The sequence below is a fragment of the Phoenix dactylifera genome, chromosome 7 (genome assembly GCF_051530095.1).
Source record: "Phoenix dactylifera cultivar Ajwa chromosome 7, Ajwa_hap1_PhDact_Kaust_v1.1, whole genome shotgun sequence".
NCBI classification, from domain to species: Eukaryota; Viridiplantae; Streptophyta; class Magnoliopsida; order Arecales; family Arecaceae; genus Phoenix; species Phoenix dactylifera.
Window position 1 is genome coordinate 3,190,064 of NC_143196.1, and position 117,173 is coordinate 3,307,236.

General features: G+C 38.2%; 10 protein-coding genes, 1 non-coding gene and 1 pseudogene across 28 annotated transcripts in view; 6 read left to right on the top strand and 6 right to left on the bottom strand.

The window, feature by feature from the left end:
• Positions 1 to 210, top strand: part of LOC103711218 (glycerophosphodiester phosphodiesterase GDPD6) — a 3,155-nt gene extending 2,945 nt beyond the window's left edge. The window contains exon 8 of the mRNA XM_089924178.1: positions 1 to 210. This exon is cut by the window's left edge and continues 202 nt beyond it. The gene's annotated coding sequence lies outside the window, so the exon portion shown is untranslated.
• Positions 211 to 357: 147 nt separating this feature from the next.
• LOC103710366 (replication protein A 70 kDa DNA-binding subunit B-like) lies at positions 358 to 4,804 on the bottom strand. The gene is made up of 12 exons (XM_008796055.6): positions 4,389 to 4,804; positions 3,648 to 3,794; positions 3,403 to 3,558; positions 2,973 to 3,150; positions 2,614 to 2,881; positions 2,399 to 2,501; positions 2,008 to 2,132; positions 1,844 to 1,922; positions 1,612 to 1,750; positions 1,330 to 1,490; positions 1,119 to 1,239; positions 358 to 827 (listed from the first exon to the last, which is right to left on the bottom strand). Exons 1-12 carry the CDS (start codon positions 4,523 to 4,525, stop codon positions 633 to 635), a joined length of 1,809 nt encoding a protein of 602 aa, XP_008794277.4. The 5' UTR covers positions 4,526 to 4,804; the 3' UTR covers positions 358 to 632.
• Positions 4,805 to 7,795: 2,991 nt separating this feature from the next.
• On the top strand, positions 7,796 to 12,183 carry LOC103698803 (exocyst complex component EXO70E2). 8 transcript variants are annotated; one of them, XM_088700967.2, is made up of 5 exons: positions 7,796 to 7,871; positions 8,728 to 8,788; positions 9,005 to 9,203; positions 9,346 to 11,155; positions 11,797 to 12,183. In XM_088700967.2, exon 4 carries the CDS (start codon positions 9,433 to 9,435, stop codon positions 11,128 to 11,130), a length of 1,698 nt encoding a protein of 565 aa, XP_088557093.2. In that variant the 5' UTR covers positions 7,796 to 7,871; positions 8,728 to 8,788; positions 9,005 to 9,203; positions 9,346 to 9,432; the 3' UTR covers positions 11,131 to 11,155; positions 11,797 to 12,183. The 8 variants fall into 8 exon arrangements, with proteins under 8 accessions (XP_088557093.2, XP_008779073.4, XP_008779074.4 ...); XM_008780851.6 differs by having other exon boundaries at positions 9,353 to 11,155; XM_008780852.6 differs by lacking the exon at positions 11,797 to 12,183 and having other exon boundaries at positions 9,346 to 11,375.
• Positions 12,184 to 15,422: 3,239 nt separating this feature from the next.
• On the top strand, positions 15,423 to 21,141 carry GR-RBP3 (glycine-rich RNA-binding protein 3). Its single transcript, XM_039127542.3, has 5 exons — positions 15,423 to 15,555; positions 16,809 to 16,927; positions 17,016 to 17,084; positions 17,160 to 17,266; positions 20,307 to 21,141. The coding sequence occupies exons 2-5, from the start codon at positions 16,819 to 16,821 to the stop codon at positions 20,922 to 20,924; spliced, it is 903 nt and encodes a 300-aa protein (XP_038983470.1). The 5' UTR covers positions 15,423 to 15,555; positions 16,809 to 16,818; the 3' UTR covers positions 20,925 to 21,141.
• Positions 21,025 to 30,486, bottom strand: LOC103710346 (uncharacterized). 2 transcript variants are annotated; one of them, XM_088700969.2, is made up of 3 exons: positions 29,021 to 30,486; positions 24,939 to 25,375; positions 21,025 to 22,841 (listed from the first exon to the last, which is right to left on the bottom strand). In XM_088700969.2, exons 1-3 carry the CDS (start codon positions 29,859 to 29,861, stop codon positions 22,074 to 22,076), a joined length of 2,046 nt encoding a protein of 681 aa, XP_088557095.2. In that variant the 5' UTR covers positions 29,862 to 30,486; the 3' UTR covers positions 21,025 to 22,073. The 2 variants fall into 2 exon arrangements, with proteins under 2 accessions (XP_088557095.2, XP_008794246.4); XM_008796024.6 differs by having other exon boundaries at positions 29,024 to 30,482.
• Positions 30,487 to 31,936: 1,450 nt separating this feature from the next.
• On the bottom strand, positions 31,937 to 56,958 carry LOC103710337 (putative inactive purple acid phosphatase 1; annotated as a pseudogene). The gene is made up of 23 exons (XR_016395864.1): positions 56,572 to 56,958; positions 55,275 to 55,491; positions 54,871 to 54,969; positions 54,706 to 54,740; positions 54,554 to 54,626; positions 51,525 to 51,653; positions 51,354 to 51,440; positions 50,918 to 51,011; positions 50,722 to 50,839; positions 49,765 to 50,239; positions 48,810 to 48,818; positions 44,727 to 44,816; positions 41,885 to 41,976; positions 41,421 to 41,487; positions 41,171 to 41,293; positions 40,553 to 40,645; positions 37,947 to 38,076; positions 36,301 to 36,382; positions 36,013 to 36,145; positions 33,775 to 33,980; positions 33,568 to 33,693; positions 32,489 to 32,798; positions 31,937 to 32,340 (listed from the first exon to the last, which is right to left on the bottom strand). The product of XR_016395864.1 is annotated as a putative inactive purple acid phosphatase 1 (transcript).
• Positions 47,221 to 49,668, bottom strand: LOC103710327 (uncharacterized). Its single transcript, XM_089924179.1, has 2 exons — positions 47,943 to 49,668; positions 47,221 to 47,827 (listed from the first exon to the last, which is right to left on the bottom strand). Exons 1-2 carry the CDS (start codon positions 48,205 to 48,207, stop codon positions 47,709 to 47,711), a joined length of 384 nt encoding a protein of 127 aa, XP_089780305.1. The 5' UTR covers positions 48,208 to 49,668; the 3' UTR covers positions 47,221 to 47,708.
• Positions 56,959 to 64,580: 7,622 nt separating the features above from the next.
• LOC103710318 (putative small nuclear ribonucleoprotein G) lies at positions 64,581 to 68,134 on the top strand. The gene is made up of 4 exons (XM_008795992.5): positions 64,581 to 64,717; positions 64,831 to 64,853; positions 67,571 to 67,692; positions 67,910 to 68,134. Exons 1-4 carry the CDS (start codon positions 64,683 to 64,685, stop codon positions 67,970 to 67,972), a joined length of 243 nt encoding a protein of 80 aa, XP_008794214.1. The 5' UTR covers positions 64,581 to 64,682; the 3' UTR covers positions 67,973 to 68,134.
• A 1,204-nt stretch (positions 68,135 to 69,338) lies between these two features.
• On the top strand, positions 69,339 to 69,412 carry TRNAN-GUU (transfer RNA asparagine (anticodon GUU)). Its single transcript has one exon. It is a non-coding gene; the product is annotated as a tRNA-Asn (tRNA).
• A 2,543-nt stretch (positions 69,413 to 71,955) lies between these two features.
• LOC103710303 (Mitochondrial substrate carrier family protein) lies at positions 71,956 to 79,970 on the top strand. Of its 3 annotated transcripts, none has more exons than XM_008795972.5 (9): positions 71,956 to 72,209; positions 72,557 to 72,672; positions 72,849 to 72,906; positions 73,152 to 73,301; positions 75,456 to 75,666; positions 77,722 to 77,767; positions 78,149 to 78,269; positions 78,385 to 78,457; positions 79,442 to 79,970. In XM_008795972.5, exons 1-9 carry the CDS (start codon positions 72,128 to 72,130, stop codon positions 79,668 to 79,670), a joined length of 1,086 nt encoding a protein of 361 aa, XP_008794194.4. In that variant the 5' UTR covers positions 71,956 to 72,127; the 3' UTR covers positions 79,671 to 79,970. The 3 variants fall into 3 exon arrangements, with proteins under 3 accessions (XP_008794194.4, XP_008794201.4, XP_038983469.3); XM_008795979.6 differs by having other exon boundaries at positions 72,023 to 72,457; XM_039127541.3 differs by having other exon boundaries at positions 72,135 to 72,276.
• A 743-nt stretch (positions 79,971 to 80,713) lies between these two features.
• On the bottom strand, positions 80,714 to 82,097 carry LOC149753107 (histone deacetylase 18-like). Its single transcript, XM_089924105.1, has 5 exons — positions 81,888 to 82,097; positions 81,520 to 81,666; positions 81,371 to 81,411; positions 81,101 to 81,312; positions 80,714 to 80,826 (listed from the first exon to the last, which is right to left on the bottom strand). The coding sequence occupies exons 1-5, from the start codon at positions 82,095 to 82,097 to the stop codon at positions 80,714 to 80,716; spliced, it is 723 nt and encodes a 240-aa protein (XP_089780231.1).
• Positions 82,098 to 86,734: 4,637 nt separating this feature from the next.
• On the bottom strand, positions 86,735 to 114,894 carry LOC103710287 (histone deacetylase 5-like). Of its 7 annotated transcripts, none has more exons than XM_017843277.5 (14): positions 114,570 to 114,834; positions 113,309 to 113,510; positions 112,941 to 113,087; positions 112,704 to 112,816; positions 112,045 to 112,152; positions 109,880 to 110,091; positions 109,006 to 109,070; positions 108,508 to 108,678; positions 108,322 to 108,414; positions 103,620 to 103,985; positions 88,420 to 88,613; positions 88,148 to 88,295; positions 87,676 to 87,740; positions 86,735 to 87,169 (listed from the first exon to the last, which is right to left on the bottom strand). In XM_017843277.5, the coding sequence occupies exons 1-14, from the start codon at positions 114,725 to 114,727 to the stop codon at positions 87,004 to 87,006; spliced, it is 2,208 nt and encodes a 735-aa protein (XP_017698766.4). In that variant the 5' UTR covers positions 114,728 to 114,834; the 3' UTR covers positions 86,735 to 87,003. The 7 variants fall into 7 exon arrangements, with proteins under 7 accessions (XP_017698766.4, XP_026661930.4, XP_088557099.2 ...); XM_026806129.4 differs by having other exon boundaries at positions 112,030 to 112,152; XM_088700973.2 differs by having other exon boundaries at positions 103,644 to 103,985; positions 114,570 to 114,833.
• Between the last annotated feature and the right edge of the window lie 2,279 nt (positions 114,895 to 117,173).

Genomic DNA, 117,173 nt, shown 5'->3' on the forward strand with positions numbered 1-117,173 from the left:
TGCTCATAGAAACTTTATGAGATATACTCACAAGAGGAAGCTTCTATTTAGACTAAATCTTTTAGGCAGTGGACCGAGAGGCTGTACGATTATCGGTCTTGATTGCAAGAGGAACATAATTTTGATCTGTGGATCATAGGTTGAAAGCTGTCCTTTTTTTCTATCATATATAGCAAATAGTTATGCCAATGAACCTTGCTAACCTTCAGTTCTCAAATTTAACCCATGATCCTCTATAGCAGTGCTTGATATCTCTCTATGGGTAGCTTAGACAATTCAAGGCACCAGCTAAAGCACATTAATTATAATAATGACCTTGCTAATTTTGTTCTATGCACCAGTTAAACAAATAAGATCTGAAACTTTAGCCAAAGTAGGAAAAACAATATCAAATACATATATGGATCCAAGGCCTCACCACTTCAGACAAAGTGACTGAGAAAAAGACAGTGATACAGAAATATAGGGAAGGATTTAACTTCTGAAGAAACATATGATACATCACTTGCAAAAACTAATGAGTATTCCATGTTTGAGCTTCACAACCAAAAATACGATCAAGAAATCAGCAGCTTCCATACATTAAAGAGGATTGTTAATCAAAAAAGGCAGGTCTGTAAAGCTTAGTTGGATTAAGAGATTGACATCTTGGATATTTCTTCTAACAGATATCTTGACTCAGCAGAGAAATCTATTGTTGCTTGAGACCGGATGGTTATCCTCTGCCTCCTCTCATTCATGTACTCGGACTGTGTCACACTAACTCGGAAAAGATGTTGAACCCAAGTTGCTTCCTTCAGTTTGAGTTGATACTTCTCGTCACCCTCCTGATATATAATAGTCAAGAGTAAGTATAAGACTAAACCATGCAATGCTTATAAAGCATTAGATAACAATGTATAAGATTAAACCATGAGTGTTTATAAAACATAGATAACAATGGGCGGGAAAACGCACACAGACACAATCACTCATTTTAGCATTCCCATTAGCATGCTTTCTAATTAATTAATATAGAACTTATGATAGCTTCCATGGCTTAAAAGAAGAACTGAAATATAAAGCAGCTGTTACTTGTAGAAGCATGCAATTATGGAACAGTCTAATCATTAGCATACCTCTGTTTTAATCCTATCCAGCTCATCAGCAGTGAATCCAATAATTTTCTCTGCTTGCTCGTTGAAAACTGAGAGCCAAGCTTCCCCTGAATGATCAGAAACCTTCACCACCATTATGTACCTGCAAAGTAGCAAACCACACTTTAGTATAGTGTTCAATTTTTTCCAGGGACAAAATCACTTGTTGCTTCTCATTCGCTCCATCTTTTACCTTAAAGAGCACTGATCATCATTTTTCTGGCACCCTTCACACCAATAACCAGAACCAACAGCTTCAGTCACTTTCTTGTTGCAGGTCTTGCAAGCCCGATACCACATCGTCTGATCAGGCTTGATGTAAGTTACATACGCTTTTATGCTGAAAAACACAGGCTGGCCAATATAAACTAGTTTAGATAATTTGCAACATAAGAACAAAAGTAACAAGTTCAAGGAACTACAATGACTTTTGAAATGGAAAATATGAATTAATTTGGTCAAACTGACATCATACCTTATCCTGACCCAAGGTTGGGTCATTTGTAATATGAGAGAGTATAATTCTATCAGAGTACAGAGACCTAAATCCTGTCTTCGATGAAAAGTTTGAGCCAATGGATGCCATTGGAACACCTTTGCCTTCAGAATCATACCTGTTATGCAAAACGAAAAAGGGCAAAGGAAAATGAGAAAGGAGCAATCATGTGCTTCTTGGTAAAGGCAAGAATCAGAGTTTGGAATCTTACCAGCTTCTAAGCTTCTTTGATTCAGATAAGTCTGGATTTATTAGAACTGTGCTTCTGCTTACAGTTGAGAGAGAGACACCTATAAACTCCTCACGGTAAATCAATCACACTACTTTGAATTGAAAGAAAAAGAGACAATAACGACAGTTTATAATTGAGTGTACCTTGGAAATCTCCTACTTTGAGGCATTTGATAGCTACAACAGGAGTAGTGTCAGCCATGTCCAGCAACTCCTGGCCTGCATTTGTAGCAAGTTCATTCCAGAGGGAGACAGTAACAGTTTTGTTCCTGCAATTGGAATCAATGTAGAGCTTATCATATGCCAAATAACAACAGCAACAATGATGACAACGACAACTAGTACAACAACTAGTTATGATGTAATTCTTGATGATGGGCACGCTTTCCCTTCAATTTTTCTAATAAATTCTGGTGACTAATGTGGGCCTCACCCATTAGTCTCCTTCTCTCGACAAGGAAAAAAAAAAAGAAAGAAAGAAAGATGACAACGACAACTACTACAATGGCAACAATGACCATGACTAAAAACTTACGAATCATCTGCCACAGTAATATCACGCTTTGGAATAGGTTCATTGTTGCTCTTCCTTCGAACACTTAAAGTTGGTGAAACATTCTGAACAATACCAATTATATCTGCAAGTAAAAGAGAAAAAAGTTTGATAGAACAAGAGATGTAAGAAAAGGTTCTAAGAACTAAAAGGCCAAAAGTTGTCAGTCAAGGCAAAATACGGAATGCAAATCTTACCTACAAGCTCCCTGCCATTAACATATGACCCCAATTGATCAATCTTGACAAAGTTATATTTTGTCTCTGGTATGAAAGCTTCTCCATCTGCCTCTTCAACTATAGAGTTTTCATTTAACGTCATCTCATAGTCATTTTGCACAGTTCTGAACTGTCTATTTGCAACCCTAAGAGATCCTTTTGAAATGTAGTAAACCTTTCCCAATTCAAATTTAGGATAAAACTTGCTTGCAGCTTCATTGAACATGGTGGCCTGTATCTGAGTACCCTGCAGAAGAATCCAAAATGAATTAACTTCAACAGCTAGACCAATAAACCACTCATATAAATAAAGATTTTAAGGTGAATAAAGAACTTACATCCTCATCTGTCAATTCTATATTGAAAACAAGACCCTCTCCTCTAGCATTCTTATAAGACCTCAAATTCCCTTTGTTTGTGACTCGAACCTTTATGGTCCAGTTGCCTTGATAAGGATTCAAGGAAACAAGAGGGTGAACTCTTCTTGTCATAGCCATTCTGGCAGCAGGAGCAGAACTGATGGAGAGGATAACATCAAAGAGAACATTAGCTAAAACATCTTAAAAGCAGGTCTGGAACGTATAGAGCATTGCATACATGCAAACATCTTAAAGGCATGCTCTTTTTCATGCTTTTTTGATATATGTGTTCTTATGAAGAGGGCTTTTTCTTTCGTTTTTTTAGGGTTCCTAGCATTAAAGGTACACAAACAGACACTCAGGTCAATCAATCCAATTGGGCAGTTGTGCTAGGGATAAAATCGCATACTTCCTGCGTTGCTCGTCCACGATCTGAGCTGCTGACTTTGATACTGCTTCCTGCTTAGGCTTCAGCAAGATCCCAGATTCAACTTTCTTCACATCACTTTTGATCTCCATTTCAAGGGAAGGTGAAACCACCTCACATTTTGTCACAATTAAAGCCCTGATACAGTGTAAATTTTAAGATTATCATCATAAATGTAGTTCTAGGTAAAAAGACAAATATGTTCGCTGTCCTGTTTTGGTCCTTACTTCTCGGTTTGGTTGGGAATGGCATTGCATGTGTAATCAAGAATCTGGATGAGTCCAAGGTTCTGAAGATTTCCTGAATGGATTTCTGAAGAAAAATGACTCGGAAGCATCGCCTTGAGCTTGGCCTTCCCATCACTAGCCATAAATCTGTAACAAAGGATTATTATGAATAAACTATTGACCCCAGTTACATCTCAATAGAGGAAAAATGATTACACGTGAATAGCAAATATAGTATTAGAGAAAAACTCCAGTACTATGTCAAGAAGTCACATGTTATTGCACAAGATTACCAAAGCAAAACATCACAACATGTTATCCAGGAAGCCCGGTATCATGAACTCTCATTAATCACGATTTCTCTGGTCAAGTCAAGACAGTTTGTGTCGCATCGTGTATTTTATTGAGAAATTAGACAAAGGGATCATATGCTTCTTTCCTATCCTCTGTATCCTTCAAAATAATAGAACACAGAGCGAATTTTTTGACACAGATCTAAAGAATATTGGATTCTGACGCTGTAGCCAGAAGTGCAGCCGTGCCATAAAATTTTCATTTTTTTAATGATAACGGCAACAAATAAAAGCTATGTGATCTTTGTTTTCCAGGAAAGAAGAAGCCCGGTCTCTAAAAAGGTCTCTTTCTTAAAAAAAAGAAAATCCCACGAAAACCAGAAAATCAAGCTTAACAGGAACGAATCAGTGGAAAAAATAGAAGAAGCTGAGAGAGGAGAAAACTAACGTGAATCGGGTAGAACTGCTGCCGATGGGCTTGAGATCCACGACTTGCACGATGATCTCTGGAATCTCGGAAGAAGAATCGGGAGAAGGGTTGGAAAGGAGCACAGAGATAGCCTCCGGCGTCACAGATTTTCCCATTCTTCTCGATCTGAAGCCTTCTGCAGTCCCTGCTGTGGAGAAACGAAATCACAGCAACCGATCAGAAGAAGAACGGATGGGGGAGGAGAGGAACAAGGAATACGAGAGCTTTGGGAGAGCTCCTTTTAATCTCATCTTCTATTTGATTTCGGCGGGAAGATGGTTTCGACTTCTTTGCCGCGGGTTTTTTCCCCCGAAGAGTTCCGTGGTTTTCAAATACTTTTCGCCTTTCCTCGGACTTATTGCGCGGGAGATTTTAGGTTGCGGGTGTTTTTTAGTACCGCTTCGCGGGTTTGGGCGCCCGAGTTTATACGGGCTTAACACGGTGAGCGGGGTTTGGGCCGGCCGGTTTTATATAATAAGGTTTAAAATAGAGTTTATATATATATATATATATATATATATAATGAATATCCTCCTAAATATCAAATTTTGTATGAACATCCTTCCAAAATTAATATTTACATGTATACCCTTATAAAATACTTGTTTTGCTATTCTACCTTTTTTTTATCCATATTTCTGCAAATGTACCATGTCATCTAATGCTGTTGAAGTCAAAGAATATTTTACAAAAGTCGAAGACATTATCAATCATGGTACATCGTACCGGTCCGGCTTGGAATCGGTACCGGATCATCATGGAATTCGGTACCGATAGCTTATCGTTGGAGAACCGGTACAGGACCGATACGGAGCCGGTACAGGATCAGTATGGAACCGGTACGTACCAGTACTGGTACGGCGGATCTTGTTATCAATAGATACTTTTCATAATGAGTTTGCAGGAAAAATGTGAAATTTGAAATCCATGATGTAGATTATCCTAGTTACGGTAGATGGAGAGAGTTATCTCCATATGCAGAATTTAAAGAGGCCAAATAAAATATGGAATATTTTTGTGACTCTTCACTTAAGATGTAGCAAGGTGGGACATCAAAGTATTCTCAAACAAAAAATGTATCAAAAGTGGGTGTTGGTTTCAGACTTTTCTAATCCAAAAGAAGAGCATAATTTGTTTAAAGATGAAGATCTTAAGCAAAGAGAGTTTGTTCGATTAGAGGTTGGATCGAGTTTTAACAAAAAAAATTAGAGTATGGCAGCGTTGATTAGCTCAAAGATCAGCTAAGTCCAAAATAAAATTTAGAGTATAAAGAGCCTGATTAAATAAATACTTTATCGAGTTTAAAAGATACTGTAACTTAAGAATCAGTTAGTTTTAAAATTACTTGAGAAGACTCAAACAGTGCGATAGTTTATCTAGTCATAGAGATTTGTGTTGAGAAGTCATTATGTAGAAGAATCTTATGTTGAAATTGTCCAATATATGAATGTTTATTTAAATACACAGTTAGGCATGAGGATGAAAAACTAACTAATTTTAAAGTAATATTAGAGATCAATCAAAAGAACGATATGTTTGGCATGCATGATTTATGTTTTGCCTTGATATTTGACAAAATTTTGGTATGCTCGATGCTGCCGCTCAAAACCCTACTAGGTAAGATTTTGAGTATCAAATATTATGTTTGAAAAGTTCATCAAGACAAACAAACCATATTTTGAGATGTTTGACAATGAAAATATTAAATAATAACAACAAGCACTGGATTGTCAACTACATAATAGTGATTGACTAAAATTTCAAAAGTTACACCTGATCGAAACTCAAGTATAGATAACAAAACATATTATGATATATTATTATTTTTTATATTATTGTCCCTCTAAATTATATAAAAGAAATCATATATCAAGAATTTCGAATTGAAGAATATTTATTATACAGAGAGGGAGGGATGGGGGGTAGAGCTAATCTATGAGGTCGGTCTTGACTGGACGATTGATGTTCACCGTATTTAATTTGTCCCGTGCAAAACATAATTTGAAGATCCATACCCTATACATCTAATGGTCGAAAATTCATCTTTGAAAAGTAAACTATTGCAGCATCCACTCGTGGCAACTCCATAGATTTATTGGATCGGTTACTATTTTTGAATTTGAAAAAAGAGATAAAAAAAGTACTGGGGATATTGATATTATGTTATGATGTTATGTAATTTCTTGGTATCGTAAATTTTATTTACGATTAATGATTCAAGTTAGTGAGTTGAGAAATAGATGGTTGAATCAAAATAATTCCTAACAGCTCCTTAAGTCCTGATGAAGGGTTTTCAAGGCGATTTCTCTGATATAAACCTTGCTTCCAGTCTCGGTTGTCGATCAACAATCTGATGTGTACCACGAAATCATTTGTATCTGAATGTGGTCCAGGCCTTTCTTTATCCATTCAATCAAACTAGGGAAGTGGTTAGAGAAGCAGTAGCTGCTCACGAACTTCCACCACGACTTCAACATCTCACTAATACTCGAGCGTCTTCAAATCTCCTCAATTTAAAAGAGACCAAGGAACCTACCCAATCCATCCACTGGATTGCAAATGAGCCATTTAAGTTAGATTTAACACAATATCAGACCATCATATCCTAGAGTCATGCAACTAGAGTCTGGCAAGTATTTCACTTGTGGATTCTTAATTCCGATACAAATTTCCACTTGACTTTTTCTTTTGGGCAGCAGATTTCCAAGTGCCATTCATCTATGAGACTGGTTGTTGAAACCGTTCTCTTTAACAAGATATATAAAAAAAAAGCAGTCACAACTCTTAAATTCCATGAATAATAAAAATAATCTTTAATAAGCAAGCATCATTCAGCTTTTCCAACTCCAATCAAGACTGGTCTTTGAACCAAGGGATCCATGGGAACAATACGAGTCTCGTCGAATTTTTGAATGGAAAGGCAAAAAGGTCGTAACATCAGGCGATGGTCCTCCTCATCATGGCTTTAGATTATAAAATCCAGATTAGATTGGACTATAGATTAGATTTAGACCAGACCACAGATATTTTGGGCATTATAAAATTAAAACACGGTCAAGGTCAATACAACCCGCCAACCAAAATCTTTCCTTGTCTGTCCATCAAATGACCAAAATGCCCTCTAACTGCATCCACTCGTGCCGTAATCATGAATCATCCGGTCGGTGTGATGACCCAAATTCGGCGTACCCAACCCTCCAATTCATTAATTGCTGTCATGAATACTTTAAAGCTACATCAATCGGATGGTCCTGATTTGCTCGACCCTTGACAGAACGTACATCCGTTATAAATATCCCCAACTGCAAGTAGTTAGCACGTTGGCAATCTCGTAATTTTGAGTAAGTCGGGTACCGATTGGTTAATAGGAGCGTACAAAGTCGGAAGAGTGGCTGTTGTATGAAACGACTGAATGACTTGGAGGGAAATCGCCGTGGAAGCCCACGGAGAAGAAGTTTTAAGGTCACCTTTTCCTTCCCCAAACTCATCTAAGTGTTCCGTAACCATAGATTTTCTTTTCTTAATTACTTTATATTTTTATTTTTTTTTGGGTCGGCTTTGGATCGTGGCGCTCGCAATTCTCCAGAATTATTCCCAAAATTTTTTTGTTTAGCGGTGTCTGTAAAAGTTTTGAAACCCTAGAATCCGAGATGAAAGACTGCTGTTTCCTGGTTAGATTCTTTTTTCTTTTGCTTTCATTTTTCTTAGTGATTAGCTTTGCTTCACGCGTAATTAGTCCTTCTTGTGTGTTTTTTTTTTTTATGGGACTGCTGGAGTACTTTTTTGTGCTCAAGATCGAATTTTTTGAGTTTCTTTTAGTTATCCAATTTTAATTGTATCCAGGAATTTTGCTTTCCCTCCTCCAGCTGTTTTTTTTTTTTGATTACTTCGATCGGAATGAAGAAAGCGTAATTGGGTTTCGAAAAATTAACTGAAATGGGACTTTAAAAATTTCTTTTTTTGCCTTTTTTTCCGAGAACGATTGATCCCTTGAATTTGTAATTGTAACCTATTGACGCCGTTTGGCCTGGTTTGAAAATCTTGAAAATTTATTATTTATTCCTGTGCTGGCTCATAGAAGAGCTTTCTTGTTCATTTACCAGTAATAATCGTCAGTATTATAATCATCTCTTGAAGATAGCAGTATTTGTCATTATTATGTTTGGTATTCATGTTCTTACTCTTACTTTATGTAGTTGATTGGTCATAATCAAGTTTTTATATGGCAATCTTGTTTTCTCCACTTCTAGGGATAATATTCTTCGCTTAAAATTCAGATTGTGAGCTTTTTCATTGAATTGTGTTCGATTGTTTGCAGGAGTTTGAGGCTTTCTTCTTCCAACATCTCCATGGATCGATTTAACATGGGATGAGCAGAGGTCAGCACTTCTTTCACCCCTCATTATTTGCTTGCATCATTCATAAGAGAACTCCGATCATGCACTGTAGTACCATTTTATATACCCTTCCAATTTAGTCCTGTAACATAATCTCCCCTGTGCCCGTTTCACAGTTTCAAATTTGATGCTGCTGGCGCATTTTCTTTGCTTGTAATCATACACAGTCTGTCTTGAAAATTCCTCTTTTTTTATTAGGAGGGGACGTTGAAACAAAAAGGATAGGGTGCATCTGAGGCAGGCTGTTGCTCATTGGATCAGGAATCAGGATATAAGGACACATTACGGTCTCCTTTTGGGTCCTCTTATACTAGTCATCTAGGGTGATACTTGTGTTGGGCTATGGCAGAGTGTCCTAAGATAGCTGTTGCTCAAGACGAGCCAGTGATCACCCCAGGTAATAGTAAAGTTCTTATAAGGAATTCTATATCATACTGATAAAATGATTAAGTTTATTGCTTATCTTGATATGGGTTACTCATACTGATAAAGTGATTAAATTTATTGCTTATCTTGATATGGGTTGCTCAAACATGGAGTTTGCAGAAGAAAGAAGTAAAAGTGACATTGAACAGCGGCTTGGGTTCTGGGAGGACAAGATCCTGAGTTGGGATTCTGATCAGTCCATGATTTGGGATCGTGATCCAGAGGAAGCTTCTAAGTATTTAAAGGCGGTGCATGAAGTCCAACTGCTCACTGAAAACTTGGGAGGCTTGCATTTAGACATTGAAGACAGGGAGCATGATGTACTCTTGAGCCGTGCATATAGTATTCTACAGATGGCAATGGCAAGGCTGGAAGAGGAGTTTATTCACCTTCTCATTCAGTACCAGCAACCTGTGGAGCCTGATCGCATGTCTTTTCGCTCGAGTGAAGAGGATTCTGTAGATGATTATTCATTTAGCTCCTTTGATGAGGAGCAAGTTGAGGGTAGAATTCATGGTGATAGTAGCAGGGGCTCAGAAGAGTTTGTCATTGATTTGGTTCACTCTTGTGCAATCTTTGACCTTAAACGCATAGCTGAAATGATGTTCTTGGCCAACTATGACAAGGAATGTTGTCAGGCTTATATCAGTCTTAGAAAAGATGCACTAGATGAATGCTTATCTGTTCTCCGCATGGAAAAGTTGAGTATTGAAGATGTTCTGAAGATGGATTGGACTACATTAAATTGCAAGATCAAGAGGTGGAACCGCATGATAAAAGTTTTCATTCGGGTCTATCTTGTCAGTGAAAGACGGCTCTCCGACCTTATCTTCGGGGACTTGTCCCAGTCTGTAAGAGACTCTTGTTTTGTTGAGACCTCAAAGAGCTCAATCCTGCAACTCCTCAACTTTGGTGAAGCTGTAGCAATTGGATCTATGCAGCCAGAAAAGCTATTCCGGATACTTGATATGTATGAAAGTTTGGCAGATCTCATCATGGACATAGAAGCTTTGTTTCCCAAAGAGTATGGTGCCTGCATCTTATTAGATTGTCACGAGGTGTTGTTGAGATTGGGTGAATATTTGAAGGGTACCTTAAATGAGTTGAAGAATGCCATTCGAACTAACACATCAAACATTCCACTTGTTGGAGGTGGAATACATCCTCTTACAAAGTATGTCATGAACTACATAAGGGTCCTGGTTGATTATAATGAGATCCTCAATACGCTTCTTGAAGATCAAGATAGGAAGAACCAGTGCTCACCGTCAGAAGATGGTGGGAGGAGCTCCTGTCTCAATTCCTCTCCAATGAGTGACTACCTCAAGGATGCAACCTCAATTCTTGAATCAAACCTCGAGACTAAATCGATGCTGTACAAAGAGGATTCCTTGCAGTATTTTTTTAAGATGAATAATGTTTGCTACATGGTCTGCAAGGTCAGAGACTCTGAGCTTCGAATATTTCTTGGAGATGACTGGATCCGTGAGCACAAAAGGAAGTTCCGTCAGCATGCTATGAGCTATGAGAGGGCTTCATGGAATCATGTTCTCTCATTCTTGAAGGATGAGGGAATTTGGAACCCAGGTTCTAGCGCTCCTTCAAAGACAACTCTAAAGGAGAGATTCCAAAATTTCAACCTTGCATTTGAAGAGGTATACAGGGTCCAGACAGCATGGATAATCCCAGATGTCCAGCTTCGAGAAGATCTGAGAATCTCGATATCACTCAAGGTGCTACAAGCATATCGAACTTTCATGGGTCGGTATAGTAGTTACCTAGATGGTGTGAGACAGCGTGACAAGTACATCAAGTACTACCCAGATGATCTGGAAAGCTGCCTGCTGGATCTCTTTGAGGGGTCACCAAAGGTTCTGCATTACCCTCGTAGGAGGTGAAACCAAAGCTGACAATGTTTTTCAGGTTGCTATTTCCCTTTTTCTGTCACAAAAAAATTCATGAGCTATTCATGTTTGACAACTAGCATCAGCAAGTTCTCATACATAATTCGGTGTTTAATCTTAAAGTTGACATTTACGGATGATTTCTGGGTAAGTAGGCTCCTATAGGTTGCTTTTTCTGTCATTTCCAATGATACTATGATAGTTGGTATACATCACTATATGTAAACTATTTCTTTTAAGGTTCTGGATCTTGGCTCCAGCACACAACAACATATGCACTTTGAGAAGTTAGCCCCTCCTCCCTCCTCCAGCTATGTCATGCACCAATGTGAATTAGAACTGAATTAAAAGATCCCAGTTCGCTATAGATCTTTTTTTAATGCTGTGTTTTTGTAACTTTATAAAACTAAACTTAGTAGCAGGAATCATCTACTTGCTTTGCTGTTTCCACTTTGATTCCTTTTTTTTTTTTTTTTTTTTTTGTTGTTGTAAAGCAAACTGGTGATATGGAGATAAGCACGTGGATGTGTGAAAGTTTTCCAACAAGAGTCAAAACTTGATTTAGTGAATGCCGCTGCTCAGGAGCCCTGAGAGCTTGTCAACATTGTTTAATTAGTTCTAGTCTATGAAAAGTAAAGATTGTTTATCTTGTGCTTACAGGCCTTTTCATTGGGAGTATTTTGGTGGGGACTATATGAATACATGTGAGTAAGCTGATTTCTGATGTTTATGAACTAATCGAAGGCAAGAATATGGTAAAATATACCACAGCCTCATCTTCCTCTTATGTTTGGTTACGATCATTCTATGGTGCATTTGTACTTCAGCTAGTTTGTCACTGGTCTTTTTTTTTTTCCCAGTGGGGGTTGATCTGAATTGCTCTGCTGGTATAGTTTTGAATTGTCCTGAACTTTCGAAATAAGTGACTATTTCATTGGGACATTTGCATCTCTTGTAGGAAGACAAAAGAATCATATGTTTGTATCCTTGTTTTTAAGAATGCAGATAGAGGCGAGGATATGCTTTCCTCAGTGCTCATGTTTTTTCTATTCATTCTTTCCAAGGACTTTAGTTCCTGATAACTAGATAACTAATACTCTTTCCTGGAACTTTAATTCTAGATTTTTTGACAACTTTGCTCTTAGTTGTTGCCCTGTGGCTCTAGCGAGGCAACAACCTCATGCCATTAAGCTTATACAATCTTAACTGGAGGCTCTAGACAGTAAAAACACGCAACAAGCATAGATTAATAAATGCTCTCCTGGTTTTCTGATGTCAATGGAATGTTTGTAGCAGATTTGATCCTTGTATTCTTCAACTAACCTATCCATCTCTTCTTGGCTCATCATTGTGCGTGTCTTCATTCACTCTCACAAAGTTCTCTTTACTAGTATGCCTTAAAATATCTAGGAGATCAGTTTGGTCCATATAACATCAGTCATAATTATGAGAGCATTATTCGTTTATATACGTAACCAATTGCTAGCCTGAAAGAATTTATCCTCTTGCTCTCTTCTTTATGCGGTCATCCTCAACTTCCTCCATTGATACTTCGTATCTTCGAGTCAGCTGAAACAATTAGTGCTCGGATATATACCGTAGGAAATATTAAATTTACTGGCTACGTGCTTGTAGAATGCATGCCTCACTTTGTTCATAAGCTACCCATAGATACCAAGAAAAAATGATGGCATGCTCTTCATAAGCTTCCATGTTTTCAGCCCTCATCGGCATAAAAAAGTTTAGATGCTAATGTTCGGCAAAACATGAGGATATGCTATGACACAATGATAAGGTTGCTCTATTGTGATCTAATATTGTAGGTACATAATATGGAAATAGTTTATCTGCATCCAGGGGCAAAACTGCGTCCATTCCGCCAAGCTCTTACCTCTTACCTTCTCGTTGACTATTTTTGACCCTTTGCAGATCTTGCAATAGAGTTTTGTATCTGGCAAAACATAGAGGGCTCGTTTGGTTCGCGGAAAGCATTTTTCCTCTTAGGAATATGATTCTTGGAAAACAAATTTCTAGGAAGAGGTTGCCTAGGAAAGTACTTTTGGCATGTTTGGTTGACCATGAAAAAGTGACAAATTTTCAAAGTGCTTATGTTTGGTTGGCCGTCCACTTTTCTGGGAAAGTTATCTATAATTCCTATGCCCTTAATAAAAATTAGGTCTTTAATGCCTCTTTAATGCTTCTTTAATGCTGAAAGGATTTTTTGAAAAAAAATAAAAATGGAGTAACTTTCTCATATTTCTCATGGAAAAGATTTTCCCATGAAATGTGGGAATCATATTCCATGGGAATACAACTTTTCCGTCTCTCTCTTTTGAAAACTCCAACCAAACAAGAGGCATCTCATTACTTTCCCGTTGACCACACTTTCTCCTCTTTTTTCCCGCGAACCAAACGAGCCCAGAGTGAGGTGCAAAATGCTATGTTCTGCAATGAGTCAAAAGGAAAGAAATAACAAAATTATAAATAAAGAAAATTCAGGATGAAACCCTATAGAACTTTTGTCAATTTTGACCAATCTGTGTGAATGTGAATCAGTTCCATAGACTTGTATGGCATCAAAAGGCTCGTGCAAGGACAATGAGAGAATAAGCTGTTCATGTCTACCAGCTCAGCGGTGGACTAGTCCAACCACAGCACAAAGATGAATAAAAAGAAATATGAGGGGAAAGCACGCAGTACACGCGAGTTTGTGCATGTTAGTTTGTGGTTGGATTGGTACACCAGCTCATCAGTGGATCTGGTCCAACTAAAAATTAAAAATTTCACTTTTAAGAGGTCTTGACCTTTTGGAACAAAAGAAAAATAAAGAAAGAAGAGGAAGAGGAAGAGGAGGAGCATTTCTGGCATCTGAATATTGAAGGCGTCAACGGGATTCGGGTTAGGATGGGCTTGACGACATACAACTGTGGCCTGCCTCAAGATCAGCCCGGTCCAAAAGATTATCTTGAATAGGTTCAATGTCTCGTAGATCTTGGGCTGTTGTTCAGACTTCTTCCCCTTTTTCTTAAGTCCCACTTGAACACTTGAAGATAATCAAAGGTACCAGAGCGAGTTTCGACACCTCGACAACCAACCCTAAGATGTTGCTGGATCAGATGTTTGCATATGTATGTACTTTAAGTATACATAGACATACATATGTATATATATACCTACATACATGTAACCACATTTTGAATTTTTAAGACATTTTACCAATGACACTTCTTTTCCCAACTTAATTTAGTCATAGAAGAAGGAATGTCCAACCAAATAGTGGAACTTACTAAAACCAATAGTACGCTATCTTTGTCATGGTTTGCTGATAAAACCAATAGTATCCTATCTTTGTCATGGTATGCTGAATCGACCTATACCAGCTGGTTCAGTACGTATCGTATCGGTCCGGACCCTGACTGGTATGGCGGAGCCGTGGAATTCGGTACAGGATCCGTATATGCTGAATCCAACTGGAGCCGGAGAAGCAGAAAAGAAGGAGAGAGCGAGCGGCGGAGGGAGGGAGAAGGAGAGACCTCACACCGCCCGCGGAGGACCGCGGGGGGCCGACAGAGGCTCGAGGGGGAGCTCGCATTTTGAAATAGGGGATGTGGCCGCGGTTTTTTAATTTGAAAATTTTTAAGTGTAGTCTGCGAGGAAATGCTGGCTGGTTCAGTACCGATTTAAATCGATCCGAATCAGAACCGTACCAGTCCGGTAGGCGACTGGTATGGCGTAGATTGGTCTTTGTAAACTATCAAAGGCGAAGGAAAAGCTATTGAGAATGATAACAAGTACTATGAGTAGCAGGAGGTGTATGAGAGCAAAACAAAAAAACAGTCTGATATGGGCAAAAACCATCAAAACAGCCATCCAACCTAATGCATGGAACCATCCTATCCAAAAAAATGAAGTAATTGGGGACCAAGATCAAGGCCAAACATGTGCAAGGTGAAGCATTAAGCAGTCAAAAGTAGAACAAATTATTACTACTACTACTACTACTACTACTATAATAGCATCATTGTCATCATTGATGTATTATTTCGTGGACTCATCAAAAACTGCATTAGAATTTGGAATTTAACAAGCGTGATTTGGCCACCGGCCTTAATATCTTCACGTGTTGCACGTGCGGAATTCTGTTACAGGAATAGGCTAACGATTTTGTTCCCCAGGAGCATGAAACAAAAGCCCACAAAAATACCTTCGAAGTCCGCCATCATCGGAGCAAATCGACGGCTCCGATTTTTTCTATCGAACGGCCACGAACCATTTATACAAGACGGGCGGCCAGGATTCCATCAAAACCCTAATAAAACCCCCGGGACCGTGGCCTTTAAAACCCTCCGATCGCACCCCGAAGAAGGGCTTTAAGCCGAGTCGAAAGAGAGGAAGTTGTCGGAAGGGGCCTCCACGGAGGTATCGCACGAAACCCTAACCCTAGTTTTCGTTTCCCCTCGAAAGCGATATCTTTTTATTGAGTTTCTCATGCAATCGATTGATTTTTTGACCCCCTTCATCACCGCTTTTCTTTTTTCGATATTTTTTTTAGTGAATCTTCGGAAGAGTATTCTATTGATTCTTGTTTTTCGTTGTTCTTAAAACACTCCTCGAGTGATCGATTTCTTCGTATTACTATTTTGTATCTTTTATTTTTTTTGTGTGCTAATCTGTTTATTGGGATCTTTGATTCTGTACACGTGAATACAAATGCTTCTTTTTTCCATTATTTTAATATATGCTAACTATGCTGAGAAGGAGAGTTTTGGTTTGACATGCTCTTGCTGTTCTGGAGTTGGTAAAATTTGATGACTGAGGGTTCGTTTGTGCTGAGTCCTCTTTACTCCTCTTTAAATGGTCCTGCTTTTAGTTCCGTAGGGTTTTATTTGATTGATTGAATTTCGTGAGTGATCTTCGAAATGAGTGGGGCACGCATCTTCTATTGCAATAAACAGTCAATTTGACCACGAGGACTTAGTTTTTACATTGTTTTAATGCAGGGAAGGCAGGGCTTTATGTAGTAGGAACTATTTGCAAACGATCCATTTTGCAGCATCTCCACCCCCCCCCCCCCCCCTCTCTTAAATTTGTCTACTTGTATTTGGCTGTTTAGCGCAGTTGCTTCTGAATGTCTAGAATTCTTTCAGTTTCTTAGTATTAGTTGCTATGAATGTGAGCTAGCTAACTATCTGCTGTCGATTCAAGGCTCCATGTATTCATAAAAGTTGTTCAGTAACATCTGATATTTATGTTCTAGATTGCAGTAAACCTTGGTAATTGCTAATACATACTGTGTCAGGGCAGTTTGTAAAACTATGATGGTTAGGCATTCGTTGGCTTGTTCACTCAATTCAAGGACCTTTCTTTGGGTTGTTCTGCAGTATTGCTATTTTTTTTTGTTTGATGTGTCATCTACCTATGGGATGCTTAAATGTGCTTATTTTGCTAGTCTTGTTCCTCTGTATTGTACTGTAGTCTGTTCAACCTATCCATTCCATGGTTGGATTCTATTAACTTTTAAAGACTGAACCTTGTTAGCTTTGGCATGATTAGTTTAGTTGAATGCCATAGTAGTACAGTAGTGAACTTGGTTCATTGCAAAAGATAGAGTGCTCAAGGGTTGCATTTAATTATTTATTCTTTGTGCACCCCTGACAGTTCTTTTGTTTCAGGTTCTGAACAATGGCTTTGACCAATAAAATTGGAAATCTCTTTAAGAAAGCTATAACTTCCAATCCATCAGTGTACCAGGCAATACGATGCATGTCATCCTCAAAACTCTTTGTTGGAGGTTTGTCATGAACTCCTGGCAATTCTTTCTTCATTAGTCATCAATTTCATTTATCTAATTGTTAATATTTTCTATGCCTTCCCTCCAGGACTCTCATATGGCACAGATGATCAGAGTCTGAGAGAAGCATTCACCGGCTATGGTGAAGTTGTGGAAGGCAAGTGATACCTTTTATTTGCTAACATTTTGCTTGTCATTGCTAATGAACTAATTGAGAAGTTTCTTTCTTCAGCTAGAGTAATCATGGATCGAGAGACTGGTAGGTCTAGAGGATTTGGTTTTGTAACTTTTACATCTGGCGAGGAGGCCTCTGCTGCCATTACTGGAATGGATGGAAAGGTACTTGTATTTTGATAGCTTCTAGCATATTAATCAGACTTAGAAATATGACTATGCTTCAGTGCTGGCAATGCTTTTTCATAGTCACATAAAATAACCTGCAAGTAAGTTTTGATGTCACTAAAAATGGATTCATATTCTCAAACGGTTAAGTTTCATTTCTTTCTAAGGTCCACGGAGAGAGAACTAGAAGGCTGGACTTGAAGAATAATTGAATGTATTTCTTTATTTTTTAAAAAAAATCAGTGGAATATTAAGTGCCTATTTGGGACATCATGGACATAGAAAGGTCTAAATTTTACGGTTCATGCAAGCCCTTGGTTGATATCTATTATTGTTCTGGCAAAATATGTTAAGTAGTACAAGATATTATAATATCATTAGAGATGGATGTGATTTATTTGCAGGCTTAAATAAGATATATAAGAGAAGGTTGAGTATTATAATATATTATATAAACAAACAATAAGTGCTTCTCATTCTGGTTCTTATGTATGCTTTATGACTAAATTCTATTAAGAGGCAAAATTATTTTGAGTACCTACTTCCTACTATGATCCAAGAGTTTTTTTTTATTCACTCTTCCTAAATTCCAACTCTTTATTGTAAGTGGGCTAATTGTGCACGTGCTACATGCGCACCCCCCAATGATTCTCACTTGCTATTGATGTTATGTAATCATCCATTACTGTACTCATTTTGGATTGTTTCATATTGTACCAGAAAGGCATCTTACCTTCCTTGTACTTCATGTGCCATTTTATTCCCATTTGTCTTCTTCACAACTAAGTGCTCTGCTTTGGGCGTCTCCACCTTCCAAGTTTTACTCTGCCATGTGGACCTGCATCTTATGTGTATTGTGTCTACACTATCTACATTTGCTAGTTATTTTATTTGCAATAATGAAAAGGACTGATTGCTTATGTTTTACAACAGAAAAATTAGAAAAATAAAAATATGTTGATGATGTTTTCGAATGGGAATTCGGACAATTTAGTTGATTTATTTTGTGGTATGCCTATAGTTCCCTTTAATTCAAGTGATGCCAACTTCTTGAAATGTTGCATGCAAATTTACTTTGATAAAAACACTGCTGTATGTTGTTTCTCTTTAACAATTTCCATGTTAGATGTCAACCATCTAATTGACCCATGTAACAAGTTTGTAATATCTGTTCGGGGCATGTTCCCCTCATACTTAAATAAAAAATATTTATGGCATTTTTTCTAAAAAAATTGAAGTCTTGGACTTAATTTGGCTGAAATCTATGAAGTGTTATTTCAGGGTTGATAAATGGTAAGAGGTAAAACACTATGAATGTGGAAAAATCATAAGCAAACGGTTTAGAAAATTCTATGTTAGTTTTTAGGATCAATTGTGTATCTGATTATTAGAAGATTTGATGTTGATCATCTGCGGACTATTGAAAACATCTTGCTGGATTAATATTGATTTGTCCCATAAAATTTATTAGATGGGAAATAGGCTGATTCATGTTGTTTGCATGACATCTCTATTGCAATCGGTTAGCTGCTTCATCTTAAACATGATAATATTCTAGCATGCGACATACATTTGGATCTCCATCTCATTAGTCACTTTGTTGATTCTTGATAAACATTATAATGTTGTAATATCTGACAGCCTTATGTTGGGAACTCCATCACTGTGTATTTGTCTCTTAGTTGCTTGACCTTAAACATGATAATGTTACAGAGTGGAGCCCAGTCTTAACACTTAAGATAGGATCTCCGTTGCTGTATTTAAGCTTTTTTAACGTCCTTTGAGTTTGTGATCTTGTAGAACTGCCACTGCTATTTATTTCAAACACATAAAATCATACATATATATATGTTAATGAAGCCTTATTTGAGCTGATTGGAAGAAATAATGCTTGATATTTTGAAGAATGGTTTAAACATATGGAACGAACACAGGCCTTCATGGTATTATTACAGGTATAGTCATTGCATACTGGAGTCTATTTTTTTCCTTAATACTAAAAGGGAATCCCGAGGATTTACTAATAAAAATAGACCTTTATGGTTTGTCAACTGTATGGTTATTGGAAGTCTCTGCTCTTACTTTGCCTATGCCAGAGATGTCCTTGCTATCATGAACCAATAATTGGCATTGGCGTTTGTAGTTTCGATCTGAGAAGGGTATGCCTCATGACGTGGATTGCTCTTTGTTGGGTTTACATTGGGGACAAAAAGATAATTTTTTGATCAAAATTGGATTTTAGAACCAAACAACATTCTGCTTGCTGGATATTGGTGAACTCTTGCTCTACTGAAGCAGCTGGTTTGACACAAACATTTTAGATTATATGTAGAATTATGTTGTATATAACAATTATGCTTTCATGTTCTAAGACTCTGTGAAAGTGCCGAAAATTCAAGTCTTCAACTTGACACATGCAGTTCACCTGGAGATAATTATGTGCGCATAGCATGTGAATTTGCTTTGTTTTCCATAGGCCATGGTTAGTTTGTTAAGACTATTCAGTGGCCATTTCTCTTTGCCGGCTGGAAGTGCACATTCTAAGTATTGTTGACTTCCATGCAAGGTAGAGTCAACAAGGAAAAAAAATGTGATCTGTGCACATATATGGCAGTTACCTGTAGTATATTTTTGCATATTGACAATTTAATGAGTTTATCATTTTTCTCCGTACCTTGCGCTGTTATCAATTTTCTAGATTGGAATGGAAGATGCAAAATGATTAGCAAATATGTATTGCGATATGTGATTGTGGTAACTTTGCTTGGTACGCATGTTGTATCTAAAATCTTGCTGCTCATCTTTAACATGAATGTGATCATCATTTTTTTACCATATCCGGGTATTTCTGAATACTGGCTATTTTTTAGAATGCACTATTATCGATTGTCTAGATTGGATCAGAGATGCCAGAAAATTGGCAGACGTGCATTATTACATGAGCAAATGTCACAATTTTGTTCGGTATGTATGTTATATCTAAAATCTAGTGTTTCATCTTCTAACATGACCGAGATCATCTTTTTTGCGGTATTAGGATCTTCATGGCCGGATTGTAAGAGTCAATTATGCTACAGATAGGACAGGATCTCGTGGCGGTTATGGTGGTGGTGGTTATGGCGGCGGCGGCTATGGAGGTGGTGGTTATGGCGGCGGCGGCTATGGTGGTAGAGGTGGATATGGTGCTGGTGGGGGCTACGGTGGAGGTGGCGGCTACGGTGCTGGAGGGGGATATGGTGGTGGTGCTGGTGGCTATGGTCGGGACGGTGGTGGCAATAATTACAGTGGAGATAACTACAGCGGTGGAGGTGGTGGTTATGGTGGTGGCGGCTATGGTGGAAGTACTGATGGTTATGGTGGTAGCAGTAGTGGAGGGAGCTACAGTGTTGCTGGAGGTGGCGGTGGTAGTGACAACTATGGCAGCGGTGCCTCTGCTGATAACTATGTCAGTGGTGGTGGTGCAGCTGGTTATGGCAGCAGTGGCGGCTATGGTGGGAGCAGTGCGATGGGTTATGGCAGCAACGGCGACCAACATAGCAACAACATGAGCAGTGCAGATGCTGGTTATGAGAATGGAAGTCAGGATGACTTGTTGGATGACAAATTCGAGGATGATAATGACCATCCTGATGACTTTGCCAACAAGCGAGGATGATAATTGGCATTTTGTCATTAAATCTTGAGAGCGAACTTCATAAGAGGGCATTATCTATGTAACCAGTGTTGAATAAGCTAGGTCATACCTACATTTTCTGTTCTTTGTTTTTTTTTTGCTTTTCTTTGCTTCAATTAGTGTTGCAGAAATCTGAACAGGGAATTAATCATGGGTTACCTTGATCTTAATCTGCAGATGCACATACGTGCTTTGAATATTTGTTCTAGATATCATTTTAAGGTGTTTTTTTATTCTTGAGGCGGCCGGCCAACTCGTTATATGTTGCAGTGATATATCTCTCAGTTTCTTCCCCCTCTTGTAGAATTTGTTTCTAGTTTCAACCAGGATATGGAAAATGCTGGCGCCAGCTCATGTTTCTGTTGTTTGTGGAATGGCGCAATGACCATTCAGGAACATTTCAGATTTATGTGCATTCATGTTTCCAGATATTGTGGAGCGTTCTTTTAGCCAAACTTGCAACTTGGATTGCTCTATTTTGTAATAGTTGCACCACGACATGCACAAAAGCAGAATGCGTCAAAACCAGGTGATAAAGTGATGATAAATCAAGCAAATAGCAGTGTCAATTGCTGGTTGTCCACAGCTGCTTATTCTTTTCCTGGGGTTTAGAAGAGTTGCTGTTTGTACATTACTGATAAATCAAGCGAATTAGGATCTGCTTGGTTGGCATCTCTCCATCACTAATGTTGTCATTCCCACCATGTTTCTCAAGACATGATAAATCAAAAATATTTCCAAATATGACTTGCTTTTTGTTAATTTTTACACATTCATGGAGTAGCAGATTGGTGAATTTAGCAAGATATGAGAGGCACTGTGTGATCGAAAAAAAAAAAGAAATTGAAAGGCACTGAATTTTACTGGAGACGGAGAGAGATTTCCTGAAGACAGGCACTAAATTTTGCTGGAGGTGGAGAGAGAAATTCCCTGAAGTTCAAATATCAATTAATGAGAGATTTTGAGAGCACTAGTTGTGACCATATAAGAGCCTTATGGCTCACCCGAAGTCAAAAAAAGTTATATTAGTTTTTCGAATAAAGAGAAACAAATACAAGATGAATGATAATATATATATATATACATTTTTTACTGAGCTATCCATCCAGTTTTAACCCATGCAAAGAATAGTTAGTCATCCAGTAAAATGAGCATTCTTTGTGCATTTATTAAACCAGAAGAACCTTGTCTCTTTTTCTCCACAATTTGTTGGATCAGTATCTCTTCCTCTTGGTCAAAAATATCATCTCTATCTTCTCCATCACTTCCAACAGCATGATTTGATCCTCTCCTCTTCAATATCTTCTCCTGTGCTCGCTCCTTCTCAAAATAATTAATAAATTCTGATAACTTTTTAGCCTCTTCCCTTTCATGACCACAAATCAGACTCTGATCAGGAGGGCACAACCTGTTCTGATCAATTTGTTCAACTCTAGCAGTGGATGATGGCAGGTTGTCATCCTCCTCAGCTATGCACATGAACTCTTCATAAGCTTCTTCACATGCACCTAATGCATCTCCAGATAGATTTAGGCACAGCGGATGAACCAAAGCACCATCCAGTTCTATCAGAGTTGGACTTTCAAGGTCGGAAGGAGATCCCACATCACTGTCTGACATGGTCCTTCGAGAGCACACCCCAGTTTCCATTATCTGGAGCTGTCTCTGGCTTTGTTGAAGTGCTCTTTCTAGTTCTTTGATTCGTTCCTCTAGCCTGAATTGGATCACTTCATGGAGGCGTAAACTGAGTTCCTTAGGTGAAACTGGAAGATCTGTATGAGCTTGAGGTGTTGAGATGCTGCTGCTGGTTGCATGAGCCTGACCATTTTGAGATGTGGAGTCAGGAATATCTGCTCCTAATTCCCCATGAACAACATCTCCTATAAGATCTGGATCGAGCTGCAATAAGAAATTTCGAACTCTATATTAGCAAATGTGCACTTAGAAAAAGATGAGTTAAATGTGTTAGGATAAAAAAATGCAGTCATTTACCAAATTAAAAATCACATAACATTAATTCATAAAATTCTTTTTTCTTCAAATAATTAAATCATGCAAAATTTACCCTTAAAAATATGTGTCGCTTCGTCAGACTTACCATTCCAGAAATGCTTATATGCCTGTCACATATTTCTCAGCTAATAGTTTTTGATACTTGGGGCATTGTTATGTTCATTTCTTCACATGCTTCAAATGATTCAGTGATAGATGGTTTAAGTTGGGTAGATGATATGGTTATGTCCTTGCATGCATGAGTTAGGCGTGTATTGCATATATAACCAATAATGCTGGCATAATTCAGTCAGTGTTTAATTTTGCACAGTTTCCAATGAATGCTCCTAACTAGAAAAAACCATCCTAGACCACAATGGAAATTAGCTCAACCCAGCTAATTCCAAATGACATGGAAATATATCTACTATATTTTCAACATCACGTATGTAAAGAAATCTACTATATTTTTAACATCCCCTACGTAAAGAAATCAAAATATATTCTCCACGCTCATTGAAACATTTGAATATCCAGTTGAACTGCAAAATGTAGAAGTTATATAAGCAACCAATCTAGTTTTCACAATCCCAATGTGAGGATTAAATTTTACATGCTAAATGGCAGTTCTTTGTGAATAGGCTGCCAGAATGGGCTTTGTAGCTAGATCAAATGCTTACAACTGGATGGAAGTAGTTGTTTGAGAATCTTTTGCCTCTTAGCATTCTAAAGGTATCTTGCATGCAGCAAAGTTTAGGTTATCCAATCCCCTCAAAGAAGTAACAAATATGAAACAAAAACACAATTTTCAAGATCATGTAAAACATTTTTATATATTAAATATATAAACAGATGTTGTAAATGCATTAACTATGGCAGACAGATTATTCTTTGAACAATCAAATAGACTAAACAGTGAATAACCCTCAAATGGATGTTTAAGCAGATTGATCAGTCATTAAACATTTGAAATGGAGAGTTTAAACAGATTGACATTCTAGCCATTCAAGCAGCCACTTGGCTATCAAAAGGCCACTTTTGACATATTTGGTAAAGAAGAATCCTTTGCATGAGAATCCATGCTATGCCAATATAGAGGGTAAATTCTTCTTTTCAACCAGCAGCACAAAAAGTCACAGTAGAAGATGTTTTCACAAAAAGTTTGGTGTTTAATAATTATAGCAAGTGGGGATTCTTTGCATGACTAACCTTCTCGCCCCAAGAAAAAAAAGTCATACAAAATACAAGTAAGAGATGTTTTAGGATTTTAGCTTTTTTTTTTTTTGTATGTGTGTGTAAGTAGTGTGAAAGAACAAACTTTCAATACTTTGAGCTCCAATGTTAGCAACCTGTTTTCAAGAAACTAAGTAGAGAAGCTCGAGTCTGCAATTGTCTATGCTTAACCTAGCTGTTCTGATCAAAAACTGCCATGTAATTGTTTGAGATATCACAACCTTGTGTATCTACTGCTCCTTAGAAAATAAGATATAGTATTATATAAACCTTCGGAAATACATACAGGAGAACTCCAACTTTATTGGACAGGAGGTAGCTATTACCTATGTCCAGTGTATAGTAATACAGAAAAAAACAATTTTTTTGAGGATCAAAATAGAAGTTACTATCTCTCTATGTTCCAAATAAAGCAAGGAACTTAGCTGCTTCTTCCTCGGACAAAACATCATCCAGATCAAACTGAACTTTCTCTTCAATGCCATATATGGAGTTGCATAAATCTGCTCTGAAGATTCAAGTATGCCTAGGAGATATGGGAAGGTATTTATACCTAATTGCAAATTTCTCCAGCATGGTCACATTTAGTTTTAATTTCTTTATAAGTTATTGCCACTTCAGATACAATCATCAGCTAATCAAAACCCATTTCGCAAGCATAGCAACTGGATACTGTTACAACAAGAATACAGAAAAACAAATCCAACACAAAACCCTAATAAACAGATAAAGCAACTTTCGCAAATTATCAAAATAACAACACAAACTTACCTCACTAAGATCAGACTTCCTTCTCTCCAGACTGCTAGCTTTCATGTTCTGTTCCAATATCTCGAGTTCAGCTTCAAGTTCTGCTTCAATTTTACTCAGTGATTCTGAATTCCCCGCAGACACAGGAAAATGAGGGCAGTCATGTCCATCTCTTTCCTGTGGAGCAAGATGAAATGCTGGATATTGATTCTGGAATGAGCCAACAGATTCTTCTATTTCAGAATAACAGTTAACTTCTTGGTTCTGACAACCTTCATTAGAAAGTTCCTTCACAGTTAGCGAATCTTTCATATCCAGCTCCTCCTGTAAATCTTGAACCAAGTCTTTAGTGTGTTCCAATATGCTGTTTAACTTCTCTATTTCTGTTTTATTTGAGAGGATAGCAAATGCTATACCAATACTGATTCCAAGACAAAAAAGAACTCCATCAAAAGAACCTGTTAGAAAAATGATGCTCATAGGTCAACTAAAATTAAAAAACTAACAGGACTAACGAGTTTAAGAAATTGACACAATACGAGAAAAGCCTGGAATAAGGTCAGGCTTCTATTGTAGCTCGCAGTCAACATAAGGAACAATACTAACAGCAGTTATATACTACAGAGTTGTCAGATGATATGTGCATTTGACACCTAAAACATAGATATACTACAATTGTAAACTTAAGGCACCAGAGAATAAATATGACGTGCATTTAAACAAAAGGAGATATGCTGATTGTAGAAAGAGTCAGGTGTAAAAAATGTCCAGCAAGAAGGCAAGAACAACTCAATGGCTAAATAGATTATAACGTGTGACAATTTTATTAGCAGGTATTCATAATTATATAAAACTAGAAAAATCTAATGAAGTAATAAACAAACAAATTAATAAAGAAAAGATAAATTAACCTTTTCAAACTCTCAATTTGAAATAAATGCTCGATAATCATGATCATCTGTTTCAAGCAGAGTTGATTGAATTGTTACGCTTTTTTAAAAAATATTATGGTAACTTGTTTTGGTAAATACCTAAATAATGTAATCCTTTAGACAACTTTGGAGAAAACATGAAAAAAAAACTAGTAAAACTTACAGTCACTGTTAGCAGGATTAGAATGCACTTTGAAACAGTCTTTCTTACCATTTATAAACAATATGGCCAATAATTCATGCCTTTTTAATTTTTCTGCATCATATTACTCAATTAGAGAATATTCATCTCAAATTACAATTTCTTACAATTGCAGTTATTCTTGTCTTCTATGGAAAGTAATGGTTCGTAACTGACCGAAGTAACCTAGGTTCAGAATAAATGAACCACACTGAGAATAACCTAGTTAGTTTATAGGTTTTCCCTGTAAATCATGTACCTTACAAAGTTATCCCTTTTATTATGAAATCATCATGCATACAAAACTATAGAATTCTCATCCCGAAAGAAACTGCATAAGGAATTCATTTTCCTTGGTTAATGACAAAGTCTTAGCATTATCTAAGGGATAGATTTAGGGTGGAGCCACCCCCCCCCCCCCCCCTCTCTGTTCATCCAAAAGTTCCTCTAGATGTACTTGATCCAGATTTTGAGGTCCCTGCTAATCTACTATCTTGGCCCACATCCAATCTGAAGATGCCCCATTGCCCTGGCCCCTTCTTGCAATTCAAGTATCTAAAAGATCCTTCCCTCCTAAGCAGTCTCATTGGGGATCCCATGCCTTTGTCCCAGAGCAGCTTTGGTTTTCTAACTGTTTTCCATAATCGGCTCTTAACAAGTGGCACTTTAATTCTCCCATCAAAAGATTTTTTGATTATATTCTTACTATAGATAAACATCTATCCTAAAATCTGAATTGATCAGGGAGAGGTCCACAACTGTAAAATTTCTATCACACAAATGGGAGGTGTTATCTTTAGCCTCTCTCTCCCCCCCTCTCTCTCGCCCCCTCCCTCCCTCACCCCCCAAGTGTGTGTTTGCCTTTCATTTCAAAGCTGGTCAAGAATTAGTTTGCAAGTGACATTTATGCAATGGGGTTATAGATCATATGTACAAGTCCTTGCAAATGTTGCTCCCTGTGGCATATGCATAGTGCGAGCTATTTCATGTAAACCTACAAACTAAAAAATTATCCTTCACTGATTGAGTTTACCAGTTCACCTTCAATATATTTCATTCTTCGAAGAGCCACTATCTTGTTGTAAAATTTATGTGCCTTCACACCTCATTGAACATATCATTTGTACAGTTTTGTAGAACAGTTTATCAACGATTTGATCATTGAAAACAATCTCCCCAAAGAGATTGTCAACTACAGATGCTTTGTTGATGAAAATTTCAGATGTTAGATTCTTCTTTATTTTGTCTTCAACTTCTATTTTTCAAACTTCAATCTAATGGAATACTTCAATGATAGAAATCTCATACCTGTTACATGAATTGATCTTACCTTTTCAGAATTTAAACTACGGTTTCTTGCACAATTATATATTGACAGTATAGTTCACCTCCAAGGTGTCATTAAAGGTAGGGATTGATATTATTTTTTGGAGGCCATCCACCATATTGCAACATTTTGAAAATATGGCCTAAACCAAAAGGAATGGAGGAAATGTATACCTGACCCTAACTAGTTTGGGATTAAGGCTTAGTTAAGTTGTATCCACCATAATGCAACAAAATGCCCTGAGGCAGGCTCTCCTAAGACACACGAAGTAAAATGCTCTAATGCCAGTTATGACATGATGTAATAACTAGGAAGAACTAGTGACTAAGGAGTAATTTTCATTACTTTATTGGAGAGAAGCCATCATGTTAGAAACTCTCATGACTCCATCAGTGCAGTCATTACTCTTGCCTTCTGTGGAAAGTGATGGTGCACAACCACCCATGGAGACATTAGTAATTTAAATCATCTGTTTCCTGTTCACATTTTACTTCTTTGGTTGGCTAAAAAATTCGGGAATAAATGAAAATGATGTTCTTTGTGCAGGATTAAATCTTGATATATTTTAGGAAATAACTTAAAGGGTCATCAGTTGGTACTATATTTTCTCCATATAATGCATTTTTTCCATTTGATTGCTTTTTGCACAATACCTTTCAAATACGAAAAATTTTAGTCTTGTCCATAAAGGGATCACCTAATGAAATAAATCCATACCTCAGATAACATATAGGCCTCTGCATCATGTAACCACTCCTTGTCACAAACTCATGCATCACCATTAACATAATCTGAAGCAAAAGTTTATCCATGATTTTTCTCATGGTTGAATTAATGAGCATAGCCTTGTTCAACCAGGCATATCTTGACTCTTTCAACTAGAGACACCAGCTATGGAAAAGTATTTCCAGACCTCCCTTTGCCATCTCCTTCTATTTTTCAATCTTCAACTATGGGATCCTTCTTCAACATACCACCTGATACCTCTTGCAAACTTGATCACGTCTAAGAACTTTACCTAGGATTTGCACAATGATAGCTGGTTTATGTATAAAGCAATTTTAAAGTGGCACCTAAGCTTGCTTTTTGGAGGCCATTCTATATGGCAGCTCCAAACAGTCTCGTATATCCAGTAAAAAACCCTTTAATACTGATTAATGTAAAAAAAAAAAATCATGTTAATGACAAAGAAGCAATTTGCTACATCCAATTAAGGAATAGGTGCCATGGGACTCTATATGGTTGAATTTTGAGATTATCATGACTTGTGCCAGATCCATGCAGTATCCTTCAAGTAAACTCTTCCGATTATTTTTTAATAACAAACATGATTTAAGCAGGACTAACGTATCCTTAAAACTGAATTGGTGCAAAACATTAATAAACATGGCAAGATAGAAGGCAACAGAGGAGCTGGTTGATAATAGGTAAGATAAGAAATATGGGAAAGGCAAAAGGTGATCAAAGATTGCACTTGAAGATCACTTATTAGAAAGAGGAAGCACTTAATTATCTATGAAAAATCACTCAACTGCCGTTAGAAGATTCACTCAAATTCTAGAGGATGCTACATAAGTTCTTGATTACCCATGCTAGTCAACAACAAATCCGAATGAAATTAATCAATGCATCATAGCAACAGTATACGAGCAGGAGGTACTGCTACCTTGTGAATGCGAAAGTCTGTGAGATTTTTGTAAATGAGCAGCCCCCAATTTTTCCAACCGCATCTTCCAGCTCTTTCTTTTCTGTCTTCTTGATTCCAGAAGAGGAGGAACCCCAACCACAGTTCTCCCCATACCCAAGCTGATGGCCCCATGGTTGTCCTTGCGCGGCCCATCCTCTGATAGTATGCCACAGCACACCTCTTCAGCATTCTTAAGCAATCCATTTCCAGGTTGTATGCTTGAAGAATCATAGCCTGACTTGCTGATCACTCTGTCCCCATCAGTTACAAAGAATGGCCTCTTGGATGATGCAGGAGACGATGACATCGATGTAAAAATATATTCTTCAACTTCTAGATGTTCTTGATAAAGTTGAGGTATAAGGCAATCCTCTGTCGACGTTAGGGGTATAAGACGGTATCTTTGAGACCGCCTACTTTTGAGAGAGCTTCTATTTCTGCAGTGCTTGTATCCAAGACCAATACTCCTTGGAGAAAGCTGAGGTTGCAAGGCATTTGCAGACCCATTTGCAGCACATCCACTAATATCACCCATTTCACCATTTTTTTCAATCATTTCCTTCTTGAAAATCCATGGCTGCAAGCTTAACAAAGCACTGGTATCTCTAACATACTTCTCTGGACTCACCGACGTGTCTTCATCGATAGCTTTAGTCAAAACCATTTCCTCCTGTGATGTTTCCAAAATCCCTCCTTTCGAGCTCGACCAAGCCTTATCTGCATTCAAAGAAGCATCTTCTGCCTCTTGCTTCCGAATCAATCTACGGAAGAGGCAGCCACCAGATACCACTCTCTTCTGATCGACTCCTTTATCCATCCTAGCCACTATATGGATTCGAAGTACCTTCCTCACTGCCTCCTGCCAATGCTTCGCCGAACAATCCGCTCCTCTTTATAAACAGAATAAAACCTCAACCAACAAGCCAGATCCTTGAATTCTCCAATCAATAGAATCCCCGATGCGAAAGAATCCATCGAAGGAAACAATCAAGGAATCCACAACCAAGAATTCTTCCCCCCAGTCTCCAAAACCCTAACGAAGAAATCCGCTAGAAACCAAGCAAAATGCCACACCCTGAAGCCCAAGAGCTTAAGAGAAAGATAAAAAATGGTCAAAGATTCGATCTTTGGAATCAAAAATTACCAAAGATTCGACCTTTCGAATCAAAACAACCAATTCAAGGTCAATCAGTCGGCCATGGCGGATGGCCGGCCACTAATTGAAGCACGCGAGCATGAAAGAGAGGGTCAGAGGGAGAGAGCCCCAAAAAACCTCGACATGGTCTGAAGTTCTAAAGACCAAGCAGGGAGCGGTTGGAAGCCGTCAACAAATGACAGCCGTTTCTCTGTTATCTTCCCCTCAGAATTAAGAATAAGAAGATCTCAACTGAAAACAAGGATAGCCGAGGGGTCTCTCTGTCGTAGAATATTTCCTTTATTATCGTTGTCCATTTCCTTTGTCTGTCTTATACGTCTGATTTGATATCCTAAGCCAATGGCTTGGATGTTATGTTGGAACTTAAAAAAAAAACAAAAACAAAGAGAGGTAGTCTGATTTATTTGGATTTTGTTTTCATGGATAAAATAGAAATTTGTAGAAATTGATAATACCAGTTTTTCCACCTAACCTGACTCAGAATAAAATTAGCCTGCCTGAGTTAAATTCAAATTATTTGTATTTATTTATTTTATAAGAATAATTTATTTTTTTTTAGATTTTTAGATGTTTTTGTCTTCAATCCCAGAACCAATCATGGGCTCTATTAATAAACATGTTTAACAAATATGTTCAGCTAACATTAGAAGTACGTATATTTATTTCACCACCAACATGCATGCACTTAATATAAAAAAAAATATGTTTATTTAATCTTTCATAAACAATAGAGTTAGAGTTTATCTATCAAGATTTTGGGAAAAAAGAATTTGCAAAAGAAAAAGAAAACGAAGTGGGCTGTTCTAGTAAAATCTCTCAGTGATAATTTCCACAGGACTAAGCCACTTACTGCAGACCACATTATTCTGCAACTAAACTGGTGCTTAGGAGTCAATCCTGAAAGTTGTGTGCAAGAGACTCTCATTGGAAAGCAGCGCAAGATATTTGCTTTGCCATTTCTTATTCTATTTAAATAGAAAAAATAAAAGAACGAATGGAACGCACTAGCAAGCAAACCAAGAGTGATGGCTTATGCTGCTTTCTTGGTGGGGAAAAAAATAAAGGAAAAAAAAAAGAAAAAAAGAAGGGTTGGAGGTTGTTACTGGCTTGTCTCAACGGTATCACCTTTTCAGCTCCCAAACAGACGCTTTAGGCCCCACACAAGCACCAAATAATGTGGCTGCGTCTTTATGTAGCGGCCAAGGGACAAATGGGTGGTGCTTAAAGCTTAAAATTTTTATAGCAGCTAACAAGAATCAATCATTGTCTCAATACCGGACTCCGCACCGATGTTACACTAGCACAGTATCGGTTCGGTACGATATGAAATTTTTTTGGCGTACCAAATATTAATACGTCATCCCTACCAAACATCGGTACCGAATCGGTATAGTATGCCATTCATACCGAATATCGATATCGAATTAATATAGTACAATACGTCTCTTACTATCTGATTCGAACCGGTACGACATACCATGACAGTAAAATTGAAAAATCCTCAGCACTCGCATTGCACCGAGAAGAAGATATCTAGACTTTTCCCCTCATCATTAAGGAATATGGAGTTTTCGACAGACTAAATCCTCCGGTTTTGAACACCACCATCAGACAGCCCAAATTGATTTTACTCTGTTTTAATTTTTTCGTTCCAAAGAAATACCAGCTAGTTAGTCAGACAGATTTTATAATAGGTAAACACCGTTTTCTTGGTTATCACGAGTTCCAAGGACTTCTTTAGAGAAAAACCAGCCATCTCAATCATCATTGAAGTTTCAAACACACGGCAGACCTTCATGGTAGGCAATCCAAGAACAATTCCTAATAGCTCTATTCAAGAAGCTAAGGTGGGCCCTTGACAACTATCAATGGTACAAATTAAGATGTCTCGGTAGTCACGGGAGATTGTAAAGTGATCATAGACCCTCCCACTGCTGCTCCTTTTGTACTCAAACAATAGTGTTGAATGGTTGAAAGCTGAGAGCTTCACGAATCCATAGTCGTGGTCTTGAACATAACTCCATTTGGCCCGGACAGGGGTGAAGTCAGCAAGGCTAGCGCCTCCACCTCCAACGACTACATGGGTGGTTGCTCCAAAAGGACCACTGTAGTGGTGAGACCCATTGCGCACACAAGTATTCTGCAATAAATAAAAAGAATACATAATTTTCAGTATGTCAAGTGAGAAAATGGAATGCTCAGATAGAAGTAAACAAAACAGTCGAGTCATCTAGACTGTTTCCAGATGAAGGTGTATCATTTAATGACAAGATATCTAGGATATTAACCTGGTAGACTGGGCATGTTCTTTCATAGTTGTGGACATGACCATAGAAGGCAATGTCAACCTTATACTTTTGCCAGAGTTCTTGAAGGCTCTCTCTTCCCATTGGTTCCTCTGTTGATCCTTCAGCACCATAAAAATCAGCAGACGAATAACCAAGAACTCTGTGTGCAAGGAATATGAGCCATGGCTGTTTTTCCCTATCAACTGATGATAGACAGTGCTCAATGAATTTATATTGCTCAGTTCCTGGTCTCCAATCATGCTCGGTGTCAGCTATACAGAAGCGGAACATACCATAGTCTGTTGAGTATCTGGAGAAATAACAGTGAGCTTAAGTTCAAAATCTTGGCAAGTAAACCATAAGCGCCAATCAGGAAGGGATGACATTATGACAATGATATTTAGAACATTGAAAATCACAATAAAAAATAGAAAAGGGGATCCTCATGGAGATTTAAAAAGGTTATATTTCTAATAACAACTGTGCCATACACTAACAATTTTTGCTGAGCTTTTTGGCTGCAAGGCACCTTAAAGTCAAAATATAGAAGTACCTTGCAGCTATTATGCTATACAATATACACTCTGTAATGCAAAATACAGAAACCTGCCTTCCACAAGACATTATTTTTTTGCCAAAAAAAGTCAGCATACATTACCACAAGAGAAATATATAATTAAGGTTCAAGTTTAGCAGAAGACTAACCACTAGTGGTTCCTTAACAGAGTACTAGTGCATTGATAAAAACAATTACCTCTCACTGTAACAAAAAGATAGAAAGTTCCCTTGCTTCAAAGAAAAGTAAGCTTGATCATGTTTATATTTGTTACTATAGATATCGCTAAAAGAAAAAGAAAGTTGAAGATGATACATTATCATCCTTAAAGTCACGAACTTGAGGAACACTATATATGCCCTAGGATTGAAATCCAAGACATGCTGACACAAGATGGTAATGGGAGAAAAGAATCTGTATATCTAAATATTGAAATTATAATAGCTACATACATGGAGCAACTCTAACAATGGAATGTAAGGGGTAACTATCATGTATCTAGCATTTTAATTTTTGATCATACCAGAACTTTGCCCTGTTCTCTGCAGGAACATAAAACATAGTTTCAGCTAACACACCACATTCTCCACCCGAATCTGTATTCCCATAGAAGGATCCTGTTCCAGGCCAGTCTCGCTCATGGTTGCCGCTGTAGGTTAATATAGAAAATCATTTAATATAAAAAGGATAGAGAACTCAATCTTATACTGAGAAACCAGACCACACTAACCTTCCAATCATGTAAGGTACAGCTGAAGCAATAGGTTCAATTTGTGCAGTGAATTGGTCCCACTGTGAGAGGTACCCATTTGCATAGCATAGGTCTCCAAGATGGAGAACAATATCGATATTCTTCAAGTCCTTGACAAGCTGGTAAGTGGTGTTAAGAGATCCAGGCTGGAAGTCGTTATACTCATTCGAACCATCAACTTCTGCCTGCCAAAAAAGACGAAGAAAAAGAGATGTCAGTGGCGACTGGGCATCCACATATTTATCCAGTGAAATGCATGCTGTTCTAATTAAATCAATATCCGCTCAAGAATTAATAAAAATATCCCTTTTCAAGTGTCCTTAATTTACGACATTTCATATACAATAAGAGGCATATGTTTTTAATTATCAAATGTTAATGCGTGAATGGCAAGTTTCAGGCAATGAAAGTCATGAAAACTGACCCCTCTTGTACATTTTCCTTTGCATGTCTAACATTATAAATATATGGATGCATATTGTGTCTCTACCTTAGCACTTATCAAAGCATGGATTAAAGTGCTGACCAGCAGGCACAATACAACATTGTACATAATGTGCCTACTGGCAAGGTTTGCAAAATATGAATTAGTGGAGGCAAATGCCCAAGGAGCTCAAACATTTTCAGTGTTATGAGATGTCCTAGATAGTAGCAACTTTAAAAATTCACCAAAAATAGCACAAATAAAATTTTTGCATGAACCATTCCAACGTGTTCATTGTCAAGCTTTCCAATGCAAGTTGAATCACATCTGTTGGAGATTGGATAACAAACATATAGAAGAAGAATGAAGCTATATTGTGCAATCCGAAACTGTGAGCTGACGGCGAGTGCCAACTGTCAGAAGGGTAATGACGGTGACAAGACCACTGTAGTTACAGTTCTGACTGCAGAAACCCAGCCGTTAGTTGGTTTTTAAGTCCAAGTCAACCTGTGGCTCATCAGACAGCAGTTAACATGCCTTCGAACCAGACCGATGGCAGTGAGGTCACCGTCGGTTGGATTTAAGAATCCAAATTGCCCTTGAAGTGTAGATTTCATTTCTAGAAGTTATCTTTTGAATCTTAGTCGAGTTCTAAGGATATCCACAAATTTCAATCAATGTAAGGGCCCTAGAACACTATAAATACCCTATATACTCCAGTTTTTTGGTCATAGCAAACTGAATTAAGTTTTGAAGCATTCTCTGTGAGTGTTCTTGATGGTGTGACTTTGCCTCATGTAGTGCAACTTTATAGCAACCTTTATGCGACTCGAAGACACTTCTTCTTCTGCACCAAGCTGGTGCAACATTGGCGGATAAGTGGAAAGCCCGAGAAAAGACTGGTGCAACTTTGGTGAAGTCGAGGGGATCGGTTTAGCTTAGATTACCTTCTAGCTCTTCTTTGTTTCTTGCTTTCTAGTTCTAGTTCAGATTCAAAGTCTTTTGGTTAAAATTATTTTTCTAGTTATTTTCTTTATTTTCTTGCTTTTGAAATTATTGTAAAATCGAAAACATGTTATGTTATTTTCTGCAATTCTAGAGAATCCAATTCCTATCTAGGTTAGGATATGCCTTGTTCGGCTCTTGTCTGGCTTACCCTAGCAGTTTTTGCACCTTAGATTGTCACTTACTTGTAGACATCCTTGACCTACCATTTCTGCAACCCAGGCTATGCTAAACAATTTTGCTTGTGTACGTGCATCTTGACCTCACAGAACCAGATGGCCAGTCCCAGTGGTCCTGGCCTGCATATTCTTTTCATCCATGCTTGGCGCTGAAGTTGGTGGTGCTTGTATATATGACAATTTAACTAAAAAAAATATCAGTTACCTAAATCAGCTACAATCTGGTGCCAGATGATAGTGAATGGCACTTAAGTGACGACGTTTGCAATTTGGTGATAGTTCAATTGCAGACAGATATTTGCATTTTTTTCAATGTGTTTTGATACTTGTGCTCCATTTATCTTGTTTTCTAAAATCCTGTTCTATTAATTTGACTTCTTGGAGATCATGGTGTAATAATTTAAATCATCAAAAACATCTGCATCTTATGCTTTAAGGAACACAAATAGAGGACTGGACTAGGCATGATTAGAGATCAGAAGGGCTATCCATATTAGCAGCATAAGAGCAAGATTTAATGAGTATATGGGATGACAGCAGAACAGTATTGAATATTGAACTATTGGTATGAATTGTATTATAAGGTAGAGGAGATTTTTAAGTTTCAACCTTTCCCATATCACCAAATATGACAACTTGTTGTAAAGAGCCTTGCCCAGGGTATGGAGATGCTCTAAAACTGTATGTCCGACTCCAAACATACGAGCCATTAAATAATCTATGCTCAAGCTTGTAAGTATACCTGCAGCATGAAATAGTAACAGTATTGACTAATGAGAATTGGATAGATCACCTCCATGACAACTCATCATGCAACATATTGTTGAGTGTGCAGAATGAGTATGACAATAGATTTACTTGGACTGCAAAGAAAGAAACAGCATAATGAATTGTTACATTAAATTAGGCCACAAGTCCTTCAAAAAACTTGTATGTATAAAACCAGGATCACGCCAACCCACTGTCCGTGCAGGTGAACCTGTAAATGAGAACAAAAAAGAAAAATAAAAGATGCAGCATGGGTCCAATTATTTCCATGGTATTCTTAGTTCAACCCTGGGAAGCTACAATCAGGAAAAAACATATAGGACAACAATCACAAGCATTATACTCTTAAGAATAGAGGCATTTTTAGATTGACCAAACGGTAGGTTACTTGTTCAGCCATGATTTTCCGTTTTAATTACAATCTTGTGACCAGAAAAAAGGCAAACATGATCATAGAAATTGTACTAACCTTCTGGAACACTTTAAAGTTTAAACAGAATTGGATTATATCTTAATGTTAAGTTCAAACAAACAATCCATGAAAAAGGCATTAAATTACAGGAAAGCCTAAGGGAACATCTTGAATTTCAAAAATTTGAAATGGAAGATAAAATCTTTAAGAGTGAGTCCTTAATGCTGTTACTACAACCCCGTGAAAATGATTATTAGTACTGATATAATGTAGCTGGAGGAGAAAGCTTACGAATACTTCAATAAATACAAGAAAGAGGGAAACTAGCTTAGTACAGATATAAGAACTAGGCCACCGCTCATATAACATGCTTATTCAATAAATGGGTTCACCATAAGGTACAGCCACATATAGACCATTGTTATAGCAGGTCTCATAGCTTTATTATTTGGACTGCTCAGCCTGAGCTAGAATAACTTTTAGCCTCAGAATCTCACTGTGTGGTCATGCATCTTACTCCTGAAATTCAGGCCATTTACTGGGATGAAAGTGGCCCAGAAAAGTTAAATTTACTGGGCTAGTATGCTGTACCACCAATTAAATCCATCATATATAAAGACATATATATATATATTAAAGGTTCCTCCCAAAAAGCTTATATTACCAAAAAAAAAAAACTTTAAGGGAGAAAAGACTGAAAGGAAAATAGACCTGTTTTAGTATACACACTTCGATTCTAAGAAAAAAATTCTGAACAACAAAAAAAGAAAATTATACCCAGCCCAAACATACCTTGCAAAGGCAAATGACATGCACTCAAGAGACTGGCGTGTTTAATGAAGTTCCCTTTTTTAATATAGCTTGACTAAAATAACAACTTGAAAGCTGAGTCAATGAAGTATAGACCCCTATCTTATAGGAAGTATCGAGTTTCCAGAGCAATGTGGACTCATATAAGATCTTAAAGTTGAAAATTAAAATAAGAAGACAATAGCAAACTGTGCAGCAATCTTCTTCCATTTTAGCTTAAAACTATTGCGTACTGAGGACACAAGAGTTATTTGCTGAAAATTTTCATTTATGGCCATATTTACTTCTCACTAATTAATCATCAAAGCAGGCAGCCCATCGATTATTACTAAAGCTTGAATATTTATAATGTTATTTCAAAATTAATGTACATTCTTACATGCTATTATCAAACACATTTAGATTTAGCAGGATTACAAAGTCAAATAATTGAATGCTTAAAAGTAACACATTTCAAAAGAAGAATTTTCAACTCTTTTACGATTCAATTTTGGATTGTCAGATGGTTCCCGATGTTAAATTAGATTCTGGAGACAAGGAAAAAATAACAAACCACACATGCTGCTACGACTGAAAGTCAATGTTCCAGCTGGGGAACGGATTTGAGCTTCTCCTTGTAGACCCCATTCAACAAAAGGTTCTGCCTCATTGATACTGTATCCACTTGTCCATGTTACAGCCATCTGGCATCACAAATTTCTGAAGTCATAACCTTAAAAAAATAGAGTAAATTACAAAAATCCCTTTGAGGTTTACGTTTCTTACACTTACATCCAATAGTTTGTAAAATCTATACCTATAACCAGTTAAATCAACAGCATTAGTGAAACCCATGGTTCGCCATACCGGCCCGAACCGGGCGGTACGGGGCATACCATATCAATTCGGTACTAGTACCCAGTACGGATGGCGTACCGACATTTGGTATGCTAAAAAAATTCTGTATCGTACCGTACCAACACAATGCTAGTGTGGCACCGGTACGAGGTCCGACACTGAGACGCCGAACCTTAATGAAATTGTTTACCTTATGTGAAGAGTTGAAAGTGCCTTTGGGTGGGGAGGAGCATACACATGTTCTCTTATATCCTTGGGTGGCTGTTATGTCACTTAAGGTTATTTTGGTTATTTTTAAATTTTTTTTGATGGGGTATTTGGGTCTCATTTAAGATTAATGGTTTAACTAATGCTCTATTAAGTTATGGGTTCAAGTGTTCGAAAACAAAATCTTAGAGGAAAAATGTAGGTTTTCAAACTATTGGGTGTAAGTTTAATTTACCCCTAATCTCAAAGAGGTTACTTATGAGGAGAAAACAGGCACTATCATGTTGCTAGGAAAAGATTAACAATGCTGCTTAACTACCCTAGAGTCTATTCATTATAATAGGTGAAAGCACTAAGTCAACATGGTATAGTACCACAAATGAAAAATAACAAATAGAATAAAAAACCCGAAGTCCAATCTCTATAATAGATGAGAGCATTGAGTCAATATGATAAATTTCAACAGATAGAGAAAAAGGACCATGTTTTATTATGTTATATATGACATGTAATTTTAGAGTCAAAAATGGGACAAAAGATTAGAGATTTGGATCTTATTTAGTGAATACAGAATGAGGACGATTAAATTCACAAAACCATGTTTTTTTGGGTGGGGCGCTGGGCTCGTACATATAAGGAAGAGTAGTATAATAGGCAGAAAATATAGTTTAATAAACGTAGAGATGGATTTCAAGAAGTTGAGTCTTGGCGTACCGTACCTATTGGTTCAGTTCTAGTATTCGTTATGGGAGGCGTACCAATACTTCGTATGCTGAAAAGACTCTGTACCGTACCGTACCAACATAGTACTAGTGTGGCACCGGTATGAGGTCCGGTACTAAGATGGCAAACCTTAGCATCGGGCCACCCTTTCATTAAAAAAAAACACTTAGTAGGTACATGAAGAGATGCAAGAGCGCTTGAGGACAAGCAGCTTTTGGAGCCAATTTAGTGGTCCTATCTTTCCCTTTTTTACGCATGAACTATAGATATCCAAGAGGGTGTTCTTTAGTGCATGTGCTGTTTGTTGAGGAATAAATGAATGGCAATTCTATGGAAGGAAATTTTAGGAGACCTAAAGGTTTGAAAATTAGTTGGGCCCAAACAGAGAACATGGAACTTTAGTCATAATACGGGAAGAATCAAGGGTTTCAAACCAAAGATCCCCAAATATATCATTTTCATCTTCTTGAATCTTCTGCAAAACATGACTTGTGGATAGACAGAGATGTCTTGAATAGGATTATTAAGTCTATGAAGTGACATTCCCCTTTTGAGTGTAATGTGATTGTCAGTTAAATATGAATCTGAAAACAAATTCCAGTATAAGAGTAATCATGCACTTGTATGTTGAACTTAATGTAAACCAGGGAGACCATGTGCATCAGGTAGGAGTCGCAGAGCTGAGGATGTTGAACCACTGAGATTAATGTGCTAATAATTGCAAGGAGTATGTTTGAGAGTTAGTTAGAAGTGGCAGTAATAGAGGATTAATGGAAGGAAAACTATTTGTGATGATCTGGATATTGGAAAAACCACAATGCATGCCACAATTCAGTGGAGGGAGTGAAATATATGAGTTGAAGGAAAGGAGTATATCATAAAAAAAAATCTGTATGATTAAGTGGAAATCTAGTGTAAACACATTCTAATTGCATAGGTGTTGGATCAGGACCAGGAACCAATTAAGACCCACATGGCTGAGCCAGCTTGGTAGGTAAGTCTTGTTTGACAGTCCCCCAAATGTAAATTTGGTTTTCGCTATCTTAGGATTCATAGGAAGTTTATTGTGAATGCTACATTAGTTTTATACTTGAACTCTAAGCATTGCTTAATACTGGTTGTCATTACTTAAATTTGTTTTCCATTCATATCATCTAAACATAGGAATACCACATCAGAATTTGGAAGTGGACGAAAAATTGAGGTCATGCTTTGCATGGTGTACATCTACATATTTAAACATATGGTTGTCTATATTGATTGCAGAACTCCAGGACTTCAGTGGTCCACACAGTAAAAGAGAGCAAGCAATAAAATAAGATTGCTTCAGTTGATTCAGCATTAGCAATTAGGAACATTCAGTTCACAAAGAAAAGGATGAAGAATGCTTACTTCATTCCAAGACTTTCCATGAGCCAACCGTGGGTACACAGGCGCCTTTGGATTTGCAAAAGTTACAGTTTCCGAAACAGCAATCATCTTTGGCTGTCATTTCGGTGGATACATATTTCATACATTCCAAGTTAGAATGCATCAATAGTTGGATGTGTAAGAATGCACATTTCTGCAAATTCAGGTCATGTTGACATAACTTAGCGACTAATAGACATAGGACGTAAAGCCTCCACCACTTGAAATAAAATTTACTCTACTATGTTGTAGAATATTAGTTAAAGAAGCAAACCAGGACTAACATTAAATACTGATCGCTATCCTGAAAAATGATTAATATTGCCCTTTTTCTAAAATCTTAGAAAGAACAGGACAGATTCAAAAAAAAATGGATTCCCGTTTCAAATTCATGGAAAATGGTGCCTGATATGAATTTTTAATCTCGGAAGAGGTCCCCTTGCTATCTTTTGACAAAATGAAAAACATAAATTTCCGAAAGGATCAGCATGCTAAACTTTTTTAACAGCATGAAGAATTAAGTGCAAAGTCATAACAGCATGGTTAATTTACTATAATCTTTTCACGTATCCAAACAATTAAAAGTCTTGTGGTACATACATTTGAGAGCCCACCAGAAAATAATGCAAAGGAGAAGTCCTCTCTCTGATTGATTAGCTGAAGCTTCAATGTCCCTTTTCCTGTTTTATAGTAGCCAGCACTTGGGTAATTGGCATATTGATACTGCAAAACATGCATGAGTCTTCAACGTTCACATTCTATACATATGTCACATTTTCAAAGCATTGTTGTATAGTAAATTCGATTTTCACATTAAAATAGGACACAAAATTGAAAAGTCAGTACGAACCTTAACAGGGGAAGTGCACAGCAATGGTGGTTCCACCCATACACCGTCTGATTCACAGATGGAGGCACTGAAATTTTAGCAAGCAACCATATTAGATCCCCTTTTGTGATTAACAATGAATCGCAACCTTTACTACAAACCTAATCTCATTTCTTTAGAATCATTTAGGCTTTATGAATCCTTGGAATCATTTCTTTAGAATCATTTAGGCTTTATGAATCCTTTTCTTCTCTGACATTAGTTACAACTTATGTAAAGATTAGTCACTTCCCTGAAACAAACAAAAAACAACCATTAAATATACAAAAGCATCACCTTCTCCTGGACAAATTTTTTAGATTTTGGATTTTGACAAGCAATCTACACAATTTAATTGGCTGTTTGTTACTTTATTCCTTCTTTTCCATTTCTAGGAGATACGTTCAGAGAAATAGTTCTTATTTTACAACAGGAAGTATTTTTACCTGAAAGTTGCAGGAGAAAAAACTCCAATCCAATCATCATTTGATGAATTTGGACGACTATATTCTAAAGTCACCCATTCACTATTTTGCCCCTGTAACAAACTATGCACATAACTTAGTATTGACATAGGACTATTTGATTTTATTGGTTTGCAAAGGAAAACTAGCTATCAAATACTGGAAAGTTTCACTGCACCAAATGAGTAATGAAGCAATGACTTTGATTGTATACATTTGCATAAGCATAATTACCTTAATCATAACCTATCATTTACATCCACTGGATATCTCCTGTATCTCAATTTTAAGTAGATGCAATATGCAATTAAATAATTTATGGAACGGTCACCACAACTTAAGTTGTGTAAATGGATGTGATATGATAATACTTGCATTTCCTTTTAAGCCAAATCCTAGCATTGCATTCACAAACCACAGACCTTTACAGATAACACATAAGGAGAAAGAAGCCTTGAATGCTTCCCTTTCTTTTATTTTTTCCACAATGATTTTCTCTTTGTTTGTTTATTAATTTTATAGGCAATAAAGATCCATTATACGAAAGTGAAGCTCCAATGAGGATATTCTTCACTGCAAATTTTGAACAATGTTAATCAGTGGAGAAAAATAATTTATATTGAAACAGATAATTATGTCAACTTAGACAACTTAACTTATAAAAGCCAATCAGCTCCACTACTGAAGAGGAAATGATACAACTCGGATTACAAGATAAAAAGATGTCAGCTAAAAATACACGATCATCCTAAAAAGAGCATGCATTTACACACACACCGCCTATAATTAATATTCTTTCGATGATTCATGGACTGATAACAAACACACCATTAGAAGCTAGACTTGCAAGAAAACTAGGAATCTAAAGTAGAAAGAGAAGTAGCAAGAAAATAGTCTAAGAACCATATGGGACAGAAGGCCCAGAAAACCTCAGCAGAAAGCTCATTTAAGGCATTAAAAGGTGATGTGGGGTTACTGTAAAGAAATTGACTCTTAAGAGTGTAGTTGGTACAAGCATATGAAATAATGCTTAAGATATTCATATCTCCATCAGGCAGGAAGTTACAAACATTAGCTCCCTAGCTCAAAGCACTCTCTCCAATATTTAACTGTGAGTCATGGTAACTCTTGCATTGGGCAGTCTCCCTATTGAATTCTGCCTTGCTCAAAACAACTAGTGTTCCCATTTAACTGCTTGTGGAAAGTATAGCTGTCAGCATGAATAGTTTTTAATCCGATACAAGCCAATCCTAGATCTTTGCTTTACCACACCTCCTGAGATAGCTGTGAATTAATCTGACTGTGCATTCCAAATTTTCAGTTATCCCCGGACAAACGTCTAGAATTGGTAAAACTATGCAATTAAATTTCCTGAAAGTAAAATGAAGCACAGGATGGCAGATAAAGTATCATGTACAGTAAAACAAATACATGGTTAAGTAATGAGGTAACAAGTATGATAGGGTAAGTGCCAGAAAAGTAGTTCCAGTAAAAGAGAGCCATCAGGACTCAGAGTATAAAATGAGAGCATCAAGAAACAATGCTTACAAGTGTAAATTAACTAAATAAGATAAGTGAAAAAATGTTGACTGATGATATCGACTAAACAATGTATCAAAGGCTCAAAAAACTTAAAATTCAATTCTACATAATTAAAGAACCACGAAAACAAAGTCCAGTAGAAGGACAGAAAAGACTAAAAATCTAAGTAGATTAAGAAAGTCACTCCAATAGTTTTAGTGATATGAATTAAGTAAATGAAAAGCAAATTAATTGGAACTGAGTAGGTTTGCTTGATGCATTGGAGGTTTGAGATATTGGAATTCTCTGATGAAAAAAAAGCTTGAGTTGATGGCCTTGATGAAGCAAGAATGGTCCAAAAGAACTATAAGAGACTCCAAAAATGTGTAAGAAGTTGTGATAAAAACAGTGTTTGTATCGGTAAATGCTGACAATGGGAAGATAGATCAGCAGTAACCTATTTTTTCCCATCCAACACCATGAACAAAGTGGTTCCAAGATTCAGACCATGGCCCCATATGTAGTTCATTTGTCTAACAACTTTCTTGGAAACTAGAAGTGATTAGGTAGCTGGATCTTGATGGTAGACCACAAAATCTCAATTTGGAGAGTTCAAGTTTGTCTATTCGAAGATTCACACAATGCAAAGAATCCACTAAAGGAGGGAAATAGTCCATTATGCACTTCAGATAGGTTGATGCCCATTCATATAACTTTCTCTAGGTACATTAGTTTCTGCATTTGTATACATAATCAAGTACAGTCCTAACAAAAAAACAAGATAGTCATAACTATAAAAAGATCGTTACTAATTTCTGAAAATATTATTTTCCTTGAGTGGTTCTCTTTCCTAGTTTCCAGATGACCCACAACAAAGTAGATATGATAACTCAAACTGGAAAAAAAAATAATATAAGGAAAAGGAAAATAATTCTTCTGCTAAATTATATTTTGTTATTGTCCATTCCATGATATGTTCTCTCTTAATCTTTTAAGTTAGTGATGTAGCTAGTCTTTGAATGTTCGAAATATTATGTTTATGCAACAATTGATTGATACAACAGGCAGCTGCTATCTATCAGTGATGATAATAGCAAATTTCTTTCTTTTTTTTCGGATAAACAATAATAGCTAGTTTCATAAGACGGCAGAAATAATGCAGTCATAGTAATACATAGTGCGCTCGTAATCATGCATAGATTATTCATTTCTCTTAGGCTTACCATGCATTCATGGAGATTCAATTCTCACCAAAAAGAACAAAGAACAGTTAATCCTTGAGAAATAAGTCAAAGAAGAATACCTCCAACCCGAGAACAAGAGGAGAAACTCTAATATAGGCCAAATCATGAATGGCAAATGTAGATCTCTCAATAGCAATCCTCGAAAGGGGCTGCTCCCCACTATGTCTTCCCATCCCAGAGCTCAAGAGGCTCAAAGTAATCACCAACAAAAAGAACCTACTAAACCTCATCTTGCCCAAAACCTGAGAATTTAAGTTCAAAAAGATTAAATTTCCACCACATCAATCATTTTGTTTGGTTACTCTTATAGTACATGTACCAACAAGAGATAAACAGTTCCTCAATGAAACAGATGGAGATATGTTTATATCAGCTGCTGAAGGAAACCAATTCCAGAAATTGCCAGGCCAAAAATTAACTCCAGGCAAAGAGAATCAATGTACAAGCCAAAGTCCAATAGAACAACATTTCACACAACAATAAAATGTAACTCTATTCGTTCATTCAATCACTGAGATAAGAAACTGGTTACAGAAAATCCCCAGAAAACAACCTTTAAAACATAACAAAGCAAGAGGGAGAGAGAAATAAGGACCTTACCTGATCCCAATAAAGCCACAGAGTAAGAAGCTAAAAGGGTTCCAGTTTCAGAATAAAGAACATATCTGATCATGTGACAAGAGTAGAACCTCCATCAGAAAAAGAATCTTAGCCTATATTTGGTGAGATACGAACAAAATAGGTTGGAGAAGGGATGGGACGGATCGAAGTCAAACCGTTTGGGGGAACAAGACGAAGAAAAAAGAGCCCGACGTCAGAAGGTAGGAGGACCCGAAATATCAGCCTGGCCGCATTATTTGTACAAAAGAGAGTTTGTGCCGATAAATTCGGAGGGTGGTCGTGGTATTGTCCATTGGATACCAGCTAATCTGGGCTGTTAAGATGAATATTGGTATTGCTAAAAGGTTTTTTAAAGAAAGAGTAAAGCTTACCTTTAATATATTCTTCATCACCTTTTTTGATTGGATGTGGTTATTCGACGCTGCATGAGTATCTCTGAGATTCGTGCAGGAGATGTCCATCTTTTGATGCATTGGTGGATGCCCTTGCTTGCATTCTTAGTTAGTCATGCTTATAAAGACAAATGTCTATCTTCTACCACAAAAAAAAAAGAAATAAAAAGGTTTGCTTTTTTGTAGCAAATTAATCATGTTTTTTTCTTAATCTACTTACCTACATTGAGGTGGGAATTTTCTAATGCATTATCCAAAGTTAGTGAAGATGGTGTGATTGTAGGTTTGACCGATAGTCGATTTTATATTTAAATTTAAATTTTAAAATTTAATTTATTAGATCCTTTTTATTATTATGGAATTATAGCACTTGTTTTGACATATATTATTATTGCATAGGATGGCTAGTATGGAGTGTATTATTTTGGTACGGCCTAACTACTATGAAATATACTATAACGGCATGGGATGGCTTCTATTATAGCATAAAATGGTGAATCTCCACATACTTTATTTGTTTCTCCAAATATCTTGAAATATTTGCATGACACAAACAGCCGAGCTTTCTTCTATTCCTGTATAATAGCTATGGTCATGCTTTACCTTCCATTTTATTTTTGTTCAATCCCATAAATCTTGAAATTATAATCTTGCATAATTTTTAAATATACATACTAATTATAGATTTAGGGTGAACCTTTTCACCATACTTTTCATTGACATTGCTTGATACACGAATAACAAATTGATTTTTTTTAGGAGGTTCTGGCTATTCAAGTTAGTGAAATCTCCGAGAATCTAATGTTCAAAACTCGTCTTCATCAGCATCTGTGATCAGACAAGGAAGAGGGAGAGGTGTTCATGGCTGTTTACGGGATGGAATTTTGGGAATAGTAACAAAAAAGGAGTGATGGAGGAGTAACCTGATGAACTGGTTTCCATCTGATATGAAAGACACCTGGACGGAGACGCTTTGCTCTTCAAAACATTAACTAGTTTGTAGCCCAACTCCTTATTTATGGGATTCACCATCCCCAAGTGTTTAGTTCCATTTTCCCTAGATTATATTTATTTAATGAACATTAAAAAAAATGGCATCCCATTGTGATCATGCTACTGTCGTTCATATTGTCAAACCACCCATCAGCTAAATTGTGCTATCAAAACAGTGCAATTGATAATGTTATATAGTGTGTTTTTTCTTGTTAAGCCCATTTTTTTGGGGGAAAACAAAGGGTTCTCAGAAGTTTCAAGCTTAATAAAACTGTCCAACTAAACTCTGGCTTCCATTAACAGCGGGAAATGCCCAACAAAAGGAGGTCTCCCTTCTGTAAAAGCCAAACCAAAAGAAATACCCTCTCACAGAATTCACAGCTCCTGATCAGAGATTCCAACTGAAGAAATTTAAGACTGACTTCATTGTGTCCATGTTTCTTGTTCACCAGCAAGAGCCACCATGAAGTACAAGTTCTCGCTTTCACTTGATTGAGTCTCAGTAATGGATAAAGGCACATTATTAAAAACCCGCACAAGGTTCAAATGGAAAAATTGATATAAGAAGACCTTTGATGTTAATAAAAAAGTTGCATACACCATCAATGAGCATAGGCACATGATCCTCGACTACATCTGCAATCCACAGGTTGGGTAAATATTTAGGACACACTGGTGCTTAATGCCAATGGGCCTCCAGGGGCCAAGGAAAACATGGTAACCATCAGCCCACTGTTGAGAAACAAAACTAAATAACCTATTATATCTATATTCATGTCCATCTGCTCTGTCAAAACTTACAGCTCCCTGTCTGCATCTTAACACGAGGCTCTCGACGATGCATTGAAAAATTATAGGACATCAGCACTTCAACAAATGCTGAATGTCCAACTTGTGGTCATCAAAATAATGACAATGCAGCATCCTCTAGCAGTGCCCATCTCGCAGATGCAAATTGGCTGCAGCAAGAAGAGGCAGAAAATGTCCAAAGTGTCGGCTGGTTCTTTCAAACACCACTCAGCAACACTTCAAAAATCACACGGCCCAAAATGGTTTAGAGGTTGAAGTTCGAGTTGGATTGTCCTTGGGCAATTCAATGGTGTCATCAACATTGTCATCCTCATCTCCATACTCTGCAAGCTTCATCAGTATATCTGGAACAAAAGGTAAAATATATTATACATGCTGAACTTTAATAATCAGATGCATCACATAAGAAAGAAAACTTGGGTCTATTATTTTGCTTTTGTTTTTATATTTGGTCAGTACCAGAGACAGGCTCCAAACTTGATTTCTTCGCCACCGAGTTCCTACTCTCAACTTTGGGAGGTGATTGTGATGAGAACTTTGGTGGTGGGGGAGGCATGTTTCTTGGGGGAGGTGGTGGAGCACTTGATTTCTTCAAATCAAAGTCCCTACTCTCGATGGCAGCTGATCGTGGCAACGAGAACTTTGGTGGTGGGCAAGGCATATTCCGTGAAGGAGGTGGTGGCATCCCATTTGACCTAGGCTCAACCAGCTTTGGCGGCGGCATGGACACACCACTCCCTAAACCTGAATCCTCTGAACCTGACTTAAGAAATTCTGATCCCGGTTGTGAGTTCTGGAAAAACCAAACACAAAATCCATTTTCTCAATAACATCATCTTAGATTGAAAAATAAAAATTCCTAAAGATCCAAACCCTGCAACAAAAAACATCAAAAAGGCAAAATCCAATCTTTGATTATCAAAATTCAAGCAAGAACATGAGCCAGCTTCGCTACCAAGAATTAGAGAGGAAAATGGCCAAAAGTCAGGAGGTCAGAAGGGATGAAGGGATGAAGGGAGCAAGGTGTAAGTGAACAAGTATATCAAAATTGGATAAACAGAAACTTGAATTTGATCATGTCCATCGAGCCTGATACAACCGCTATGGTCATTACTTGTGTATGGTATTTCTCGGAAGAAAGGTCAGCAAGAACTTTACTATAAAATTCGGTAGTGCAACATATTAGTATCAAATCAGAGGAAAAGTGAAAATGATATTGTAAATATTATTTTGCCGGATGAAGCCATCTGCAAGGGGCAAAATCCTAAGTTGCCTTGGTTGAAGGCTGCAACTAGTAAGCACCCTGGTCTTGTTGCAACTCCAGACTTGAAAACCCTGTGAAACATGCAAGTCCAATAGACAGACAGGTCCAGTACCAGCCTGTCAGCTTCAGAGATGGTCAGAGAAAATACCTGGAACAATAGTTAAAAAGTCAGCAATGGTACCATCAGTTGAAAGAAAAAGTCATGTGATGCAAGAAGCATGCACATAACAATGTCAAAGCGACAGTTATCAGTTGAGTAGAACAGCTTTAAATAATTAAATTTAGACCATGGGAAAAAGATTCTTCCAAAAGAAAAACTAAGTGAAAAATTGGATATTCTTTAAATGATGGTGAGAATGAACAAAAAAAAAAGAAACCCTCAAAATAAATGGAAAATCTGATTGATGTTTGTCTCAGAAGTTCTCAACTAACTGTTACTGACTCAACCAACCTGTTGAGTGCCTAGTAATAACCACACAATCCCGTGCATATTTTAGTGCACTGTTATAACATGCATCAACACAAAATCCAACCATAAGAGCATTATCCTTTTATTTTTTTTCTCTCCTGCTTTAAAATGTAAAGTTGCAGGTTTGAAATGTAAAATAGCATGCCCACCCATAAACAGGATAAGCTGACAAAGATGCTAGCAAAATTGTGGTATCACCAGGTTTTTCATTCATAGAAATTCAAGATTGCTGACAATGACAAAGAACAGCTATTCATGTCATCCACAACTTGAGGGACAACATCTTAACAGAAGTTTTCAAGATGAAGAATCCTTTCAATTTTAGCTTCAAGGACTTCTAAATCTTTTTTTAATAAAGAAGAAAAAAGACGAATGATTAACAGGATTAACTTTTTTTGGCTGTTATTCTTTTACTAGTAGCTAAGCCCAGCATGAAGTGTAACACTACATAGAGAAAACACACACAATACCTGATGAAGAACTGCTGGCTCCTTCGAAGTGACTGGTAGCTCCTGAAATTTCCGTTTCTGTGGAGGGCGTTTGTCTGCATCAGCATTTGAGCTTGAGTTCATCTTTAGGGCTGTGCTTGTCAATGAAGCTGAGGATGAAATGACAGCAGTTGAAGCTGGTGCCTGCCTGAGTGCCAAAGCAACTTGCTGCAATGGTGTGGCTTGTGGATATATCCCTTCATATCCGCTATAGCATGTTCCCCCGGTCACTGAGGGTTGGGTATAGCTAACCATACTTGGGGGGCTTCCATAACTAAGCAGGGCCCCAGATTTTAATAGTGCCCCTGGTGGACACACATTGGAGCCTGTAGAAACTGAAACTCCAGTAGGTGGAAAAGACTCTGTTGCTGCTGCAGAGCCAGCAGCAGTGCACGGCAATCCAGCAACTAGATTGCCGTTTACATCTGATACCTTTGAATTTTGAACTCCAGCCATCAATTGCTGTGGGGGAGGAACTGCACCATATACCTTACATGATGAAATCCTGTGGCAAAGAAATTTCTTATGATGATTCCTGAAACCAGGACAAAAGGAAGAGAAGTTTCAAGATAATATGAGTACCAGTAATTAAGACTCGACACCATTTAAGGTAACCAATACTAGAAATCAAAACCATTCAAAATCAATAAGCAGATGATGCTGTGCAATATCTCTCTCAGGAGACCTAGAAGAAGCAATTCTAAGGATTATTTACTTGAACTGAGTTACTTCAGGATCCATCATAGAAATGATGGAAGCAGAAAAACCCTCTGCAAAAGACCAGTTGACGGATTGGAGTTTTAGGAGGATCCACAGGTTCAGCAACCAGCAAATGACCATAATTACAAGCAACAACTCAGGCCCAGCTTATGTAAAGGTTCAGAAAGTGAAGAACTTAACCACCTCTTGGTTCAAGGTTTACCAAAAGAAGAACAAAATCAGAAACCAGACCCTGTTCTCCTCTATTAACCAAGATGTTAAGTGGCTTATGAACAATAAAAACTTGCACTTACTAACCTAGAAGCACCACATTCAGCAGAAATTGTGTCCAGAAGGTTTTCAGCTAGAATCCTTGCATCTTCAAGACTCTTTGGATTGGTACTTGACAGATATAAGTGCAAGGGTAGCTGCCCTGCTGCAATTTAGATGAAAAAATCATCAGATATAGCCAGTAGCAGCTGCTTTACTAATGCCAACGGATGAAATGGTGTACCTTCAGCATGAGAACTATCAAGATTTCCAGAACCCCATCCTCTCAGTACAACAGTTGCTCCTGTTTCATTCATAATGTGATTTATATACTGGTCCTGCATACACAAATCCGAACCACCAGCAGCAGAAAAAGATTTTCTCCCATTTGTGTGGAGATGTCAGAGAAAGCTCAACACATTAGAATATCTTATAACAGTAAGATAGAAAGAAAACCTTCAATATACTGAAAGATTGTAAGAAAGCAGAACATGGGTAGAAAAGGGTGGAAATAATATAAGGATGGACTTTCGACACACAAACACGCATGAACACACCCACACACGCAGAGGGGTAGAGGGATTATGATTTATTAAAATGCCAATAGAAACTTAAGTGATAACTGATAATATATGAAGAAGGACAGACAAAATAAAATCATAACTTTCAAGAGGACATACATTTGGTCCACGGATACGAGCTGCAATATTTAATGATGGGTCTGCATCAAAGCCCAGATATACACATGTGCTCCGAGGTTGAGCAACCTGCTACATACAACACAAACTTTATGTAAATTGTCCTCTCAACCAGCAGCTTTTACATATTGTGATAAAAAACAAAAGGAATACCTCCCCATTACTCAGAGCTGAGAGGAAAGGGGTAGAAGCTGGCTGGGAATTCTGTCCTTGTTTCAATATTTCCTCAACCATGGAAGCTGCACGATCAACTGCTTTAATGCGTTCAACGGTGTCTTTCAACTACAGATGAAGCAACAATTCAAATTTCATTATTAAAGACCCATTGTCAAACCAGTAAAACAAACATAAAAGTTTATCTTGGATACAGAAAGATATGAGATATATTTATATCTCAAGTATAAGAACCTGCAGTATTTCAATCTTACATCTGACCAGATAAAAACCTGGATTAAGAATTTATAAGGATTCCAAATGAAATATAAAGGGATCAATATGAAGTATATATAACAGTGAAGAGTGTATATCAAGTAGAAAGATATCCAAGAAGACAAAGTTTCATCACCAAATCATATACAGATACATCCAGAACTATTTTTACAGAAAAAGGTGATATCACTATTATCATCCTCATTATCATTCAAGATTTTCTCCATCAAAATAAGGCTGCATATGGAGCAAATATCAAAGTCCAGGGGGGCTTCATTCAAGGATTGCAGCAGATTTTTATACTAGCTATCAAGCCAAGCACTGCCTAGTTCCTGACCAGGGCAACTTATCAGGCAAAAGAGGATCCTGCCATGAAACTCAGGAGGCCAGCTGGACAATAGGGAGACTGTCTTATTGATTGCAGTTCAAACTCATGCAACCAGGGATCAACATCCCAATTCCCTTAGATCTGGGCATGAGTTTGGTCAAAAGTGCAGATGATATGGTTTGAACAAGTAAATTTTGAACATTTTGCAGAACAAACATAATAAAAAGCACCAACTCAAATGTATTCCTTTTTTAAAACAACTTTCAGACAAAAGTCCTCATGCTGGTACTAGAGCTGTTCTCCAAAAACCATGTTTATATGCATCTTAAAAGTGAGAAAGGTCATCAACATGAAAACATGTTGCATTAGCACAAATTTAAAAACATCTCCCATTAATTTGGATTATCCACATTGTAATATCTCTACCAAGATCATATCTTCCTTCAGCATAAGCTGCCTCAAATCTTTATCACCACCTCACCCTTCTTATATGCTCCATTAATATTTAGCAGCATTTTATATTCTCCATCATATTTGAGAAAAAAACAAAAGCCAATTAAAACAGGTATGCTCGGCGATGTTTTAAAGTGGTAGGTGGCACACGGGCAGCTAGGGGGCTCCCTAGTACCTAGACATTAGGTGGGTGCTTCAGCAAGTGCTTAGAGGTCAAGAAAGGGCATCCCAGTCCACAAGGCTCCCCCTACTGCAGATGTGAGGAGGATCAGATAGACACAGCTTTACCCTGCGTGTGAAGAGGCTATTCCATGTTTCAAACCCATGACACCAGGTCACAATGGAGCAAGCTTACCATTGTGCCAAGGCTCGCCCTCAAGTGCCTAGAGGGCAAGGGAGCCCAAAAATTTTAATTTAGAAACAAATAACAAATAAAGAAGAAACCTAAAAAATACAAATATAATATACTTGGCAACGGAAACAATCAACTTGGCAACATCTATTACTGATTTAGAAAACAATGTCTTCCAGCATAAACTATGCAAAATATGAAGGTGAATGCCTATGTGGCTCTGCTTAGGCAGACCATTTAGTTGAGCCGAAAGCTGTCTTTACAACCATGATGTTCACAAGGGTCTCCTAAAATTGAAAAAGATAAGGAGTATTGCCACATACTGAGCGATGGCTGAAAATGAATGAGATGCAATTCTCCCTATTTTGCATAGTGGATTCCATGTTGCTTTAATTCTACATGAGGAGAAGGTTTGGAGATGAGAAACTCTTTTTTTCCTTTTGTTCCTCTTTTGCAGAAATAAGTGTATAAATATGTGTATGCAGGCCCCCAATAGACAGTAATCTTCCTTTGGTGCCAAAAGCTTTCAGCTAGAGCATCTAGTTTCTATGTTCCAACTATCTTAGATTCCTAGTTTTATGGCATATAATTGTAATATATAAGTATGTTTTGAACGAAAAATAATTTACTCCAATAGGGTGGGCCTCCATATCTAAGTGCCCCTACACTAAATAAACACCAAACATTCATTTCAATTTCATTCTTATTTCAAATGAAGAATAATAAAGTGAACCAAAGTAGCCTTCTCTAGAGGAAGTCCTTTAATAGGTGGCCTGGATACAAATACATATATGCCTCCTGTGGCCTCCGATTCTGGGATCATCCACCAAAATTATGAAGAATACTTCTATAAAGCATTTAAGCAAAGGATGAAACCTTAGACATACAAAAGAATCCCTTTATTCGCTATCTGATCTTTGTTATGTTATGACTATAATTATGATTTAATCATGTAATCAAGCATTTCTTGATGCATGTAGTTCATCTAATGGAATTGGACCTTGACAGGTCAGTTTTGGACCAATATATAGTGTCTATACCTATTACCAGCCAGCTGATGGTAGCTGATAGCTTTTGTCAATTGGCTGTCACTCTTAAGAGCCAGAAACCAATTTACAGAATCTAGAGAAATTTAGACCATCCAGACCTCAAGCATAACTGTATGGACCAAGAATTTAGATCCCACTAGAGTGGGATATACCATTGCTACTGTAGCATTCCAACAATTAATGAGGGCCCAGGACCCCTGTGGGATACTGATTCTCTCTCGAACCAAGAGTCCCAACCATTCTAATTGCACCCTAGCACTTGAGATACACCAGGACAGTCAAGACGGATCGCGATGTTTTTTTTTTCTTTTTTCTTTTTTTTGTTAAATCAATGTCTGCTTTGGTCTGTCCCAACCATACCATCCTGTCCCAGTTATGTACTGTCCCAGGAGCAAGTGAGACAGCATGCTACTGAGATTTAAGCTTTTGGACTATGGACAAATTTCATAGTAGTCGAGCAAACTAAATGGACTGCATGCAGCAACAAGGCCTAGAGAACAATTCAAAAATCAATCACAAAGTTAGGGCTTGAAATGTCTATATTGACAGTGGATTATAATATATAACTTACATGAGACCCAGCAGAAATATGGAGATATAATGGCTTCTCACTGTCTGGCAATCCATTTGGGCGGTACTTGCCTCTATAAGATATTGCACCAAAAAAGTATATGAGAATGACTGCAAAGCACCAGGTCAGAGTTGATGCATTCTGCAACATACCTGGTTATGACGACAGCACCTGTGCATTTCTGAATCTGCAAGTATTTAAGTTAAACTGTAAGCACTTCACTGCCACTTACACACAACAAGAATTCTTTCTTCGTAGAATTTACTAAATAGCTATGTAACTATGCAAATCATGTCAAACTAAATTCTTAGATTTACCTCTTCTTGTGTTTGACGTTTTGTAAGCTTATATCGGATGGCTGGTTCTGCATCATTTATAACAATTTCTCGTGCTATTAATTCATCTTGAATTTTTGGCTGGAAGAAAAAAGAAAATGCAAGACATGTTAGCCAAATTTCATATTCATTACTAAAACCTAGACTACTGCACAGTAAAAGAGAGATCCAATCCAAGTATGTAAATGAGAAACAGAAGAACCGTGGGATGAGAAAAAACAGTCATTTCTCCATAAACTGTAAAGATAAGGAGGTACCAATTATCAAATATGACTCCTACAATGCTTTCCCACTCTTAATGCACATTTTGATCCTTAATCAGCAAACTGGTAAAAGTGCAGCCAGAATCGAAGCGAAATTTGAAGAATTGCTCCTCCATGACTCACCTGATTTAATTTCTGAACTATTGCAGCAGCACTCTGTGGGAGTGAAGATGACTGTATCAACTGAGAGAAAGTAGCAAAAGTTGCTGGAACTCCAGAAAGTGGAACAGCTCCTGGGAGAGAAATCCCAACAACACCACCCATGCCCAACGAGACCCCTGGAACAGCAACTCCAGCAGATATCAAGGACTCTGCAGGCTGGTCCCACTTTCGTTTTTTCCTGTCAGGAAAAAAGGCAGATTTTGTTTAGCAATAAAAGACGACATTGCTTGCAAACCAAGACATCACCGAGACAAATAGGTTCAGTTAGATCAAATCAGCATTCTTATTTTAAATACATGAAAATAATAAAGCCTTCAAAGTTCAAGCTACATGTAACATCCATATTTTTGCCATCAATTTACATAGTTATCAAATAACATGTGTGTTTGTACATGCATATTTGTACATGCATATACTTTTTTTAAAATTGTATTACTAGTAATTGATGGTCCATGGAATCCTAATTCCAGTTGCTTGTTTTAACAAACTGAATGAACTAGAGACAATATCCCTGCAAAACTTATACACGGGCAGTCAAACACGCACATCCACATGGTATTTTCTCACATCTAGGATGTGTTTTCAGTAGACATTATGAAAAAAGAAAAGATCAGAACAAAACGACATGACATCAAAACATTCCTAAACATTCAATTTTTTTTCCAGATCCCTTATTTTGGATAAATACTCCAAATCGTCAGTAAACATACAGATGTCTCCTTCAAATTTTATATTTTTACTGGTAAACAAAAATAAAGTACGGCAGCTTCAGCAAGATGACATTTTCCGGACTTCATCTGGTTGCTCGGGTTGATTCTGAGACTAAAATTTCAGTTTCTTTAGTTACCAAGAGTGCACAAACAAGATTCATCATCAGTAAAGCTCCAACCACAGATCCTATACCAGTGCAGAATAGCTAGCCGATGCCTTATTGCTAGTTTTCAATTTACAACTGAAAAACGTTGTTAGACATGAAAGTATTCCAAACTCGTTCAACTACCAGACACGCTCTGGCGATAAGGTATGAAACCAATCTAACAACACCATGCACATGGAGAAACCCTATAAACTCCTCGACATGACTTCAGCGGCATATTACTAACCAAAACTGGTGAGAATCCGAAACCCTGAATGAAAATTCAATGAAAAGAAGCACGAATCAAGGAATTCACGTTACATCGCAAAGAGAATTAGGGTAAGCGCAATTCAAAAAACGCAAGTACCAAAAATTAGGGCTAGGGCTTCAAGAAGGGGGCACCTTTGCCGCGCGGCGGTCGCGGCCGCACTGGATTCATCAGAAGCCCTCTGACTGCTGTCTTCGGTCATCTTCCAATCAACAGAAACGAAAAGCAATCGAATAGACGAGGAAGAGAAGGAATCAAAGGAGATCGTGACGATCAAACGCCCTCTGGCGGTGGCGGGAAGGACCTCGGCCTCGTCCGGTTCGCCGCTTCCGGGTGAAGCGGACAAAGGGGGTCCGAGAAGGATTCCGGTGCCGGAGCGGCGGCGGCGCTGGGGGAGGACGAGGCAGATCTTCTCGTGATTTCGGTTTCCGTCGCGGCGGAGGGGGGTGCGGGGAGGAAACGAGCCGAGGGGTATTTAAGGAAAAATAGACCGTAAGGGAGATTGCACGATGCTGACGAATGGGTGGTTCTACATAGGGTGGTTCTATATACACCCCCCCTATTGCTCAGGACACCCCCCAAAAATTAAAAAAAAATTAAATACTCTCTACACCCCCCCCATTTGCTAAGGACACTCCTAAAAAATTAAAAATTCCTAAATTACCCCCACCCTTCCCACCCCCTCACCTAAATTGCTCTCTACACCCCCCAAACCCCCCCCCCACCCCGCTCTTCCCCTCCAAAACACCTGCCGGCTTCTCCCTTCCGCCCAAAAAACCTCGCCTCAAGCACCTCCCCGGCCATCTCCCGAGCAACGAGCACCTCGCCGGCGGAGGAGGAGGAGGAGGCGGAGGAGGAGGACGGAGAGGCGGGGGGAGGCGGAGGGGGGGGAGGTGGGGGATGGGGAGGAAGAGGAAGGAGAGGTGGGGGAAGAGGAGTGAGAGGAGGTGGCGGAGGAGGAGGGGGAGGCGGAGGAGGAGGACGGGGAGGTGGAGGGGGAGGTGGAGGGGGAGGACGGGGAGGTGGAGGGGAGGAGGGGGGGGAGGTGGGGGATGGGGGAGGAGGAGGAAGGAGGACGGGGAGGTGGGGGATGGGGAGGAGGAGGAAGGAGGACGGGGAGGTGGGGGGAAGAGGAGTGAGAGGAGGTGGCGGAGGAGGAGGGGGGAGGCGGAGGAGGAGGAGTGAGAGGAGGTGGCGGAGGAGGAGCGGGGAGGCGGAGGAGGAGGACGGGGAGGTGGAGGGGGAGGTGGAGGGGGAGGACGGGAGGACGGGGTGGAGAGGGGGGGGAGGGTGGGGGATGGGGAGGAGGAGGAAGGAGGACGGGGAGGTGGGGGTATGGGGGGAGGAGGAGGAAGCGGGCGCAGGGGGGAGGGGGGGAGGAAGACGAGGCGGAGGGGTGATGGGGGAGGCGGAGGAGGAGGAGGAGGAGGCGGAGGAGGAGGGACGGGGAGGTGGGGGATGGGGAGGAGGAGGAGGAGGGGGAGGGGGTGATGGGGGGGAGGCGGAGGAGGAGGAGGGGCGGCGGGCTGGCAGTGAGGAGGAGGGGGAGGGGAGGAGGCGGGCAGTGAGGCGGAGGAGGAGGAGGAGGCGGCAGTGAGGAGGAAGGGGGGTGTACTGAGAAAAAGGGCAATATGGTAATTACACTAAAGGTTAGTTTGGGTATTTTTTTTTTAATTTTTGGGGGGTGTCCTGAGCAATAGGGGGTGTATATAGAACCACCCTTCTATATACACCCCCCCTATTGCTAAGGACACCCCCCAAAAACCAAAAAAAAAATACCCAAACTAACCTTTAGTGTAATTACCATATTGCCCTTGAAATTTTCTCAGTACACCCCCCCTTCCTCCTCACTGCCGCCTCCTCCTCCTCCTCCTCCGCCTCACTGCCGCCTCCTCCCCTCCCCCTCCTCCTCCTCCTCCTCCGCCTCACTGCCGCCTCCTCCCCTCCCCCTCCTCCTCACTGCCGCCTCCTCCTCCTCCTCCTCCGCCTCCCCCCATCACCCCTCCCCCTCCTCCTCCTCCTCCCCATCCCCCACCTCCCCGTCCTCCTCCTCCGCCTCCCCCATCACCCCTCCGCCTCGTCTTCCTCCCCCCCTCCCCCCTGCGCCCGCTTCCTCCTCCTCCCCATCCCCCACCTCCCCGTCCTCCTTCCTCCTCCTCCCCATCCCCCACCTCCCCCCCCCTCCTCCCCGTCCTCCCCTCCACCTCCCCGTCCTCCCCCTCCACCTCCCCCTCCACCTCCCCGTCCTCCTCCTCCGCCTCCCCCCTCCTCCTCCGCCACCTCCTCTCACTCCTCTTCCCCCACCTCCCCGTCCTCCTTCCTCCTCCTCCCCATCCCCCACCTCCCCCTCCGCCTCCCCCCGCCTCCCCGTCCTCCTCCTCCGCCTCCCCCCTCCTCCTCCGCCTCGTCTTCCTCCCCCCCTCCCCCCTGCGCCCGCTTCCTCCTCCTCCCCATCCCCCACCTCCCCGTCCTCCTTCCTCCTCCTCCCCATCCCCCACCTCCCCCCCCTCCTCCCCTCCACCTCCCCGTCCTCCCCCTCCACCTCCCCGTCCTCCTCCTCCGCCTCCCCCCTCCTCCTCCGCCACCTCCTCTCACTCCTCTTCCCCCACCTCCCCGTCCTCCTTCCTCCTCCTCCCCATCCCCCACCTCCCCCTCCGCCTCCCCCCGCCTCCCCGTCCTCCTCCTCCGCCTCCCCCCTCCTCCTCCGCCGGCGAGGTGCTCGTTGCTCGGGAGATGGCCGGGGAGGTGCTTGAGGCGAGGTTTTTTGGGTGGAAGGGAGAAGCCGGCGGGTGTTTTGGAGGGGAAGAGCGGGGTGGGGGGGGGGGTTTGGGGGGTGTAGAGAGCAATTTAGGTGAGGGGGTGGGAAGGGTGGGGGGTAATTTAGGAATTTTTAATTTTTTAGGGATGTCCTTAGCAAATGGGGGGGTGTAGAGAGTATTTAATTTTTTTTTAATTTTTGGGGGGTGTCCTGAGCAATAGGGGGGGTGTATATAGAACCACCCCTGACGAATATAAAATGGTCACGCATAAAAGCTTTAGGCGGCCACGGCATCAGCCGTGATGATATATTTTAGAAACCGAAACAGAACGTTGAACCTGGTAGGTTCTTGGTTCAACCGGTTCAACCAGTTCTTAAAATACTGAAATCAGCATAATATTATGATTAAAAATTTTATTATTTAAATTTAATAAAAAACCAAAAAATAAGAAAATAAGAAAAATTAAAAAAAATCCTAACGCTGCTCCACATAGTGATATATGCTGTCGATTTTTTTTTTGTTATATTTATTTATTAGTTTGAGGTTTTAGATTTTTGGATTGGGGATAGTAAAATAGTAATTTAAATTTTCAGATTAAAGTATTTAAGCTCAAAATTCCAGTTTATATATCAAATTTCTATGATTTGTTCGGGTTAAACAAGTCAACTAATTCAACCGTTTTCATCCGGTTCGGATAGTTTATTTGGTTTTGACCGATTTTGACCAACCGATTTAAGAAGCATATATTGGACTAATTAGTTGACTGATCTCCAGTTCAACCGATTGGGCCAATCTAGTCCTATCAAAGTTCGAATTTATATAGTTTAGATCCTTTCTCTCCACCCGATCAAAGTTTTCTTGTAAATATGTTCTACGTAAAGACAACAAAGCAGCAGCTTTCCTAGTGAATACAGCTATCATAGCTCAGTTTTAGACTATTTAAATGAAAGCTTTCTCGCCTACCATTGCTCACCCTCTCCATGTTGATGTAGAGAGAGTTTCTTTCGTGAGGCTCTGATGGATAAGCCTTCTTACAAAGTAGTAAGACAATGTCATTTGAAGTTTGGACAACAATTAAACTTTTTTCTCCACTGTTATATAAGATTGTGGACGAGGTAGGGCATTGTATGCATTGTTAAGGTATATGAAAATAGTAACAGTGTCGTGGAATACTTGGCTCCAATAGAATTTGGGATTTGTATTCGAAAAAAAAATAAGAATTTTCACTACCGTTAAAAATTCAATATGGAGAAAATGAATAGGAATATCTTTGCTCTAGTTTGAATTCTTGTACCAGCATATGCACCGGAAGAATGTCGAATGGGACTTTTTGCAAATCTCTTCTCTATTCTTTTTACTCTTGCTCTTGTCCCTCTGTTCCTTTTTTTTTAGCTGGTGGCATAATTAGCCTATTTATAAGAAAGATATTCTCGATATAAGAATTGATAAATAGAACTGAGAAAGAATATTTCTTGATTTCAAAGCTGCCATTTTGATATTTATACGGATGTGGAATATGAAGCTAATTAGGATGAGATACAAATAGAGCTTAACTTGGACTAATAGTTTTTTTTTTTTTTTGGTACAATGGTAGTTCATGTTAACCTAGCATTTATGCTACCCTCAGCATCACTAGAAAGCAGGCTACATAAAGATGAGGGGACAAAGTCGGGCTCAATCTAAAGAACCTCTCCCGAATGGTGCGCAGCGTTTGAGGTAGAGGTGATCACGGGCCTTCTGGCCCGCCCAGCCCGCCCGGCCCGGCCCGAAATTTTTCGGGCTTGGGCATTGAAAAAGGGCCCGTTGGTCGGGCCTGGGCAGGAAAAGCAGCCCGACCAAAAAAATCGGGCCGGGCCTGGACACTTAAAAAAAAAGCCCGATTCGGCCCGGCCCGACTATAAAATACTGATAATATTTAAAAAAAAAAGAAACCCTAAAACTAAAACTAAATCCTAAACCCTCCCCTCCCCTCGCTGAGAGCCGCCGCGACCAACCCCCCACCCAACCCCCCCCCCCTCTTCCGTCGCTGAGAGCCGCCGCCGCCCCCCTTCCTTCGCTGAGAGCCGGCGCCCCCCCTTCCTTCGCCGAGAGCCGGCGCCCCCCCTTCCCTTCGCTGAGAGCCGGCGCCCCCCCTTCCTTCGCCGAGAGCCGGCGCCCCCCTTCCTTCGCCGAGAGCCGGCGCCCCCCCTTCCCTTCGCTGAGAGCCGCCGCCCCCCTTCCTTCGCCGAGAGCCGCCGCCCCCCCTTCCCTTCGCTGAGAGCCGGCGCCCCCCCTTCCCTTCGCTGAGAGCCGGCGCCCCCCCTTCCTTCGCCGAGAGCCGCCGCCCCCCCTTCCCTCGCCGAGAGCCGCCCCCCCTTCCTTCGCCGAGAGCCCGACTCGGAGAGGGAGAGGTGGGGGGGGGGAGCGGGAGAGCTCGGAAGTTCCGAGTCGGAACTCGGAGAGGGAGAGGTGGGGGGGGGGGGGGAGCGGGAGAGAGGGAGGGAGGTCGGGTCGGGCCTGTCGGGTCGGGCCTGTCGGGTCGGGCCTATCAGGTCGGGCCTGTCGGGTCGGGCCTGGGACCAGATTTATAAGGTCGGGTCGGGCCTGGACAAAAATTTAAGCCCGACAGTCGGGCCGGGCCGGGTCTGGGCATAGCCATCGGGCCTAATTTCTGCTGTGGAGCCCGGCCCGAGCCCGGCCCGACCCGGGTTTTGATCACCTCTAGTTTGAGGTGACCCCGTCTGCAACCCTGTTCGCCTCTCAAAACACATGGGTAACCTGAATTGAATGACAGCCCGCCACTAACCTCTGAATGCCCCTGAGAATAGGGTGGCCATCTCCCTAGCGTCCGATATCCCGAATTCACTCGGTCACCGTAGAGGAGTCTCCCTCCAGGATGAGGTTGTCTGCCCTAGGCTTCTCCTCGCATAGGTAACTCCCTCCCATGCTGCTCTGAGCTTGGCTCCAACGGCCATCATATCATCGGTGTGTCACCCGCCTGCCATGACTAGTCTGAAAGCATGATCCCGAATCACAAACCCCATCCCTCCTCTATCTCCTCCTGCCGAAGCACTGCCGTTAAAGTTCACCTTGAGATGGCCAGAAAGTGGGGGTTCCCAAGAAACAAGAGTCACTTGAAGCGCTGCAGCAGTGAAGTGGGAACCCTAGATATCCCTAGCCAACCCCGGTAGAAATGCCTGGGCAATGGCAATGATCTCAGTCGCATAACGGATGACCATGTCCACCACGACCCTCGGAAGGATTCTCTTGCCCTAAAAAATACGGGCATTTCGGTCCAGTCAAATACGATATGCCATATAAACGCATATGATACCTCTCTCCACTGTACCAGGTGAAACTACCAACAACCTCAAGTAGGCCACAAGATCCTCCACTGACTCCACATCCGTCGGTAAGGAAATGGGCACCCACTGCCAGACCTGCACAACCCAAAGGCACCCAAGCAGAGCATGGCTGACATTCTCCTCTAAGTTTGTACACTCCTTGCACAACGAGGTGAACCTGACTCTCCTACTGGCTAAAACACTCCGAGTCGGTAGACACCTCTACGCCGCCTTCCATATAAATAATGCCACTCGGGGGTGTACCTGTATCCTCCATATCCACCTACCCTCAATCTGCCGGGTAGCCTCTCTGCCCATCAGCGCCTGCAAGTCGAGGACCACCGGAGTGTAGGTGCATATCTCCTTCCAGATGAAGGAACCATGGCGACCTACCCAAAAATCATCCACCGCCAAACACATACCATACTTGCCCCTCAAGAGGGCACTCTATAAGTTATCCAGCTTCAGAATGTACCTAACCGCATGCCTCGCTGCTGTGACCTCCCGCCATACCAAGAGAGAGTGCACCCCCAGTCCTCCTGTCCTGACCGACTGACATATGACCTCCCACGCCATCATATGCATACCATCTCTACCATGTCGCCTGCCTCAGATGAAGTTCCAGAACATCTGCTCCATAGCTTTTATCACCGCCACCGGCACAATAATGTTCGATATCAAGTATATCGGCATGGAACTGAGAATCGAATGCACCAGAATCATTCTGCCCATCATAGAAAGAGTCTTCACCTGCCAATCCTCCAACCTATGTCGGACCCTCTGCTCGATGTCATGACAATCACTGCGTCGTAAACGGTGCCTGGTTATCGGAACCCCTAAATACTTTAGTGTGCCCTCCTGCTCACCCACTCCCAGAATCTGTTTGATCATAGTTTTCACCTGATGCATAGTCTTTGGGCTGAAAGAAATGGTTGACTTGACGAGGTTCACCCGTTGACCCGAGCCATGTAGTAATCCCCCAATATCTGTCGGATGACGACCGCATCCTGCCTAGAAGCCCGTGCAATCCAACTTAATGCCGCACTATATCTAATTTGATTAGACCCTCAATTCATTTTTCCGACACCCGTGTATCATGGTCCCAGTCTAAATCAATTTTTGAGAAGGCCTGGATAAACATGAACCATGTTATCAAGGAACTTGTCCCAACTAATCCACGCTATTAAGTTAGTCTAGAATCGGCCAAGCAATTACCATCCCTATCTGTTCTATCTTGAGTTGGCCTCACTCAGCCCACTTTGATTAGACCTCACCAACCTACTTTAGCTCTCCATTAGATCTCTCTCTCTCCCTCTCTCCCTCCTCTCACATGGTTCCACATACATATGTTGAGATGAGTTTGTGCCAATCTTGACTCACCAATGAGTGGTCTCAAACAGCCACAAACCTAAATGGGACCAATGGAGGTTCACCCTGCATCTTGGACCTAAATAGCATTATTTCAAGCCTAGTCTTGTTAAGCGGCGAGATCCTAAGATCAGACTCATCTATTATAAACCTAATAATCAATCGATGGAAAAAATAATTAGCATGTGCCATCATAATTACATGCTACTGATCGCCACTCAATTCATCGAGGAATATGAAAATCGGCGATTTGATGAGCATAAGTAGAGCCCAACTGATACTACTAATCCTATTATGTTTGGCACCAATCTCCAATCCGATGAATCAAGTAGTAATCACCACTTGATGATTGGAGCAATATTCTACATCCATGCAATGAGGGCTATATACATTTTTTTGGATACACCTATCTACCAAGCATTCACTCTCTTAGCATTTGATCATTAATGTAGCAAAAAGATAATGTAACAGCGAGAAAAAGAAGTTATGGAGGAGAGCACAATGCTGCTCGACTACTCCGCGAAGCTTATTTCCGCAAAAAGTGGCTCATAAAAAATGACTAAAAACTTGAATCACACCGTATATAAAGGGAGAATAGAGCGACCGGCCTACTCCGGTTCTTAAATGAACCGGACCGGACTGGAACCGGATTTCCCCAAGGGTTCCGCGCCTGCTATAAATGTAGCGGCCTCGATGAGGTCGGATTTTACTAGGGTTTTGGAGAGGGGAAGAGGTCGGAGATCTTTCTAAAACCCTAGACTATTTGTATTCTCTTCTCTCTCGAATCCTGCCACCATGAGTAGATCGGGCCAGCCACCGGATCTCAAGAAGTGAGTTCCCCTCCCTTCGATCCATTTCCTCCTTTTTACCCTTGAAGCGATTTGAATGTACTTATTCTTCTTCCTTTCTTCTTATTCTTTTTGGTTCTTGAATGGGGTGACAGGTACATGGACAAGAAGCTTCAAAGTAAGTTGTTTAATTCATTAATGCATCATTTTTTTTTTCTTCCTGCTTCTAATGGATGCTTGCTTCGATTTTTTTCCTTTTTATCGCGCTACATTTCTTGTAGGCTTAGGGCTTCCAACTAACATGGGTTTGTGAACAAGGATAAGTGAAATCGGCTGATGTAGCTTAAATCTCTTTAATCGGTATATTTTTGGAATAAATTGTTTTCTATGAGAGAAAAATAGCTCTTTTAATCTTATTTTTACTTGGGTGTGATTGGATTCTTCGTATTTTAGCTTCTGATATCACATTTGGCTTTTGACTTGCATCGGTTGCGTAGAGAAAATATAGGGAAAGAAATTAGAACTTGAATTGCCATATGGACTGAAGAGGGTTGATGTGCCCTAATTTTCTACATAGGAGGTTCTCGAGTGATGGGCCATCTATGTTCATGGGAAAGAATATCAGCACGTAAGATGCAATCCTTCATTTATCCGTGAATGCCGATTGTGACTTGCCGACTGCTTTGGTACATGAACCAACAACACTGGCTGCGACTATGTGTGAAAAATTTTGGGGTAAAAGGTGAAGTGGGATTGATAAATATGACCCCAAGTTGATGAAAAAAGTTGTGTTGGTACACATTATCCAATTGAGGATATGTACTTATATTAGTGCCAGAGGAGTTTTAATAGAAAAAGGCAAGACCAGTGCCATAATAGTTTCTTATTTGCATGTCTGTTTATATTATTAGTAATTGTATCATTATATCAATATGCTCATTTTGATTCCATGGCTAACTTGCACCTGGAGCTGTATGTGATTTTATTGTTTAATTTACTATTTTTTAAAAGTTGGTTGTTGGAAATGGTGGCTCTAAATGAGGAATGCCTCTTGGAAACTATGGGTTGATATCCAGATGAGGTTTTAGTCATAGTTACTCTGATAGGGCCCTTCTCTGAACTTTTTTGCTTTTCAAACATAGTACATGTGTTTCTAGATGAACTTCTAAAATTTCTTAATGCTTTTGTAACATGCAAAAACTTTTGCCACTGGAGTATGATTCAGTGGCCAGAAAGTTGTTTTTTGCTGGTTGATTATTTTTTGGGATCATAATTCTTCTTTTAATCTATCTCTCACACTTAATTTGCCCATTGAAAATAGCAGCCCGAAATGAGGAATCCTATTGGCAGCTATGGATTTATATCCAAATGAAGCTTTAGTCATAGTTACTCTGATAGGGTTTTCTGCTTTGTTCATATTTAATGTTAAAAATGGGATTTTCATTTCTAGGTGAACTGAAATTTAATTTCTTTATAGATCTTGTTCCATCTAAGAATTTTTGCCATTGGAATATGGGTTAGCGCACTAGAGTTGATCCTTGGTAACTGATTCACAATGTGCTTGTGGCTCGGTGGTAATATCCACTCAACAACATGTTTGGTCTTGTTTAATTTCTTTTTCTTTTTTTCCCAAGTTGAATATTGGAAATAGTGGCTCTAAATGAGGAATACCTCTTGAAAGCTATGGATTCCTTTCCAATGAAGCTTTTGTCATAGTTACTCTGATAGGGCTTTTTCCTTTATATGCATTTAATGTTAAAAGTGGGATATTTATTTCTCAGTGAACTTCTAGATTTTTTTTCAATTTTTTTTTTATTCCATGCATAAACCTTTGCCAGTGGATTATGATTGGGTGAGTTAGAGAATTGTTTATTGGGCTATCCTGGGAGTTGGGACGTTGCTTCTTGTTTATGCCTGGATTGCTCGCATACATGCCCAAAAAAAATTGATGTGAGGGCAGCCCCTTTTTTGAAGGGGCGTGGGACTGGTACATGTGCACATTTGCATCCTGTTTCTGTTTTTATCCACATTGAAAACCCAAACAACTAGCTTTCATGCTTGTCGATCATGGGTTGTGCTAATTGCATTTATGCCTCTGTCGGTTTTGGTTCCTCCTCCAGTATGTTAGTTGCCTCTACAATTTGGTGGTGAATAAGATAATAGACTTAAGAAATTGTATGCCAGTATAGGGGAAAGGTGGAATTAATTTCATTTTCTTATCAGGCCTTTTGCTTAATGTACGGTGTGTGGAATATTAAAACCTCGGACCTCTAGAAAGGTATTACATGCTTTGCTTGGTTGTGGTGGAAGCAAGTTAAAGGAGATGAGAAAGGGGCTAGATATCTGTCAGCCAGGCAGCAACTTAGCATGTTCAACCCTCATTGTCAATTTGTCATTTGCTTTCCTCGGATTTGTAGTACGTGAATAGAGCATAACCAGATGGGTTTGTTATATATTGTATTTCATCAGGTTTAGCAAAAGCTTTAATTTGGTATGTGTTTCTGAGAATCTTCCAACTCTTTGAAGGCATCTGACTATACTGTTGGCATGTGCTTCACGAGATTGCTGTCTTGTTTCTTTTTTGTTTAGTTTGTTCTTCCTAATTTTGATATATCATAGTTGCAGCTTTCTTGTGTTCAAATTATATACTTAGTTTTGTTAGAGATATTTTTTTTCTTCTTAATTTTATTCTTCATCTTTATGCCCTTGTCTGATATTTGCATGCAGAGGTTGTGTAAAATATGATGCCCCTCTGGCTGTTCACATAATTATTTTGGAACTTATTAATATTCGAAAAATGAACTGAACATTGACTGAGTTATTTGCAAGCCTTCTCTCTCTGCTTTCTCTACCAAAGTATATGCTAACGTTTCTGTGTTGAAATCATTTTTGCAGTCAAGCTGAACGCAAACCGGGTTATAGTTGGCACTCTTCGTGGATTTGACCAATTTATGAACCTGGTGATTGACAATACTGTGGAGGTTAACGGCAATGAGAAGAATGATATTGGAATGGTGGTAAGTTTCTTTGCAATTCAGTTCCTTAGTAGTCTCTATATATTATAATTTAATAGGAGGCCTATTCTTCTCGTCTCTTGTTAAGTAGTCTCAAAATAGTTTCATTTCTTTTCTGGATTCCTTCATGGAAAGGCATGCAGCTAACCTCAAAGGGGCACATGGTGGATTCAGACTTAACAGTGATTTGATGATTTGAACCGTGCTAAATTTTCCACAGGTTATCAGGGGGAACAGTGTAGTCATGATAGAAGCTCTGGAGCCAGTCGGCAGAACGCAATAGCTTTTCATTACTCGTAGTTTCATGTTTTTGGACCAAATGGCTGTCAAGCGTATGATTTATGTACTCCAACGACTCAATGACTTGTCCAGTCCATTTTTTTTTGTATTTTTATGCTAAAATGACAAATTTTGCTCCTTGGTATGGAAAGATGGATTTGATCTCCGGTGAGAGCCATAAAGAATTAGTGGCCTTTTTTTCCAACAATTTTACTGGCAAATATCATTTGTCTCCCTTTAAAATACGCTCAAGCACAGACATGAGCAGGTGGAAGTCTGCAACGATCAGGACGCTGATAATGGCATAATTTGAAGTTTTGTCAGAATGAATTAAACTATGTTACCTTTTTCTAAGGGTTTAGTTTATATTTGTTTATGAATCTACAGGCTTATGCGGTGATGTTTTCAGGCAATGTTGTCCGCTTAAGGAAATACAGGTTTGCTAAGTGCCAATATGCCTCCCTATATTTCCTTGAAAGTTACAAAATCGAGGATGAAGTTTGATGTAGGAGTGCTTTGGATTTCTTTGCTAAATTATGAAAATGATTTGCTTTCATGTTTGTAAGAGCTATTGCGAAAAATCCATTGAATATTAGTCTCTTGTATGGATATTAGGATATTATGTTTTGGGACTTGTTTGGTTCGCAGGAAGAGGAGAAAGATAAAATAGTGGTCAATGGATTTTTCGCGTGCATATGTTAGAATTCATGTCACAAATTTTCGCGTGCCTTTTTCTTTCATGGTTACTCATGTGTGAGTACGTCATCCTAGCACCACTCCGGTTGCCAGCGGACCAGTAGCACACTCACCAGCAGCGTCCAAGTCCATATAGATGCACCTTATAATTTATGACTTGAACCTGCCAATCCATTTGAACCCATTCATAATAGATGGTTTGTTAAGATTTTTTATTTTTCTATTCTTTTGATTGAGTTGCATTTGGGTTAGCAGAGACCAACTCAATTATAAATATTTTTCGCAAGGGTTCGGGCTTTCAACCCATGAATGACCATGAGTTGAATAAATCCATAAATCCATCCTCAAACTTGTAGGAAGCGATAATTGTGTAGTAGGTCATGGATTAATCAAGGATTGGTTCCAACAATTAGCAATGCTGCAAGACTAAGTATACATTCTCATCATCACATATGCATGACATAAATTTAAGATTTCAAGGCATATTTTGCAAATTCAATTTTTTTCTTCAATTTCGTCATATATGGTCATAGTGCCAAGAAGCTCCTTTTCGTTTTTTCTTCTTTCCATTGTGCTACGCCAATCAAACTTCGCAGGGTCTCACTGACGGGGAAGGACCAATCAACTCAACTATTATTGTTACCATATATATATTTGAAGAGGTATTCTCTAAAGCTGGAATAGCTCAGTTGGTTAGAGCGTATGGCTGTTAACCATAAGGTCGGAGGTTCGAGCCCTCCTTCTAGCGACTTTTTAAAAATATCAGCCTTGAATTTTTTTCCCTGAAAATAGGAAAAAAAAATCTATTTTGTTAAAATGGATTTACGATCTGGCGTTCCCGAAAAACGAGTAGATTTAAAATTTTGAAATATTTTCCTAGAAAAGCAAAAACCTTATTTTGTAATATAAACCCAAGAGCAGAAAAAAAATATGTAGCTAAGATAAATGATTGATATTTTATCTGGATGCTTTAAAAAAAGAGTAGATTTTATATTTTTCTTTAATTGCTAGAAGGAGTTGAGGTTTGATCCCTCCTTCCAGCGATGTTTTTAATTTATTTTTTTATAAATGCAAAAATCTTATTTTGTAGTATAAGCAAAAAAATAAAAAAAAAGATTTGTTGCTAAGAGAGTAGGTTTTATATTTTTTTTGTTGCACCAACTAAATGGACTAACCTTTCATATTTTATGAGGGTCCTTTATGCAAGGTAAATTCACCTATAACGGCATATTACCAATTAATCCAACAACAAAAATAATTTGTTTCGAAGATAAATAATAGATATTCTATCTTACTACTCCAAAAATTGTAGATATTCTATTTATTTTTTTTTGTTGCACCAACTATATGTACTAACTTCGTAGAATCACTAAATCTTCGCGAAGAAATTGTGGAAGCAAACATAGATTGGTTAGAAATGCACATCTTTCAGGTATTGAAGATTTCTTTTGTTTCATCCTTCAACGATTTTTATCCCAACAACAATGCCTTGTTGACTTACATATTGTTTCTAGCAAAGCGAAGTGTCTTAATCTTATATTTTTTTTTTAATTTCTTGTATGGCTTCTCACAATCTCTTTTCTTATTCTTTTGAAACCATCTCCATGGTTTTGCTCTATAATGACTCCATATTTAATGAGAAATATCTTGGACAATGTTGATGTGTATCTTAACAAGTTTAGATTTTGCTCCAAAACTATTCCATAATTAATGAGATATAGATTAGATAATGATGAGAACTTATCATTTGTTCCTATGATTAAGCTCTCATTACCTCTCTAACTAGATCAGGCTATAGGAGGCATAAATCAATACATGTAGATAGCAACATTAACACACAGTAGGAAGAAAATATTTACAAGAGAGACAGAAGGAAGAAAGAAAGTAAAAAGGAAGAAGAATGTGCATAATACCATAGTACAATCACTGAGATAAAATTCTACAACCTAGAATAAGCTTTTTGGATCTTTGAGTTTTGAAGACAAACCAAGCCCTTGAACAAACACATAGCATGACTAGTTATGAACTCTACATATTTATCTCTATCGAAAAAAATATCCTATTATTTCTTTCTTTCCATACTGTCGATGTGATTTGCAAGCACTACTTATCGAAGTAGCTCTAATGCTCTTAGAAATTCCTCTCGTTCTTTTTATGATCCATAATGACAGAAGAGTTGGAGGATGACCTTTGAACCTAATTACTTGTTTAGTTCTTCTCCACATCTACTTAATAAAGGGATGGTGCAATATTATATGATTGATTGTCTCCACTTATTTTCCATAGAAGCAACATTTGGAGATGATATGCCATCTTTTCTTAGCTAATACTCTGCCTAAAAACTATAAATTTTTTGGGTCTGCAGTACACCACAGAGATGAACAAACAGGGGATTTAAGACTTCCGGAATTAAAAAAAGAATCACATTGTCTAGACTTGATCCAGGTTTAATTAGATTCAGTGGTTGAAAGGGACCACCCCATTCCTTTTGTTCATCCATGCTTAAAGAACTTTGGACAGGGATTTGATAATTAAAGTTCCTTCTACTCTAGAATTCCATAATGGCCAGACTTTGCTTAAGAGAGGCCTGATATGAAGATGGAAAGAGACAATAGAGTGATACTTTGCTGTTCCAACAATCTTCCTAAAACCTGATGCTACTCTATTACTCCAAGATAAAAGTAAGGCTGCACCAAAATGGCTGAAGTATATATTACAAATATCTTTCCAAAAAATGTGAGAGCGATTAGAGCCCTTGCTTCCTCGGAGTCCAAAGTTTCTACGACTGCAATATGCCTTATGAATCATGCTTTGCCACAATGAATTATATTTTAGATGAAAATTCCATCACTGTTTTGTCAAGAGAAAAATTGACACATAACAATCATGTAGCAGCTCTTGATTACATTAATGATCCATTAACTGCTCCTTTGAAATGTATTCCTTTTCTTCTCATGCTTATAAACTCCTTGATAGAAAAGCATATAACAACAAAGAATAGATTTCTATGGTTCGTTTCAGCGAACTCGCATTAATACAATTCGATATGGTTCGATGCAATTCAAAATCAGGGCAATTTGTTGCAATTGGAGTTAGATTGATTGCAATTTAGCACCTAACATACCTCTAACCTATTGGCCGAAGAAGGGACTCATCACATGCTGCTAAAAAAAAAGAAAAAAAAAGAAAAAAAAAGAGAAAAAGGAAAGGGGGGTTTTTGCATATAAGCTGTCTATTTTAATCTCAATCATTCATTCATAAACAAAAGCAGTACATTACATCTCTGTTTCTAGTAGTGAGGGACCTTAATGCGACAAGGCTTTCATCTTATGACTAGACCAAATATCTTGCCCGAATTGAGGCTGCGAAAACCCTGACCACCAAAACCCTTTACGAATCGAGGAACGAAGGGGGATAGAGAGAGAAGGGAAGCGATCGATTTCTCCAACTGGGATCGGTACCCATGGCGGCCTCGGCCTCTTCTCCGCAAGCAGTCGGGGATTCGAGGACTGCCCTCTCCAAACGCCCGCCCAATAACTTCTTCGGCGAGTTCTCCAAGCACTTTGCCGCAAAATTTCATAGTTTCCTGAGCCGAGTCGAATGAAGTTTTAGGTCCCGTATATCGAGTATTTTATTGCAAGGAAATGTTTACTTTCCTGGATGTTTGATTGTTTTCTTTCGAATGGGAGAAACCAACAACAGATTCTTGAAAGGAAGTAGAGAATGATTTGCAGTTTTGATATGCTCCTAAATGCAAAGTTGAAGGACTGAGTTAGTTGCATTTAATTTGAGCGTGCGTCCTGGAAATATATCTTGGAATCGAGTCTTTTGTATCGACTGTTTTGTATCATCTACTGTTGAATTCTTAGAGAGCTACATCTATTCAATGCAGTATGGAGAGAGTTTGTTTGGGGAGCACTTGCGGGAGCATTTGGCGAAGGCATGATGCACCCAATTGACACTCTGAAAACACGAGTTCAAAGCCAGGCCGTGCTTACGGGTACTCAGGTACTTTTCTTTGAGCCATTTTATTTCACTATTTTGTAAATGTGATTGGCCAGATAGTGTTTGTGAAAATGCTGTTGCTGTTTGTGTAGTTCATTTGCACATTATGTAATATATGTCACGGGAGATATTAAAAAAGATATCACTTTTTCAATTTTTCCTTCCCCTGGTGTCATCAGGCCCAGAAGAACATACTGCAGATGCTCCAGATCGTCTGGCGTGCAGATGGTTTGGGAGGTAACCTGAACCTGCCTTTTGCTTCCTTTCTCAAATATTTATACAGTAGCGATAGCAGATATATTGCACTTAGTAAGGAAACATATCAATCTTTTTCAAGTGTTATGTTGATCACATGCACAAGTTGGTTTCTTTTGAATCCAGTGTCTTTTTTTGCGGTTAAATAACACACGTAAGTCCATTTTATGAAATCATCTGTATAATATGTATCTAACTTTTTTAATTTCTTTGTGTTATTTTTCTAGGATTTTATAGAGGGATCACTCCAGGGGTAACTGGATCACTTGCAACAGGGGCCACATACTTTGGGGTAATAGAATCAACTAAGAAATGGTTGGAGGAAGTAAATCCTAACCTTGGTGGTCACTGGTCTCACTTCATTGCAGGAGCAGTTGGTAAGAAGCGATTTCTGTGCTGTGCGAGGCCTTTTTCTTTTTCTTTCAGCATGTGTATCTTCTTAATGGCACTTTCTTTTGCTTTCATTCATGGGCTCCAAATGATGCATTTTTAATAGTAATGATAGTAATAATTCTCATAATAATGATAATCATCATCATCACCATCCTTAGTGCTAGATTATATCTTGAAATATGTTTCTTCTTGTTTTTTATTAGCTCTAATTTGCTTACTAGAATTTATGTTGGGCCTGCATCATACGTATTTTATTATGGATTCTAATAAGTAACAGGGTGTACTCTCAATCGGGATATGTATAAAAAATGGAGTAGTGAAGACTGCTAAAACACTATATTTTCTTGGATTGTATTAACAACTTACACATAATTTGGAAAACTTTCACAATCTAATCTATCCTTAATTTGTTGGTAGTACACTGACATCCTCAGTTCCTTGCTATTAGGGAGCCATTGCCATTTTGACTTAAGGGGTGTTACTTGCTATTGTTGGTTGCCATAGTTTTCATTCCTAAACTGACTTTTCTGGCAAGAACAACAATAGTTGGAGCCTAGACTAGAGTTTCGCAGGATTCAATGTTTCAAAGAAATTTGATTGATTTACTTCAGGCATGTGATAATATGATATCTTACACGTTCCACTAGTGCATGAATAATAACAGGCCTTTCTTTGACTTACTTATATGGTGAACAAAAATCGGAACCTTGTAATCCTGCAATTCCATTGCTTCTGAAAAGTTAAATACTTAATTTGGATGGTTCCTACACCTGGCCAAGATATCTAATCAAGGTTAAAAGCTTCAATTTTAGGATATGTTTCGCTTTTGACATATTGTTTCAGGAAAATTTAGGCCATAAATTAATGAACTTAAAAAATAAATACGAAAAACGAAAAAGAATCAACCATGGAGAAGGATAATAATACATCATGTCTATAGACCATACTTGCCTAGAATATGTCATTTGTGCATCAATATTTTGGAGCAAGAACAAGACGTGTTGAAATTTTATATGCCACCAAGGAAAAACAAGTACATTTCAGTGTGAAGATCCTACATATTCCTCCAGAACTGACCAAAATATGTGTATGATTGCCATGGTGTTCTCCTAGGCTTTGGCAGGCAAAAGTTTAAACTTTTGGAAGCTTGCCTTTTGGTTTGAAATTATACACTGCTGTCAGAAACCGGTGAGTATAGAAGGATCATGAGGAACATGTTTCCACAAGGGGGAATTTAACAATCATGCACAGTAAATTTCAAGAATTGATGCCTTCATATACTATTTAGCCACCTCTAGTCCACTAAAGTACCAAGACATTTGAATAAACATGAAACATATTAACTAGTTAACATAATTATGGGACAAGCAAGATCATTGTCAGAAATTATGCATAAAGATGTACAATGTATTCTTTTTTCTTAAATTAGTAGAGAATTTATGCCATATTAGTGAGTAAGATCAACATATAGCTTAGTGCTTATTTTTCAAAAGATTGTTGATGGTAGACTGGTGGCCAGGGGGCCATGTAATGCTTAGGGGCTAGGTGAGTGCCCAAAGATCTAGGCAGTCCAAAAAAATAAAGAAATAAAAGGTAGAAATATTAAAGATTTTCAGTGATCTGAAAAAGAAACCTAGAACATATCAATGAAGATGTAGTTAGTCATTGGGAAGTACCAACTTGGAAACATTTAACACTCATTCATAGATCAATATAATCCTCTGTATTCGAACATGATTCAAAACATTGCGATGGGCAACTAAAGCAGGTACCTAGGCATCTGCCTTAACCATCCTATATACATTGCTAAATACTACCTTCATTTTGAGACAGAAGATATTATATGTTTTTGATAAAGGGTATATGATAGGGCATGATTATATATATCCTACTTAAAAAGAAATATTTGCTTCATTTATTTATTGATAGAATCATAGTAAATAAACAATCGTCCTTGTGTAACTTCTAGGATCACTGAAGTATTTTATGGATTCATATATTTTTCTAACTTCCATTTTGCCCAGTCTGTGGTCATCGGCTATAAACTCAACTGTTAATTTTTATTGTCAAAAAACTGCAGAAAGTTGATATTTTGAATAATAGATTGGTACTGTTGTTTTTTTTCCTATTCTATTCAGGGGATACACTTGGCTCTTTTGTTTATGTGCCATGTGAAGTCATAAAACAACGCATGCAAGTGCAAGGCATCAGAAAATCCTGGAATTCAACTGTGATGAAAGGAAATGTCTCTCAAAAATCTGGTATACAGATGTATGGTTATTATACAGGAATGTTTCAAGCAGGTCACTCAATTTGGAAGGAGCAAGGTCTGAAGGGATTATATGCTGGGTATCATAATCTTCTTAATATTTATTAAGTCAAAGTTACAAATGCAAGAACATCAGTATAGCATTTTCACAATTTTATTTTTCTTTGGGTTGATTCAATTCCTAGTAAACACAGATTCGACTTTTTTACTTTTCAAGTCTAAGATGAAGAGGTCAGATATTTTTAATTGAGTGTATATGCCTTGTTCTGGCTCAGACCGATTCTGTTGCCATTTAGAAAGAGTCAGGTTGGAAGACTGCTTTCTCTCTATTAAAAATATTATTTAGATTGGGAATTTTGATATGACTATTACCAAGTATCAAAAGCCAGTAGCCTGTCATCCAATTCCATGCATAATTTTTCATACATACAATATTAATATTATTGCATGGTAAGGTTTAGTAACAGAATGGTTGATCCTCTGTTCCAATGTTCGAAAAGCACTAGAGGAAACAACTGGTATTTGAGAAAACTTTGGGACATGGTAAATGGCTATCTCTGGGAAGTATATAGGAGCCACTTGTGCCAATATCTCCCATGCATATTATGAGGTGGGTCTGAACACTGGAAGATTAAAGTAGAATAGAAGCATGTCGCTAGAATGGGCCTCATTTGCTCTGTCTGCTGTTCTTATGTTTTCCCTCTATTCTTTCTTTGTATAACCATTAAAAGAAGGATGTGGCATAGTTCATTAGTTCTTTTCCACATCATTGATGCTTACATTTACCCTACTGATAACTATATAAGGGAAGTAAGCTTTCCTAGAACATTGCTGACATAATTATACTATGGCTCCCTTCAATATCTCTTTGAATGAAGATGACGGGTTTCCCATCAATTCTTGAAAAAAAATGTAAAACCGTGCCAAATGCTTGGGGGTCATCCAAGTTGATGATCTAGACTGCTCATTATCTTCTTAAAACCATGGTTTAAAAACTCGGTTTGGGTTTCTGTTTTGGTTGGATCTGTGAAGTTTAGATTTCGGCATTGCAGTGGTTCTGGAAGTTTCGCTCCAAGTTTCAAATTTTTGGTCAAGAAAATCAAGAAATATTTTTAAAAATTTAAAAATAGAAGAAAAATAAAAGAAACCAGAAAATTTTATTTGGTGAAATTTTGGGTATTTTGTGTTCTATATAATCTTTATTTGTAGTTTTTGAGAGTACTAGGCCAACAATATATTGCTATATTTGGCTGAACAACATATTATGTATAAAATATATAATATTCCCTTCTTGAACTTCAGATGTTAAAAGATTCATTATATTTACCAATTTTAAAGCCTTTTAGTACCAAATGCATTCAAATATGTTCTTATTTTCTAATAGTAGTCACGAATACATTGGAATCTTATGTTTTTGAAGTTAAGTTTCTATTTAATCATTTGCATTTAGTTAAAAAATGATATTTATTTTATTAAAAGAAAGATGCTATATCTTTGAAATCTCTCGTATTTAGTTGTTTAAATTAGTCTTTGCAATATGTTGTCATAAATATGGTTTTTTGGACGCCTTGGCCCATCAAGGTTATATTCACTCTTGATCCCATTTTTAACTCAAGTTATGTAGACTATGTACTTAGATGGAAAAAATCATGTTGATATAATTGTATACACAAAAATAATGCTTAAAAGAAGCATTTGTAGCTAGTTTTGGTCAGTTTCAGCTAGTAGTGGCTGAAACAACTGAAACTGGACCAAAACCAATCAGAATTGTCAGCATTGATCAAAACCCGAAATCAAGGGTCAGTTTGGTTCGGTCCCGCCCAGGCTGATCAATTTTGGCCGAAATTTCAAACCATTGATTTATAAGTCCCTACTGCATTTGGATTTTCTTTTCTTTTTTTTTGTTTTGGGGGGGGGGGGCAATTTAGGACATTACAGATCATAATGCGTGATTTTGATCATTGATTTGAATGTCCAAATCATGCATTTAGAGTTTAGGGCGTAACTAAGTTGCTTGGGGCCCGTGAACATTAATGGAGTTCCCTTTTAATCAGTACTATTTTAATGCAGAGAGAAGTTATGTATATATGCAATTCTCTTTTTCATGGTGATGTATATTGGGTCATTTTTTTCAGATATTGGTCTACACTTGCAAGGGATGTGCCTTTTGCTGGACTGATGGTATGTCCTGGTCAAAATCACTTACATTACTTGATGGTGTTTTGATATTGTTATTTTAATTGAATGCTTGTTGGTGCATTGAGTCATAGAGCATTAGGTCTGATTGCCAGTCTATCTCAAGTAGCTGCTCCACCACATTAACTAGTTCAAATTCCTAAACCACTGTTATGAGAGTTTATCCTCAATAATTGTGAGTGCCTCTCATTTTCTTTTTTGTCTTGCCTTGCCTCTCTCTTCTCTTTTGCTTGTCTTTAGTTATTCACCTCAATTTTTGATATTTTTATGTAATCAGAACTATTGTAAGCTTTTTGTTGTAATATGTAAATTTTATTCTTCCTTGAGTTCTGGTTTTTGATCAAATATTATCTTTACAATTTGCAGGTTACTTTTTATGAAGCGCTGAAAGATTTGACAGAGCATGGGAGGCAAAAATTTATACCTGATGCTGACTTGCATATCAGTAGTTCTTTTGAGGGACTGCTATTGGGAGGATTAGCTGGCGGTAAGTTTTGCTCTTGCGTATGTATCAGTTTCTCTTTTCTCTCTTAGAAACAATAAGCTTCTTGTCTTGACATGCAAATGGGTAAAGTTTTTTATTGTCGTTAATGGTTCTGCAGGATTTAGCGCATATCTCACCACTCCTTTGGATGTGATAAAAACAAGAATGCAAGTACAAGGGTCCACTATGAGGTGCAGTAGTTATTTCTAAATTAAGGATCCATGTCTTAAGTTTAACCCTCTCTCTCTCTCTCTCTCTCTCTCTCTCTTACAGAGAGGTAGTTTATCTCACATATAATTTTATTGTTGTAAGTTTCACCGCATGTTTACCAATTTCCCATAGTGATGCTATAATTCTGTCTCTACTCTCTTTTTAACTTTTCTCCTTCTCCTCTTCCTAATTAGACAACCATAAAGAGCAAGCCCTGTCCTTCTTATAATCTTATTTGGCTTGATATATGATTTCTATTCCCGCATGAATTAGTTTCTATATACCCCTATAGGCAAGCTTAAGAACCCTTCTACAAACAGCTAAGCTCTTTAGTCCCTTTGTGAAATGTGATCTAACCACCTCATATCGGTTCTGGACATCTTATTCTTTGCAGTTCTGGTTCCTAAGCTTACCTTTTTGCACTAATTTCTGGCTATATCTACCTGATTTTACGATATGTCCACCTCAACATGCTCATGCACTCTTTCTATTTGCTGGCATTCTGAATTATACACTGACCCTTCTTATCCTTTCTAAAAGTCACAGCAATCATTGCTTTGTCTTGCCAGTCTTATTTAGTTGCCTCAAAAGTTTATTCTGTTCTGTATTTATGATGATAGTGTAAGACAATTCTTAAGATCACCTGAAAACACACCCTTGTTTTCTGCAATAATGTGCTCTAGTTGATTCTGCTGTCAAACTAAAGAATTTTTTTGCTTTTTATCACTTTTATTTACTGTCTAAAGTACTCTAGTGATTCATATTTTCTTAAAGAGCTACTGTCATTGGTTTCTGATGTCATTTTCGAGCTATTATCCTTTGTTTTTTTTAAAAAAAAATTAATGTGTGGTTAGTTTGGTTTGAGGTCTCTTAAGCTAAATCCAGAAGAATCTGTCAGTAGGCTATTTCAGTGTCTACCGCTTGAACAGAAGGTTGCATCATTTGATTTGGTTTTGCTTTGCCAGGTACAATGGATGGCTGGATGCTTTTAGAAGGATATGGGCGGACGAGGGCTTGAACGGTATGTTCAAAGGCAGTGTCCCTAGAATAATGTGGTACGTCCCAGCCTCTGCCCTCACCTTTATGGCTGTGGAGTTCCTGAGAAGTCATTTCAATGAGAAATTGGATGCCAATGTCCATGAAGTCAGTAGCTTATCAATCGACACAAGCTCTAAAATTCGAAAAGCAGCTTGAGTTTCTGCGCTTTCTCGTGAAGCCATTAAGGGATTGTATTTTGATGCATTATTGAGTCTTTTAGAATGGAAGCCAAGGCTTCCCAGAGGAATCTGGCAATTGAAATAGAAATACTCGTATTCAATGATTGAACTACAACATTCTTATATTTCCATCAGATTCTTCTTTTTTTCATCTGATAGAAAGGACACAAACTGCAGTGTTACGTAAACCTACAGATTATCCGATGGTGTCCAGATGTACTACGATATGATGTTCTCAACATGGTTTAAGAAAGCAACTTTCTTTTGGTAGTTTAAAGGAGCAATTTTTTGCTTCCAAGTCTCCGTATGCTTGTCCAAGGCTCTTGTATATGGATTTTTTTTTTTGGCCTAGTAGAAATATCCGAGGAAACTAAGAAATTGTTCCTTGTTGTTTGTGGTACTAAATTTTGGTAATGAGTAATGTATGACTAGTGCTCCTCCCTTCCAAATAATGCAGTAGCTACATGACTATTTCTCACCAAAAATGGCCTTTTACTGTTTAGAACCATTGTAAAAACATCGAGAGCAGAAGTCCAACAGTACTACAAGCTTGATGAAGTAATATTCACAAACACCGAAAGATATTTGTCTCTACTACCTTCAAATATAGTGATCATGCTAACCTAGTTTCCACCAATTTAGGATAAAGCATCGCCAAAAAGTAATGTGAAAAACATAATTTGGAACCAGTGAAACCACCAGAATTTTGTTAGTCCTAGGAATGAAGACCCAAGAGACCAAGACACGCTTTGTCAAGTGATTTAGTAAATATTTCCATCTATAAATGTGACTGCTTATCTTTACATCATTAGAAACTTTGTCTTGCATTAATTGGATGGAATATGTATAACTTTCAAATTGATTGTCTGAGTTGATCCAATGAACCATTAATCCAACAAGTTGAAAATTTCATTCCATCACAATAGAGAAACTTATATCAGAAGTTGTCTAAGAACTCTTTTCTGATTTTTATAATTATAATTATTATGTTTTAATGGTATCAATCTGAATTGATCCAATTTAACTGACAAATTTTCCAATTTGGGATTGTTCCAATAGCAACCGTTTGAAATCACATGAGAAGCTGAAAAATCTAAGATTAAACCATTTGAAACAACCCATCAGGCCTAAAGCTGCATGAAGCAACACTGGAAAGCCAAAATGCTGAATTTTGCTATGCAATCAGCTTGTTGGTGGATTAGATAATCTAATATTAACAGATCTATGTGGGTGCATCTATACAAGTGCACATATTGTTCAGAAAATCCGGCATGCAAAAGGCATCCAGATGAACAATTTCCATTGCACGTCAGTCATAGATATGGTACAAAATCCTGAACTGAATAGACGGTTTGCAGACATGCACTAAAAGAAAACTAATTTCGACAAAAGTAAAAAGAAAATAACCTGCATCAAATCCAGCAGAAATCATTATAATGTCAGGATTGTAAGATTCAGCCACAGGAAGCAATACATGGTCCCAGACAGCTATATAGTCTGCATCACCACATTGTCCTTGTTCCCAAGGAACATTGATGTTATATCCTGCACCCGGCCCTTCACCAATCATGCAATATGAACCATCATCACGAGCAGGATAGAAGCTTCCAAAATCTAACCTACAATATGTAATATATATGCTTGTTATGATCAGCCATGTTAATGCGATCGCCTCACAACGAGTTAACATTCACAAAAAATAAAACAGCATAGTCTACCTGTTCATTATTCAGTATCAGATAGCTACATGTTTGGCTGATTTTGTAGAGATGCCACCCTCAAATTGGGTTTTAGTAAAGAATTTGCAAACAAAAATTATTACATACCCTTTCATTCAAGAGAAAATTAGCTGCAGTTGCAACATTATTGAAGAGACAAAAGCCCATAGCTTCATCAGGTTCTGCATGATGGCCAGGAGGCCTGACAATGGCAATAGCAGAATCCAAATCCCCTTTGGCCACCTTTTCAGACACCTACTGGAGGAATAAGCAAAAACAGCATTTGATGTTAACCTAGAAGGTACCATTATTATTTTATAAGAGTAGAATGCAGCTGACTGAGGTGCTTTATTTTTATAAAATTCAGTAACTCGTCCAGTTAAGAGATGGTGTGAAATTATTTTAGAATGTTTCTAACTAATTGGATGGAGATGAGTTAAATTGCAACCAGTTAAGAATATTGAACATGAAATTACCTCAATAAGTGAACCTGCTGCAAGGGAAGCAGCTTCAGATGAACCCTTGTTAAAATATATAGAATTGAAATTTGAGGCAATCCTAAGACGTCGAGAATTAAATTTTTTTGAGCTGATATTCTTGATCAGTTTGACATGTCTTTGGGTATGAACAGATGCTATGTACTTGTCCTCAGCTTCCTTGGCACTCAGAACTACGCACCTGGACATTGGTGGTGAAAAAAAAAAAAAAAAACTGAAGTTCAATAATTATGCATACTTCACACAAAAGAGTTAGTAAAGGGTCCAGCGAGACACGGAAAAGGAATAGATTTCCTAGGTTCTTACCGAAGGCATCATGGATATCATTTCCTAAAATGCCATAGAAATTGCGCCTATAATAGTTTATGCATGAAGCTGAACAATTCAGAAAACACCAACAATTGAGATTGCAGAAACGATTAAATGCATCATATCCAGATTCGGTCATCAACCATAAAAAGTCATTAATCAAAATCATAAAAGGGTCCAGCAAGACAGAGGAAAGGAATATATTTCCTAGGTTCTTACCGATGGCGGAATCCCTCGCCACGTACGATGGAAGGTAGTTGATATCAATACAAATTTGCATCACTTTCCTACTCTAAGTGGGATTGTCGATTCCCTTGCCACGTATGACGGTGGGTGATGAAATCACGGACTGCATCACTAGATTCCGACTCGAACTGGGAGTATCCGCGGGATATTATAAATAACCCGAGCTCTGGCCATGCGAACCATCATCAGCCATGGCCTCCCCATTGAACCTCTCCGAGGACGAAGTCGCCGGGATCCTCTCCTTCCTCCCAGCGAAAGCCATCACCAAGCTCCGAACCCTCAGTCGGTGCGTTCTGCGTCGCTCTGCATGCAATCACTTCCTCCTTACCCAATCTCGTCACACCAAAGCCGACTCGGGCTTCTTCACTCGGCCATACTATGGCTCCGTCGTCCTCACTCTCCTCGACCCTCATGCCGGCGTACCCAGTGAAGGCCTCCGGTTCTTGCAGCACGCCGAAAGGGTCGTCCTGGCCTCAGCCAACGGTCTCGTGCTCTGCTCAAACAAGTCTAGAATCTTAGGCAGCTTGTGCGTCTGCAATCCGGTGGCTCCGATCGCCACGCTTCGCTTCATCCCGCCGCCGACCGGCGAAGAACATCACCACCTGTCATGCATCGGCGTCGCCGTCGACCGGAAGTCGAGAGGCTACGAGCTGGTCTGCCTCACAAAGCCGCCAGATTGGCACTCCCCTTACTCGTGCAGGGTCTACGCCTCGGCGGACGGTGCATGGAAGTTCCACAAGACGGTCAATGGAGGTCCAAGAGATCTGCAACTGGAGTATCCGGTTATTTGCGGCAGTACAGTGTATTTGGCTTCAACTTGCGGGCCCTACATGCATACCTCTCCGTACATTGTCGCCTTCGATATCGAAGAGGAGGGCTCCGAGATTCTTTCGATCCCGGGAGTGGCAACGAAGGCGTCTGATTGCCATGAGATTCGGATTGCAAGGTGGGGTGAGAAATCTCTGTGCTTGATAAGTTGCCAGAGTTCTTCAATTTTTAGGCTGTGGGTGATGTCTCGGGATCAAGGGAGCATAGTATGGGTTGAAAAATATCAAGTTAGCATGATGGAGATGGGGCTTACAAGTCCGGGAGACGTGCACTCGTTTACAGTGATCAACAGCGACACGCTTGTTTTTGTGATGAATAGCTCTATCTATAGCTACGATATCAAAAAAGGAGCGTTGAAAGGATTGCAAAAAGGCTACCCTTCAGGTTATCCGGTTTTGATTCCCTATGCAAACTCCCTACGGCCCTTCTGAAGATGCGAAGCTCGGCAGCTGAAAATTCTAGCGCCCATTAGCGCGCGATGTTTTGCAGAAGTGGAAATAGTATCTCAGTCAAACACAAGCCTCTACTGAAACTACAAGAGTAGTAGCGTTCTCTTACAGGCCTTCAGGGTAGGAGATGTTTGTGTAATTTTTTTTTTCTTTTTTTGGCGGCTTAAGATGTAGTTCCTTCTTTTATTAATTTGTTCTGCGTTCTGACCTAGTATTGGATTATTATGTTATTACATCGACGTATGATCATGAGATAAGAGCGTGATAGTTTGTCTTCTGTCCGGCTTTTGAATCAGACCAGAGTAGATACGGACCGGATTAGAAAATCTCAAACCTTAGTTTGGCCTATCTATTAAACAAATTAAGATTTGACATCTAAACCTGTTATGCTTTATAAGCAGGTAACTAGACCCAACCTCCTGTTTAATAAACATGTTACATCGAATCAAGCAGGGCCGGCCCGAGCCCTAGACCACCGAGGCGGTCGCCTAAGACCCCGAGCTAATGGAAGGCCCCGAGAGGCTGACCAAAAGGAAGCAAAGTCTCCATATAAAACGGGATCTGGAGCTGGCTAAGAGTCTTCCCCCTTGATGGAAGGGGGGTGGAGAGTTTCCTGGCCTACAGAGGGGCAATTTGGGAAGTTGGGGACAGTAGTTTTGTTTTGGGTGGGGGAGAGAGAGAGAGAGAGGAGGGATTTCGTTGGCTTGATAGACGCCTGAAGCCACTCTTATCTTTCATCCCTTCTCTTTTTTGGTTTTGGTCTTGGTTTTCCTTCCCTCACATTACTCCTGATCCAGCTGGGCCATCCGGAAGAAAGATAGGGGGATTGGAGGGTGGAGATTCTTTGAGTTTTCTCCTCTCGGTTTCTTCTCCCCTCTTGGGTGGTAGAGAGAGAAAAGGAGGGAGGGGGTTGAATGGCTGCTGTGCTGTGATGTTGCAGTTGCCGCTTGGGTACTCACGTGAAGGGGAGATGGTGGGATGGGGTGAATTTCCCATAATGTCCCTACTTTCTCTTATAGAGAGGTTCCTTTAATACCTTGACCATGAAGTGCCATGACCTTTTTCATGGTACACAGTACCGCCGAGCATTATCTCAGTTATTTAATCAATTTCATAGCCTTTCATTTAGAGTAATTACTTTTATGTGCTTCCATTCAAAAATTATATTAAATTAAAAAGGCTTCTTGCCTATCTTTGTTAGATTCATGTATCTTTGTTGAAATAATATACTTGCTATTTATTTTTATATATTTTTTAAGTATTTTATATTTATTAAAAAAATTATTATTAAAAAAAAGAGGCTCCGTTCATTGGATTCGCCTTAGGCTCCAGAATGTATTGAGCTACCCCTGGAATCAAGTCCACCAGCAAACTTGTTTACTTGGTAAATACATGTATAAGTTGCTTGACGTACTATTAAAAATGGTTAACTCTCTCTTTTAACTAGGTTATTTGTGGCAATGGAGCATTTTCCTGCGACAAATATCCAGTTCGAGGGTGTTTCGTCTACAATTATATCAGTAAGCTTCCTAGTAGTTGTCGCTGCAAAACCCAATCCAAATTCTTTACGTGCACAAATCGCTGCCAAAACCCAATCCAAGGTGTCGCTCCTTCAAAAAAGGAGTGTTGAAGAACTGCGGATTAGATAGCTGCGTTTGTAGCTTGTCACTCCGGAGATACCTTATGGTATGGTGTTGGGGAGCTGCTCTTGTCACTCCGAGGTATTCTATTTTTTGATTTTATTGGGTCTATCCGCTCACGCCAGGTATGATCGACCCGTACTAGCCACACAAAAAAAAAAGAAAAAAGAAAAAAAAAAGAAAAAAAAAAGAGAGCGTGGACAGTGTGCATCCAAGGGGGAGGATTACGGGCATGGGCAGTGTGCCCTGTCTGTTCTCATTAATTATTTAGTTTTTTTTATTTCAAAGGATTGGCAATTACCGGGTCTTTGGATGTTGTTTGGATGTTGCAAAATTCGTGTCGATCAAAGGATGGCAGTGGCAAGTGGATCCGGATCTAGCTACATTGAATATAGCCTGGTCCATCTCTTTCTCTCTCTCTCTCTCTTTCTCTCTCTTTATATATATATATATATATATATATATATATATATATATATATATATATATATATATATATATATATATATATATATATATATATATATATATATATATATATATATATATATATATATATATATATTGTTGTACTGTACTATTTCATTTTAGATATTAATTTTTCGAAAAAAAGTGGAAGGAAAGTCGGAAAATATGACAGCCAAACCATTATTGAAAGATAACTTTGTAACATCTGATTATTTTATATACAACAAACATAAAGAATAACTTTCATATTTGAAGAATTGAAATAATGGATACATATATCTGCAAATAAGTTATGTACATCAAAAAATTAGAACGCGGTAAGCCTCATGTCATATCACAAAACTCCCGAGTTATTTTCAGGTTCGGCGAGGCCTTACCAATAGTCCTTGCAAGAGCACCTCCCATCCTCAAAGACATGAAACCTTTTGAATTTCATTTGAACTTTTGATGTTTAAGAGGCACAAGTGTCTCGGAAAGTTTAAGTTGGGAAGCAATGCTGAAACCTAAGAGTTGCTGGTAAATTCTTTTTAGACCCAAGTTCTGATTAAAATTGACCCAAATTCTGATTAAAATAGTGGATGCTGAGATGAATCTAAAATATATTACTCGGGCTCGGTTAGGGAAAGAAAAGAATTTGGAGGTTATCAGAAATAGATCTAACGGCTTGCTCTTCATCCTAATAGAAGATTGGACAGTCAAGAAAAAAATTCTGGTCACCTTGAGTCCAGCGCTCGAGAGGCGAATCCATGGCGGAGGGGAGGAAGCGACGCCTGTACGAGGTCCTCCTGCACGTCCGCCACGCTTAGATTTCTCATATTGTGAATGGGCATTCAGACGATAAGAATATCAGATTTGTAAAAGCTAGTAATTTTAAAGCTTCTTAGAATGACCAATGCAAGCACATGGAATAAAGTTTGCGATCCTACATATTTAACTCTTATCAGTTTAATAATTAAAGACGAACAAAACCAAATTAAAGACGAACCATATCAACAAAAAACATTTTCTAATAACACACTCTTGTGCAGACCATACAAGAACTTCTAAAAGACAAGCTATACACACTGAAGGATCGAGCTGTATGCTTTTGGTCCAGTGTTAATCGTTGTACCTACACAATTTGCCATGCGAAAAAATGAGGGGCCCAAGGAGTACTTATAACTCTCTAGTAGCAGCATCATTAATGTAAGCAATTGCTTCCTCTCTGGTAATCTGTTTCCCTTCTACCAATCCTCTCACTAATGTATTCATGTAACCATTTGAAGGGCCGGATATGGGCAATTCACCAGAACTAAATTGATCAATCTCTGAGCATGAGCACCTGTATGGTTAAAAGTTAAATACATATCATATGTAAGGCAAGCACTTCATTAGTTGAATCGTAAAAATCAACATGTAGAAAGCATATCGGATATGCGAGGGAACACTGAAAGTTGTCGATGAGAAAGCACTATCCTATTCCCACTACTTGGGATTGGCAATTACTGGAAACATGCAGGTCATTAATTGAATTCAAAAAAAAGTTAAACATATTGAGAATCACTGAAAAATGTCCATGAGAAGGCAATATTCCAACTTCTGCAGATAGCAATTAAAACAAACTCAGGATAATTAGTTTTGATAAACTTTTTTTAATCATGATGACTTGAACAATGCACCTTCGACATGGAATTGCAGAAACTACCTCACAACAGGAATAACAGAAAAATGACTGCTGCAATACTTCTAGTAAATAAGATTTATGATTTATGTTATAATATCCACGAGCTTCAAAACAGCCCAAGAAAAACAAGAAAAATTTAAGAATATATAGAGAGAATAACGTACGTCATAGTTAAGATTGGAAGGTTATCCTCCTCCCCCAAATAAAGGATGTTAGAATAGCATCCAGCCTGCAGTAACTCCCAGCAATGTTAGATATCCAGTGGAAACATCAAACTATCAATACAAAGCATGTGCATAAAGAACCACGTATACTGTGCAGACATATAAGAAGGTGGTGCAACGTTGAAATTAATAACTATGAAAGTGTCTAGACATGCTAACATAAATTCTTCCAAGCACATCAACCACTAGAATACCAAAATAAATTTTATCCTTTAGAAAGTAGCAAGCAAAATGATCTCATAAAGAACAATTTAGACATAAACACAACTGCATGCATTAATCAGGTGATATGGTCAAGCAATATCAGCAACAGAAAGCTTTGAAACTATCAATGTTCTCTGGTCAAGTAAAGCCTTCAAATAAGAATCCACAAGGCAGTGCGTTTTATAGCATCACAGAGGAAAGACAGTACCTTGAGAGCCTCTAGGGGCAATGACTTGTTTTCGGCAGCAACACCAATATCAGATAGAACCAATAAAGGCGTTCCTGCACCTTGACTTCTACCATTCTCTTGATGTAAACTATTCTCTTGAAGCAATACATCATTGAACTGCTCGAGTCTGTATATAGATTGTGAAAGCAGAACAAAACGTGAGGCGCTCAATATAAACAGTTCAATCAACTACACTTGGCCTGCTTCAACGTAAACTACAACAAGATATATCACAGTTCAGAAATTATTACGTTATTCTATACATGCACATGTAGGCTTTGTCATTCTTGTTGCTTTCAGGATGAAGAAAAGCAACTCCTCCTTTACCCCATCTGCAGGTGAGAGATCTTGCAAAGAATAGCCGATGAGGCACAGTTTTCCAGATGACATCTTTCGGTGAACTTTTATCTCGTGATCTAGGACATGGTTCATTCATACCTTCCACCTATTAAAATGATGGGTAAGAAAATAAGTTATTATCAAGTAGCCCAGTCGGAGATCCGAAGAAATCAGATGGAGGAAGATAGTTAGCATCAACTTTTATAGGGGAAAAACACAATATATATCCTAAAAACTATAATCAAAGGAAAACCTTGTTCCCCTACCCACCAAGGCATATCCATTCCCCTCTCCATGAAAAAGCTACTAAACTCAAGTAGTAAATCTACAATGAGTGAAGTTAATAGACACAGGATCCAGTCTAACTACAATTCCAAGATCTAAATCTTTGCATGCACATTTTACTCACCTTTCTATAGGTAATCGTGCCATCGCTGTTAAACCTACCCAATATTGTTTGCCTGAGTAAAAATAAAACCTACACTCATTAAAAATATGTGTAATAAGTGTATCCTGGATGATTTTCTTAAGCTGATCTAGTGTTGATGCTGGAAAACTCATGCAACAAACAAACTTGATTTGAAAGCACCCATGCCTTCTGGAGTGACTGACCGAATTCAGCACAAAATCAGCTAAAAGTGGCAAAAGTTTGGAATAAGGTCACATAATGAAAAACTGAAACTGATGGCTAGAGCTTGAGGTATCTGCCAGGAAGCTTACAGAGTGAAATAGCAGCATCGTTACAGCCAAGGGAGGGACTTGGATCGCTCAAGAACTCCAAAATTCTTCTAGACTTCATTGTAACCCTCAAGTTCGATCTTTTCTTTTTAGTTACCCTGGATTAGATAGAAAAAGCACAATAGGAATCTAGAACCTAAGCACAGATACTTCAAAATGCATGTTGTGTCCATATCCCGTTCATATAAAAAATCGTTACTTGTTGAATTCTTCTAGGACACATGTCAGATACTTTTTTTCAGTACCCTACTTTTCAAAATTAAGAAAGGTCTCCCGACACTTTCCAGTAATAACTGGTATGCTTCACCGATACCTTCGTAATAAGGGAGAGGTTTTCTTTCCTTTTCTAAGTTTTCTTTGCCGAATGCTAACCTTTTAATGATGGATGATTAATTTCAAAGTGCATCATGTTGATCTTATATATGGAGCACAGATTGTAATAGATGGATTTTAGTTACGACTAGGGCTGGAAGTGGGCCGGGCCGGGCCGGGCCACACCCCTACCCAAGCCCGGCCCGAAATTTTTTTCCAGGCTTCGGGCCGGGCCGAGGCCCGAACAATTTTACAGGAACGAGGCCCGAGCTCAGCCCGAGCCCGGCCCGAGCCCATTTGGGCCAGCCCGTTTGGGCCAGCCCGTTTGGGCTTTTCTTTCATTTGACCTCTGAAGGGCTTTTTGAACCTTGTGTTATTTATTTTTCTCACAAGACTTTTAGTTCAGTAATAAGGGACCCCTTAAGGTTTATCTGAGTGCATTTACTAAGATTCTCTCTGATTTAGTATCTGGAAGTTCTTTGCTTTGATGAGTTTACTTCGAATGTCATGCCCTTCTATTTCATATGCTTTATCATCTCAGCAACTTTTTTTTTTTTCAGTCCAATACATTTTTTCCCTGTCGCGTTGGTTAGATAGCTTATTGAATGGTTAATACATGCATCAAGTTATATGGTGCATCCCCTGGTTCTTGCCATAGCTTATATTGCTCTTAGACAGTTAATGTTTCTTCTTATTATTAGTCTACAGCTGCTGTCATTTCCATTTCTAACTAGCAACTTCTTGTGGTTGCAAGGTTTCATTGTTTTGTTGAACCTCGTTGTAACAGGAACTCCACCTGAAAATGAAGGGAGGAAAGGGAAAAGGGGCAACAAAGAAGGAAACTAAGGAAGTACTGAAGCTAGCTGATGACAGGTTACTTGAGCTTTTTTAATGCTGCATCCAGTCAACCTTTGCGATGAAATTGCTAACTTCATCCTATCTGCTGTTGTAGCTTACAATACTTTCTGTTTGTGATGATGGCTTATGATTCATCTTATTTGCTGAGTAAACTTATTGAGCCTATGGAGCATGGAAACACTGAGTTTAAGTGCAGATGCACACACGAGGTTCTAGGCACATTTGCAGCAAGGCTGGGGCACACAAGTGGTCATTTTGTAATTATATGAGTATTTCCGATGAGTGACACAAATATATGTTATGACGGAAGGTCCTTCTTCTGCACGTTCAACATTAAGGATTTTACTGTAGCCAAGATCCCTTTGCAGAAGAGAGGTTTTCAGCATGCTATGTTGTTCTAGAAATATATTTGAAGTTTCTTTATTTCAGGAAGGTTGGGAAACGCAAGGCTGCTATTAAGGCAGATAAGAGTAGCAAAAGACAGGCCAAGAAGGAAAAAAAGGCCCAAAAAGATCCTAACAAACCGTTTGGGTCAGCCCGTTTGGGCCGTGATTTTATTTCGGTTTGGGCTGGCATTGGGCTCGGGCTTGGTCCGGGCCGGGCCGGGCCAATGGAAAACCCGAGCCCGGCCCGAAATAAAATTGGGCTTAAGTTTGCAGCCCGAGCCCGGCCCGAAATTCATTGGGTCTAGCCCATAGCCCGGCCCGCAAGCGGCCCGAGCCCACTTCCAGCCCTAGTTACGACCCATGTTCCTAGGACCATTCGATTTGCAATAACATGCTGACACCTGACACTTAGTAATGGTAAGGTACAACATTTGGACACGGGTGTGCATGGGGAAATTCATAAAGAATGGAAGGATTGGACACTTACACATGTAATGACACTGGATATCTGTACCTAAGACCACATAACAGAGATCATGACAAGGAAGGAGTTTGTGGATGTTGATCTATCATCTAAAGTTAGACTACATTATTTTCACAAACTACTATGCCTTATGAAAGCTTTTCTTTACATATATGTACAGAATATATATTTATTCTTTGTTCTATCCTCATCATATCATATCCTACTTTTCAGTAGTCGTCATATCATTATGTCCATATCATGTTGTATTTGTATCTCGTATCCATGTCCATCTTCATAGTCTAATACTCATGCTTTATTAACAAGTTGTAATTTCTTCCAAAACATTAATAATTAGTTAAAATATTTGGATCTTTCAAGTTGTGAAAGACTGTTAGTTGTATCGAAACGGGTTCAAAGTTTCACTCGAAACCGATTTCTTTTGGCTGAATATGTTGGAGTGGAAGGTTTTGACCAAAATAAAGACAACACCACTCAAGACTCAGTTTCACATTTTCGATTGATTTCATCCAAAATTGGCCAGTTCGGTCGACTTTCAATTATTTTCAATAAAATTCAGCAAACTAGCCTTAGACAATTTCGATGTTTTAGTAGGTATTTAATATCATACCTGGGGTATCTTATTTTTGAGAATATAGCCATGCTGTGTCAATTATGAATATTTTTTTTCATTCTTTTATCTTCAGTAAATAGAGAAAATAATTACTTAAGGATGATACATATAACCCTCGATATGCCAAGGTATGAGAGGCCCCTATTTTAGTACTTTATAAAGACTGATTTGCATAACTAAATACACGAGAACATCATTCAAAAAAGCATCCTTTCGTATAAAAAAGAAATTCTATAGCTGCATTCATGTCCATGTAATCTGAATATTAATAGAAAGAAATGCCTGAATTTATGTATTTGTGGGTGCAACTAAAATATGATGAAGAGATAGAACACTAGGCATTGAAAAGTTACACATTTTGTCTAAGAAAAGATTGGAAGCCAAGCCCCATCCAACAGAAAGCTTTACATTGCTAGTAGTAAATTTTTAAGCAATAAAACTTCAATAAGTAAATAATATGTATGTCTGTTGGGCATCATACCAAGAATTGTTGTGCCGGTACCAAGATCTGTATCAATTGCCCAGCAGCACGGTTTAATACGATACTGAGGATGATAGTGTTATTTTGATGATTAACAAGTAATTATCTAGAGTATGTTATAAGTTAAATCGATACTTCATTTATAAGTTTATTACTCTCAGTATATTTTGTATTAATTGATATAGATACATTTCATTGTTCATTTGAATGAATCTAACCTTGAGATGCAGCAAAGTGTGGATTGAGTCGACCCAAAGGATGATTGGGTCGACCCCGGCACATCAAGAAGTCATTTGGCACACTTCTGCAAAATTGGCACAGATGAACAGTGAGTTGGGTCGACCCAAGGTAAGCATGAGTCGACCCAAACTTCAAGAACCTCAAAACATGAAAGAAATATGTTCTCTGGATTTACTGAGAGGGTCGACCCAAACAGTGGTTGAGTCGACCCAAGCTTGAGTCGACCCAAACCCTGAGAGGGTCGACCCAAAGGCAAGACAGAAAGGCAGACAGAAAATGGTTCTCTGGAATTACTGAGAGGGTCGACCCAAGAAGAAGTTGAGTCGACCCAAGTGAACTTTGAGTCGACCCAAAGAATGGTTGGGTCGACCCATAGGAAGGAAGGCTGAAATTTCAAGTTTCTGTGGTTTCTGAGAGGGTCGACCCAAGGAATGTTTGAGTCGACCCAAGGCAAAGTTGGGTCGACCCAAGGACAGGTTGAGCCGACCCAAATACGGGCTGAACAGTAACGGCTAGTTCTGCAGATGTACTTTTTGTCCTTCCCAAGGTGAGTAACGGCTAGTTTTTCAAATCTGACCATTGGGGCTTGTCCAAAGGATGTGGGAAGCTATTTAAAGGGGCACTATTCATCAGATAGAACAACTTTTGAAAGGAATATCAAGGAATACACAAGAAAACAAAAGTGCCCTAATCTCCTTCATCAAGAGCTTCATTCAACAATCAAAGAAAGGGATTGAGCAGTTTCAAAGAGGCATCAAGAGCTCCATCCTCCCTTGAAGAGTGAAGCATCCTTGACAAAGAAGAGCAAAGCCACTTCAAAGCGATAAATACTTTCTAACTCTTCTTTGTAGTTTATATTGTTTCATATGCTCATTTAGGAGTTTGAATCTTTTCTTTTTGTTTGTCAAACACTTTGTAAAGGTTCGTTGGTTAGCCCGCAAAACCAACAAAGGTTTTTGGTGAACCCGGAAAACCAAAGTGTAAAGGTTCGTTGGTGAGCCCGCAAAACCAACAAAGGTTTTTGGTGAACCCGGAAAACCAAAGTGTATAGGTTCGTTGGTGAGCCCGTAAAACCAACAAAGGTTTTTGGATTGTGAGCCCGGAAAACAATCCAACTGTAATCCGCGGGATTATAGTGAATTCCCAAGGGGACGCTTGGGGAGTGGACGTAGGTGCTAAGGAGAGCACCGAACCACTATATATTGTTGTGTTTGTGTTGTGCTTGTGCTTACGTTTATTCTTGCATCATCTTCTATCTTTGCACTAGTTTAAATCATTCAAATAGTTTAAGGAAGCATCCACTGCACTTAATTAAGAAAGTCCTTTTTAAAGCACCAAAAATTTAGAAGAAACCAATTCACCCCCCCCTCTTGGCTTGTCACCTTGGGCAACAAGTGGTATCAGAGCAAGGTGCTCCAATAGTAATTATTGATCTCACAATCAAGAGTTAAAGATCATGACAACCCAAGTGGGATGTTCTATGAGTGAGGGACAATTAATTGATAGACCTCCACTATTTAATGGCATAAATTACACATATTGGAAAGCACGCATGCGTATTTTCATTCAAGCACATAACTATGATTTATGGAGTATTATAGTCAATGGGCCACACACAAGCACTAATCATGATAAAGAAATGGCTCAACAAAATTCAAAAGCAATGAAGCTGCTATATTGTGCATTAGATGAGAATGAGTTTAATTGCATATCTTCTTGCATAACTGCTAAAGACATATGGAATATGCTTGAAGTTAAGTATGAATGCCGCTCAATTATTTATTTTATGTTATGGGCATTCCCATATCTAAAATTTGAAAAACAAAGATTATTTTCTCTCTAACAAATCTGAAACATCATGTGTAGAAGAAGAGCAGCATCATATTGCAAATTCATGCTTAATGGCACATGAAGATGAGATATATGAGGTACATGCTAAAACTAAAAACGATTTTACATTTGATGAACTTCATGATGTCTTTTCTGATTTGTATTTAGAACATAAGAAACTTATTTGTAGGAACAAGAACTTGAAGAATGAAAATCAAATCCTAATAGATGAAAAACTAAAACTGACTAATGAAATTGAAATCTTAATTAAAGAAAATAAAGAACTAAATCAGAGAAATCAACTTCTCACTGAAAGCCATGATAAACTTAAGAAAAACAATGAATTGCTTTCAGAAGATAATGAAAAATTAACTAAAGAAGTTGATAATTTGAAACCTACTGTTGAAAGATTCACTCTCAGCTCTGAAAAACTGAATTTAATGATAGAAAAAATTTAAGAGCTGTATATGACAAAGTTGGATTGGGATATCAACCTTGGTACACTCAAAAATCTTTCGAGAATATATTTCTTAAATCCTCCACTATTCATCCTAAAACAATTTTTCACAAATCTGGTGAAACTAATAAACAGAAACAGAAAACTGAAAATTCATTATCTGTTTTTGCTAAATCTATGTTGTTTAAATCTAGCAAGAGTATGCAGAAGTATATTACTTGTAATCCTAAAACCTGCAAACTAAGAGACAAAATAGCTATTAAGAAAATATGGGTTCCAAAAGGAACAATAATAGCTAACCTACAAGGACCCAAAAGAGCTTAGGTTCCTAAGTTGAAAATCTGAATATTTTCTGCAGGTGTGTCTAGCACTCAAGGCTCCAACAAAAGATGTTAATTTAGACATTGGGTGCTCTAGACATATATTAAAGAATGAGACTTAAAATATAATTAAGAAGAGTGACTAAAATGGAAGAAATAATGAAATTAGTAATCCTTGCATCCTCTCATATTGAAATTGTAGCTAGTATTAATCATTTCTGTGATATAAGTGATACTTTTGGTATGAAAAGAAAATATATCTAAATCACTCCATCTTCCTATATTATGCTTCAGTTATTGATGGATAATTTGCTTAATCAATACTCTTAGAATAACTCTTTAAATTCTCTATATGCTTGATTGAGAGTTCTTATCCATGGCATTATCTTCTATTGAATGTCTACTTGGTATATATTTTTTTAATATATGCATTAAGAATACCAAGATTAAAGAGTCTAGTTTTGGCATATAAAATCAACTCATACTAGTATGGACTTAATCTCAAAAGACCTTGTCATTGGTTCACTTAGATTAATTTTTGCAAGGTCAAAGTTTGCTATGTATGTCATCTAGAAAAATAAACTAGAATCATTTCTAAATCTGAAAACATTGTTCCCACCTTTTCGCCTTCGAAAATTCTCCATAAGAACTTATTTGGATCTCTAGGATTGTGAACCTAGGAGATAAGCTCTCTAATTTTGTAATTATGGATGATTTCTCAAAGCTAATATTGGTTTTATTCTTGGCACTTAAATTGAAATATTCTCTGCTTTGGCACAAACTTACAAAAGGTTTCAAATGAAAAAGGTTTGCAAACTGTGAAAGTATCATAGCACAGTTTTGAAAACCAATTTGTTAATAAGGTTTGCGCAGAAAACGGTATTGAATACAATTGTTTTTTCACCAAGAATACTATTACATATAGGGGTTATAAAAATATAAAAATAGAACCTTTGTTGCGTAAGGACAATGCTTTGTGATATTATCATCACAGCTTGTCATATTATAAGGTTTCTATTAAATCTATTTTTGAAGAAAACCCCATGTGAACTCATGAAAAACAGAAAATCAAATGGTGCATACCTTCGTGTTTTTCAGTTATACATGTTATGTTCTCAAGAATGAAATATATGCCAAATCTGATAAAACAAGTGTTTCTTTGGATATTACTCTTTAAGCAATGCATATAGAATATTCAATGAAAAGATGCTAGTTGTAGAAATGTTAATTCATATTATTCCTATTAAAACTATCTTTTATTGAGAATGTAGTTTGTCATTTTGCTTCTATTTAAAAGACATTAAGAAGAATGAACAAGATGATAATTGGTTAAGTTAAACTAAATCATCTTGAAAGGGATAAAATTTGAAATCTTATTGAAGAATCTGAAAACTTTTTATATTTGGAACAAAACTGAGTTTTTCAGAAACACACTTAATTAAGAAGAATTTGTGATTACTAAAAGAATTAATCAGAAAAGATGAAATAGATCTTGATGAAATCTTTGTATGATTAGAAGCCAAAGATAACCACTTTCATTTGATTGTTTTATGAGACATGTATTTTGTCAAATGAATGTGTAGAATGAACTTCTGTGTGGTTATATTATTAAAATTTTTATGTAAAAATAACCATCCATATTTGAAAAACATTCATTACAAACATGATAAAATACTATTTGATTTAGAACAAGCACCAAGAGCATGATATGAAAGATTAAGTAACTGTTTGATAGAAAGTAATAGTGATAAAACTATGCATCAAAAAAAAAAGAAAAATTCTGATATCATAATTGCTCAAATATATATTGATGACATTATTTGTGGTGCTACTAATGAAGCTTTATGTAAAGTTTTTACTAAGCTCATGCAGGGTGAGTTCGAAATAAGTAAAATGGATGAACTAATCTTTCCTCTCGAACTCCAAACTAAGACAAATAAGAAAGGAGATCTTCATTGGCCAAAGTAAGTTCACAAGAATATTCTTACAGAAGTTTGGCATGAAGAAAGGTATATCTATGATCCCATATTGTAGAGTTTAAAAATAATGAGCAAGGTAATTTTATTGTTTGAAGCTGTATCACTATATCATATAGCTTGTAGGCCAAATTGTATGCTCATTTTGTGCTAATATGCAAAGATATCAAACTAATTCTAATGAATCACATCTAATTGATATCAAAAGATTCATAAAAATCTGTTAAGATAATAAAACTAAGTAAGTGCTCCAATCTTAGGTAAAAGCAAAACAAGCATAATATATTCAGCACATTTGTAAGAATTGTGTGAGCATTCCTTTGGATGGGATAAAATCCGTAATCAACTATAATTAAATAGGAAGAATTTGGAGTGAACATTTTTTTTTAAAGAGAAAAGTTTAACCTTTCTACATTGCTCATCATAGGGATGGTGCCAATGGGGAGGCTAGTGGTAGTACCCGGCACTATTTGACCCAACTATTCGGTGTAGGGCATATTAGGGACGGCACAAGAGGGAGGCTAGTGGTAGTACCTCGTGTCCCTTCCAACTCCACCGGATAGGGAGCAAATAGAGTATAGAGCATAAGAAAGTAAAAATGAAAGACAAAGTAAGTGAAAGTATATAAAAGAATCAAGTAAAATTTTTAATCACTTGAAAAACACACTTTAAGGATGAAATCAATGCAAGAGTATGTTTAAATAGGGGGAGTTTATTTGAAAAGAATTGATTTTGATCATTGACATGCTTGTTATTTTAATGCATGACTTAACACATAATATATTTTGCATGTGGCATGATGTCTTGAATTATGGGTTCTCAATATTTTGTAATGCTCCATGCTTGGACAATTCGATTGAATGTTTGGAATACTACATAAAATTTTTGTTTGGTATTATTGAAAAGAAATTTCAGATTTGTCGTTCACAATCATCGTTAAAATCTGAAAGTTGAATAAATTTGTAAAAAGGAGAAGAGAAGGATATCTCTATTTAGGCAATAACTTTGGTATATAATGTTCTAATTCATACCAAAACTTAACATAAATACAAATATTCTGAATATGCTCTTATATGTTTGAAATATGTGTTTTCAATCGTAATGATTTAAGATGAGCTACAATGTGGAAGATACATATCTCAAATTATGACTTTGAAAGCCTCTATTGAAAATCTTTATGAAATTCAGAATCTGATAAAAGCTTAAACTCAATATGATAAAATCTTAATGTAAGAAAAACAGAATTAATTTTGATGCCTTGGTTGATTGCTCCGATACGCATCCGAAACATATCATTTCTTATCTTTAAAGTGTACTAATATTGGTCCAAATGATGTGTCTTTCGATGATCTGGATTGCAAACAAAAATTTCTAAATATATGATTTTATTTTGATATTAAAAAGATTTATTGTGCTTCATATATACATTGCTGAAAAACTATGACTAAGAAATTAATATTTTGAATATACACTCCTACATAATTAAATGCTTCTATCATTAAAAAGAAAAGCTATTTTTAAGAAGAGAGTTAATGATCCTAAAACTTAGAATATTTCAACTCACTTCAATAATTCTTATAGGAAAGAAAATGCAATTACTTTTGAAAGAAATTTGAGCTTCAAAAGAATTATTTTCTGATTAATATTTCCATACATATTCAAAAAAAAAAAAAGAGGAAATATAATTTATTCTTGAAAGATTAAAAAGAGTGATTGCTATAAATCTTGAAAAATTCTAGATCACTCTACATTCTTGATATTATAGAAGAACAAAAAAAAATGGTTTGAAAGAAAATGCATCTTTTGAGGGGGAGCTTTAAATACTCAATCTCTTTATTGAAAATTATCTTCAAACTCTAAACTCTCAAATGGAATGATTAATTAAGGGAGAGAAAGAAAATTTCAGAGTGAGAGATCATATAGAACTTAATCGTATAAATTCGCATCTAAAGATGAGACAAAGAATACTAAATGTAAAGTGGTATTAAACTTTGTGCTTCATTGAATATCTTTTGAAAGTTGGATTTCCATCTATATTCATCGGTAAATCATTTATTTCTGAAAATTAATTGAAAAAGATTCCATCTACACTTGATTTGAAAAATATCTTTGGAATCTACATTTAGAGATCTCTTTTGGCTCACATCTTAAATGTCTCATTTTTAAAGCCAAACACATAGAAATAAGATATCATTTTATTAGGAATCATGTACAAAATGGAAACATATGTATTGAGCATATATGCACTGAAAAACAATTAGCCGACATATTCACAAAACCCTTGAGTGAAGATAGATTCTGCACGCTAAGGAGGGAATTAGGCATATGTGATCCTTTTTATTGAAGAAATATAAAAGGGAGCAAGTAGTCTCATGATACATTCCTCCAATTTCTAAAAATCCATGAAACATGAGTCAAACTTGTTATCTATAGATTCCTTACTCATGTATCATTGTCCCAGAAAGAATTTATAAGGATTGGAAGCAAGAAAAATTTTTAGAAGCAAAAAGGAAGAGAGAAGAAAAATTCTGCACTTGGGTCAACCCAACCCAGAATAGGGTCGACCCAACGTTGAGTCGACCCAAGAAGTTTCTTGAGTCGACCCAACGTCGGGATCCCACTGTTAAAAGGGGGACCCGTGAGCTATCTAGGGCACTGTTTGCCCTTGTCCTCTTCTGAAAACCCTATTCCCCACTCTCAAATCTTCTCCAATCATCTCCAAACAGTAGATTACTTCAAGATCTTGGAGAAATGGGACCCAAGAGAGTCGTAGCCAAGCGATCCGGGAGAGTCTCATGATCTTGTTTAGAGCCTAGGATATGTATCTAGTTCTCATATGTATTTTGTGTTTATCATGCATCTTTAAACTTTGATTAAGGAACATTGTATCTGCTTTTGTTTTTGGTCTGAATGTATGAAAATGATTCCTATTTTGATCAATGAAGTTTGAAGTTTATCATTTATTGCATTTTTTCCCATGTATCTTTTTGATGATAACAAAAAGGGGGAGAAGTAAAGAAAGAGTACTTTAGGAGAAGCAAAGATCATCTTGGGGGAGAAGTAAAGAAAGAGTATCTTAGGAGAAGTAAAGGGAGAAGTAAAGATATCTTTAGAGTAAATAGAGTAACAAAAAGGGGGAGAAGTAAAGAAAGAGTAATAAGAGGAGAAGTAAAGAAAGAAAGAGAAATAATTTGTAAAACAAATTGAAAATCATATAGGAAAGCATATACATCCAAGGGGGAGCAATTTGCAACAATGAAAATGATCAACTCAAAAATTTATATCAAATTTCAGAATTTGGCACACATAAATTCAGAATTTGGCACGCACCTCTCGCACCCCGATACATAGCCTGAAACTTATATTATCTCAAATTTTTGAAGTTTCATCGCTAATGAATTATAAATGAAAGGGGGAGCAATTCAAAGAGTCAAATTGGCAACATTTAAATGATATAGGGGGAGATTTCACAAGTATATATGAAAAGCTGAAATTCAGCAGTTTAATCCCTTTTATAAACTGATTTTAAAGACAAGTATCAATAGGATTATACTCTTTATTTTGTAATCATCAAAAAGGGGGAGATTGAGGATGATAGTGTTATTTTGATGATTAACAAGCAATTATCTAGAGTATGTTATAAGTTAAATCGATACTTCATTTATAAGTTTATTACTCTCAGTATATTTTGTATTAATTGATATAGATACATTTCATTGTTCATATGAATGAATCTAACCTTGAAATGCAGCAAAGTGTGGATTGAGTCGACCCAAAGGATGATTGGGTCGACCCCGGCACATCAAGAAGTCATTTGGCACACTTCTGCAAAATTGGCACAGATGAACAGTGAGTTGGGTCGACCCAAGGTAAGCATGAGTCGACCCAAACTTCAAGAACCTCAAAACATGAAAGAAATATATTCTCTGGATTTACTGAGAGGGTCGACCCAAACAGTGGTTGAGTCGACCCAAGCTTGAGTCGACCCAAACCCTGAGAGGGTCGACCCAAAGGCAAGACAGAAAGGCAGACAGAAAATGGTTCTCTGGAATTACTGAGAGGGTCGACCCAAGAAGAAGTTGAGTCGACCCAAGTGAACTTTGAGTCGACCCAAAGAATGGTTGGGTCGACCCATAGGAAGGAAGGCTGAAATTTCAAGTTTCTGTGGTTTCTGAGAGGGTCGACCCAAGGAATGTTTGAGTCGACCCAAGGCAAAGTTGGGTCGACCCAAGGACAGGTTGAGCCGACCCAAACACGGGCTGAACAGTAACGGCTAGTTCTGCAGATGTACTTTTTGTCCTTCCCAAGGTGAGTAACGGCTAGTTTTTCAAATCTGACCATTGGGGCTTGTCCAAAGAATGTGGGAAGCTATTTAAAGGGGCACTATTCATCAGATAGAACAACTTTTGAAAGGAATATCAAGGAATACACAAGAAAACAAAAGTGCCCTAATCTCCTTCATCAAGAGCTTCATTCAACAATCAAAGAAAGGGATTGAGCAGTTTCAAAGAGGCATCAAGAGCTCCATCCTCCCTTGAAGAGTGAAGCATCCTTGACAAAGAAGAGCAAAGCCACTTCAAAGCGATAAATACTTTCTAACTCTTCTTTGTAGTTTATATTGTTTCATATGCTCATTTAGGAGTTTGAATCTTTTCTTTTTGTTTGTCAAACACTTTGTAAAGGTTCGTTGGTTAGCCCGCAAAACCAACAAAGGTTTTTGGTGAACCCGGAAAACCAAAGTGTAAAGGTTCGTTGGTGAGCCCGCAAAACCAACAAAGGTTTTTGGTGAACCCGGAAAACCAAAGTGTATAGGTTCGTTGGTGAGCCCGTAAAACCAACAAAGGTTTTTGGATTGTGAGCCCGAAAAACAATCCAACTGTAATCCGCGGGATTATAGTGAATTCCCAAGGGGACGCTTGGGGAGTGGACGTAGGTGCTAAGGAGAGCACCGAACCACTATATATTGTTGTGTTTGTGTTGTGCTTGTGCTTACGTTTATTCTTGCATCATCTTCTATCTTTGCACTAGTTTAAATCATTCAAATAGTTTAAGGAAGCATCCACTGCACTTAATTAAGAAAGTCCTTTTTAAAGCACCAAAAATTTAGAAGAAACCAATTCACCCCCCCCCCTCTTGGCTTGTCACCTTGGGCAACAGATACTATGTTGTTCCATGTCAGGCTTGTACCGACACAGCAAAGTTGGGGGAGGGCAGGGGAGAGGAAGAACTGGAGAGAGGAAACATATAGAGATAGAGGGGGAGAGAGGGAGGGAGGGAGGGAGAGAAAGGGAGGGAGAGGGAGGAAGATGGTTGGAGGAGGCCGCGGAGGGCTGGGGAGAGGCGCAAATGTTGCCAGCTTCACTTAATTTTTCAAAATAAAAAAGAGACCTCTTCGGGACACTTGTTTGGAATGAAACAGGAGAACCGAAGGGTAGAGTCCTTCCTCCGCCCCTCCGCGTCCCTCCCCGGCCCTCCACCGACTTCTTTAGGCCATCCTCCTCCCTCTTCTTCCCTCTCCATCTATCCCTCTTTTCCTCTCTCTCGGTCTCCCTCTCCTCAATCCTCGCCAGTATGTCGAATGGAGGGGCAAAATCATGCTTGGTCGGTCGCTAGTGTGGTTCGATACGCTCCGAACCGAGCTGTTCAAAGCGGTATGACGAACCTTGCATCACAACAATATATTTTATGAAATTCTTCTGAATACATCATGAACTTTTGCCTAAATTATTATTCATACCACACAATTATAAAACCTTTATGACACAATATACTTAAATGTTGTGTAATAAGTAATAACTTTTCTTCACTTCTTTTGTTCACTTCTATGTTTTATTTTTTTAATAATATTCCTATTTATTTGAAGGAAAGTTCGGAACTTGAGTGAAATTACCAAAACTGGAAATGTGGAGGCTAAATCGACACCAGAACCATCAAAACTAGGTGTGGGATAAATGGATAAGTAAAAAACATAATTTCCATTACGTTCATTCAAATAAAGAGGAAATCTCACATAAATGGCAATCATTTAGAAAAGGTTAAACATCTTGAGTTATTTGGTAATATTTTTGGTTTTTATTGAGTCAGTATCAAAACTTTAAGATCCTCAACTTGCCAAGGTTGTAGTCAGCACATGAATATTAGTACAAGATATCCAAGAATACAATGGAAAAATTACAGCACCCAACACTAATACTGAAGAACTTAAGGAAATTAAGGGAAGCATTTAAATTTTTCAAACATAGTGATCAAACATCTTTATACAGTAGGTCATATGCAATGAGATATAAATTATAGGTTTTGTATGGTGAGCTTTAGGGTAAAGCACGATGAACCCAAAGGAAAGAGCCTGGACGGTATTATGCTTTTTGAAGCAAAGAATGTTTTGCGATCATGTAATTAAAAGGAAAACTTATTTACCTGTCCATATGATAAGCATCTTACCTTTCCACCCTTGATGTAGCAGAGAAACTCTGGGTTCCACATATTTGATCCATAACTGCCATACCAAACTTCAGTTTCTGATAAAACTGATCTCCAAGGTGTACAACCATCAACATTCTTATCGGGCATCAATGCTTGTGCATTAGGACATTCCTCAGATAAAACAACAGAACTTTGCTTAGTTGGAATGTGGTCTGGGGCAACTGCTTTCCAATGATTATCTTCATCGATATTCAACTTTGAAAGGGGCTCAATAATGTCAACGAAGTTTGTGGCACATAAAGTGGTGGAAGCTCCCTCATCATTCTCCACAGTAGACTCAGAGCTAGAGCTCAAGTTTAGCTGGAAGTAGAACAATATAAAGTCATAAGTGCAAGTAAAAGAAGTATATGGAAGTAAAACTTCCAAATAATAGCTCTTGTTGGTTAAACTTCAAGATTCAAGTCATCATCAACATTTGACCTTGGACTCCAGTTCATACTGTAACAGAATGATTATTTTAGATTGGACAAACAGTTTGTGGAAAATAAAAGTTGCCATTGATCAATGCAGAACCCAGGGAGAATCTTTCACCCTCCAGAATCTCTGAAATCTTTATATTCCCCTGCCCATATATTGTGATTCTCCCTCCTAAAATTTATGTACCTTGGATTCTGCTTCACATACAATGTGGGAACTAAAAGTTCACCAAACTTAAAATTATCAATCCATTCCCCAGGCATCCTAGTAAAGTCCAACTCCAAAAGGAAACCTCCCTTAAAAATCTGCATGATGTTACAAGAACAGTTTCAGTTTGTTGTGTGAAACATGTCTCCCACAAAGGGTGGCTTACAAGAACAAACAGATAAGTGGGAAAGGAAGAATAAAAGAATCCATTAAAAAAAAAAAAACAGAACTTAGGGCCAACAATGCCCTTTTGATCATCAATTTCCCACTATACTTATACATACCAAGAGAACAGAAGGAAAATTTAAGTATCGAGGTGAAAATAATTACATTCAACATGATGTAACATAGCAGGTGGGTTGATAAAGAGAACACTAAATGCATGTGGATGCTTATGCATATGTTGTTCCCTAATTGTACTTCATACCATATATGCAGCTGCTGCTTGCGGTCAGGCAGCGTATGAGTCAGAAAAGACAGTTTACCTAGCACTTGGCAGCCACACACTCAGTAGGATTAGCATTGTGCGGCTGCATATAGAACTTATTGTCATCTTGCAACTGCATGTGTGGCGCTTTTGGCATTGTGTGGCCACATTTACACAGAACTATACAAATAAGGCATGTTCAAGCTAATGGTTGAGTTACATGAATATTAACAATGTCAATATATTAATTATGCCATAATTTATTGCCACTAAGAATCAATAAGTAAGCACTAATTGCTAGATGCTATTATTGCTAACAAGGTCCACCATACCGGTACTGGTCGGTGTACCAGTGGTAGCCCGGACCGGTACATACCGGTTCCGTATCGGTCCGTACTGGTACGGCAGTCGAACCGGCCAGTTTTTTAATGAAAAATTACCGGTACCGGATCCCATGCTGATCTAGTACCAATCCCTGCCCGGACCGGTTCGTATTGGCCGGTACGGCATACCCTAGTTGTTAGTATTGCTATTATTTATAAAAGATTACTATTATTATATATAATTTGTTTCATTTATGTTTATCCATTTACTATAGCATATGCACTCTCACCTGTAACTCGTTTAATGCATAATGACCTATGCCATCCCTTGACCGCCTATATACCACTGCCACCTTTCAAAATATTGTAAGAGAATTTGCATAGGAAACAAAGGCAAAACCCTAGTTCGTGGTTATCAAATTTATGTTAGAACGGTTAAAAGGATCTACAACAATATTGGCCATAGTCATTTACCCAACCATAGTTGAGTTTCCCTCCCCCATAGGAGTTTCCATGGAAATCGTCTCCAAAACATGTTTGATTCATTAAGAAAGTGTGCTCCTGAGCGCGGCTTAGAATAGAAGGTTTCATTTGCAAAAGACCTCAAGAATTCCAATGGATGAGAGAGAGAGACTAAATAATCTTTTTTTATGAGGATTAATAATGTCCTTAATCTCCTTAATAGGCTTGATAAGATGTTCTCCTGTTATGGCATATCACACCTTTTTTGTTGTCTATTTCTTATGGAAAGAATGAAAGATAGCAAATACTAAAAAAAGAGGGTTTCTATATATTAAATGTATAGTTACTATTAAATCGTTCCATGTTTGAGAAACTAATGTAAATAAGTAAATTAATTAAAGATTGATTTTTTGAATGACTTCACCATGAGTATTTTACATTTTTATGTTTATTCTTTTTTAACATTGTGCTTGTTTAAAGATCACATTTTTCATTTCCCAAATTAGGAAATTTTGTTAATCATCATTTCACATTTAGCATTCTGTTAATATTTCCCACATCAAATTCCCTTATGGTTACAAAGCACCCACGTACTTAATTAGAATTTTTAAAAGATTAACAATTTTAAATATTTTCATCTAATGTCTTTAGTTTCTAATCTAGTACAAACTTTTTCATTAAAATTAAGGATGGCAAAATCTAACCCGAACCACCAACCAACCCAAACATACCTCACATATGTGGGTATTGTTGGGTTTTGTAAAGTTGAGTTGGTTCTGGGTCAATCCAAAATCAACTCGATTATAAATAGGTGGATTTGGGTATAGCCTTCTGTTTACACCATATCCTTGCTCAAAATGACACGTGGGAGACACATACTTAACCACGTGGTGGAGTGAGAACACAACATGTAGGTTTCAGAAGAATATCTCAAGAGCTAAGGCCAAAGGGGCACCATATAGAAACTGATCGAGTCAATTGGAGGGCACCACGCTGGAGGCCAAATACACAGGAATGACTAAGAGTATGCTAATATAAAGTAGGCCGAATGGAGATACAATAGGGTTTCAGCTGATTAAGCATGATTATCGATTTGACAGGCGATGTAGGGTTAGGTTGTTTTGCCCCGACGTGTAGTCAGAAGATAGCAAGCACTAGTTATTAGAACCATTAGGAATGAAAGCCAGACATAAGTGGCAGCTATTAGAATGGGCAGTCATTATCTTTTAGTATAAATAAGTGGAATCGTATACTATGGGGGATTTTTCAAGATCCAACATAACAATGAATTCTATTTTATCTTAGTTTTACTTTACCTCGCATTTTATTTACTCATAGGACTCTACGTTAGGAGTAGTGTTAACTTAGACTTCTCCTACCGGAGCCTCGGCTCCAACCTAACCCTATCTGTCTTCCTCAAACGGTCGTGTAACAGTGACAAAAGTCCTTAAACATCAAGGCATCTAGACCCATGTTGCTCTTGTATCCTCCCTTAGATTATCGTCTTTCCGGCTGCTTCAATGCCGGTGGCATGCCCGCACACCTATCTACCCCGTTGCCATTAGATTGTGCTAATAAGTTCTCTGGCACACCCATCTGCTTAGGTGGTGAGAGAGAAGCCTTTGCAAAAACACCTCCCAACACAATAAGTGACCAAGGGTGAATTGCTTTGGAACTGACTAACTCATAGGACCAACATAGTTGATATTCTCTATATTTTTCTTTTATGGGGTTCGGTTCACTAAATATGGACAAGACAAGCCTTAAGGTTTTAGGATATGGGGTTTGTATTTTAGCTACTTTTATCCTTAATTAGTTTATAACTGTCATATAGTAAAATTTTCTAAGTTTATTAATTTAGATAAAATTTCTAAATTTATTGATGATATCTTTGAAGTTAAAATTTGATTTGTTGTTTGTGATCATTGCATATCATGTTTTGCTTTATTTTTCAATTATATGGATGATTGATGAGTAAAAATTTAAATTGGTTGGTGCATGGGTATGCATTTATGTAAAATAAATTTGTCGAGTATTGGGTTTATATTTTCCAGCCAGTTATTATACAAATAGGTTGGGTATGGCTTGAGTGTTGCTAGACCTAAACCTCGCTCTATTCAACTCAAACTCGACAAACTCAATGCATTGCCTCCCATAATTAAAATATCAGGCATCATGCCCATGTTGATCAAGGGCATCATGGTATGCATATTGTTTGTAACTAATACAACACTTGGATGCATGGGCATAAGAAGAAATCTGTTACTGTTGAATGATATAGGTGTGATAAAAGACATTCTAGGAATGTCTCTTCTTCATTAAGTTAGCTTTAATTAAATTCGAGTTAGAAGTATATTCTTTAAGATAAAAAGGAATTCCGACTATTAGACTTAACATTGTCGGTAGCACAAGATTCATGGTGAACAAAACCTTGACATATATTTCCAAATTAAATAAGTCTAATTCACAAACTATCAAAATACAATGTGAGGATAAAACCATCAAAAAAAATAACAAGCTTAATTTTAATTACGCAAATTTACATTTTCTTAATAATTTAATTTTGATATTAATACTAAATAAGAATGTTAAAATAATAAAATGTCTCGGGGGATAGTAGGAAATGAAAGAACTAAAAAATCACATCCGATTAGATATGTTTGAAGTCACAGTTTTCTATAATATATTATTGGCAAAATCAAACACATGATTAATCCATAAGAGGCCTAATAATTCAAATTTGATATGTTAGACAGAAAAACCAAAAAAAAGGAAGAAACTAAAAAAGAAAATTCTGCACCTCAATTGAGCAAGGTCTCCTACAGCTAACCAATAATTTTTGTGGTAACTCAACAGACAATGCCGGCCAGAATGTCTTTAGTTCATGACAAACCTGGACAAAGAGGACCACATCAATAAGGGCATATATCTCAGTAAGGACATAAAACCAATCAAAAAATATGTATGGGATAAACAAGCAACATACCTCTTGTATGACACGCCATGTGGACTCTAAAGGTTGTGCCTCTATGGATCCAACTAAGGGTTTTTCTTCCAACAAAACTTTTGCACAAGCAAGAACTGAATTTGCTATAGACTTAAGATTGTAACCTCCTTCGAGGGCCATCACTATCTTTCCTTGAGCAAACCCCATCAGCTTACAAAGTAAATGTTAAAGATTAGAATAGTTCAGACAGAAGACACTGGATTCTGTAAGAGAGTACAGGTGGAGACATGACAATCTTAAATACACAAACAGAGGCTTTCAAGAATGGTTGAAATAAAAATAAAGTAATAGTGTTTTTTTTTTTTTGAAATAAGTAGCAGCAGCGAAATGTTGATGCTCTAGAGATAAAGAATTAATATAACATCACAAAATTTAACATGATAAAGACAAGAAATGTTTTCACACTTGTTAAGGAATTTCTGTGGGGTACATTTTAAAATTTTCATGAAAGAAAAAAAGACTGTAGAAACTACTCACCTTTTTCAGCATGAGTGAATATCCATATGGGGTGATGCAACAACCACCAAGTGGATCATCAACAGCTGTTGAAAAAGCACATTAGAAAAAAAAAATTGGAAGAAAGAAAATTAAATAAATTGTTTAACACTCAGCCCGGCACATTGATTTTAATTGGTGAATTTAGCAAATTAGTAAAACAAGAAAAATGTTTTCAAAACAAATAATGCTATATGAGAGTTGAGTTGCTTCATTAAAATTAAGAGCAGACGAAATTAGCTCTTCTCATCTGCTAGGTTATCAATACCATTATATGCACCTCTTCTAGGCGTTGAGTGAAAGAAAATTGATTGTCTGAGTTGATCCAATAAACCATTAACCCAACAAGTTGAGGATTTCATTCCAACACAATAGAGAAACTTATATCGGAAGTTGTCTAAGAACTCTTTTCTGATTTTTATAATTATAATTATTATGTTTTAATGGTATCAATCTGAATTGATCCAATTTAACAGACAAATTTTCCAATTTGGGATTGTTCCAATAGAAACCGTTTGAAATCACATGAGAAGCTGAAAAATCTAAGCTTAAACCATTTGAAACAACCCATCAGGCCTAAAGCTGCATGAAGAAACACTGGAAAGCCAAAATGCTGAATTTTGCTATACAATCAGCTTGTTGGTGGATTAGATAATCTAATATTAACAGATCTATGTGGGTGCATCTATACAAGTGCACATATTGTTCAGAAAATCCGGCATGCAAAAGGCATCCAGATGAACAATTTCCATTGCACGTCAATAATAGATATGGTACAAAATCCTGAACTGAATAGATGGTTTGCAGACATGCACTAAAAGAAAACTAATTTCGACAAAAGTAAAAAGAAAATAACCTGCATCAAATCCAGCAGAAATCATTATAATGTCAGGATTGTAAGATTCGGCCACAGGAAGCAATACATGGTCCCAGACAGCCATATAGTCTGCATCACCACATTGTCCTTGTTCCCAAGGAACATTGATGTTATATCCTGCACCCGGCCCTTCACCAATCATGCAATATGAACCATCATCACGAGCAGGATAGAAGCTTCCAAAATCAAACCTACAATATGTAATATGCTTGTTATGATCAGCCATGTTAATGAGATCATTTCACAACGAGTTAACATTCACAAAAAATAAAACCGCATAGTCTACTTGTTCATTATTCAGCATCAGATAGCCACATGTTTGGCTGATTTTGTAGATAGACGTCCAGCATGACTTTTTTTTTTTTGTAGATAGATGTCCACCTCAACATATGCGATAGGCATTTGATAGCCCGAGGAGAAAGGATGCTTTTTGGCAGGACATGTAGGATAGAATGCTCTAAAACACAAATTTTTTAAAACATGCAAATCTATTGAATAATCAGTTGTCACATGGAATTTTATTAATCAAGTTGAAGGTAGGCCTTGTTTGACAATCTAGTTAAAAAGAGCTTCATAAAATACAACAAAGTTAGCCTCTTTCTTGAGAGTCTCACCATGCATGTTAGAGGATAACAAGTATGTATCCATCCATGGCAAAAACCTCATTTTTTCATCCACAGTGTTTGTTAAATTCTAAGAAAACCTTGAGTTTTTTGTTCAATGTGTGAGAGAGACTGTTCTGAAATGAATATCATTATGGATGATATGCAACTGTTTTTATGCATGTCATTACCTAGAAACATAAAACGAACACAGATCAAGGGAAAGAATGGCCCAAACAGTTACCTTAAACTTTCACCAACAGCTAGAATGTAACAACTAACAAGTGTTAAGCACATTCAGTAGTGACAGAAGCATGGTTTCAAGTGTTGGCTTCTGCTGGCTGGCACATATTGGGCCAGGCCAGTACCAGCACTAATTCGATATTTACTACCGGGCATGCCAACCTGAATGATCCATGTGAATCTGGTTCCAATCTGGTATAGGTTAATATGGCTCAGCACCAACTAACAAGCAAAATATACTTTGATTTTGGCCTGGTTAGCATGTTTCAAGATGATAAAGCACATGCCATGCAAGCTATTGGCCAACATAACCTATGCAGACAGCATTGAATCATTGGAAAGAAAGCCGTAGAGTCACAAGGTTTAATTGCTAATCTGATTGTGGAGAAAGCAAAAAATTAATAATGTTATTAAAAAAGAGTAAAAGGATGTTGACCATGAGTTGATTATGAATAATAAATTGTGAATGGATCTGAACTGACTAGAAACATCATGCTCAAGACAAAGGTCAACCTTTTGAGGCTTGGTCTTGGTCTCTCAGGATACATGATGACCAAGAGTGACCGGAAAAACAGGGTTTTCAAAACCATCGGATATGAGACAATATGAACAGTATTGCTCTGCCAAGTTTTTGGCACTGATACACAGTGTGCCGATACGAGACTCAGTCTCGCACCATGTGTCGATACTTGGAACTGTACTATTTCAGAAAAAAAATCAATACAAGGTCTAGTACCAGTATTTGAAACCTTGACCAAAAGGGATGGGGGAAAGAGATAAGTACATAGTAGAGACAGCATCACACGAAGTATACCATAAGGGCAACAAATGAAAGCAACGTGGTTCAGACTAGCTCATTTTTTCATATCAACAAGCAATAGGTTGCTAAAATCTAGTGAACGTCACACAACACCTATTGGCAATGTGCAACAACAAAAAGGGCACTAGTGTTCCAATTACATAGTAGAGAATGTTATGGTTAGACTAAACTGCTACTACATGATCCTAAAGCATTTGTCAAGATCTAGGTTGGCAATCCAAGCTCACATATTATGAAACTTAAGTGTCAAGGCATAGAGAGAATAAAGTCAGACTATAGCTTATATGTAAATATATAATACTACAAAACAGAAACAATCAGAGGAAGACATCGTGCTAGGAGGTACATTATAGATTCGATGCATAGATGATGATCTCCAGCACACATTGAAATCATACAAGCAAATGGCTGAAACATGTTTATAGCATACCAAAACTGTATATGCCATAATGCAGATGAAATACATTATGATGCTATACTTTCTCCTGAAGTACGGAAACGAGGTTCTGTATGCCGCAGGGGCAAACCAGCCTGTATCAGGAGGAACCGACTCCACCAAGTTTCTTGTTGTAGTGACACATGCAGACCTGTTTCGAATGACACCATAGATGAGCATGAGAAGGCCTCCCAACCCTGTGTTGATACAGGAGCTGTATCATGCTATATCAACCATACTGTATTATACTAGTACGGTACCTATACGATACCCAATACTAGTACAGCAAAGCTTGGTTGACAATAACAATTTCCAAGCATGAAGCATGTCATTTGGTTGCTCTAGATTCTAAAGAGCATAATAATTGATTATGATATTGTAAGTTCTAGAGTTGCCAAGTCACATCCATGGATAATGATACAAAATTGGTCAAAATCACATGAACATGAACAGCAAAGGTGAAAAAAATTTCATCACATAGAAAGGGATAATATTGTGCTTAACAGAAGAGCGGGTAAGAACTAAGGAGACTTGGTTAATAGTTGTAAGAAAGGACAACAAGAGACTTGCATTGATAGAAAATGCCCTTGATAGGAATGAACAACTAAGGAGTCAACGTGGACCACCCTACATTGATTGCACCAGGAATGTTGGTTATGTTTTTGGTGCTAAATAAGCAGCTAGAGATACTCAATGTCATACCTGTGAACAGAAAAGAACAATACCCGAGGGTCCTTGTAAAACATATTCTGAGTGCCATTACCATGGTGAACATCCCAATCCACAATTAGCATCTTTCTTATGCCTAACTCTGGCTGTAATAAGACAACAAAAGTGAATAGCAACAGAAAAGCAATATCATATAATTTACAAAAAGCCATGATGCCACCGTCAAATTGGGTTCTTGTAAAGAATTTGCAAACAAAAATTATTACATACCCTTTCATTCAAGAGAAAATTAGCTGCAATTGCAACATTATTGAAGAGACAAAAGCCCATAGCTTCATCAGGTTCTGCATGATGGCCAGGAGGCCTCACAATGGCAATAGCAGAATCCAAATCCCCTTTGGCCACCTTTTCAGACACCTACTCGAGGAATAAGCAAAAACAGCATTTGATGTCAACCTAGAAGGTACCATTATTATTTTATAAGAGTAGAATGCAGCTGACTGAGGTGCTTTATTTTTATAAAATTCAGTAACTCGTCCAGTTAAGAGATAGTGTGAAATTATTTTAGAATGTTTCTAATTAATTGGATGGAGATGAGTTAAATTGCAACCAGTTAAGAATATTGAACATGAAATTACCTCAATAAGTGAACCTGCTGCAAGGGAAGCAGCTTCAGATGAACCCTTGTTAAAATATATAGAATTGAAATTTGAGGCAATCCTAAGACGTCGAGAATTAAATTTTTTTGAGCTGATATTCTTGATCAGTTTGACATGTCTTTGGGTATGAACAGATGCTATGTACTTGTCCTCAGCTTCCTTGGCACTCAGAACTATGCACCTGGACATTGGTGGTGGAAAAAAAAAATAACAAAAAATTGAAGTTCAATAATTATGCATACTTCACACAAAAGAGTTAGTAAAGGGTCCAGCGAGACACGGGAAAGGAATAGATTTCCTAGGTTCTTACCGAAGGCATCATGGATATCATTTCCTAAAATGCCATAGAAATTGCACCTATAATAGTTTATGCATGAAGCTGAACAATTCAGAAAACACCGACAGTTGAGATCGCAGAAACGACTAAATGCATCATACCCAAATTCGGCCATCAACCATAAAAGGCCATTAATCAAAACCATAAAAGGGTCCAGCGAGACACGGGAAAGGAATAGATTTCCTAGGTTCTTACCGAAGGCATCATGGATATCATTTCCTAAAATGCCATAGAAATTGCGCCTATAATAGTTTATGCATGAAGCTGAACAATTCAGAAAACACCAACAATTGAGATTGCAGAAACGGCTAAATGCATACCCAGATTCAGCCGTCAACCATAAAAAGTCATTAATCAAAACCAAACCCTTGCAAAATTTAGAGGCCAGTTAACATGGAATGAAAGATATTCTTCTTTGAAAGAAAAATGGTTGCCGGTAACACAGCATGTTCAACCAAACGAACGCTGAGTTGAATTGACGATATAAACAGAGTGACAGTTCTAAAATCACGCGAAAAGGTAAAATGAAATTATTCACTTTAACTACTAGCCTAATCAAGGTTTCAACAAAAATGTATAATCTCATGCTATATTAAGAGAAGGTTTGGTTAGCTTAATGAATTTCTTTCGTCTTTGATATACTGATCATCACATAATCTTTAGGCATAAAGCATAGGTCACAAGTCAACAATCTCGCGCACAACTTTCTAGATCACAACCCTTCATTCCTTATCAGAAGCGCATGATATCATAAGAAAAGGCCCGAATTTTTAGAGTTTTATAAACCCATCGTCAAGTTGCGAGAACGAAAAGGAGGAAAGAAGCGTCCTTTCCACTCCCCTCACTTCCATTATGCCAACAGTCCTCGAAGCAAAGGGAGAGAAGAGAGAGAGAGAGAGATACCTCTGGGGAATCCCCTCGGACTCGAGCTTCTGCCAGATGGCGCGGATCCGGTCGGGATTCTCCGGGTGAATCTCGCCGTCGGGGGTGGCGTGGCGGCACATCCGCTCGTCGTACAGGAGGCCAACGCGCCGGCGGCGGGGATCTTCCGGTGCTGCCATTATCGACACCGAGAGAGCTCGGACGGAAGGAACAAAGAGGACCAGGGGTAGAGTGGAAGAGCACCAGAGCTTTTGGGCATATGAATAGGGGTGGGGTATTTAATTTTAAAGAAGTCGAGAACATTTTTAACTGCGGTAGAAAAGGGATATGGACAGCTTGGGAACTCGCCTTCCGTTGGACTTTTCTGCTAACGTTAAAAGAAAGAAGATACTTGGAGGGAAAATGGTGTTCTTTTTCTCTCTCTGAAGTTTTGAAGTTTTTTGAACTAAAGAATGGAGCATGGTCCTACATGCTATGATGCCATCTAGTTTTCCAATCAAACCAACAATTTGTATCGCATCAAGAAGCTATGATGCCTTTTTAGGTTGTACCACAGACCCCCTCTCCTTTTATCTTGGTAAAAAAGATGCTATAAGATTAAGAACAGATTACTCAAAAATCACTAAAGATTTTAATGGCATTGTAACAATCACTATGTTACAAGCCGTCACCATATTATAATAAGAGATTATAATAATATATGTATTTAAGTGGTAACTAAATGATGATGATAATTCGGTTGTTATACTAATGCAGAGACCACTAGTGACAAAATACTAGTCATCATTTGGTAGTTTTATTGTTCATCAAGTGAAAGTAGCATCTGGTCTACTATTTCTTTATACAGTTATTATTCTTATTCTTCATTATTTCTTATCATGACATTAAAGAAAGGTTATTGTAATAACAATTGTTATTTCCGTTATTGTGATAAATAAATGTTCTGACTTCTGATGCTGCTCCATTACCAAGAGAAATTGAGGTTATCGAAACCATGGTGGAAGAGGCAGAGGATTAGCATAAAAAGGTAAGTGGGATTTATCTTTTTTTTTTTTTTTTTTTTTTTGATAGAACAGCGCCCCACACATGATAGGTGTAAGTATGCCTCACACATGATGGGTGTGCGTACGGCCAATAAAAACAGAAAAAAATGTTGGCATAAAGGAGAAGAAACAAACACGGAGTTCTTCCGAAAAAAACTACCAAAGTGATGAGCTGTGTAGGAGAAGTCGCGCTCTCCTAAGAATCTGCATATATTGTGGAAGAGCAACATCCCGCCAGCAACACAGCACCAACTCCGAACCCACTCGATCACCGTAGCCGAGTCCCCCTCAAGGAGAATGCGGTTCGCATCCAAAACAAGCCTCGCCCCTCTCAAAGAGAATGCGGTTCGCATCCAAAACAAGCCTCGCCCCTCTCATACGGCTCTAAACTTAGCATATCCTAAGCTAGATAGGAGCTCACCCATTGCAAGCACAGTCAATTCTTTAAATATTGTCTTCCATACCTAAATGACCAGCCTGCTGCTTTGTTAGAAGCCTTAATAGTCTTCATGACCTTGGATAAGTACAGTAGTGCCTGATCAAGTATTTTGCCAATTCCAGCCCTTTCTGGAGGGCCTTGCCTACTCCCATTCTCCAACATATGTCAAATATAATATCTTAACATTGCCAAATACAGTAAAAGAAAATACAGAAAAAAAAAACCTCAAAGAATACAAACAAGAAACGTTAATGTTCGATGCAATCATGAATCTCAATGAACTTTGGAGCTCGGTCTTCCATTAGGTCCTTTAAAGCCAATTAAAGAAAATTTAACAACTATAGGTAAAATAAAACCGGCACTGATTTCCTTTGGAGCATCATTCAAAATACGTTATCCAATATCGATTACTAACAGGGGGAAAAGAAAGGCACATCAACCAAAAAGCACTGCAACTAAGAAAAACAGGGACCATATTTTCATAAAAGAAGCAAAAAAAAAAAATCAAGTGTAAAAAAAGGATTTTTTTTTTAAAAAAAAGCATAAGTTGCAAAACCTTATCATCAATGTCGAACAAGATCCAGCTTTTAGTATTTGCTCAAAACTATCACCCTCCGATCCATTTCAATCAAACCTTACCCGGTTGCCAATAAAGCAAGGAAGACATGGAAAAATGGGGGAAAAAGAAAGACCAGAAAAGAAACACAAATGACTACGAGACGTAGCTCACTGCATCAAACCATCAATACCCAGTGAGAGCATCCTACCAAAAACACGTCGATCTCATCTGCAGATAAAAAGAACAACCGTAATCATATAAAACAAAGATCTACACAAAATCATCAGTTATATCATCACACAGTCTAATCAAAACAAAGCACACAAACATTAAGCCGAAATGATCCAACACCCTCCTTGCATTGCCAGATATAGCAAAAAAACAACGAGAAAGGGCAAGAAAAGAGAAGAAAAACCAAAGAAAGAAGCCGAGTCTTTGACAGAGAAGAACGGGTTCCGTCGAAGCTTCGAACTCCACATTTTGAAACCAGGTGAGATGGCGAGAGTAGATGGATTTCTACGGTTTTTCTAGGGTTTCTGGGGGCAATGTGGGGGGGGAGGAGGAATCGCCTGAGAGACCGACGA

Excerpts from the sequence above, each read along its gene's own strand:
- LOC103710366 (XM_008796055.6), bottom strand. The coding sequence starts at position 4,525 with ATGGGAAAATCTGTGACGCCGGAGGCTATCTCTGTGCTCCTTTCCAAC. Across the intron at positions 3,559-3,647 it reads ATTCCCAACCAAACCGAGAA|GGCTTTAATTGTGACAAAAT; the intron begins GTAAGGACCAAA and ends ACACTGTATCAG. Across the intron at positions 3,151-3,402 it reads GTGGACGAGCAACGCAGGAA|TTCTGCTCCTGCTGCCAGAA; the intron begins GTATGCGATTTT and ends CCTCTCCATCAG.
- LOC103698803 (XM_008780851.6), top strand. The coding sequence starts at position 9,149 with ATGGCAGAGTGTCCTAAGATAGCTGTTGCTCAAGACGAGCCAGTGATC. Across the intron at positions 9,204-9,352 it reads CGAGCCAGTGATCACCCCAG|AAGAAAGAAGTAAAAGTGAC; the intron begins GTAATAGTAAAG and ends TGGAGTTTGCAG.
- GR-RBP3 (XM_039127542.3), top strand. The coding sequence starts at position 16,819 with ATGGCTTTGACCAATAAAATTGGAAATCTCTTTAAGAAAGCTATAACT. Across the intron at positions 16,928-17,015 it reads CTCAAAACTCTTTGTTGGAG|GACTCTCATATGGCACAGAT; the intron begins GTTTGTCATGAA and ends CCTTCCCTCCAG. Across the intron at positions 17,267-20,306 it reads TTACTGGAATGGATGGAAAG|GATCTTCATGGCCGGATTGT; the intron begins GTACTTGTATTT and ends TTGCGGTATTAG.
- LOC103710346 (XM_088700969.2), bottom strand. The coding sequence starts at position 29,861 with ATGGATAAAGGAGTCGATCAGAAGAGAGTGGTATCTGGTGGCTGCCTC. Across the intron at positions 25,376-29,020 it reads ACTTTCGCATTCACAAGGTA|GTTCTTTTGATGGAGTTCTT; the intron begins GCAGTACCTCCT and ends TTTTTCTAACAG. Across the intron at positions 22,842-24,938 it reads GGAAGTCTGATCTTAGTGAG|CTCGATCCAGATCTTATAGG; the intron begins GTAAGTTTGTGT and ends TTCTTATTGCAG.
- LOC103710327 (XM_089924179.1), bottom strand. The coding sequence starts at position 48,207 with ATGCCGCCGCCAAAGCTGGTTGAGCCTAGGTCAAATGGGATGCCACCA. Across the intron at positions 47,828-47,942 it reads AAGTTTGGAGCCTGTCTCTG|ATATACTGATGAAGCTTGCA; the intron begins GTACTGACCAAA and ends CTTTTGTTCCAG.
- LOC103710318 (XM_008795992.5), top strand. The coding sequence starts at position 64,683 with ATGAGTAGATCGGGCCAGCCACCGGATCTCAAGAA. Across the intron at positions 64,718-64,830 it reads CAGCCACCGGATCTCAAGAA|GTACATGGACAAGAAGCTTC; the intron begins GTGAGTTCCCCT and ends ATGGGGTGACAG. Across the intron at positions 67,693-67,909 it reads AGAATGATATTGGAATGGTG|GTTATCAGGGGGAACAGTGT; the intron begins GTAAGTTTCTTT and ends AATTTTCCACAG.
- LOC103710303 (XM_008795972.5), top strand. The coding sequence starts at position 72,128 with ATGGCGGCCTCGGCCTCTTCTCCGCAAGCAGTCGGGGATTCGAGGACT. Across the intron at positions 72,907-73,151 it reads GCGTGCAGATGGTTTGGGAG|GATTTTATAGAGGGATCACT; the intron begins GTAACCTGAACC and ends TTATTTTTCTAG. Across the intron at positions 73,302-75,455 it reads CTTCATTGCAGGAGCAGTTG|GGGATACACTTGGCTCTTTT; the intron begins GTAAGAAGCGAT and ends TATTCTATTCAG.
- LOC149753107 (XM_089924105.1), bottom strand. The coding sequence starts at position 82,097 with ATGTCCAGGTGCGTAGTTCTGAGTGCCAAGGAAGCTGAGGACAAGTAC. Across the intron at positions 81,667-81,887 it reads CAGCAGGTTCACTTATTGAG|GTGTCTGAAAAGGTGGCCAA; the intron begins GTAATTTCATGT and ends TTCCTCCAGTAG. Across the intron at positions 81,412-81,519 it reads ATTTTCTCTTGAATGAAAGG|GTAGACTATGCTGTTTTATT; the intron begins GTATGTAATAAT and ends AATAATGAACAG.
- LOC103710287 (XM_026806129.4), bottom strand. The coding sequence starts at position 114,727 with ATGGCAGCACCGGAAGATCCCCGCCGCCGGCGCGTTGGCCTCCTGTAC. Across the intron at positions 113,511-114,569 it reads TCCGAGGGGATTCCCCAGAG|GTGCATAGTTCTGAGTGCCA; the intron begins GTATCTCTCTCT and ends ACCAATGTCCAG. Across the intron at positions 108,679-109,005 it reads ATTCACTCATGCTGAAAAAG|CTGATGGGGTTTGCTCAAGG; the intron begins GTGAGTAGTTTC and ends TTACTTTGTAAG.